At 34.9% G+C, this 144,179-nt stretch overlaps 2 protein-coding genes across 9 annotated transcripts; both read right to left on the reverse strand.

Annotated features, from left to right (window-relative positions):
• Positions 1–25,057: 25,057 nt before the first annotated feature.
• On the reverse strand, positions 25,058–98,548 carry LOC131161795 (uncharacterized). Of its 8 annotated transcripts, none has more exons than XM_058117761.1 (13): positions 98,209–98,535; positions 97,871–98,085; positions 97,632–97,670; positions 80,643–80,690; positions 80,221–80,266; positions 80,035–80,079; positions 73,183–73,362; positions 72,826–73,073; positions 72,518–72,724; positions 72,355–72,441; positions 72,181–72,282; positions 71,719–72,084; positions 25,058–25,233 (listed from the first exon to the last, which is right to left on the reverse strand). In XM_058117761.1, the coding sequence occupies exons 3-9, from the start codon at positions 97,656–97,658 to the stop codon at positions 72,647–72,649; spliced, it is 672 nt and encodes a 223-aa protein (XP_057973744.1). In that variant the 5' UTR covers positions 97,659–97,670; positions 97,871–98,085; positions 98,209–98,535; the 3' UTR covers positions 25,058–25,233; positions 71,719–72,084; positions 72,181–72,282; positions 72,355–72,441; positions 72,518–72,646. The 8 variants fall into 8 exon arrangements, with proteins under 8 accessions (XP_057973744.1, XP_057973747.1, XP_057973748.1 ...); XM_058117764.1 differs by lacking the exon at positions 25,058–25,233 and adding an exon at positions 41,302–41,748 and having other exon boundaries at positions 97,632–98,119; positions 98,209–98,299; positions 98,377–98,548; XM_058117765.1 differs by lacking the exon at positions 25,058–25,233 and adding an exon at positions 41,302–41,748 and having other exon boundaries at positions 73,183–73,350.
• On the reverse strand, positions 32,631–52,996 carry LOC131162631 (uncharacterized). The gene is made up of 2 exons (XM_058119240.1): positions 52,719–52,996; positions 32,631–33,207 (listed from the first exon to the last, which is right to left on the reverse strand). The coding sequence occupies exons 1-2, from the start codon at positions 52,994–52,996 to the stop codon at positions 32,631–32,633; spliced, it is 855 nt and encodes a 284-aa protein (XP_057975223.1).
• Positions 98,549–144,179: the final 45,631 nt, after the last annotated feature.

The raw sequence follows: 144,179 nt of genomic DNA on the forward strand, positions 1-144,179 counted from the left end.
TTGTTAAGACGTGTAGGTTGAGGTCAGTCCCGTTAATTGACCTGGTATAGGTTGAGGTCAGCCCCGCTAATTGACCTGGTGTAAGTTGAGGTCAGCCCTGTGTTAATTTGACCTGGTTGTAAACGGTGCCGCTCCCCCCTTAAGTGAGCTATTAGTGGAATCCTCAAGCTTGTGAGCTTGAGGCGGGGACGTAGGCACAGTTGGCCGAACTCCGATAACATATCTTGTGTTCACTTACATTTCCGCACTTTATATTTACAGCACATGTATGCTATGGGTGAATGATGCGTATGACTTAATTGACACATAATATTTATCTACGCATTTGGAAATTGCATAGACAAGCCCTAGGTTGTGCATATACTGTTGTAGGATAGATTAACTTAGGAGAAAAAGTTTTAAATTCCAATTCACCCCCCCTCTTGGGAATACACCAATTCTAACACACATATACCAACATATAAATGCTTATTATTACCGATTTACATATACATGCATACATATAATATATACATATAGTATATTACAATATAGTATAGTATATAATACATAATACTTATTATATATATATATATATATATATATATATCTCTGTGTGTGTGCATATAATATAGTATATACAATATATATAATACATAATATGTGATAATATATATATATATATATATATATATAAATATCATAATAGCGTGTATATACATATAATATATGATATAGTGTACATAATATGTAGTATATTCATACTATATAGCATATATATATAGCATATAATATATATACTATATAGTATATAGATAGGATATTGTATATATACATAATATATATATATATATATATATATATGCGTGTGTGTGTGCGTGTATAGGACACACATAATTTATAATATATGCATAACACATAATATACATAATATTATGTATACATACATAAACACATCATCACATGCATGCTCATGCACACACATGTATGCACACACCCATACACCGTGCATCACAACCATCAACAAATGCTTGCATCATGCATATATGCCCACATGCATGCACACATCCATACATCATTCATACATCACATCTATCATCAAATGAATGCATCATGCATTCCTATACGTACCCATATGTATGCACACATCCACTCATCATTCACACATCACATTCATGCATGTATCATCCACCCTCATTATCCTCACATGCACACACCCATGCATCATTGTATTCATGCAAGGATCCATGCATCAACCTCTCCCACATGCCTAGTCTCATACTAGAAATAGGGTAGGAGTAGGGGAAGTGAGAGAAATGATAGGGAAGAAGAAAAAGAAGGAAAAGAAAAAGATGAAGGAGAAAGAGAGAGAGAGCTGTTTGTTTAAAAGGGCTCAGGTATGTGCTCTAGAGCTTAAGGGAAGGAAAGAGAGATAGAAAAGGAGGAAGAGGGAGCAACTCGAAAGGAGAGAGAGAAAAAATTTGAAAGAAAACGATAGAGCAAGAGAGAGAGAGAGAGAGAGAGAGAGAGAGAGCTTCCCAATTTGATCCCCTCCCTGCAAAAGTCTTTAATAGGCAAAAGAAAGGGGAAAAGAGGGAAGAATTGAAAAATAAAATAAATTTTTTTTTTAAAAAAAGAGAGAAAAGTAGGATAGCACTGCAATTTTGGCATAGCCATTAGAGCCACATTGCTAGGGCGACAATTTTGATGAGGAGGTGACCCAAAAAAAAATTTGCGTGTGGCTGAGAAGGAAAGCGATAGGGAGAGAAAAACACAAAGAAAGAGAAAAAAATTGATAAAAGGGGGGGGGGGGAGATGGTAAAAAATGGTAGGTTCAGTGGCTCTTTAGTTGTTGCATGGAGTCGTGGGGAAGAAGAAGAAGGGGGGCTGCCAAAGCCGTGGGAAAGAAGAAGAAGAAGGGGGGGGGGGGGGCGGGTGACTCGAAACGACGTCGTTTTGGGGTAAAGGAGAATGGCCAAAATGACATTGTTCCACTTAAGCATCAGTCATGTGCGTGCATGCTTACATGCACCTATGTATGCTCAAAGTCAAAATCACTATTATACCCTTTTTTATCATTTCAGACTACTTTGAATCATCTAGTATAGTCAAAAATGGCAAAAAAAGAAAAAAAAAAAGAAAAAAAAAAGTTGTCCTCAAATATCCCAACTTCCTAGTGAAAAACTTGCTCAGACAAAATGGGCATCGACAACCAAAATCTGGTAGTTCTTAAGATGATAAAATTTTAAATTCCAAACTTACCCTCCATGATTATTCTATCAAAATTTAAATGCCCCTCCATGCCCAAAACCCATACTTAAACAACCTATTTTTGCCTTCTTTGTTTGTTTATTGATGATTTCCTAGTGAAAAAGAAGGTGTATTCCCAATAGGGGGGTGAATTGGGTTTTTTAAATTTCTTTATACCTTCTTTAATTAATTCTTTCTTAACCCCTTATGGTTTCAGCAAACACACATGCAATATTGAGTTACAATCACAAGTTCAGTGGAAAATTAATTTAGTTATGAACCTTTATGAATGAGGATTCCAAATTGAATAGCAATTTAATTCAATCCAACGAAGATAATCAAGACACAATCCACAATATAAAATAACTTCAACAATGCTTCCAAGATTCAGCAATTGAGTAACTCAAAGTAGAGTTTAAGTATGTAGCTGTTAAAAACCCTATATTAGTGAACTTGATTTCTCAATATGAAGCACAATGTAAATTTCTAACTCTTCCAAAACTCAAAATTTAAATAAACTTTCAATTAATGAGTCTTGGGTGTTAACCAATCAACGTATTCTCTTATGGTTTCCGCTATAAGTATTGATCAACCAACACACTCCCTTTTTGGTTTCCGCAATCCCAAAGTCAAATTAATTTTTAGTTTATTTAATATCCAATCCATGTAGTCTATATGAGCAGAAAATAAAAATCCAACCACACAGTTTATATGAGCAGAAAATTAAATGAGAGTAGGGAAGAGAATGAGACACGAGTTTTATGAGATTCGACTATACCCGCCTATGTCCTCGCCTTAAGCAAACGCACCCAAGGATTCCAATATACCACTCCTTTTTGGGTAGGAGCAACCTTACAATCTCTCCTTTAATAGGCTAGAGTTCGCCTCTCCAAACGATACCTCACGCTTGGTCCAACAATGATTCAAAGACCTGAATTGTCTACAAAAATAAGAGCAAATTTGGTGTACAAAGACACTCTCAACAAGAGTTGATTAGTACAAAAATGAAGCACTACAATATACTTTAATTCAAAATAACAATTGAAAGAATTTGAAGCCTTAGAAGTATATCACCGTGAGCTTTCTTTCTTGATGAAAAGAATTCAGAATATGCTCAGAAATTCATGAGAGTTTCACAGAAAAACTCAGTAAGGAACTTCAGAGAGTTTGAAAGCAAGAGAGCTTTGAATGCTGTGTATTTGCTTAGTGTCTTGAATTCTTAGCCTTGGGGGGTATTTATAGATGTTTAATCAAGAGTATTTTGTGTTCCCCAAGTGACTTGGAGTGATTCCCAAGTTTTCATAATGTTTAAAATTCAAAAAAATCAAATTTGGAAACTTCCCGTTATTTTTAAAATTTGAAATCTCGAAAAGTCAGCCGACTGGGAACAAAAAGTCAGTCATCTAGATTCATTAAAACACTGAGAAATTCAAAGGTAGTAGAGAATCAGTTGACTGGGTCATTACAATCAGTCACTCGAGTCCTCTCGGGTTCTCTTAAAATCAGTTCATTTTTATGTTAGTCGTCTGGGTCAAATTTGTCAATCGTTTGGATAGACCAAAAATTGAATTTTCATTTTTGTTTCCAAATTCTTTTTGCTCTTTTGCTTTCTCCAAAGTAATTTAAGACTTTTGAAAAAAATTTTCTAGGGTTTTTCAAAATATGGTCTCTAAGTCAATAAGTTTTCTAATGAGATTCAAATCCAATCATATCATTATTTGAATGAAGTACTTACATAGAGACTCTCTTAAGACTTTAAAAACATTCTAAGTTTGGAGTCTTCATGCTTGTCATTTGCTTAGATCATCTTGCCTCTGAGCTTCAATTCTCTAAGTTTCTTCATTTCTCTAACCTTTCATCAAGTTATCTTTGGAATATGTCTTTTGAGCTTTCATTTCTTTTTCATGCAGTTTTGCAATGAGCTTTGTGATAACTTTGATCTTGAGTTTTAAAACCTGATTCCTGAAATATCATCACTTTCACCAAAACATGTTAAATTACCTTTTATTTGTAATCATCAAAATAAGATTAGTAAGTCATGTTAGGCCAACAATCTCCCTCTTTTTGATGATTTCAAATAAGGAGCAAAAGATAAGTGAACCTTGATAAGGCTCGGCTCCCCCTTACAATAAGCATATTTTTAACAATATTTTGAAAGTACAATCATCATTTAATAGTATCAACTTTAGTTTTATGGAAGTTCATATTGCAAGATCTTCTCTCATATCATATTCATTTCATATATCATATATCAGCATATATATCATTCTAAATTATATCAACCTTCTGAATTTTACTTTACTCTCAATTGTATCAACCTTCTCAATTTTACTTTGCAACTTTATGCTCAATTTTTCTCAAACCTTCTCCCCCTTTTGACATCAATCAAAAAGAGAAAGGAAAATAACAAGGCAAAGTCCAAAGTAGACACAAATGCATACGCAAAAAGATATAGAACCGTAGGTGTACATAGTATCATAAGCAACTTGAGATATACACCAAAAACAACAAACTGAAATACAATTTGAAACATAAACAAAAAAAAAAAAAAATGATATATCACTAAAATACACATCAAAGCAACAAGAATATCAAGCATCAGTAGCAGCTGCATCATCATCTTCAGAACTTGCATGATCTCCTTCATCTTTTTCTTCCTCAGATTCCTCATTTGATGCATCATCACTAGGATAATGTGAGGAACTAGCCTGATATTGTTATAAACGACTAAGTCTTTAATCGATTGAGGAAATACTAGACTAAAGTGAGATATGACTTTCCTTAAGAGATTGAATTCCCAAGCACACGAAACTAACTGATGATGAAATGGTATGAACCATGAAGGAGCATCAACCTAAGGTTCTAGCTGCTGGTAAGAAGATGGAGCTTGCTCAGGATCTGGCCTAGATGGTCTTCTTCCTCTCAGAAACCAACCGTGCTCATGTTTCTCATATCCTATTTGTTTCAGAATTGTAGAGTTGAAAAGATCATATTGAGTTCTCTTTATGAACAACTCATTTGGATTGATGATACTAAGATGAGAAAACAAGATATTGAGGATGCCTCTGTTGATTTAGGTGTAATCCCAAGAAAAAGGGGGGGGGGGGTGAATTGGGTATTTTAAAAAAAATCTTTGAAACTTATTTATCAATCAATCCCTATTTCTGGGTTTAACTAATTAATGGCTAGAATTTGATGTTGATTTGAATTACTAAATCAATGAATTCCTTTTTACCCAATTAAGTGCATGTAAAGTTATTTAATAAACACAAGCAAACTAGAAATTGAAATACGATGTGGAAAATAAAAAGGATAAGGGAAGAGAGAATGCAACCATGATTTTACAAGGTTCAGCCAACTCGACCTACGTCCTCGCTTTGAGCAACCCACTCAAGGATTCCATTATAATCCTTGCTCCTTAAATTGGGACAAAGCTTCCCTTACAATTTGTTGCTTACAAGAGGTACAACTCCCTCCTAATCTGCTACTTACAAGAGGTACAACTTTCTCCTAATCCGATACTTACAAGAGGTACAACTTCCTTCTCACACCCGGTTCACAACCCGAACCGTGTTTACAATGTAGGCTCAAATCTACAAACACTTAATGTTGCTTCTAACTAAAGCTGGTGAGTACAATTCAAAATCCTAGTACATTGACATATGATGTAACTTGAAGCTCAGAATGTATGGAAATGATACAATCGTTTATGTATGATATGCTTCAACACACAAATACTCTTTTTATGAAATCTCCCAAATAAAGATATATTTAAGCACTTTGGAGAATTTTAGGGTTCTAGTTGACTTGGTAAAGATACACAAATATATCTTTTGTGAACTTATCAAAAAGCTTTGAAGATTATATCAATTACAATAAAAAAGGTTCCTTTCAAATATTCAATCTCAACACAATCTTTGTTGTATGCAAGCATGTATATATATATAGATAATGATGTTCAACACTCAAAAACTGAATATATTGTTGTTTAGAAAAATATCCCTCAATAAAATGTATATTTATAAAAACCAAGAATATTTAATCAAGCGTTAATATATCTAAAATATAGTTCACGGAGGGTGACTCGCCCTGGGTGCAGGAGCCCAAGCTATGGTTCACGGAAGGTGACTCGCACCGGGTGTAAGATCCCGAGCTATAGTTCACGGAGGGTGACTCACACCGGGTGTAGGAATCCAAGCTATGAGGATGATTGGCATCGGGTGTTGGAACCCGAGCGGCAAAGTATGAGGATGACGTGCATAGGGTGTAGGAACCCGAAGTATAAGGATGATGTGCATCGGGTGTAGGAACTTGAGCGCTGAAGTATGAGGATGACGTGCATAGGATGTAGGAACCCGAGCACCGAAGTATAGGGATGATGTGCATCGGGTGTAGGAACTGAGCGCCGAAGTATGAGGCTGATGTGCATTGGGTGTAGGAACCCGAAGTATGAGGATGATGTGCATCAGGTATGGGAACCCGAGTGCCGAAGTATGAGGATGACGTGCATCGGGTGTAGGAACCGGAGCGCCGAAGTGTGAGGATGACGTGCATCAGGTGTAGGAACCCGAAATATGAGGGTGATGTGCATCGGGTGTAGGAACCCGAGCGCCGAAGTATAAGGATGATGTGCCTTGGGTGTAGGAACCCAAGCGCCGAAGTATGAGAATGACATTCCTCGGGTGTAGGAACCCGAGCACCGAAGTATAGGGATGATGTGCATCAGGTGTACGAACCCGAGCACCGAAGCACACAATAATAACGTAAACATTAATGAGACAAAGGTTGCTTGGACAATGATGAGAAGAGATGTACGACAAGATGAGTATGACTGAATGATTTTATATGATGCATGAATGTTGCTATTGGTGATGCTAAAATGCAGTAATACATTACTATATGTATGTATTTTGCTAACTTGCGATGTTAGAATGCCGTGATATGTTGCTATATATATGCATGTTGCTAACTTGCGATGCTAGAATGCAGGGATATATTGTTATATGTATGCATGTTGCTAACTTGTGATGCTAGAATGCAGAGAAATGTTGCTATATGTATGCATGTTGCTAACTTGCGATGCTAGAATGCAAGGATATGTTGCTATACATATGCATTCATTTTTCTATGCAATGCATGAAATATATGGTAATGCATGAAATGCATGACAATGTATGAATCTTTTCCCCCAACGCGCCTATGATCAATAACTTTATCTTTTATCTTGGCCATGTTTTCAAACTTCTGTATGAAACTTGCAGCATTTGAATGGATCTGTACCTAATCTTGGCTCAATTTTCTTGATTCATCCTGTCATGGAGGTGATTGACTTGGCTCAAATGAAACTCAATCACAAAATATGCCCTAGTTGAATGGATTTATAGATGATCTTGACTGTTTTCATATTCCAATCTGATAAGAAGGTGCTTGAATGGGTCCTACTGAAATTCAATTCTTCTTGAATAAGCAGATATTTGAAAACTGACATGACATTTGCCCCAGTTAGGCTGCTATTTCTCCACGGGGATCTTCTTTATATAAACTGCTGGAGATTCAGAAACCCTTTGACTATCCATCCTCCTTTAAAACTTTGAAGGGCAAGAAGATTTTTTTTTATTTTTATATAATACATGATGACGTGCCAAAAACCCAATTCTGATCTTCACCATATTTTTGAGTTCCCAATTGACATAGATGTCCCTAAATGTGTTCCTCTGAAACTTGGCATGACACCTGCCCTAGTAGATGCATTTGTGGTTGATCCTGTTCGTCTTACATTTTCTCTACAAGGACGTTCTTTGGATTGCATCCTTAATGTTTTAAAATCTCTTTGAAATTTAAATGAATAAGCATGCAATCTGATAACTCAATCTCAATGGGAATATGGATGGAATGCACAAACTTGTTTGTCTTTACTTGATTTTCTGTGCTTGTTAAATAGGAGACAAATTTTACCAGTACTTTGACACTAATGTAACTTTGCTAGCTTAGAGAATCATATAAATGGGCAAAACCTTTTTTTTTTTTTTTCATTTTTTTTTCATTTTTTTTAAGCCTTATAACTATAACTCCTCCACTGTATCACCACTTAGAGATTCATTCTTACTTATTTCAAACTCCTTGTCTTGAATTAGAACTAGTGTCTTATTAAGTAGTCTGATCAATATTTCAATCTTAACGTGGACTTTAAGACACGAGACGAAATGTAGGCTAAGGATTTAGGTTTCACTAAGAACAAAGAAACTAAAGCTAAAAAATCTCATCCGATAATAAAAATTTCTGCCCCAGTTTGTGGTGCAATATTCGAAAAATATTGATCGAACTTGTCATTTGTACAAGTTGCCTAAGTACCTTTGCAGGATCAGGTCATTACGTAGTTTAGACTCAACATTGAGTCTAACAAATCATTTAAGATAACAATGTATACCAATCTGGTCAGGACTTTCATTTAGACCATAATGTAGGCTAAGGATATGGGTTAAAGAATGAAAGATTTAAATAAGACTCAAAATTTATTAATCTTATCACATGTATTCGCTAGTCAAAGATCACATATGAATCATGTCCCTTATTTTTCTTTTTTCTTCCTTTTCTTCTTTTTGCTCTTTCTTTTTTCTCATTTTTTCATCATCTTCTTCTTATTTTACCGCAACTTTTGCTTTTCCTTTTATGAAGGAATCTTAACTTCATTTTCATATGAACTTTATTTGAGACTGATCTTTTTTTAAAACTGCCCCAGTGTGGGGCGTGATCCTTTGATGGGTTAATTAAGACTTGAATTATTTAGGCTCAGAAAGGTCTTGCAAGGGACTTCTTTTTTGAATTTCTTTTGGGTAGTAGAAAAATGGCCTGCCATCATTTTGGTAGTGATCATTGCCTCAAATGACTTGTCAAACACTAGGAGACCCAAACCCAGGTTGAATTTTTGGTGAACTGACTTTTAAAAAAAAGCTGGTTTAACATTTAAGTTCAACTTGGTTAACAAATGGTAAATCATTATTTGGTTCTTTATGCTAAAACTGGTCGATCAAAGATAGCCACCCCTCATTTGATCAGAATATAATCATCATACCTTTAAGACACCAATCATAACTTAGATAACAAAGATTATAGGCTTTTTATCAATTTCATCAAACAAATGTAGGACCAAGCTTGATAAGTCATTTCTGTATATTTCTCCTACGACTTTTCATCATTTTGAAACACACATCCCACCAAGCTCCTTGACAACATCTTGAAGTGGCGTTCTTTACTTCATCTCGGAGGCTTTTCCTTCATCTCCTTTTTTTTTTTTGGCCCATTGAATTGACCCCTGAAATCAACTCATGGCTCCAAGTCCTTTGCATTGATAAAATTATTTCCTATGTCACTTACACAAAATACAAGCAAAAATGAACAAAATTTGGCACAAGGTAATGGTTCAAGGAGGATGAAATGAGATGAGACCGAAAAACATTCTGTTAGAATCGGTGTATTCCCAAGAGGGGGGGGGAATTGGAATTTTCAAGTTTATCACCTAGGTTAAATAAAATGCTCGTATAAAACAACCTAGGGTTGGTCTATGTAATTCCAAATGCGCAGATATAAAAGATATGTGGAAATTTAAGTTAAGCGCATCATTCACATAATAACATACGCGTGCGGTAAATGTAAAGTGCAGAAATGTAAATAAACACACGATATGTTATCGAGGTTCGGCCAATAGTGCCTACGTCCCCGCCTCAAGCTCGCAAGCTAGAGGATTCCACTAATAGCTCACTTAAGGGTGGAGCGGTACCGTTTACAACCAGGTCAAATTAACACAGGGCTGACCTCAACCTTAACCAGGTCAATTAGCGGGGCTGACCTCAACCTACACGCCTTAACAGGATGACGCACCTAGCTTTCCTAACTGGGTCTAAGCCAATCCGGGACTATTCCAGGGCTAGTCTCCCTCTTCAGGCCTGTGCCTGGAAATACAACCAAAGTGTATTACAATGAAATGGTACAGTGATTGTGCTTTCAAGTAAAGCAGATATGTACCCAAATTCGCGCAATGATATACACCACAGTATGATTCAATATGTAAGCTCAATGTGGTCTAAAATGTCAACTCTCAAATAAATTTACTATCGTTGTAATGAGTGCGTGAGAGTGCATACCTAAACGATCTTTGTATCACAGGATATTCAATCTAAGTGCTCAAACAAAGATATTAATCAAACTTCATATATTTCAATCAACGAGTTTTCTCAATACATATATGTATATGAAGCTCTAGCAACGTATAGGTTTGGTTTGCAAAAAAGATATTCAATCTTTGTATTCAGCAAGGGATATATGAGTTAACGAACATTGCAACAAAGATTTTATCACACTAGCAAATATCTCATCAAATATTTTCAAGATAAAAACACAGTAGATATTTGAAAATGTTTTTGCAACCAAAATGCAAATACTAACTTCTTAAGAAATTGCAATGACTATGCAATACTCAGAAGTTTTATATAAGTCTTCTTAGGAGAGACTTACTAACAAAGTCCCCTAAGAATACTTAAGGTTTGGCTCTCAAAAATAAATCCGACAATCCAGAGATGGGAGAACAAACCAATTACAACAAGCACTCAAAATCAACTTACAAATGATGTAGGCAATATGAGAAGGTAAGATTGAGTGTGTGGAGCTTGGAAATGAGTATTATAGGGTTTTGGATTTTCAAAGAATTTTCCCTAATCAAAGTGGCTAATCCCTCATTAATCTTTGCAAATGTACCCATATATGTAGCCATGGAAGGAAATATGACCGTTGGGGACCTATAGGATATTATTAAAAAAGTTTAATGATGTTTAAGGCATTTTAACCCTGTTTAGAAAAATATTAACCACGGTAAAAATTGGACCAACCCGAGAGGTCCGGTTGACCAAAAGTGGTTCGGTCGACCAGGACTCAAGTGGCTCGGTCGACCAAGGGCATTTTGAACTGAGTGGTCGGTCGACCGGGCAACGACGATTTCCAAAAATATCGAGGTTCGGTTGACCGGGGCTTTTTTGAACTACAAGGCTCGGTCGACCATACCGCTGGGAATTCTCCCAAGACCCATCGGTCGACCAGGTCGTTGGAGTACAAATCTGGTCGGTTGACCGGGAGGTCAAACTGTTGACTTCCAGGTGGTTCGGTCGACCGAGGTCAAATGACTTATAAGGGCTCGGTCGACCAGGCCAAATTGAACTGAATTGGCCGGTCGACCGAAGGTGCACCAAGTGTGCATTTCGGTCCCGTATCTACCCAAACAATTCCTATTCAAGTGCCTAACAAATATACGTGAATATGTGTGTGTCCTAAGGTCACTTTGGGGTCCAATTTGAGATCACCGAAAAAGTCCGGTGTCGGTCGACCGAAGGTCGACCGAAGGTTCACCCTAAGGTCTTTCTACGGTTCGGTTTGAGCTTGCAAATTAAATCATGTTTGTGATGTGTGTGCTTATTACAAACCAAAGAACCCTAATTACTATTACAGACAATTTTACTGAAAATTATTACAATTAAGAGTTATGAAATTGTCTTGAAGCCTTTCTTGCTTTGTGCACATCTTGATCTTATCATTCTTGATTCCTGCACAAAACTCAACCACTCATTAGATACAATGAGTATTTGTCATAATCAAAACCGGGCGTGACCAATAAGGTCAACACATTCTTATTTCATTCAATTTCAAAATGATTTAAATGAAAAGCATGGATGCATTCCTCTTGTTATCACCCTTAGGTGATCAAGCTTATCATTTCTATATCATGTGATCTCACTTCTAAAGTTGAATACCAATCAATCTTCCAACCCGATGACATTTATTACATTCCTACTATGATCACGCAACGAGTCCCCATGATCCTAACCTTTCTCTATAGAGAGATCATTTGGCTCTACTCAATACTGGAATCCTAGATCTTTAACTTTGCCACCTTGGCCCATGATTTTGCAGACAATTGGAATATGATTATTGACCCATTGGAGATTACTATGCACACATGGTTATGAAATTGAACATGGAATGATTATGTTATGCAATGGGTGTTTATGCATGTGTGTACCTAGTGCACAAATACATACCAATAGGGATATGAACATGTATGCAACCTATTGTGCATGACTATGCATGAAATGAAGCGCATGAATGCGATGTAACCTAAATAACTACTTTGCTAGAATTCTGAAAACATCCCGCTAATGAAAGATTTCAAGATTAAGACCACCATTGATGGGCCACAATTTCAATTCAATTCTTCCCTTAACCATTCCTTTCCTTGATGACGGTCCATGTATCTCAGATTCTATGAAGGGTCAGATTATGATCTGAGGTTAGGGTTGACCTAGGCTAGTCAACCCATTGGATTTGCTCAATGCAGGCTTGTGGACTTTAATGTGCACTTGGACCTTGAGTATTTTAAAATATGGGCTTCAAGTTATTTTATGATGGGATCAGGTCCTAGTTGAAAAGAAATTGGGTTTAGATTGCTTAAAAAATGTTGGCCTAGATTTGTAAGTGATAGGGTCGAGACCCACTTTTGAAATCTAGGTTTGACCCTTTTTGAAAATTAGGACTAGGTCGAGTTTTTACTTAGGAAAAGATCAGGTCTAGGTTTGTTTTTAAAGAATTGGGCCCGAGTTATTTGAAAAGGGTTGGGTCGACCCATATTTTAAAATACCTTAGCCAAATGCTTTATTTTTTTGAAAGGGTGGGCCATGGTCTCATTATTGGGCTTTTTCAGAATACTGGCTGAGTAGTATGTATGTCTAAAATGGATGCCAAATGCATGATATAATACAAAGTATCTCACAACATATATACAACATATTATACGTGGAGAAGGATGTGGCTCCTGTCCTGACCCAGGGTAAGTACGTATATACAGGGTTCTTTGTGGCTCTATCCTAGTTAAGGAAAACTATATACAAGTATGTGTGGGTAGGCTCTAATCCCTATTTATAAAAAAGGTTCCCAATCTAACCTCCATCCTCACCCAAAGGGGTTTGGACAAAGTTTAAACTGAGCGGAGTGGTTCGCAGGTCCCATCAAGCTCTGCCATGAAGGGACTGACGCTATCACACTCTTATCTAAACCTAGTAGGGAAGGTTTGGGTATAGAGCGTGAAAGTGTGTGAATTCAAATTTAGCCTAATCCTGTTACCCCACATGCTTATTCTAACACCCATGAAAACAAATTAAAGCAAGGATATTTTCAAACATGGAAACTAAATGTTTACATTAAATCCAGAATATTTACAAATATAGTAACAAACATTCACATTGAGTCCAGTATATTTACATATATGGAAACTAAATACATTAATTAAGGATATTTATATACATGTTAACTAAATATTCACAATAATCAAGGACATCTGCCTATATAGAAATTGAATATTCACATTAATTATGGGTATCTACTTATATGGAAGCTAAATATTTACATTAATTAAGGGTATCTACCTGTATGGAAACTAAATATTCACATTGATTATGGTATCTACCTATATGGAAGCCAAATATTTACATTAATTAAGGGTATCTACCTATATGGAAACCAAATATCTATATTAATTAAGGATGTCTACCTATATGGAAGCCAAATATTTACATTAATTAAGGGTATCTATTTATATGGAAACCAAATATACACATCTGTGATATCTACATATATGAGAATATTACTCAAAGGATATTTATGACTATTAACTCCAAGATATCTACAACTATGGAAACATATATATTTACTAAGTCAAATAGGTTATAATTTTAACAAATTACTTTATTCAAATATAGGGGTATTTTATTTACAAAATAAAGTGGAGTAATTAAAAGACTTAATAAATTTAAATTGGGATAATTCCTAATTAATTATTGGCTTGACTCTCAAAATTCCCCGGCAGAGTCGCCAAGCTGTCGTGACATCTCGGAGCGCGGGTGCCCCGGGGTGGCGAAATAAAAATGTTTGCTTAAATTTTTCAGGAAAAACAAGGAATTTTTGGAGTCACCACTAGCCTTTTAGTGTGGTTAGAACACTTAATTACTGCCCCAATAAGGGTAGAATAGGTCTACGTTACCAAAGCTGGGGTCGGGAGTTCGATTACGCGAGGAGAAAGTACGAGCACTCCCTACGCGCCAGTTCTTACGAATGGTACCTAATTAATTTAGAATTATCCCTAAGTTAATTTAAAAAAATCTTTAAAATTACTCCCTATAGTGAATTTACCAATACACATGCAAAATAAATAAATAAATAAATAAATAATATAAAAATATACGTAATATATAAATATATACATATTCCCTCAGAACTAGGGTATGTGAAGCCCGAAAGCTCATACCCTCGCATTAAAATCATAGGGATAAAAATAGAAAATAAATAACAAGAATATAATATTACTAAAATAATAACAAGCTAATACAAATACTAAAAATAAAACAATTGAATATATGTATACTTTAAAATAGAATAATAATAATGACGATAGTAACTAACAATAATAATAATAATAATAATAATAATAATAATAATAATAATAATAATAATAATAATAATAATAATAATAATAATAATAATAAATAAATAAATAAATAAATAAATAAATAAAGTAACAATACTAATATTAAAAGTAATAGTTAATAATAATAATAATAATAATAATAATAATATTATTATTATTATTATTATTATTATTATTATTATTATTATTTTGAGGGCTTTTCGACTACACCATTCTGTTGTGGTGTTCTAGGAGCTAAAAAATTATGGGCAATTCCTAATGAATTACAATAGTCTTCCATGCCTTGATTTTTAAATTCTCTATCCCTATCACTTCGAATTTTGGTAATTGTGTATCCCTTTTCATTTTGTACTTTCTTGCGCAGGTTTATAAATTTTTCACATGCTTCATCTTTATGACCTGAGAATAGTACCCATGTGTATCGTGAAAGGTCATCAACTATGACAAACACATATGATTTTCCTCTTAAACTCTTAATTGAGTTTGCTCCAAATAAGTTTAAGTGTAGCATTTGAAGTGGCCTAGTGGTGGAGATCTCTTTCTTCTTCTTAAAGCTTATTCTTGCTTGTTTTCCTAGTTGGCATGCATCATAGATTTAATCTTTCACAAATTTAGTCTTAGGCAGTCCTTTAACTAATTCTTTCTTAACTAGCTTTGAGATTAAATCCATGTTTGCGTGTCCTAGCCTCCTATGCCAAATCCAGTTTATTTCATTCATAGCAGATAAGCATGTTACACCCCTAATCTTCTTCAACATTTCAGTTAAAGGAGCAATTCTCCTCAACTACCCCTTTACGAACTTTTTGTAATAATTGGCAAGACCAAGAAAGGAACGTAGCTCCTTCACTATCATTAGGATCTTTCATTCTTGAATGGCTCTTACCTTCTCCATATCCATTCTAATATGACCTTGTTCAATTACATGACCAAGGAATTTTATGCTCCGCTAAGCAAAAGAGCACTTCTCTTTCTTCACATACAGATTGTTTTCCTTCAGCTTGTCGTACACCTTCCATAGATGTTTTTTATGTTCCCACAGAGTGGAACTATAAACAACTATATCATCCAAGTATACCCTAGCAAACTTATTGAGTTATCCATGAAATACTTGGTCCATCAAGTTAAAGAATATCGCAGGCGCATTCGTTAGTCCGAATGGCATCACCAAGAACTCATATGCCCCATATCATGTCACAGAAGTTGTCTTTAGTTCATCACCATTAGCTATTCTCACTTTATAATAGTCTGACCTCAAGTCAAGTTTGGTGAAGTACTTTGCATTACTTAACTAATCAAACAAATTGACAATCAATGGAACAGAGTACTTGTTGCACACTATCACCTTATTGAACACATAGTAGTCTGCACACATCCGCATGCTACCATCATGTTATCTCTTAAATAACACCGGTGCTCCTAACGGTGCTTTGGAAGGATGAATATAGCCTAATTCCAATATTTCATCAAATTGGTTTTTTAGTTCTACTAGCTCTGGAGGCGCCATCTGATATGGCCCCTTAGTAGGTAGCTTCGCTCCTGGGAACAACTCAATCTCATGCTCCACACCTCATCATGGAGGCAAAATGTGAGGTAACTTATCCGACATCACCTCTTTGTACTCAACCAACATAGTTTGGACGGTCATAGGTACCAACTCTTGGCCTACTTTTTCATCTACCACTAGCGTGGCTAGATGCATATGCTCACCCCTCCTCAATCCTTTCTTGAATTGCATGGAAAAAAGGAACTTCTCATCGTCACCTTTCTTTGCAACAGCTTGCACCATGCAAGGGTGGTCTCCCATCAGACAAAGGGAACTAGCAAAAGGAATCAGCACTGCATCAGTCTCTCTTAAAAATTCATTCCAATAATGACTTGAAAGTCATCTAATGGCACAGTTGTGAAATTCGCATGTCATGCTCATTGTCCAAGCTTCACAATGATTTTCTTGGCTATTCCAGATTAGGCTAGGCTGTAGCGCTAACCGCTTTCATGCATCTTGAGTCCTTCTTTGAGGATAAGTCTCCTTGCTTTTTCTTGTGAAACAAAGTTATGGGTAGCACCGGTATCCACCATAGCACGAGGCTAGGCTATAGTGTTAACCGCTTGGCTGATGACGAAGTTATGGACTCGTGGACAAAGATCTTATGTCTATAAACATCTGATTATTGTATATCAGTTTGAAAATGTTTACAATGTTTTATCTAAACTACTGGGAATAAGAATTCCTAGAAAGAGATCTTCATACAGTAATTTTTTCTATGCACTATTCCTTGCAGTCAGCGTATATGAGTTCAGACTTGTTTGAAACAAATATGGGATCCCATTCGTCAAACTTAGAAGCATTCTTTATGATACAATATTGCTAACAATATGATGGGTAACATAAGGAAAGATATAATAACTATAAGCAATAACAGATCAAAATAAAGATAATAATAATAATAACCAAAATAAGATACTATAATAATAATAATAATAATAATAATAATAATAATAATAATAATAATAATATAAAAAAATGATAATAGTAATAATACTAATAGCAAAATAATAATAATAATAGTAAAAATAATTATAATAAAATAATAATAATAATAATAATAAAATAATCATAATAAAAATAAGGTAATAATAATAATAATAATAATACTTCTGCTAATAATAATAGTATAGTAATGATGATAATAATAAATTTTGACCTTGGGCAAAAATAGGGTATCTACAGTTGTGTAAGAAATTATTTAAGAATGGTAAAGAAAAAAACTACATTAATGCTTTAAATCCAGATTAGATGCTGCTAGTTATGGCAAAAGTTAGGAAGGGGCTTGTGAAGACCACCAAACTAGAATTCCTGTGAGATGGTTGTTATATAGGCACAATTATTATTGGCTCAACTATCTTTATCAATTATATGAAATATAATAAGTGATGTGGGGCTTTCTTAGAAGCATGGGCCACTCTAGAGGGTTCTTACTTTAGATCCGCAGATAGTTGTGGGCCTTGTTGTTCAACGGTTGGGCAATTGATTGACTTAGGAAATATCCTCCATTATCCAAGAAGCACACCATTGTACATAGTTGCAACTGACTATCTAATTAAGTGGGTAGAGGTTGAAGGAAGTAAATCAGCAACTGATCATCAATTCTTGCAAGAGTACAGGAGTCAAATGTTCAATATTTTCAGTTTTTAAAAGCACTTACTGCTGACCAGGCCTCTATCTTCACAATTTTTGGACAATATGGTTTCAACCAAGTTCATTCAATACCTTATTATTCCCAAATCCCAAGTGATTGGATTAACTAGATCAACTTAAAAAACATTAAAACTCCAAACTAGAAAGGGATACATTTGAAAACCCCAAGGGTTGGGATGAATTGTTTTGGTAAGTATAAAGGGCTTATAGAACTTCAAGATGCTTAATTATGAGATCACACCTTTCGCTCTAAATATCACTCATGATGTCACGTTACTTGTGGAAGTAAGTAAAGATTTGGCAAAGGGAAACCATAACAGCCGATAAAAAGACATGTACAACCATGCATGGTTGTCTAATCTTGACAACATAAATACAATAAGACTATTAGCCTTATATAGGGTTATCGCTCAAGAGAAGGCCATTGGAAATTCCTTACAATAAAAAAAGATGAAAACCAAGGATTTTTGTGAAGAGAACTAGCATTGAAAACAATCATGCCAATTTGGTCATAACAAACCATGCTAGGGGAAATGACCCCCATATGAGGAAGGTCCTTTTATCCTCCACTAGGTCCATAAAGGGGGTGCTTACTAGTTGAAGGATGTGGATGGAAAAGCCCATCCAAGAATGATTAATAAGAAGTCCTAAAGAAGTATCACCTGTGCATGACACATTTGGTTAGCTAACAAAGGAAAAATCAGAACAATTTTCCAAGGTAAGCCAAGTTGGAATTTGAGGGTTCATTTGGTTCGGTAAGATTTATGTGATGAGTAGCCTAGACTTGATTGGATTGAACTAGACTGTTGATAAGTATTATTGTGTCCCATGTTTGAATTTTAACACCTATCGAATAGGTTATTCATTCAAAAGAACAAAATAAACCCTGTACCATGATTCCTAGATTCATTTCCCCCAACTTGAAGCTACCTAACCTTACCGCCAATCTGGTCAAAAAATAAAGCCAAGTGAACAATAAGAAAATCAAAATTGGTAAAACCTCCAACAATCCCTTGATATTTCCTCCACTTAGTGATTATTCTCCATGATGCAATACCTGACCTCATCATTAATGGAATTTCTAGCCATGCAATTGGGGCCACAAAACAAGATTCCTTATCTCCATGCAAGTATTTCTTGCTCCTGCACAACCCAAATCCTTATCGACAATCATTTGGATGGGATAAAACCCAATTGATCGCTTCTCCAACATTGCACGGCTACTTAATCCCCCTTAAGAATGGCGTTTTTATTAAACAACTAAACAATACCCAAAAAATGATGAAGCCAACGAATGTGTGGAGGTTGAACCATAAGTAGACTTCAAAATACTTTCCAAAGTTGCATTGTCAAAGTTTTAAAGCGACAACAATGAGATCTTAGCCTTTTTCACATTTCCAAACATGAAAAGATAATTGAGAAAGCTTGTGAGCTTGGCCTCAGGCGAAATCAACTACTTCGCCTCCCTGAGATTTCTATAAATCTTGAAATCCTCCAATTTCATCTTCATGAAATCACCCTCACAATTTGGTTTAGGCAAACTATCGAACACCTAAGTTTCTATCTTAAATGAAAATTTTGAAGACTATTGATCTCCTATACCTAAACGCAGGGGTTGGGGTTGGGGTTGGAGCATTCTCATACTCCTTTGGCTAGCTAAGGCCGACTGGTGGGAGGAGTCAGACAACCTTATCATGGCATCCCAAAAGAGCTGGTGCTTCATCTTTAATTTATTGAGATGGTAAAAAGTACTACCACGGCTGGAGAAGATATCCTTCAATTTCTGTAACAAGTACCATGAATTTAGGATCAAAGGCATTTGCATTAAGAATAGTAAATGGTAGCTATATGTTAGATTGCATAACATTTTGTAATTTGAATTTTTAGAATTCATGCTGTTGATCATTTATTTTTAGAATTTAATTCTATGATTTTGTTTGAGTTTTTCTTTTTTCTATTTTTTTTTTTTTTTTAGGGAGGGAGTGGGGAAGTGTGTGGATGTTGATAATTTCATTTGTGAGTTTGTCCCACATTGGAAAAATAAAGTGGAGGATGGGTGCTTATATATATGGTTGGACCCAAGATCCAATAGGCTAAAGCTTTTGATCTGAAGTTGGTGATTACCCATGTATATCAAGCCCATATGAAAACTGCCCCGTGCTAACAAGTGACATGAAAGCGGATGGGTAGTTACTCATAATTCAGTAGATACTTTTTATGAACATCAACTAAGTATTGTAATTAAATTGCTCTTGACATTGTAAAGTCGATGTGTGAATCAAATTCTCCTAACATGGTAACAATTGGAGGACAAAGTATGTGACTAACGCTAATAAGGATCCTCTAGGCTTGGCAGATGGATTCGAATAGGATCATAACATGAGAAGTAGGATTGGTTAAAGGCACGTGGAATGCAATTTGAGGCACATAAAGTGTGGGGTCACTTAAGTAACTGTTAGAGAATTGGGTTTACCCCCATGAGGGAGATAGTTTCCTCCCAAAGGGGGAGAGTTCGAACTGGGCTCAAGAGTTCATGCAAGCTAATGCATAACATTTTGTAATTTGAATTTCCTACAATTTATGTTCTTGATCATTTATTTTCTGAATTTAATTCTATGACTTTGTTTGAGTTTTTCTTTTTCTTTTTTTTTTTAGGGAGGGAGTAGGGAAGTGTGTGGGTGTTGAGAATTTAATTTGCAAGTTTGTCCCACATTGAAAAAATAAAGTGGAGGATGGGTGCTTATATATATGGCTGGACCCCAAGATCCAATAGGGAAAAGCTTTTGGTCTCAAGTTAGTGATTACCCATGAATATCAAGCCCTTGTGAAAACTCCCCCATGCTAACAAGTGGCATAAAAAAAGATGGTTAGTTACTCATAATTCATTAGATATTTTTTATGAACATCAACTAAGTATCGTGAGTAAATTGCTCCTGACATTGTATAGTCGATGTGTGAAGCTAATTCTCCTAACATGGTAACTATTGGAGGACAAAGCATGTGACTAACGCTAATCATAATCATTTAGACTTGGAAAATGGATCCGAATAGGATCAGGACATTAGAAGTAAGATTGGTTAAAGGCACATGGAATGTAATTTAAGGCACGTAAAGTGTGGGGTCACTTGAGTAATTGTTTGAGAATTGGCCTTACCCCCTGAGGGAAACAGTTTCCGCTCAATGGGGGAGGGTTTGAACTAGGCTCGAGAGTTCATGCAAGCTAATTGTAATAGTGGTGTTAATGTACCTATTGGGTAATAATCATTGGTAGCTCATAGAAAGGGCAGCTTAAACTTCATTGTTACTCTTAATAATCTAGACAGTGTATCCTATAGAAGACGATAGATCTATACTTTTAAGGCTTCAAGGTCCTTTAGCTTACATGAATTACTGTGGATTTGATAGTGAAATTTTATTTTTATGGTAATCCTTTATGGACATCAACTTTAGAAAAAAGTTTTCTTTATTCATAAGATGAATAGCTTCTAGTCGTTTTATCCTTGAAACAAGGAATGAAGTGATGTTATTGATCTAGACTTGAACCTTGATGTGGATTTAGAGCACTCTACAATGCAACCCTTTTTATGGACTAAAATAAAATATATTGAATAAAATAGTAAATCAATCCAAAATAATTTATTAAATTATGGATTCATTTTGTTGCAGGTGGAAGCAACGACATCGTGGAAGGAATTGTGGAATTTAGAGCACAATTTGCATTCTATTAAATGAATCAATCATAGGCCAAATGCATTTTCTCTAGCACTTTGCATAAGTTTTTTGTCAACTCTCCTTTGTACAAACTAGTGGTTTAAGTTTAGGCTAAATTTTGCATCAAAATATTGATACACAAACATACAAACACACATTTGTATGATTGAATTTTTGTTTTGTTGTGTTGTGTCTGTACTAGAATTGGAGTATGATCATGTGTCTATGTTGTTGTGAGTTGAGGATAGGTTCATGTATGCTTGTGAACCCTAGAGCACTATTTTTATATGGGGATGAAGCTTTGCATTTTTTGTATTGATGTAGATGCGTTCATGATGCACATTATGCTGCCAATAACCACAAGATTGTGCTTGTGAACCTTGAATTCTATTTTTCATTTCTTTAAAACATTTTAAGATAGAATCTCTTTATATTTCTTCTTCAAATTGTCATTTAGATATGCGGAATGACTATTGGTTCAAGATGTTAATACTGCTTGTGGAGCAAAAAACAATAATGACAATAGTCTGCCGACACAACTTCAAAAGGCTGATTCTATGAGATGTTTTTCTGTTTGATTGTGATCTTTCATTTATTTAAAAGAAATAAAATTTAAACATCCTTCAAGATTTGATTTCTCCTTTCAAGATTTGATTTCCATGATATGATCGAAACAAATTCTTAATGGATTAAACATCAACAATATCCTTCAACCTAGCTACCATAACCTAGATGCAAATGGAAATTTAAGCCAATCGTTTAGGTTCAAGGAACTAGGAAGGACCGATAATCCTATTGGAGTGAGGAGAAGAATCTCTTTGAACACCAATTGTGTGGAATTGTCACATTGTGACCTTAGCTAGTTTACAATAGCAATATCAAAGTCCTATGTGTAGTGAGTCATTTAGTTATATGACTTGAGCACTTGATTATTTAGGTTTGATGCATTAGTTGAAGGAATTTTCGATGAATTAAGCTCAATATTAGCAAAATTTTCCATTTTTCCTTTCTTTCCTCTTTGAATGAATATCCTTCTTGTCACAAGATGCAAATTGCATTGGCTTATTGGGAAAGGAGTGAGTTTCCTAAAGGTATTAAAGGTCAGTGCGACTTCTCAAGCCTTTGGCACCCAATTTTGTGCACTGAATTTTCAATGTCTCATATGAAAAACCAAAAGATCGCAATTGAACGTGAAAACATGGTATTAGTGAGGAAAAATAAAAGGATACAACAAAGCATTGAAGTTTAGAAAAATACGAGAAGACATTGATCCAAATCATTTTATTGAGCATTGTACCCTTTTGCACTCAATCTTCATTTTCTCAAAGGAGAAACCAAAATATTGTGACGGAACATGAATACAAGCCAACTCACTCAATCTTTGAAATATGTATCGGCTAGTGAGATGGACATACATAAACTTATTTACTAAGGAACACTAGGTATTGAATCTTTAAAAAAAGATCAAATCACCAAAGTTCAAAGGGTTTGGAGGGGAAAAGCTAGAAAAGTTTGTGAACATTAGTAATCTGCATGTGTCAGATATGGTTATAAGATGGAAGAGTGGAGTCCTTTGGAGTGCGATATGAAGCATGGTATAGCTTGCACCAAAAATAGGTTTGAGTGAGAAGTTATCCTTTCGGAGGGACAAATGGGTATGCCCTTCAAGCTTTAAAAGATCAATTTCCTCAGTTAAGAACACAAAGGACTGCTCTTAGTATCCAATGTGATGGAGAAGCTAGGAAGGAGGAACAACCTTCTAGAGTGTTGTATGAACAAGTAATCCAAGAGGAAACTAATCATTGTCACCAATTTCTAATTACAACTACTTTGCTCTAGCGCTATGTTTGGGGGCAAGGATTTTGGACCTTGGATTTGACTTTGATGGATTTGTATAAATTTTAATACAATTTTATATTACGTCTTACTCGAATCCAATATAAATCCAAATCCAATGCCTCTCCAAACATCAGATAAGTAGGTAAGAGATGTAAAAGAAGATAAAATGGAATGGCCAATAAACACTTCTGAAAAAGAAAATTTTTTGTGTGGTCCATTAAAATTGATTAAAATATATTATGCAAGAGACACATGAAATATCGTTTTTTTAGTTATATATATATATATATATATATATACATATATTCACACACACACACACACATATATATATATATATATTAATATGTAGTTGTAAATTCTTAAACTAAATAGAATAAAAGATTATTAATTATAAACACAAAGTTCTTTATTTTGTCACAATAATAGCTACAATTTAAAATGATATAAGATCAAACACAAAGCCCAAAACCAAGCTAAACCTCCCCCCCCTCCTCCAATGCACAAAAAAGCTTAAAAGTGAGACCCAATAAAATCTAGTTAAATCTTTAATCCAGCCAAACCTAAAACACATATCCTTGCAAGCTAAATTAAAGCACAAGTAGATCTAAAAATTGTCATACTGAGCCCCAAAACCAATTTTTCAAAATAAAAAATTAGGTGATAAAATTCTTAGAATAAACATATTCAATGAAATTCAATTGTTATAAATTTTATGATAACTAATTGCGGATATGCGTCTCAAAAATCATAAATTTTATTAGGAAAAATATTCATAACTTATAATAAATAGAGTTATTTAATAATTATTTAAGTTTTATAAAGTTATTAGGGTCAAAGGTTATGAAATTAACTAAGTGCTAAAGGACATGACTAGCTTAATGCAGCACTATTGGTTTCAATTTTTTAGGCTATTGCACCGTTAAATTAACCCATGGTAAAGTAGAAAGCTAATAATACAAATTTAAGTGTAAAAGGTAAAAGGTACCATCAAATCTTATATTAACAATGTTAGATTCCCTATGAGATTTTTTGTGTAGGTTAAAAGTCGCTTAGGTAGTAAACTCAAGGTTTTCTTGGTTACTTGTCAGGGGTCGAGTCTTGGAGGCTTCGATTTAGCATTTGAGATAATACCTTAATATTTAAGTGGAGGAAAGTAGACGAGCGGATCCATTGTCCCAATAGATTAGTCAAGTGTCCAAACGGCCTCAAACACTATCATTACCCCATATATATATATAGCATATATTAATACATCTTCAACAGTTTCTTTTATTAATTACCAAATCCTTTAGGAAGTAATACGATCAATTGAAATAAAAAGTTAAATCGAAGTGTTTATAATTTTTATTGAACATTATGTTCAAATTTTATAGAAATAATTTCGTACTTCATTAGTCTTAAGACAATGGACATAATTAATAAATTTGTTCAGTTTGAGCAAAAACATTCTGTCAATTGTTCAAAGTTAATATTTTTTATTTAATTAAATTCCTCATATTTCTATTCAATTTTGGACCAAATTGCCCACTTATCTAATATTTCAATACTAATAATAATACAATGTTGAAACTTTGTTAATCAAAAGTTGGTTTAATCTTTTTATTTGTGTTTAAATAAGACATATTTAGGATTAGAGGCATACTCTTTCTTCAAACAAAAAAGAAAAGAATTAGAAACATACTCAGTATATCATCTTGTGTAATCGGACAACTGTATATTCTATGAGAGCTAGCTGCATTTAGGAAGACAAAAAATAATTAAAACAAATAGATTTAAAAAATTATTGAATAGAAAAATACTAACAAGATTCTCTCTAGTAGATCACTAAGCTACAAACAAAAACAAAAACAAAAAAACAAAAAAAAAAAAACTGAAAATAATAATTTCAATTAGCTCTCGGCAACCATTAACAATCATTCTGATTTTGATTTATTTGCCCCATAAATATTTATATATTCAAACCCCTTAATTGCTTTAAGAGACATATATGCATGTGCATGTGCATGTGCCTTTTTTTTCTTTTTGTTTTTTGTGCATGCTCAAAACATAGTTTTTAAGATGATGTTTGCATAGTATGAGTAGTTAAAAATAAGGTCAACTTTTTAAGAGATCAAACGTGAATTGAATTTCATTGGAATAAATATACCATTGAATGCTTATTAATATCTAGGAATATAGGTGCTAATCAAATAATTCATTGCTACCTAAATTAAGGTGTTTGTTTCCTCTTAGTACACCTTTAATTATATAGGGTTAACATAACCAATTTAATATTTTAGTATATATAAAATATAAATAATATATATAACTGAGCTGAACTGACCGATTTTACTTTGTTAATTCAATTTTGACTAAATTGTGCCCACCCCAACTTCCATGCTTGAATCTAAAGTTCGTACACTTAGATTTGGATGGATGCAGATATAATTATGTGTGTGCGTGCGTGTGTGTGTGTGTATATATCATCCAAATTCATACAAATACAAATTATATGCTCCTATGTAATAAGATATTAAATTGATAGTCAATGATGCTTATCTTGATCTAGTAAGTTAAAATTGATGGGTGGAGAGGATCGCTTAGTCACTGATTATGACTAAAACTCAGTGAAAATAAATACAACAACAATGTATTTCAATCTCAAAATAGATACAGAGAACTTCAAAAATAAAATTCTCTCACACGCTCACGAGTTTTTCACTCTCAACACACCACACAACACATTACATACACACACCTATTTATAGAAGATATAAAAACACAATAATGAACATAAGCTGCTGGCAGATGAGGTTGGTGACCGTCATTTAACAGAAGCGGCTGGTCAGCAGCCGTCGTCAACCATTGTTGCTACCGTCCACCGTCAAGTTTACTATTTCAACATCCCCCCTTACACTTGACTCTCCTAACTTTGTCATTCCGAGCATTGTCTTCAGTCTCGCAAAAATATCATGCCTGATTGGTTTTGTGAAAATGTCAGCCATCTGATCATACGTTTTGCAAGATATCAACTCCACTTCTTTATTCTTCACATGCTCCCTGATAAAATGATACCGAGTATCAATATGTTTGCTTCTTTTATAGTAAACTAGATTTTTCGCAAGTACAATCGCTGATCGGTTGTCCATATAGACTTCTGTGGGGTTATCTTGAAAAAATCTCAGATACTTCAGTACATTCCTAATCCATATACCATGACAAACAGCTGAGCTAGCCGCAACATACTCAGCTTCATATGATGACAACGTTACGATGGGTTGCTTCTTCGAAAACCATGTAAACGTTGTATCTCCCATGAAAAGTGTGAATCCTGTCTTGTTTTTTCTTTCATCAAGATCTCTTCCCCAATCGCTATCTGAAATGCCGATAAGTTTGCAATCACCTCTTGATGAATAGAACATATTATCGGTGATGGTACCCTTGACATATCGGAGTATCCTTTTCGCTACATTAAGGTGGGACTGGTCATGAGTCTCCATGTACCTGCTGACAAGTCCAACTCCATAGAGTATGTCTAGTTTAGAGCATGTCAAATACCTCAAGCTTCCAACCAAACTCTTGAAGTACGTGGGGTCAACATCTCCTTGCTCATTCTTTCTCAACTCCAATCCCGTTTCAACCGGAGTTGTCATAGGCTGCATTTGTCCATCCCAAACTTCTTCAGTACTTCTTTTGCATAGTGGCTCTGGGAGATGAAGATTCCCTTCTTGCTTTGCACGACTTTTATGCCAAGGAAATGAGCCATTTGGCCAATATCCGTCATTTCGAATTCTTTGACCATGCTCCTCTTGAAAGCGGCAAACATCTCTGGATTGTTGCTGATGAAGATCAAATCATCAACATATAGGCAGACTATTAGCATGCATCCATCCGTCTCCATCTTTATGTATAGCGCACGCTTGTAAGGACACTTCTCAAATCCATTCTTCTGGAAGTAGTCATTAATCCTCATGTTCCACGCATGAGGTGATTGCTTCAAGCCATAAAGTGCTTTCTTCAACTTGTACACTCCATCTTCTTTGCCCTTCTTCACATATCCAGGTGATTGATCGATATAAATTTCTTCTTCTAGAAAACCATTCAGAAATGCTGATTTCACATCTAGCTGGTAAATCTTCCATCCATTTTGTGCTGAAAGTGAAATTAGTAATCTGATGGTTTCAAGTCTAGCAACCAGGGCAAATATTTCTCCATAATTAATCCCTTCTTTTTGTTTGTAGCCTTTGGCGACAAGTCTTGCTTTGTATCTTTGAACTTCTCCTTGAGCATTCTTTTAGGTCTTGTAGACCCATTTCACTCCAATAGTTTTGTGGCCCTTCGGGAGATTTGTCAACTCTCAAGTCTTGTTCTTCTCGATGGATTGAATCTCCTCATCCATCACTTTTCTCCATTTGTCTTCTTCATTAGCTTCCTCAAAGCTAACCAGGTCGCTGGTCAACAATAGACAGTATAGAGTAACATACTCTTCTATTGGTTTTGTAGTTTCATATAGGTCAGCTATATTTCGGGCTCCTCTAGGTCTCATGTCTGAGATTTCATGCTCTATTGGTGATGGAGTTTCATTCCTCTGTGATGAACCATGTGGAGGTGTCTGCAGCTTGGGAACTTGTGGCTCGATAGCCACTTCTCTTGTCTATGTAGGTTCTTCTCCTTCAAGTGTCAATTCTGCATCTTTGGAACATTCAGCCTGGTCCCATTTCCAGGATTCATTTTCTTCAAAGATAACATCCCGGCTGTGTAAGACTTTCTTGTTGATGGGATTGTAGAGTCGATATCCCATGGTGCTATAGTCGTATCCTACAAGGATACACTTCTCTCCTTTATCATCTAGCTTTGTCCTTCTTGCTTTTGAGATCTTGGTGTAGCCTATGGAGCCAAACACCCTAAGATGACTCACACTGGCCGTGTGTGTACTCCAGGCTTCATGTGGTGTCTTTGTATCAAGACTCTTCGTAGAACATCAATTGAGCAAATAGACTGCACATGACACTGCTTCTGCCCAAAAACTCTTGGGCACATTCTTATCCTTTAACATGCTTCTGGCCATGTTAAGGATTATTCATTTCTTCCTTTCAGCTACACCATTCAACTGGGGAGTGTAGGTTGGTGTGAACTGTGTTTGAATCCCCTGTTGCCTAAGGAATTCCAAGAAAGCTTCGTCTCTGTATTCTCCTCCTTGGTCTTATCAGAGTGACTTGATACGGTAGCCACTTTGTTTCTCCACAAGAGCTTTATACTCTTTGAACTTGTCGAACACCTCTGACTTCCTTTTCAGGAAGTAGACCCAGGTCTTCCTGCTGTAGTCATCGATGAAGGTTAGGAAGTATCAATTCTGTCCATTCAAAAATGGTCTTAGTGGACCACACACATCCGTGTGTATTAGCTGGAGCGGCATGGTTGATCTCTAGTCGACTTGCTTTCCAAAGTTGTTTCTGTGTTGCTTACTTAGAATATAACTTTCACATATCATATCTGGATGGTGGATATTGGGTAAGCTTTTCACCATCTTCTTGCTTCCCAATTGTTTCAAACTTTTAAAATTTAGATGTCCATACCTTAGATGCCATAGCCAGTCTTTGTCACTAATGATAGCGCTCAAACACCTTGACGTATCATGTTGGATGGCGAGCGTAAACATTTGATTCTTTGCTATTTGAACTCGAGTAACAAGCTTTTCTCGAGCGTCTATTATCACTATCTTCGTATCACTGAGGCTAATTCGATAGCCTCTCTCCATGAGCTGTCCGAGACTAAGTATATTAGTCTTCATAGCTGGCATATAGTAGACATTGGAGATGTAAACATGATCTCCGGACTTATGTTTGATCAAAACATCTCCTCTCCCTTGGACTGGGATTTTAGAATTATCGCCAAAAGAGATCTCCCCCTAAACTTTCTAATCAAGTTCAAAGAATAGGTTCTTTCTGCCAATCATATGGTTGCTAGCTTCAGAATCAAGGTACCAAACACTTTGATCCATGGGAGTTGAATTGTGTGCCATCAGCATCAACGACTCTCCATCTGTATGTTCAGTTTCGGCAAGGTTAGCCTCCTCGTTAACCTTTTCTTGTTGTCGCCCCCAACACTCATTGCTATAGTGTCTGTATTTATGACAGTTGTAGCATTGAATGTTTCTTTTGTCTACATTCGAGCGATTATTGTATCCTCCTCTTCTTCCTTGTCCTCTACCTCGTGGGACATAGTTATGTTGATTTCATCCTCCTCTAGTGGAACCTCTTCTGCCTCTGCTACCTCCTTTGGAGTCAAAGTTTCCAAAATTTCTTCCATGAGATCCCCGACCTCGTCCTCTTCCTTGCTGTGACATCCCCCCCCTCCTTTGTCGTATCTATCTGCAGTGAGGGACAACTTCATTTAGAGAGCTTTCTCCAGTGCTTTATCATCTCTTCTTCTGTTGACTTTCTGCTCATGGGCTTAGAGTGAGCCCGCAAGTTCTTCTACGGACATTGTTTCCAAATCTTTTGTTTCTTCTAGGGTCATAGCTATATAATCATATTTTGGATCTAAAGATCGCAAAATTTTCTCACAAATTCTCTCGTCATTGAGAGTCTCTCCATTTCTTCTCAATTGATTTGATACTACCATTACTCGTGTATAGTAGTCAGTAATAAATTCAGTAGACTTCATTTTTAGAGATTTGAACTCACCTCGCAATGTCTGAAGACGAATCTTTTTCACTTTATTAGCATCTTTTTGTGTTCGATGGAGAGAGTCCCAAACTTCTTTAGATGTCTTGGCGGAGGCGATGATTTCGAACATGGCCTCATCAAGGCCTTGGTAGATTATGGATTTCGCCTTGCAATCTTTCTTTCAAACGGCTCGTAGGATTGTTCTTTGAGTATCTGACATAACTACTTCGGTTTCTTTGTACCCATCTTCAATGATGTTCATAACATCCTGAGCACCTAGTAGGGCTCTCATTTGAATATACCAGTTGTCATAATTCTCCCGGGTCAATTTTGGAATGACCGCTTAGGTAGTACCGTTAGCCATCGAATTTAATATATAAAAACAGAGAAATAAGGACTGATTTTGGAAAATATGATGCCACCAATATGTTTAGAAGGTAAAAAAACCTTAGGAACCAGTTTTGGGTTGCAAAGAACCGGTCCAAAAAACACTAAACCAACTACTGGAATTTTCGGGTGGTTTTTAAACTGGCCGGTTTATCTTAACGATCGTTTAAGGCATTAAGGCTTACCGTTAGTCCACATGGCGGTGTCTGTGTGTGCCACGTGTTAGTGTCTGGGATGCAGGTTGGGAGAGGGTCAGAAATGGGTCGGGTCTCAGGTACGGATCCGGGTTGTGGGTTGCTGGCCAGGTCAAATCTCGCCAAACGGGCAAGGAAGACGCATGCTGAGCACGTGGGCACGTGTCGCCGGCTTTCGGAGTCTTTGTTGACGCGTACGGCTCGTGGGTGTCGCAACGTCCCGGGAGCGCGTGTGCCCCGAGCGGTGAAATGAAAATCAATTTTAATATTTTCATGGAAAAACATGGATATCGGAGTCACCACTAACCTTTAGTGCGGTTAGAACACATGATTACTACCCCGTTAGGGGTAGAATCGGTCTACATTACCAGAGTTGGGGCTGGGAGTTCGGTTACGCGAGGGGAAGGTACGAGCACCCCCTACACGCCCGTTCTTACGAACGGTACCTAATTAATTTAAAATTATCCCTAAGTTAATCTAATAATTCTTTAAATTACTCCTTTTTTTATGAATTTATAAGTACATGTAAAAAAATAAAAAAATAAAAAAATAAATAAAATAATAAATAAATAAAGATAATATATAGATATATATAGATATTCCCTCAGAGCTTAGGGTACGTAATGCCCGAAGGCTCATACCCTCGCAATAAAATCATAGGGAAAAAATATCAAAAATATTTAATAAAAATATTATAATACTAAAGTAATAACAAATTAATACAAGTATTAAAAATAACACAATTGAATCTACATATACCTCAAAAAGGAATAATAATAATAACTAATAATAGTAATAATAATAATGATAATAGTGCTGATGATAATATTAGTAACAATAATTTTAATAATAATGATAAATGTGATAATAACAATAAATAAGAATAATAGTAACGATAATGGTAACATTGATAAACGCAACAATAGTAATGATAAATTATAATAATAAATAATAATGATAGTAATAATATTAATAGTAATAATAGCAAATATTATTAATAACGGTAATAAAAAATAATATACATGTCTTGACAATATAAAAATTACCCTTAATACTAACATGCAATTAAAGATATGCACACTACATATATTGGTAAATCACTAACTAAGGAAACAAATCAAACTTACGGGTTAATAATATGGAAACCATTGAGAAGCCAAGAAAGTAATGAAATTATGAAAAAGATTTATTTCTAAAAATAGTATACACCTTATTCAGTATGGTTACCATAATACACAATCCTAAATATACAAATATTAAACATAAAATGAGTGCAATAATAACCAAAAAAAACCTAAATACACACAACAATGAATATGAATAAAGACACAACCAAAACCCTAAATATTAATCATACTGCCTAAATAGGGTCCTATAAAAAAAAAAAAAACTTAAACACTAAACATATAACATTAATATGGCACACTTAAAAATATTCAACAATAAAAACTTATTACATTTAACTATCAAACAATAGAACTCGTACCTCCGCAATAAAACAAAATCCTATAATAATGAAAACGAACCGATTAGTATTTAAAATAATTATCACAAAAAATCTAAACAAATATCATAGCCGTAAAATGAAATCGTAAACACAATATTAAAATTTTAACTTATATACAATAAAAAGCCTACATGCGAATATTAACTACATATCATGACAAATAATATATTAATATACATACCTATACAACGAAGCCTTAAGCTTTAAATATTAAAACGAATCCAAATAAGAAAAGATACAGAAAAATAAAAAAACTAAATGAATGAAAAAAAAAATAAAAAATAAAAATAAAACACACGTGCACGTGTGTACTGTGCATGCGTAGTGAGAGCGGGTGTGTGTGTGTGTGTTTTCTGTGAGATGCTGGCTTGAGGGAAGGGGATTTACAGAGGGTTCACCGCCGGGGACGAAGGTGGCTTCGGGTGGTTGGAACAGGGGAGGATACCGGAGACGACAACGATGCCGGCGACGGCTGCGGGAGCGAGTGATGAGAGGCAACGATGTCGGAGTCTGAGGAGCGACGGCCTTGGGGGATGACGACGGTGGTGGTGCAGCGGGTTGGTAGCAGGTTGCTGCTGGGGGGTTGTTGTGGAGCTCTTGGTATGAGATGGGGCCTCCCGGAGTGAGGCGGCGATGGCGTGGTCCTGCGGTGGCGAGGACGTAGCGTGGCCGTGGGGTGTGTGACTGGAACAGGGGAGGTTGTGGCCGCTGTCTGATGTTGGCCAGAGACAATGGGGATGACCGGAGTTGAGGGAGGCTGCTTGTGGGTGTTGCAAGTTGGGGAGCTGATGTGGCTGGACCTGCTTGGAATGTCTCTGTGAGGTTCTTCCGGAGTGGCGGTTATGGGCTTGTAAGGAGTTCGGGTCCTGGAGAGGTTGCAGACAGAAACTTGGCTTTGCCGGAGAGATGAAGAACGTGGTGGTGTCGAAGCTGTGGGAGGTGGCCGGAACTGTGGATGGCGGCGGCCGGAACTGGAACAAGATGGGGAGAAAAGGAAGAAGAAGAAGAAGAATGAAGAGGCCCGGCTTTTTATTTTTCTTTTGGTTTTCAGGCTTCCCCCTCCCCCCGGCGCTGTGTGTACCCCCCCGGCTGTGTGTGTGTGCAGCGCCTCCTCTTCTTATAAAAATAATTTTGAAAAAAACCCTAACAAACATTTCCTTTTTGGTTTATGGTATTTTTCTTTTTTTTGAAAATAATATATACTACTATTATGGTAATAAGGAAATAATAATAATAAGAATAATAATAATAATAATAGTAATACTAAATAATAATAATAATAATAATAATAATAGTAACAAAAATAAATAATAATAATAATAATAATAATAATAATAATAATAATAATAATGGTAATAACAATAATAGTAAGAATAGTAAAGTAATAATAATAATAATAATAATACTAAAACAAAATAATAATAATAATAATAATAGAAATCAATAATAATAATAATAGTAATAATAAAGATAAAATACTAATAATAAAAATAATATTAATAATAATGAAAATAATAAATAATAATAAATAATAATAAATAATAATATAAATAGAAGTAAAAATAAAAATAAAAGTAATAATAATACACTAATGAAAAATAATAATAATAATAATAAGAAGAATAAATAAAATAATACTAAAATAATAATAATAATAATAATAATAATGATAATAAATATATTGGGTCTGGGTAAAAATGGGGTGTCTACAGTGGGAAAGGTGCTGAAATCATCCGAGGCACGTGTAAGCGTGTGCGAAGCCTCCCAAAGTCCATTTGAGATGTGGTTTCCACCGTTGGAATTGTCTCGAATCGAATTTCACAATGATAGGCTCAATTTTAGATTTTGAGCAACTTCAAAACTGGAAAGAAAATTGAATTTCTCCTCTGTTTGGCGAATTCCGGCATACTTGGATGCTCTAATACCACTGATGGGTGGAGAGGAACGCTTAGTCATTGGTTGTGACTAAAACTCAGTGAAAATAAATACACAAAAAACAATATAATTCAATCTGAAAAAATACAGAGAAATTTCAAAGATAGCTCTCACTCTCTCACTCACTAGTTTTTCACTCTCAACATACCACACAACACATTACATACACACACCTATTTATAGCAGATATAAAAACACAATAATCAACATAAGTTGTTGGCAGGTGAGGTTGGTGACCCTTGTTCAACAGAAGCGGCTGGTCGGCAGCCGTCGTCAACCATTGCTGCCACCCTCCATTGTCAAGTTTACTATTTTAACAAAAATCTAACGGTATGTTTGAAGATTCATAATGTGGAGTCCAAATAATTAACTTCCCCAATTCAAAGTAATGATAAATTGTCCCACTTTGGATCATGAGTTAATTAAGGATAGCCCTCAAAGCTTTTAGGGGTTGGACTATTTATATTAATTAACTATGAAAATTAATTAGAAAATCATAAGGCATGAATAGGGATATAAGTTGTATTATATAATTGCCTACACAAACAATAATTTTTAATAGATCATTTATAATGGAGTAGTCACAAAATCATAAGTAACAGACTGGTCATAACAACATACAACCAATAATAATAATAACAAGAGAGAAGTTCGACTTGGAGTAAAAAATGACAGGATTCCTAAATTCTCATTGGAATCCATGATTATCTAAGCAAGATTGACGTGGGTTTTTTATTTTTCGAAAATTCAGGAAAGCAAGATATCTAGCACATACGAAATCAATCTTGTGGTTTTCCAAACATGCACAAGCAATCAACATTCCAAATACCACAATTTTAGGAGTCCTATAGGATAATTAAAGTCAAATGCTCCATCGTGGTTGATCATGTGAATGAGATTCTCATATTTTATGAGAATCTTTCATTTTAAAAGAGTGTTGAGATTACGAGCTACATGACACTATTCATATGTGATGATGCACTTTTTCAACAATCCTAAAAGATCTAAGAACCAAGCACCACCATAAGAATTACTTAGCAAAAATAATAAAGAAAACAAAATAAAAATTAGAAAACCAACCAAACACCACTTTATGACTCTAATCCTAATTAAGCAAAACCAATAAAGGAAACAAAACAATCAGCTACAAAGTAAGGATGCAGGTTGATTATGGAAATGTTATGCAAATCTATGAGATTCTCATTAATTCAAGGACCGTACTCTAAAAACAATATTTAACAAGGAAAGATTCATTAGTATTCAAGCTAGTATTGGAGATGTTTCAAATTCTAGCAGTTTTTGGTTCTTTATTTTGTGGATGAATAGCAGCAGTTTTTTTTCTTGGTTTAATGTTTTCCAACAACTAGATATTAATGGTGGTCACTTGAACGGTCAAATACCATTCATTTTCTGCAATAATAAGCTGGAAGTTACTCCACTATGCCGCCTATAAAAAGGCTACCTCCAACCCTGTCCAAAACACAACCAAAGAAACATATCTCTTCTCTTTCCAACGTACTTTTTTCTCTCCATCATCCAGTAGTAGTATCTAGTAGATATCTTGTTAATATTTTCAATTCTATCATCTTATTCTTGCTTATTTTCCTTCTCTACATTGGGTAACCATATACTATATCTCCTAAAGCTTTGGAGTTTGTGAGTGCACACAAAACCGAGCCTACCTGAGTAATTCTAGAGACCGTGCACGCTATGCCTATTTGCACCAAGAGATTTTCTCTGTAGGCACAAAATCGATTTTAAAGACAGTGGTCCTACCAGCCTCAGCTTCTCGTTGTGTAATTGTATCACTAATTTAATTTAAGTTATTATTTTTATTACATCTTAATTCTTACAAACTTAAAACCAAAATAGCCGCCTTTAATCCTACACCGGTGAAACTCTAGCTGCCCTCACATGTGTGGAATCTTTTGATGGGACCAATTACAAGAATTGGAAAGAAAAATTTTAATTTTTTCCTTGAAAGTGCTCTTAGTGATCTATGTTCTGGAAACTCCCCAACCTTAACTAGAAGGGAATAAAAACCAAAGCATATTAGAGTAGGAGCAAGATAACAAAAGGTGCAAAAATTACATCCCCAATACATTGGCGAATGAGTTTTATAATGTTTGCTACAAGTATGACACTGCCAAGGAACCAAGAACATCATGGAAGATGCTGGGACCAAGAAATTTGCTTGGAGCAAATTCTTGCGCTGCGCTTTGAGATGATAGATGAAAAAATAGTAGATCTCTAAATTCAAGAAATTCAAAAATTGTTGCACGATTTGCCATCATCCTGGAATGAGACTCAGGGAAATTTTATGCACAAGAAGGATATGAACTTAGAACAACTTATCCCCAACCTAAGGATAGAAGAAGCTAATAGAAAAATGGCGATTTAGAATAATGAAGTAATGGGAAAGGCGAACTTGGTGGAAGATGGTTAGGCATGATTTTGGGGTAGCTTCAGAATTGGGAAACAAGCTAGGGGGAGCTACAACAACAGAAGGTTCAACACCAAAGGAAACAACCAAACCAACAATCAACTACGCAACCAAATCAACAACCGAAGAGACGATCGCAATAGCAACCATTCTGACAATCGACTAAGGTAGAACTTCTCTAACATAAAGACATGAGGTAATTTTTATGCTTCTGGTAAACCTGGACATCAAGTACCCTAGTATAGGTTTCGCCAAAGGGGTGGTGATAATAATAGTAGTAGTAATAAAAATAATCATAATAATAATAACAAGCCCCAAGCCAATATAGTAGAAGATGAGATGATCATTGTTGTGGTATCCGAGGTGAATCTTGTGGGAAATCCACATGATTAGGTAGTGGATACCAGTGCCGCTAAACATATGTGCAGTGACCGTAATCTTTTTAACATTTATGAAAAAGTTGATTGGGAATCAGCATTTATGGTTAATGTCTAATCCTCACCTGAGCTAGGAAAGGGTATTGTGAACCTTAAGCTCACCTTTAGAAAAACCTTAAGATTAACTGATGTACATCATGTACCAGATATTCGAAGAAGCTTGATTTCTGGTAATGTTGCTATCAAACTGGTTTTTGAGTCAAACAAATTGATCTTGACCATAACAGTGTCTTCTTGGGTAAAGGTTACTGTAATAATGGACTGTCTGTGTTGATTGTTATTAATAGTATGAATAATAATGTTATTTCTTTTGCTTATTTAGTTGCTTCTTTAGAGCTTTGGCATGATAGATTAGGGCATACACATTTTGCTTCTACTAAAAGAATGAGCAATCTAGGTCTAATAGCAAGCTTAACTAACTCTAACAAAGAAAAATGTGAAATTCGTGTAAAAACTAAATTTACTAGAAAACCTCGTAAATCTGTGACAACTAGAAGTACACTACTATTAGAACTCATCCATAGTGATTTAGCATAATTTAAAAATCAAACAAGTGGAAGTGGTAAAAAATACTACATAACCTTTGATGATGACTTCTCAAGATATACGATAGTTTATTTATTAAAATCAAAATATGAAACAAAAGACGTTTTTATTAAGTTTAAAACAAAAGTGGAAAAATAAAAAAAAATATATAGAAATTAAAAGATTAAAAACTGATCGAGGAGGAGAATATGAATCAAGATTTTTAAGTTAATTTTGTGAACATAATGGAATAATCAATAAAGTTACAGCTCCTTACACACCTGAACAGAATGGTATAGCTAAAAGGAAAAATAGAACATTGAAAGATGTGATGAATGTAATGTTAGTAAGTTCAAGTTTGTCTTTTAATATGTGGGGCGAAGCTATTCTATCTGCTAATCATATACTTAATAAAATACCACCTAAGAAAAGTGATGAAACACCTTATGAATTATGGAATGACTATAAACCCAAATTTTAAAATATTTGAAAGTGTGGGGCCGTTTAGGTAAAGTAGGTTTGCAAGAAATAAAGGAAAATTGACCCTAAAACTAGTAACAATGTTTTTATAGGATATGTTCAAAATAGTGATGCATATAAATTCTTAATTATTAGATTTGATAACAATGTGATACAATCAAATACGATAATAGAAGCATGAGACGCAGAATGAAAACATTTTTTTTTTAAAACATAAAGAAGAAATAATAGATAAAACAATAGATAAAACATCTTGTGGAAAAGAAATTGTTGACAACAATGTAAAAAAAATTTAACCTAGGAAAAGTAAAAGATGTAGAAAGGAAACAACTTTTGAATCTAACCTTGTGACAAATTTCCTAGTCAAAGACAATCTACTTACATATCAACAAGCTATAACTTTAGTAGATGTTATGGTTTGAAAAGAAGCAATTGAAGATGAATTAGCATCTCTAAAAATAAAAAAAAAACATATGCGATCTTGAAGATTTTCCAACAGGAAATAAAACAATAGGGCATAAATGGGTATTCAAAAAGAAGTTGAGACCAGATGGTAGTGTTGATAAGTATAGAGATAAATAGTAAAGGATATAACCCAAAACAAGGAGAAAATGTTTTTGATAGTTATTGTCCTATTACAAAGGTCACAACTATTAGAATTTTAATTGCCTTAACTTCTATATATAACCTATACATACACCAGATGGATGTAAAAACTACATTCTTGAATGGGGATTTTGAAGAAGAAATTTACATGGAACAACTTGAAGGTCATAAAGTAGATGACGCTAAGCATAAAATTTGTAAATTAGTTAGATCTTTGTATGGACTTAAATAAGCACCTTTACAATGAGATGAAAAGTTTGATAACAACATTCTTATGAGTGATTAATGAATCGAATAAATGTTTGTGCAGAAAATTTGATGGTAATAGTAGTGTAATAATATGTTTATATGTTGATGATATATTAATATTTGGCAACAGTTTAGAAATAGTCAACTTAGCGAAATTGTTTCTTGCCTCAAAATTTGAAATGAAATACTTGGGACAAGCAAATGTAATTCTAGGTATAAGAGTTCTACATAAGCACGATGGTATTTGTTTATCCCAGTTACATTATGCAAAAAAAAAAATTTAGAAAATTTTGATCATTTTGATTGCACACATGTTAAAACTCCTTATAATGCTAGTTTGCAATTAAGGAAAAATAAAAGCAACCTATTGCTGAGGTTGAGTATGATCAAATGGTGGGTTCTTTAATGCATTTAATGAATTATATATGCCCAAATATTACATTTGTAGTATGTAGACTTTGTAGATACAATCATAATCTTGGGCATAACTACTGGATAGCACTAAAAAGAGTGTTGAAATATCTTAAGGGTACTATAAATTATAGACTGTTTTGTTATTGATTCCCTACTGTCGTAAAAGCATTTTATGATGCTAATTTGATATCAGACACAAATCATATCAAGTCTATGAGTGGCTATGTTTTTACTTTAGCCAATGCTGCTATTTCTTGAAAATCCCATAAATCGACATGCATAGCGAAGTCCACTATAGAGGCAAAGTTTGTAGCTCTAGAGAAAATAACTAATGAGGTTGATTGACTAAGGAATATGTTGGCAAACATTAACCGGCGCCACCTCTGTCCATATGTTGTGATTTCCTAAAAACAATTGCTCAAGCAAATAATAAAACCTATAATGGCAAGAATAGACATATATGCTTAAGACATATGATAGTAAGAGAATTAATCTCACTTGGAGTGATCACTTCGAGTATGTGATATAAGAAAGAAATTTAGCAAATCCTCTGACAAAAGGACTAGCTAGAAAGCTAGTAGAAGAAACATCGAGGGGGATGGGTCTTAACTCATAAGCCCTTAACATAAACTACTAATCATGGCAGCCCAACCTATGTGATTGGAGATCCCATGAATTGGGTTTAATGGGTAATAACAAGGCATTAAGTAGTTTACTGAGCTTTTTTTTTTTGCTCATTTCTATGGTATTGAAATAGTGCAACTACAATGATTATAAGAATGAATTTATCTCTTAATGAATTAGCAGCCTTTTTTAGGTGATGTGTTTTGTTGTACACACTTACTAGATTCACCTATATGGTGTGGAAGTGGGATAGCTTCCAAGAAGAGTTTAGTAGGCTAAAAAGATTAGATTTCTGAAGACTCCATGGGTAAGAGGTTGAATCATAAAGCTATGAGGAAACAACAAATGGAGTTGATTGATAACGGCAATCAGTTTGCTGCCCTAGAAGATTATGAACACATAAGGCAGTTCAAGAGTCTCTAACAGAGATGATTTGTAATAACCCAAAAAATTTACACAGGATCTCGTCGATGAATACAGGGAGTTCATCGATGAGCACATAAGGGGGCCTTGTCGACGAAGCCACGCCTCGTTGACGAGAAGATACCAAGAAGGGTTTTAAGCAATCTGAAATTCTTAGACGAGGAATGAGGGTTCATCGACGAAATTCCTTAAGGACCTGTCGACGAGATGACGTTTCTTGTCGACGAATCTGGACCTATAAATACTTCTAAAAATCGGATTTTTACAGAATTTACAACACATGAATCTTCTTTTTCTCTCTCTACGCCCTTCTCCCCTTATTTCTTTGATCCCAGCTCCGTTCCTCGCTGGATTGAAGATCTGAGGCCACCACGACGCTCCTGACAAAGTTCTCTACAATTATAGGAAATGTTGTTTGCAGGAAAATACTAACGTTTTGTTTTAGGGGATGTTGTTTTCAGGGTGTTGAGCGGAGAACCTTGCGGGTGTAAGGCTAGAGTGTAGTGAAGGCTTTTCAAAAACTAGGTAAAGGAAATATGTTGTGCTAGAAAATTTGAATATATTAATAGAAATTTTACAAACATGCATGTATACCAGTATTTATGTAGCTTTTATAGAATATGTGATTTTAAAGTATGTGTGGCCTGAGTAGATATTATTTGATATGGAGTTTTATACAGTTTTTCAATATATCAAATTGTATAGATATAGTTAGATATTTACAAATTTTATACAGACATAATGTGTATGCATATACAGTTTTTTATTCAAATGATTACACAAATAGATATATATATATATATATATATATATATATATATATATATATATAACAGTATACAAATGTTTATTCATATCAGTACATACATTATTTACAAAATGTTATATTTTCCTAAATGCCATAACACTCAGAGTATATAGACAGATTATACAGATAGAAGATACAGACAGATTATACAGTTATAGCATTAAAATGCTACAGATATTACAGTATTTACAATACAGAATTATAGTGTTATGGTTATTTTGGAAACACGATGAAAACAGTAAAAGAGTATATATGTAAATATAGTATCAGATCCCTGTGAATAGATTACATACAGATACAGATACAGATAGTGAATATAGAGCACAGTACTATTGCTAATACAGATAGAGTGCAACCACATATCTCAGATAGTGTGTGGGTACCGTCAACTGTGCTTAGAGAGTATGCAGCCCCCCAGTTCATTGGTTTGAGGGGACCAGTTTGACGAGGTAGCAGCTAGTCCCGTGCCTAGGAGAGTATGGAGTTTGACCGGCCTGAGGTAGTGTAGAGTATAGTGACTTATTTGGAGGGCCGACCAGATTAAGTCCTGCCTACGGGCCGCACAACCCTGTTATGAGGGGTCAAATCATGACATATAGAGTTCCAAGGATAAAGCACATTTATGTATATGTATACAGTTTTACAGTATTTGATGAATATAGTATGATATTAGCAGTATGAAAAGTAAAAAAACTCAGAGGATACAGTTATGTTTTAAACTGCAAAAAATGTAAAATATGCTTTACAGATTTATCATTTATAACAGCTCAGATGTTACTTAAAGTTTATATGTAACTTAGTCACCACCCACTTGTAATATCATATTTCCACTTACTGAGTGTCAACTCACCTTATTGTTCTAACATTTTTCAGGTGAGCCAGTTAGGCGAGCAGATCAGGCTCGCGGATAAAGATTTCTAGATTACCCTGGTTGTAGGATGAGTTCGTGACAGAATTTTGTATTTTTGAGATAGATTTTATAGGGGAGAGATGTATTTTATGACTATGTGATAGAAATACTGAGTTCTGGTATTGTATAGTATATGTGGTTGTGTGATTTATGTTTCTGCTGCATAGGTATGATTATATATACATATATATATATATAAATGATATAATAATATAATTTTGAGGTTGTTACAGTTTGGTATCAGAGCCTAGGTTGCTAAGTTCTGCAGACTTTAGATTGTAGCGGAAAAACAATACCAGAATATAGGAAAAAGGATTTGAGGTTTATTCTGTGGTCTAGATATAAGATTTTTGTGGTGGTTTCTGTGTTTTTCCTAAGGTGACGATTTCAGGAAAGTCATAGTAAACTATCGACGAGTCATGTGCTTAGATTGCAGGATTTGATTGGGGTTAGGAACAAGAGGGATTGATAATAGGGAATCTAGAGTTTTAGCTGAGTAGAATAAGTTAGGTTTGTACAAGAAATAGGATTCTGAAACGGTGTTCTATATATTACAAGATGGACCCAGGAGGCAGTAGCGCTTATGCCAGTGGTGATGACGGAGTGAGTCCTTCTAATATAGGAGGTGCAGATTCAGATGTTGTGCTGCACAATGTGGCTCAGCAAGTTATGGCTGAGATAGCACGGAGCTCTAGAGAGTAGGGAGGTCCATCTCCAGCTCAGGGATGTACCATAGAAAAATTTGTGAAGATGAACCCGTCAGCGTTCTCTAGAGCGGCTGACCTTGCAGTTGTAGAGAATTGGTTGCAAGAAGTGGAGAAGATTCTGACAGTACTTCACTGCATCGACGAGCAGAGAGTCTTATATGCTACATATAGACTGGCGGGGGAGGCTGAGAGATGGTGGTAAGTCACCAGACTGTTGGAGGAGTAGAAGATGATTCCAGTACCGATGACCTGTGTAACACCCTCAAAATTCAAACAATTTTTTTAAAAAAATTTATAAATATATATCTGTGTATTCACATCCATACCTAAGCAACGGGAACACATATCATACAACCATTTACATGTAGATTATACAATACTAGAATCCAGTATATACAGACTATAGTCATACAAAAATACCCCTCCAGCATCATCTACTCAAAAATATATACAACTCTGTCAAAAACTCACCCTATAACCAGGGTAATCAAACTACTCTCTATCCGCGTGTCTGATCTGCTCGCCTAACTGGCTCACTTAAAAAATGTTAAAATAATAGGGTGAGTCGTCGCTCAGTAAGTGGAAATATACTATTACTATTGTATGACAACTAAGTTAAAGATACTTTTAAAATAATAACTGAACTGTAATGCAACAAATAATCTGTAAAGCATAGCTTTCTTTCTCAATTTAAAATATACTGTATCGTCTATATTTTCTACTTTTCATACTAATAATATCATACTATACTCATCATATACTATATACATATACATAACTGTACTTATTTCCTAGGACTCTGTACGTCATGATTTGACCCCTCATGACAAGGTTATGAGGCCCATAGGCGGGACTTCATCTGGTCGGCTCTCTAGATAAGTCAATATACTCTACTTTACCTCAGTCCGGCCAAACTGCATCCTCTCCTAGGCTCGGGACTAGCTGCTACCTCGTCAATCTGGGCCCCTCAACCCAATGAACTAGGGAGCTGCAACCTCTCCGAGCACGGCTGCTAGTACCCACATACTATATGAGATGTGTGGTTGCACTCTATCTATAAATAGCAACGGTACCGTGCTTTGTAATTTATATCTGTACTGTATCTGTCTGTAATCTTTCCACAAGGATCTGATACTATATACATATATACATATATATATATACTCTTTTACTGTTTTCGCCATGTTTCCAAAATTACCATAATGCTATCTTTCTATACTATAAATACTATAAACTCTGTATATTGTATCTGTAGCATCTTGATGCTACCTCTACATATATAAATCTGTATCACTGTCTATATTCTCTATTTGTATACTTTGTATGTTATGGTAATATGAAACATGGCATACTAAACTCTGTATATACTGTTCTATATAAAGCTATGATATAAATACTAATTTGAATAACATTGTATACATGTATATGTATATATATATATATATGTATGTATGTATGTATATCTTTGTTTCATGAAACTATTCGTATAAAAGTTGTGTATGCATGTACATTTCTCTGTATAATTTCTGTGAATATATATATCTATATCTACATATTCTGTATAACTTTATACACTGAGAAAAACTATATAAACTGTATATACCGTCAATATCTGTGTATTCAGTGTAGTATGATACAATATAAAAACTATATACATTTCTTCATCACATGAAAATTTACTCAGGCCACACAAACATTTAAACTAATATTTTGTGAAAATTGTATAATAAGTTGGTATGAATATATATCTATTAAATCTCTGTTAACTTTATTAAAATTCCTAGTATAGCATATTTCCCTTACCTTAACTTTGAAAAAACCCTTATAAGATTCTGGATCTATACCCGTAGGGTTCCTAACTCAACATTCTGAAAACATAATCTCCCATAACAAAACATCAGTATTTTCTTACCTACAACATTTCTTATAACTGGGGAAAAGACAAATACTGAATAAAATGCCTTACCCTTAGATTGGGGTGAAATCCAACCCAACTTTTCCAGCAATCAGCTCCGGCAGACTTGCAGAGAATCTCGCTAGGAGCGTCGTGGTAGCCTCAGATCTTCGATTCGGCGAGAAACAGGCCCAGAAAAGTAGAGAGAAGTGAGAGAGAGTCGTAGAGAGAGAAAGGGGAGAGAGAGAGAGAGAGAGAGAGAGAGAGGCACGGATAAGTGATAAAAATTTGAGTTTTCCACTTTCATATTGCGGCCTTCATCGATGAGAAACATCATTTCGTCGATGAATCTTTAAATAAATTCGTCGACAAATCCTTGAATTCGTCGATGAAATTCAGGCTGCCCCAACCCCTCTCGGTATTTTCTCATCGAAGAAGCCCTGTATTAGTCGACGAATTTCCTTATGTACTCGTCGACGAAACCCTGTATTCGTTCATAAGTTTCCTTATGTACTTGTCAATGAAACTTTGTATTCGTCAACGAGTTCTGGAAATTCTTTGAAATTATTATTATCTCTAAAATGTGATGTCGTCGACGAAGCCTACTGCCTCCTTCTGTTTTTGTTTCCATTTCCCTCTCTTTTAATATTTAAATATCATTATTTTCTACGTGGTTACAACTTGGGCACGATTCAAGGACGTGTTCTTTGATAGATACTATCCTGCCTTAGTCAGAGAGGCTCAAGTACAAGAATTTCTGAGTTTGTCCTAGGGATCATTGACTGTCCAGCCATATGTTGCGAGATTTATCGAGTTATCGCATTTCTACCCTTATATTGTCCCAGATGAAGTGAAGAATGCCAGAATGTTTGCGAAGAACCTGAGGCGAGATATTTACAGGTAGGTGGCAATATTGAGGATCCAGGATTTCTTATAGTTGGTCTTCAAGGCTATTATAGCTAAGGAAAGTTCGTTGAGGGAGACTGAGATGTAGAGTCATAAGAAGAGGACAGTACCCTCGAGTTTTCATGCCAGTCCCAACCGAGGCCCTTGGAGAGGTGGTAGATTTGGCAGGGGTCAGAGGTAGATAGTAGAGCACGGTGGATTTCAAGGCGGACAATTTCCTGCCATTTGTCTTAGATATGGACGGAGACACCCAGGTAAGTGCCAAATGGGGGAGAATGTTTGTTATCATTGTGGAAGGCCTGGCCATATGGCTCAATCGTGGTAGATGCCATCGAATTATACACCAGCTCCCAGACCATTTCAAGGTGGAGGTCAGCAGAGGAATACTGCACCGGTAAGGTTCTATGCGTTGACGCCAGGTAACGCTAAGATGGCCGGGGACGTAGTTATAGGTATCCTTACTGCTTTACCATGTATAATTATTGTTTTTTTTGACACAGGTGCCACCCATTCCTTTATATCGGTGGGATATGTGAAAATAGCTAGTATAGAGACACAGCAATTAGATATAGAATTGTCCGTGGGTACGCCGATGGGGTTTGTGGTGAGATGCAGGAGGATACTTCGGAATTTTCCATTAAGTATTCAAGAGAGGGTATTATCAGCTGATCTAGTGGTCCTAGATATGCAGGGGTTTGATGTAATATTGGGTATGGACTGGCTAGCTACTTATCATGCCAGTATAAATTGCCATTAGAACAAAGTTATTTTCAGACCCCCAGGTGAGCAGGAATACAAGTTCGCGGGTTCGCGCATACGTGCCTCACCACAGCTAGTGTCGGCTATTCAGGTGAGGAGACTGCTACAAGATGGTTGCCAGGTGTATGTCGCATACATAAAAGAATTGTCGAAAGAATAATTGAAACAAGCTGACATACTAGTAGTAAGAAAATTCCCAGATGTCTTTCCTAAAGAATTACCTGGTTTACTGCCTGACCGTGAGATTGAATTTACAATAGATCTACTACTAGGGTCTACACCAATATCTAAAGCACCATACCATATAACCCTAGTAGAGTTAAAAGAATTGAAAGAACAGTTACAGGAATTGTTGGATAAAGGTTTCATTAGGTCTAGTGTGTCACTTTGGGGTGCGCCAGTCTCGTTCATGAAAAACAAGGACGGGACCATGAGGTTGTGTATCAATTATAGGGAGATAAATAAACTGACAGTCAAGAATAAATATCCTCTCCCTAGGATTGATGATTTATTTAACCAACTACAGGGGACCCAGGTTTACTCTAAAATTGACCTGTGGTCGGGTTACCATCAGGTGAAAGTTAGAGTTGAGGATATTTTGAAGACTGCATTTTGAACCCAATATGGCCATTACGAGTTTTTAGTGATGCCATTTGGGTTGACTAATGCACCTGCAGTATTTATAAACTTAATGAATCGGGTGTTCCATCAATATTTAGATCAGTTTGTGGTTGCGTTCATTGATGATATACTGCTATATTCGAGAAGTTTTGAGGAGCACGAGCATTATTTGAGACTGGTGTTGTAGGTATTAAGGGAAATAAAATTGTATGCAAAATTCAAGAAGTGTGAATTTTGATTAAGACAGGTTACCTTTCTTAGCCATGTGATCTCTGAAGTGGGAGTATCAGTTGATCTGAGTAAAATAGAAACAGTACTGAATTGGAAAAGGTCGGGAAATGTTCAAGAAGTCAGGAGTTTTCTAGGATTGGTAGGCTATTACAGATGCTTCGTGAATGGCTTCTCCAGGTTGTCTGGTCCATTAACATGATTTACGAGAAAAAATGTGAAGTTTGATTGGACCAACGATTGTGAGTGGAGTTCTCAATAACTAAAGCGGCGGTTAGTTTCAGCTCTGGTATTAGCTATCCTTTCAGGGGAGGACGGATTTGTGATATACAGTGATGCGTCCCTGAAGGGACTTGGGTGCGTATTAATGTAGTACGGCAGGGTTATTGCGTATGCATTTAGACAGCTTAAAGAATATGAGAAGAATTATCCTGTCCATGATTTAGAGCTTGCTGCGGTGGTATATGCTCTCAAGATCTAGAGGCATTACCTATATGGTAGGAAGTGCGAGATTTTCACAGATCACAAAAGCCTAAAATATTTCTTTCCTCAGAAGGAACTAAAAATGAGACAAAGAAGGTGACTAAAGCTTATTAAAGACTATGATTGCACCATTAGCTACCACCTAGGAAAAGCGAATATAGTGGCAGATGCTCTGAGCAGGAAATCAAGAGGACCAATACTGGGAGTCATGGAGATTTCACATTCAATTTTGATAGATTTAGAGAGGCTTAGCATAGAATTAATAGAGGAGAGTCCTCAGGCAGTCATTGCCACTTTAGTGATTCAGTCTACGTTATATGAAAGGATTAAAGCAGCTTAGGGTGATGATGCAGAGTTGGCAGGGGTAATGGCTAGGGTGCGAAATGGTCAGGGTGAGGAATTCAGCATATTAGATGACAAAGCCCTGCGATTTCGTAATAGGCTCTATGTTCCTGCAGATACCGAGATCAGAAGAACTATACTGGAGGAGGCTCATAGATCCCTATACACCGTACATCCAGGTAGTACTAAAATGTACAGGGATCTGCGAGAGTACTTCTGGTGGAGTGGAATGAAAAGAGAGACAGTTAAATTTCTACAACAGTGCTTGACGTGCTAGCAGGTTAAAACTAAACACCAAAGACCAGCAGGGTAGTTGCAGCCATTGTTTATTCCAGAGTGGAAATGGGATCACGTTTCGATGGATTTCGTTATGGGATTACCACGGACGCGACAGGGACTGAATGTGATTTGGGTGGTTGTTGATCGTTTAACGAAGACCGCTCATTTCATCCCTATTAAAGTTGGTTACTCCATGGACAAATTAGAAGAAATAAATGTTCAGGAGATAGTTCGTGTTCATGGAATAACAGTATCCATAGTCTCGGATCAAGATTCTCAGTTTACTTCACGATTTTGGAAAAGTTTTTCAAGAGGCTATGGGTACACAGTTTGCATTTAGTATAGCTTTCCATCCCCAGACAGATGGTCAGATTGAGAGGACAATTCAGACCTTAGAAGATATGCTTCGTGCATGTATGCTAGATTTTGGGGGTAGCTGGATTCAGTTTCTACCACTAGTTGAATTTGCCTACAATAACAGCTGCAAGTCTAGTATCGGCATGGCTCTGTATGAGGCATTGTATGACAAGAGATTTCGTTCTCCTCTCTTCTAAGATGAGGTAGGCGAGAGGCGAGTTTTGGGTTCATAAATCGTACAACAGGCGTATGATAAGGTCCGACTAATTAAATAAATAATTAGTACTGCGCAGAGTCGACAGAAAAGCTACGTAGACACTCGCTACTAAGAACTAGAGTTTGATGTGGGATATTAGGTTTTCTTGAAGGTGGCTCCTTTGAGAGGGGTTATGAGATTTGGGAAGAAGGACAAGTTGAGTCCTAGGTATATTGGTCCTTTTGAGATATTAGAAAGAATAGGGTCAGTTGCCTATTTGTTGGTTTATGAAGAAGTACTAGTACTAATATTGGATAGAAAGACACAAGTACTGCGCACTAAAGAAATTCAGTTAGTGAAATTTTTATGAAAAAATCATGTTACAGAGGAAGCTTCTTGGGAACTCGAGGAATATATCAGGCAGAGATACTCGCAGTTGTTCCAAGAGGGTTAGCAAAAATAGTTAAAGTATAAGTAGTTAGGTAAAGTTTCTTTTGTAGGTACATGTATTGAATTAGTTAGTAGGTAGTTTTTAGTTTTATTTGTGTAATCTCCCAGAACATAGTATGTAACCACGGTATTCCTCCGCCATAAGTGAGGGTAAGTAATAAAATAAGTAGACCATTTGCCTATATGGGATAATAGATGATGAAACATATAGTAAATTTTGAGGACGAAATTTTATAAGGAGGGTAGAATGTAATAACCCGGAAAATTTACACAGGATCTCGTCGACGAATACAGGGCATTTGTCGACGAGCACATAAAGGGGCGTCGTTGACGAAGCCATGCCTCATCGACTAGAAGATACTGAGAAGGGCTTTAAACAATCTGAAATTCATCGACGAGGAAGGAGGGTTCGTCAACAAAATTCCTTAAGGACTTGTCGACAAGATGACATATCTCGTCAACAAATCTAGGCTTACAAATACTTCTAAAAACCAAATTTTTATAAAATTTACAGCATAGGAATCTTCTTTTTCTCTCTCTACGCCCCTCTCCCCTTCTCTCTTCGATCCCAGCTCCATTCGCCAAATTGAAGATCTGAGGCCACCACGACACTCCTGATGAAGTTCTCTGCAAGTCTGCCGAAACTGATTGTGGGAGAAGTTGGTTTGAAATTCATCCCAAATTTAGGATAAGGTGTTTTATTCAGAATATGCTTTTCCTGTAGTTATAGAAAATGTTGTTTGTTGGAAAATACTGACGGTTTGTTCTAGAGGATGTCGTTTTCAGGGTGTTGAGTGGAGAACCCTATGGGTGTAGGGCTAGAGTTCAATGAAGACTTTTCAAAAATTAGGTAAGAAAAATATGCTATGCTAGGAAATTTAAATATATTAATAAAAATTTTACAAATATGCATGTATGCTAGTATTTATGTAGTTTTTACAAAATATGTAATTTTAAAGTATGTGTGGCTTGAGTAGATATTATTTGATATGGAGTTTTATACAGTTTTTCAGTATATCAAATTGTACAGATATAGTTAGATATTTACAGATTTTATATAGACATAATGTGTATACATCTACAGTTTTTATTCAAATGATTACACAGACAGATATATATATATATATATATATATATAGATGACAATATACAGATGTTTATTCAGATTAGTATATACAGTATTTATAGAATGTTATGTTTTTCCTAAATGTCATAACACTCGAGTATACAAACAGATTATTCAGATAGAAGATACAGACAGATTATACAGTTATAGCATCAAGATGCTATAGATATTACAATATTTACAGTACAAAATTATAGTGTTATGGTTATTTTTTAAACATGATGAAAACAGTAAAAGAGTATATATGTAAATATAGTATCAGATCCTTGAGAAAAGATTACATATAGATACAGATATAGAATACAGAGTACGGTACGATTGCTAATACAGATAAAGTGCAACTACATATCTCAGATAGTGTGTGGGTACCGTCAACTGTGCTCGAAGAGTATGCAACTCTCTAATTCGCTAGGTTGAGGGGGCCAGTTTGACAAGGTAGCAGCCAGTCCTGTGCCTAGGAGAGTATGCAGTTTGGCCGGACTGAGGTAGTATAGAGTATAGTGACTTATCTAGAGGGTTGACCAAATTAAGTCCCGCCTACGGGCCGCATAATCTTGTCATGAGGGATCAAATCATGACATATAGAGTTCCAAGGATAAAGCACTTTTATGTATATGTATACAGTTTTACAATATTTGATGAATATAGTATGATATTAGCAGTATAAAAAGTAGAAAAACACAAATGATACAGTTATGTTTTAAATTGCGAAAAATGTAAGATATGCTTTACAGATTTATCATTTTATTACAGCTTAGATGTTACTTAAAGTTTATATGTAACTTAGTTGTCACACACTAGTAATAGCATATTTCCACTTACTGAGTGTCAACTTACCCAATTATTCTAACATTTTTCAGGTGAGCCAGTTAGGCGAGCAGATTATACTCGCGGATAGAGATTTCTATATTACCTTTGTTGTAGGGTGAGTTCGTGACAGAGTTTTGTATTTTTGAGATAGATTTTACCGAGGAAAGATGTATTTTATGACTATGTGATGGAAATACTAAGTTATGGTATTGTGTGGTATATATGCGGTTGTATGATTTATGTTTCTGCTACATAGGTATGATTATATATATATAAATGATATAATTTTGAGGTCGTTACATGATTGTTCAGAAACCCGAACTAAAACAGAGAGATAAGAAGCTCAAGTATGTAGCATTAAGTAGTATAGCGCAAACATGGAGAGTTGAAGATCAAACTAGCTCGGAGTCGGAGAAGACGTATTCAAACGATGACCTTCCTACCTCTGTAACTTTGGGTTCAGAGATACCAAAAAGGATGTGGAGGCTAATAGGGCAGTGGAATCCAGTTCTAATAGCCACATGATGGCTGAAATTATCAATCTACCTCCAATTTTGCAGCTTTTTGGGCATTATCTTTCCAAGGTTATCTTTTGATAGTTTAGTTTCTAGTATTCCAATCACATTGAAGTTGTTTTTTCGAATGAGGTCCATAACCCTCTTCCCAACTGCTTCAAGCTTTCAAAGTTGAGGTGTCCAAACCTCAGATGCCAAAGCCAATCTTTGTTGTTGATTATGGCACTTAGACATCTTGGCGTGCCGTGATAGATTGCGAGAGAGAACATCCAATTCTTCACCATAGTGACTCGAGTGACGAGCTTACCTTGAGCGTATGATATCACCATCTGCTTATCTCTAATGCTAATTCAATAGCCTTTCTTCACGAGTTGTCTGAGACTCAAGATGTTGGTCTTCATGCCTGGCACATAATAGACGTTGGAGATGAAAGCATGATCTTGGGCCTTCTGTTTGATCAGAATATCTCCTCTCCCTTGGACTAAAACTTAAGAACTTTCTCATCAAGTTTAATGAATTGGTTCTTTCTGCTAGTCATATGGTTGCTAGCTCTAGAGTCGAGGTACCAAACACTTTGGTCCTGGGTTAAGCTGTGCGGGATTAGCATCAATGACTCTCTAGCTACATATTCAGTTTCGGCAATATTAGCCTCCTCGCTAACATTTTCTTGTTGTCGCCCCCAACACTCATTGCTCGCTCCAGAGTCTAGGTACCAAACACTTTGGTCCTAGGTTGAGCTGTGCACCATTAGCATCAACGACTCTCCGGCTACATCTTCGGTTTCGGCAAGATTAGCCTCCTCACTAACCTTTTCTTGTTGTCACCCCCAACACTCGTTGCTAGCTCCAGAGTCGAGGTACCAAACACTTTGGTCCTGGGTTGAGCTGTGCACCATTAGTATCAACGACTCTCCAGCTACATCTTCGGTTTCGGCAAGATTAGCCTCCTTGCTAACCTTTTCTTGTTGTTGCCCCCAACACTCGTTGCTATAGTGGCCAAACTTATGCCAATTATAGCACTTAATGTTTCTTTTATCAATATTTTGACAATTGTTGTAACCACCACCTCTCCTTCCACGTCCTCTTCCTCAGAGGATGTTGTTTTGTTGTCCACTTCCTCCTTGTCCGCCTTGACCTCCTCCTCTGGATTCAGTATATCCAGATTCTCCTCTGAGAGATCCTTAACCTCGCATTTGTCCTCAGTGCGATGCCCCTTTTTGCTCATGTCTCCCATTAGTCAAAGATAGTTTAGACTGTAGGACTTGTTCGAGTGACTCACTAAAAAGAATCAAGGTATTAGTGAAGGATCAAATCCGTCACTAATACTTATAAATTCATCGCTAATACTATTAGCGACGAATTTATGAGTATTAGCGACGGTTTTAAAATGGTTGTAATATCTACCGTTACTACTAACTTTTAGTGACGAATTCAAAATTTTGTCACTAATAAATGGAGTATTAGTGACAGATTATAACCGTCACTAAAACTCTAATACCGTCACTAAAAATTTTAAAACAACTCAACTCAAATTCGTCACTAATAGTAGGGTATTAGTAACAAATTACAAATTCGTCACTAATACGAGGGCATTAGTGAAGGATTCAAATTCGTCACTAATAGTAGGGTATTAGTAAAGGATTCAAATTCATCACTAACAAATTCGTCACTAATACCTACTATTAGTAACGAATTTGTTAGTAACGAATTTGAATCCTTTACTAATACCCTACTATTAGTGACGAATTTGAATTATTCACTAATAATTAGAAAAATTAAAAAACCTGTAATACTAACTTTTTTTAATCATCAATTCTTATATAAAAATCTGTTATTACAATTTCGCATAGATAACATGAAACCATAATTACTTCAAAATTCGTAAATCATTCAAAATTTCGAATTCAAATTCAAATTCAATTAAAATAAAGAAATAACATATGTTTAGATAACAAAAGAAAAAATTCAAAATATTCAAAATTCAAATACAAACTAGTACAAATTCAAATTAAAATACAAAAAATCTAATTGTTTAAATAATAATACAAATTACAAAGAAATAATTAAAAGTTGCATCCGACGATTGTAGTGCATGCATGCATGACATCGTGATGATGTTATGACAACCATGAACTCTACAAATTAAGAATCATTAAAAAAAAAAAAAGTAGTATACAAATGGAGAGCTGACGCTCAGTATAATTAGGAAAAATAATTATATGATATAACAAATTCGCAAAGATTTCATAATCATGCATATTACACAATTTGTAAGGTAATAATATCAATAATGAAAAAAATAATGTCAGTATTTAATGTTAAACACTGAGTTCACATATTTTCATTGAGTAACATACTTGAAAGGTAGCCTATAAAGTCGAATGGATGAATGGGTCTTTGAATAATCATGAGAAGATACACACACAACTATACTTACAACTACTTACATATATTATGTGTAATTACCTTTTAATTTTTTCAAAGGTAAAACCGAGTGAATTCATTAATAAACAAAGCTCAAATTAGAGGCCTGAGAATACAAAAGGGCAGGAAGACCCAAAATAGGAAACCAACAAGGCAATAAAAACAGTGAGTAACAAACAAATTAACAAAAAAATGAAGAGAACACCAATAATAGAAAATGTCAAAGCAGTTGAATCAGCCACTGAGAATTTGATACTGTTCATTAACCATACGGGTAATTATTATCTTAAGATTGAGACACCTTTAGTTATAGAGGTTGTTTTATCTTTTTTTTTTTCTTTGTGATAGTGTTTAAAGTCTTTTAGGCATGTTTAGTCATGAAAATTATTTTATAATTTTTTTCTATAAGGTGTTTAAAACCTTTCAAATAGTTGATTAATTTTTTAGGACATGACTTTAGTCTGTCTTTTTACCCTAATCTCCAATTAAATAAATTTATGTCTAATATTTAAGTCTTCTGTTGCCCTTTTAATAAGCTTAAGTGCTTACGAGCAGGTAACATGGATCTTTATGTCATCCTCCTTTGTCGTACTTAGGAGCAGAAAAGCAGCATTGCATCAGGTGGGTCTTCAATGAGTTTGAATTTATGCCTAAGAAATTATAGAAGAAAAGTGAAAATAAATTTTGTTGATAACTGGATTAGTGTACTTACAATGGGCATTTAAGCTACGTTCTTAATGGTAAAAGTGATCATGGTAATGTATATTATATAAGTTTGGTCACTGTTATGTACAAATGACTGATACATGGCAAGGGTCTCAGCCAGAATGGAATGAGAATTTTGCATTCACCATAACTGGTGAGGTCTCCGAACTCAGGATGAAGATCATGGATAACGATAGTGCTACTCAAGATGATTTTGTGGGAGAAGTAATGTGTGTTGCAATTTATTATAAGTTGTTTCTCATTTTTTTTTTTTCATTTTATTATTTGCTCAAAGTACTAACTTGGTTGCATCCTACCTTTTTATGCATTATACCTGTTGTTTGGCTTTTCACTTGTAAATATGAGAGTCAAAGATATTAACCATGGGTGTTTGCACATTGCCCCTTGATAAGTGCACTACCTTAAATTTTTCATACCATTTGAGGTTTCAGTACAGTTGCTAAGATTATTTTGACTAAAAATGTTTAGAAAGGGGACTATTTAATGAAATCACATAATGAATGTTCTTTAGATTTTTCATTGCCTTCATTTTCAGAAAACACAAACAGTATAGGGGAGAAATCACATTCACCAAACCATAAATGTCCTTGTTATAAAATGCATTGTAACCATTCAGTTTCAACGGGAGTTTTATATCTCTCGTGAGTATTATTTTGTATAGCCATGATTCTTAATTAGTCATTGTAGAAATTAAACAATAAATCAGCCTCTAACACTTGACTTAAACATGTTCATTTGGCTTGGTGTACAAGTGTGATAAGTTACTCGCAATGTGATTTGCATCTTGTGAATTTGTATATAACTTGAAAAAATTATATGGAATGATTGTTTTTAATAATCTTGGTTCTTAAAAGTACTTCCAGCAGTTATGATATTTGATTTATGTTTTCAATGAATCATTCTTAGTTGCATAGCTTGCTTGATTTCAATTAATTTTCCTGGCGACAAAAAATAATAATAAACAAATAGATTGATAATAATCCACCATTGCTTTTATTAGAAGATAAATAGAAATCTTAGTTTCTAGATTATTATTATAAAACGTCACTATTTTTTTTTTTGTGTTTAAAGTCTTTTAGGCATGTTTAGTCATGAATGCTTCTTCAAATGAACTAAACCTATATTGTCTCATTTCTTATGATTCCTAACTTTTACTCATCATTTCAAAAATATTTTAACATTCATTTTATCATTATTGTCATCGTACATGGTTTTTTTCTGAAAAAATTTTAACGAAATTTCGACAGCATACCAACTATAAATTGAACATTTTTCCATATAACCTGTACCTGATATGTTCAAATAAGTTATTTATAATTCAATTCAAGGTACACGAGAACCTATATCCACTACCAGTATATAATATATATCAACTGCATCCACCATGCAGGAGACATTCTAGACTAGCATGCAATCATGTAGCAATTAATAATTCACAACATATAATCTATCCATTAAATTCATGATATAAATAGCAGAGAATAGTGGATAGTGTTGAGTTCAGTATAATATTATTATTCATCTAGGCATATGTACATGAACGTTATAAGATGATGAGAGCATTTAATTTAAAGAATTATGAAGATGATGCTCCCTCTGAGTTATGTATATATTCAACTTATGCCTTTTTCAAATTGTCAATTCCGTAACCAAGTGTTTCTAATATTTTCAATTATTTAGGCTTGCCAACGAATGCTTTAGGCTCACTAGACCAAAAATATATAAATGAATGCGCATTTAAATGAACTAAGCTTACATTGTCTTATTTCTTATGATTCCTAACTTTCACTCATCATTTCAAAAATATTTTTTTCATTTTATCATTATTGTCATTGTACATGGTTTTTCTTTTTTTGAAAAAATTTTAACGAAATTTCGGTAACATATCATATGTAAATTGGACATTTTTTTTGTAAAAATTGTACCTGATATGTTCAAATAAGTCATTTATAATTCAATTCAAAGCACACGAGAACATATATCCACTACTAGCATGCAATCACATCAACTGCATCCGATATGCACGAGGCATTCTAGACTAGCATGCAATTATGTAGCAATCAATAATTCTCAATAAGTTTCTTCAAAATTTTCTGATTCACTACTTATTATTAGATTTAACATTTGTTTTTTGAGCTTTTCTACAATATTTAATTCTTTGATTTCTTGCTTGACTCTACAATCTCTTGCATAATGACCTTTCTTTCCACATTTGAAACAAGTTTTTTGATTCTTTTCTTTAGTTTGATATTTATTTTGAGATTTTGAAGGTTTTTCAGATCTTCTTCTTTTCTTTTTGTAATAATTCTTATCATATTTTTTATAATATCCTTTTGATGGGTTTGTATTTTTTATGCATATGTTTTTTATGATGTTTTTTAGAAGGTGCTTTAATTCTTTCATAACCGTATTGGGCACAAAAATCACCAAGTTCTCCTTTATTTCTTTTGAACTTGCTTTTCATTTTAGATTGAATCTTTAATTCATTACAGAGTTTTAAACCTTCATGATTAATAACGTAAACAATTTGTCCGTAGGTGATTGCTTCGTAATTTGATCCTAAGGTTTCTTTTACTCTATCTCTAACTCTTTGAGCAAATAATTTTGGTAATCCACTAATAAACTTTTCTTTCCAGAAGCCAGATCTCCCATCTGGTCTACTCATTATTTTTGCAATAAAAATATCTTTGTACCATTGGAAATCTGATAATTTGGGACATGTAAGATTTAAGAGTATGACACTACTTTTTTCGTGTTGACTCGTTGAATCCCCTATAAATTGTCTAAAGATTGACTAGATAAGTTCTGCGACAGCATCACTTTCTTGAGTTTGAACCTCGTTTTCCTCTTTGACCTTTTTTGCTTCCATTATTTGATCTTTTTCATGAGGAGTGAGGTAATGATCGCACCATTCTTTGAGAGTTCCAACAAAACCATGGGTTATTAAGGCAACAATTTGATTTTCACTAACTCTTGGAGAATGTAGCCGAAAAGCTGTTGCTGCAACTGACATTTGATGTAGTAAAGCATAAATTTGATGTTCTGTTAAACCATCAATTCTCCATTCATGAATTTCATTTCCTTGAAATATCTTTTGTGGTAACATGTCATTTGATTCTTCAAATAAAAGGCATGGAGGTGTTGGTTTTTTGTAATAAGTTTTTTGACTTTGATTTTTCCAATTTTTAATTTTATTGACTTCAAAATCTTCATTATCTTGGAAGTTGGATTATAAAGCGTCAATAGCTTCATCCTTTGATAACATATTGATTTTTAAGTTGGTAGTTTTATTGATCAGTTCATCAATTTTTTGAGTAAGTAATTCATTTTGTTTTTGAAATTTGAAATCTTTTAAACTCTTGTCTAAAGTATTAATTGGTATTGGATTTTCTAGTTTAGGCTTTGTCTTACTAGATTCTCCTATTTCATAAGTGTTGTTTTCTTTGATTTCAGAAAGGTACTCCAAATGACTTTCAATTCTTGATGATTGATCCGCTATTGTCCTAAGTATTTGATTTGTATAATTATTTTGACTAATTAATTGATCGACTTCTGAGTTTCCTTTAGTTTCTTTGAAAGGTGAAGCAGTTACCTCAAGTTTTTTATATTGAATTTTGAATAAGCTTTTAGGAGGATGAATTGTTGTTACATAATTATTATCAATTAGTTTCCAATTTTTTTCTTTTATCATTTATGACATTTACTTCTTGCCTTTGTTTGACATAGCTGAAAAATGGAATGTCCCTTTTTAATCTATGCATTTCTTTAAACCATGTAGCTTTGATTTTTTCTCTTTCTTCTTCATTGTAATCTTTAAAAAAAATTTCTCTATTATCTTTGTTGAGTTTGTGTTTGTAATCCCTTCTAATTTTTTCCATATCTTGTTTGAAAGCTTTGTCTATTACCATAAGATTTTTCCTTTGATGCTCTTCCTTTAGGATTTCTCTTTGATCTTCTGTTAAGATTTGCGATTCTGTTGGAGAGGTTGGTTCAAATACCTCTTGGTAGTATCCTTGAGGGATTTCTAGACCAAAATCAACTCCTTTAAGTTTGAGACTTTTTGCGGGTTCTGTATATGTATAAAGGCTTGAAATACTTTTTTTTCCTAAGACAATTGATTGTTTTGAAGATTGACCAATGCTTTTACTTCTTGTTAATAATGATTGAAAATTGATTTTTACGTTTCCCCTTTCATCCTGGATAATTTTCATGGCAACTGTTTTTTGAATATTTGGAACAATTTCATGATCAGTTTCATTTAAGTTATTGAATCTCCTCGGCTTGAATCTCATGCCATAGAAGTTTCTTGGGATGAGATACAAGTGATTGTCTATTAAAGTTGGCTTGAAGCATGATTGTTTCTCCCTTTTCACTAGTTTGAAGAGAATTTGGAAGGATTGTTGAAGTTTTAGCTTTGTAATAAACTTTATAAATCATTTCTAAATTTGAACTTCTTGAATCCATGTCATACCCCTTAGTTTAAATGTCAAAAGTAAAAAAGTTTGTATAAAGATTTTTCTTGAAGGTTTGCTCTTATGTTTGGGTAACACTCAAAATAGATTGGACCTTCTGCAATGTTTGACTCTAACATCCTGAGTAGAGAATCATTGAATTCATGATGTCATGAAGGATGACACAAACTGGTTTGTTTAATCTTGCTCTAGTAAGAGGAAATAATCCTAGTTGGACCATTCCGATATGAATCCGATTATATTTTGAACCTAAAGACTTTAGATCCTCGATATCTAAAAGTCTTTTTTGTTGTCTTGCTTCATTTGTGGTTAGAGAGATTGACTTATTGATAACTTTGATAAAGTATTGTTCATTATTTTCAATTGATCCTTTCTGTTTGATAATTTAACTTTCGGTCTTGGAAATTTTCCAAATTTTGTTTGAATTTTGATTAGATATGTCTTTACCATTCCAATTTGCAAGTCTTCTTTCTATTTTCCCTAAAGAAATTTGTAGTTCCTTTTTGTCTGATCTTTTGCTTGAAGATTCATTTTGTTTATTTTTTTACTTCTTTTAATAACTTTCCAGTGTTCATGATACTTTGAACTAGCTTATCCATCTTCTTTCTTACTTTTTCTTAGTTTTATAGGTTTTTCTTTCTCTTCGAGGGAACACCACCGGGACCACCCTAAACGCTCTCTCAGCTTGGCGGGCTGACCAACGGATTTTCACTGGCTTACCAACTCTTAATGAAATAAAACATGCAATTTTTAGAAAAACTTTAAAAGATCAATGAATAAAGATGGCTCTAATACCATAATCGCTTAGGTTAGTTATTAAAGATGTAAATATCTATTCTTGATTTCTGGATCATTGATATGTTCAATCATTTCAAGAATGGTCTCATTTTCTACAATATTGTCAAAAGAAATGGATTGGTTGTCTCTCAATCAAAAAGAAAATTGTTTCAAACCAATATTAGATTTCTTGGTTATCAAATCTATCAAAATAAAATCACTCCAATCCAAAGATCTTTAGAATTCGCAGACAAATTCCCAAATGAAATTAGAAATAAAAATTAACTGTAAAGATTTTTAGGGTGTCTTAACTATGTTGCCGACTTTATTCCAAATATTAGGATTTTGATCAAACCATTATTCAAAAGACTTAGAAAAAATCTTCCAACCTGGACAGATGAGTGTACCCAAATTGTCGCCAAAGTCAAAACCCTAGTCAAAACTCTTCCCCGCCTTAGTCTCCCTGACCCTAAGGCCTTCATGATAGTCAAAACAAATACCTCTGATATTGGATTTGGAGGTACTCTCAAACAGAGAATTGATTCTAAAGAAACCTTAGTAAGATTTCATTCAGGAGTTTGGTCCGACCCTCAAGTCAATTATTCAACTATCAAAAAAGAGATTTTGTCCATAGTTTTATGTGTCAAAAGTTTCAAGATGATTTATTCAATAAAGAGTTTTTACTTCGGATTGATTGTGCAAGTGCCAAAAACATCATTGAAAAATATTTTAAGAATTTGGTTTCAAAACAAATATTTGCTAGATGGCAAGCAATCTTATCTGTTTTTTATTTCAAAATTGAATTTATTAAAGGAACCTCAAACTCTATTCTAGATTTTCTTACAAGAGATTTTTTTAACAGGCCAAAATGCCAAGGATAACGGCTAAGGACCTTTATTCAAAACCTCAAAGACTCAAAAGCCTATCAAATTCAAGAAAAAATTCCTATTCACAATAGGTTCAACCCACTATTAAGATCTCAAGCTATTCAAGCCCCTTCATTCAAAGAAGTCATGGAAAGCCAGGCCCAATCCTCTGTGGCCCAAGTTCAAAAGGCTTCAGTTACTAAAGGATACTATTCAAAAGGCTTCAAAGATCTCTTCCCCATTGAACCTGAATGGGAAGACTCCACTCCCTTCGATGTCATCAAAAACTATTTCTTTTTTAGGTGCCATTTTGACACTCCGGACCCATTAAAGAATAAAAAATTTTATGAATTAATTCTTGTTGAATCTAACTCATTTGTAATAGGTCATAATTACGACCTTTAAGATTCTTCAAAAATTAATTTTTCAAAATTCAAAATTTTAAAATCATTTCTCCCTCTGAATGGGGAACCCATCCAAGAAATTCAAAAAGATTTAAAGAGAATTTTATTTCTCAAACCTATGACTACAGATATTACATTGATGCTTGGTCAAATGTTCTCTTCCTCCAAAATTACTCACATTATTGGTTCATGCATTTTGAATCAAAAATTTGCAAAACCTTCCAAAATTGGTTTTTAAAATGGTTCAAAATTTTTGGTCCTAAAAAAGAGATTTTCCTAGAAATAATTCAAAAATGATCTTGAATTATTTCAGAAGAATTTTATTCTTCCTCGGGATCAATCTTATTCGTCTTTCAAGCTCCTACAATTTTGTTCAAACTTCGGAATAACTTATATTTTTTACTAGGACTACCTTGTGGTCTCCCCAGAAGAAAGCACTCTTTGTTATCCAAAAACAATGAGAAGAATTTTCGAAGTTTGATGGTGGGAAAAGTTCACCCTACCATAAGGAAAAGTCCATTCGTGGCTGGTTCAACAAGTTCTTCCACCTTCAAGCTCTCTAGGATCGCTTTTAAAATCAAAAGACAGATTGAAAATCGTCGATGAAGACCATATTGTTTCAATTTCTTTAAGAAAGTCAAAATTGTCAAAATCAGGAAAGATGAAGGCCCACTTAATCAAGCTCATCAAACAGCTAGAGGAATCAGACGAGTCAGATTCTGCCGACAGCTCTACTTCAAATAGAACTGTTGATCTTGATCTCAGCTCAGAATTTTATCAATTTATTCAAGAATATCCATTGCCCCCCTCTACAAAAGGCAAAGTAAAGATAAAGAAGTAATCTCTTTGCCTACAAGATTCAAAAATTGCGGTTACCGCTTCAAGACTTGACAGGCCACCCTGTCCCTTCAAAGATCACTCAAAGGATATTACTCAAGTCTCGATAAGAGTTATTCAAAAGTTACTCAAGACTTATTCAAGAATTTTGCAGCTGGCAACCATTTGACCGATCTTGTAATTATTTGAACGTTTGGTAAGGTGAGTGTTTTACACCTGTCCATTTCTGGTCAGGGTTGTATTATTTTATTTAAAGGTGGTGGATCACCCACACAAATGCAGCCGTCCACGTGCTGTCACCTTTAAGTAAAGTATTTTGTCTTTTGCGTCGGCACGACGGTCATATAAGAATCCAAAGATGAATTCAGTAGTCAATGGGGCCTAATGAGCACCCGCACTAATTCACCCTGGATTCCAAATCTTTTGAAGTCCATGCCATCTTGCTTATAAATAAGAACTTTGAGTCTTGTAAATCCTCATACCAATTTAGGGGCTCTCTAGAGAGAATCTAAGACGCTTCGAGCTCCACCTGAATTTCTCTCCTCCCTCAATCTTCGTCCATAGGAACTCTGTCAAAAGTGTAATACAAGTAAGCATTCAATAAAAAGTCAATAATTTCTTTTATTCAAAGCTCTTTGATTGATAAGTATGCTCTGTAGTTGCGTTTTTAAGACGATCTTCTGCATCAAAAATCTTATTGCATGCTTTTCATAAATTATTCATTTCAAAAATTGTTCTAGATTGCTTTTGGGACGTCTAAGCCCTGGCTTGGCCAGTTCTTCAGACATAATAGCATTTCCCCAACCCGAGAAAATATTAGTCATCCCAAAAATCAGAACAAGCTATTTAAAATTATTTGTCTATTGTGTCTGACTTGTTGTTTACTTTGATTTAAATTGTTTGTTTACATCTTTAATAACTAACCTGAGCGATTATGGTATCAAAGCCAGGTTCCAATGTTCATGATACTTTGAACTAGCTTATCCATCTTCTTTCTTAGTTTTTCTTAGTTTTACAGGTTTTTCTTTCTCTTAGAGGGAACACCACCGAGACCACCCAAAACGCTCTCTTAGCTTGGCGAGCTGACCAACATATTTTCACTGGCTTTACCAACTCTTAGTGAAATAAAACATGCAATTTTTAGAAAAACTTTAAAAGATCAATGAATAAATATGGTTCTGATACCATAATCGCCCAGGTTAGTTATTAAAGATGTAAACAAACAATTTGAATCAAAGTAAACAACAAGTCAGACACAATAGGCAAATAACTTTAAATAGTTTGTTCTAATTTTTGGGATGACTAATATTCCCTCAAGTTGGGGAAATGTTATTATGACTAAAGAACTAGCCGAGCCAGGGCTTAGACATCCCAAAAGCAATCTAGAACAATATTTGAAATGAATACTTTATGAAAAACATGCATTAAGATTTCTAAGGTAGAAGATCGTATTAAAGACCCAACTATAGAGCATACTTATCAATCAAAGAGTTTTGAATAAAAGAAATTATTGACTTTTTATTGAATGCTATTACACTTTTGACAGAGTTCCTATGGACGAAGATTGAGAGAAAAGGGGGAGGAGAGAAATTCAGGTGGAGCTCGAAGCGTCTTAGATTCTCTTTAGAGAACTCCTGAATTGGTGCGAGGAATTACAGGTCTCAAAGTTCTTATTTATAAGCAAGATGGCACGGACTTCAAAAGATTTGGAATCAGAGGTGAATTAGTGCGGGTGCTCATTGGGCCCCATCGACCACTGAATTCATCCTTGGATTTTTATAGGACCGTCGTGCCGACGTAAAAGACAAAATACTTTACTTAAAGGTGACAGCACATAGACGGCTGCATTTGTGTGGGTGACCCACCACCTTTAAATAAAATAATACAACCTTGGCCAGAAAGGGACAGGTGTAAAACATTCATCTTACCAAACGATCAAATAATTACAAGCTAGGCCAAATGGTTGTTAGCTGTAAAATTCTTGAATAAGTCTTGAGTAACTTTTGAATAACTCTTATCGAGACTTGAGTAAAATCCTTTGAGTGATCTTTGAAGGGACAGGGTGGCCTGTCAAGTCTTGGAGCGGTAACCGCAATTTTTGAATCTTGTAGGCAAAGAGATTACTTCTTTTCTTTGCTTTGCCTTTTGCAGAGGGGGGCAAGGGATCTTCTTGAATAAATTGATAAAATTCTGAACCGAGATCAAGATCAACGATTCTATTTGAAGTAGACCTGTCGGCAAAATCTGACTCATCTGATTCCTCCAGCTGTTTGATGAGCTTGATTAAGTGGGCCTTCATCTTTCCTGATTTTGATGATTTTGACTTTCTTGAAGAAATTGAAACAGTATCATCTTCATCGACGATTCTCAATCTGTCTTTTGATTTTAAAAGCGATCCTTGAGAGCTTGAAGGTGGAAGAACTTGTTGAACCAGCCACGAACAAACTTGTCCTTTTGGCAGGGTGAACTTTTCCCACCATCGAACTTTGAAAATTTTTCTCATTGTTTTTGGATAACAAAGAGTGCTTTCTTCTGGGGAGACCACAAGGTAGTCCCAGCAAAAAATCCAAGTTATTCTGAAGTTTGAACAAAATTGTAGGAGCTTGAAAGACGAATGAGATTGATCCTAAGGAAGAATAAAATTCTTTTGAAATAATTCAAGATCATTTTGAATTATTTCTGGGAAAATCTCTTTTTCAGGACCAAAAATTTTGAGCCATTTTAAAAACCAATTTGGGAAGGTTTTGCAAATTTTTGGATCAAAATGCATGAATCAATAATGTGAGTAATTTCGGAGGAAGAGAACATTTGACCAAGCATCAATGTAATCTTGGTAGTCATAGGTTTGAGAAATAAAATTCCCTTTAAATCTTTTTGAATTTCTTGGATAGGTTCCCCATTCAGAGGGAGAAATGATTTTAAAATTTTTAAATTTTGAAAAATTAATTTTTGAAGAATCTTGAAGGTCGTAATTATGATCTATTACAACCGAATTAGATTCAACAAGAATTAATTCATAAAATTTTTTATTCTTTAATGGGTCCGGAGTGTCAAAATGGCACCTAAAAAAGAAATAGTTTTTGATGACATCGAAGGGAGTGGAGTCTTCCCATTCAGGTTCAATGGGGAAGAGATCTTCGAAGCCTTTTGAATAGTATCCTTTAGTAACTGAAGCCTTTTGAACTTGGGCCACAGAGGATTGGGCCTGGCTTTCCATGACTTCTTTGAATGAAGGGGCTTGAATAGCTTGAGGTCTTAATAGTGGGTTGAACCTACTGTGAATAGGAATTTTTTCTTGAATTTGATAGACTTTTGAGTCTTGAGGTTTTGAATAAAGGTCCTTAGCCATTATCCTTGACATTTTGGTTTGTTAAAAAATCTCTTTTAAGAAAATCTAGAATAGAGTTTGAGGTTCCTTTAATAAATTCAATTTTGAAATCAAAAACAGATAAGATTGATTGTCATATGGCAAATATTTATTTTGAAACCAAATTCTTAACATCTTTTTCAATGATGTTTTTGGCACTTGCACAATCAATCCAAAGTAAAAACTCTTTATTGAATAAATCATCTTGAAACTTTTGAATGCATAAAACTATGGACAAAATCTCTTTTTTGATAGTTGAATTGACTTGAGGGCCGGACCAGGCTCCTGAATGAAATCTGACTAAGGTTTCTTTAGAATCAATTTTCTGTTTGATAGTACCTCCAAATCCAATATCAGAGGAATCTGTTTCAACTATCATGAAGGCCTTAGGGTTAGGAAGACTAAGGCAAGGAAGAGTTTTGACTAGGGTTTTTACTTTGACGACAATTTGGGTACACTCATCTGTCCAGGTTGGAGGATTTTTTCTAAGTTTTTTGAATAATGGTTTGATCAAAATCCTAATATTTGGAATAAAGTCAGCAACATAGTTAAAACACCCTAAAAATCTTTGTAGTTGATTTTTATTTATAATTTCATTTGGGAATTTGTCTGCGAATTCTAAAGATTTTGGATTGGAGTGATTTTATTTTGATAGATTTGATGACCAAGAAATCTAATATTGGTTTGAAACAATTTTATTTTTGGTTGAGAGATAACCAATCCATTTCTTTTGACAATATTGTAGAAAATGTTGAGATGTTTGAAATGTTGGCTTATTGATTCAGAGTATACAAGGATATCATCAATGTATATAATAGTGAAACTTGTATAATCATTAAAAATTTCATTCATAATATTTTGAAATTCTAAAGGTGCGTTTTTTAGACCAAACGGCATTACATTTCATTCGTAGTGTCCAAATGGTATAGTAAATGTTGTTTTATATTTGTCTTCTTCTGCAATTTGTATTTGCCAAAATCCTGATTTCATGTCAAACTTTGAGTATATTGGCGCTGTCTATTGAGTAAATCTCTCTTGTTAGGTATCGGATATCTAATCCATTGTAAGGCTTTATTTAGTGGTTTGTAATTAATGACAAGTCTTGGGGCGCCTCTTTCTATTTCAGCTTGATTTTGAACATAAAAGGCTGCACAACTCCAAGGAGATTTGCTTTTTCGAATTAATTTTTTGTTAAGTAATTCTTGAATTTCCTTTTTACAGTATTCAAGTAATTCTTTATTCATTTGAATAGGTCTAACTTTAGTAGGTATTTTGTCTTCTGTGAAGTCTTTTGTATAAGGTAATTTGACATGATGTTTCTTTCTGTTCCAAAAGGCATTTGAGAGATTTGAACAAACTTCTTTTTCAAGTTTTTCTTTGAATAAATCAATTTGTGCTTTAATTTCTAGATTTTGGATTTGTTCCTCTATTCTTTTATTATGAATTTCTTTGGTTAAGGATTTTATATGTTTTCTTTTATTTTGAATAAGATTGATTTTACTAATGGTCAAATCCTTTAGCATGTTGACCTCTTTTTCTTGCATTTTATCTGTGAATTCAAATGAAATATTTTGTTCACTAATTGAAGTGTGTATTCCAATTTCATCAACCTTAAAAGGATAAATCTTTGTAAAAAATGGGGTTCCTAATATGATTTCTTGTTGCATATTTTAGACAAGTACAAATGTGGTTTTAAGGCAGATGTTTTGTTTACAAATATGGACATTTGAAATTTTCTACTGAATTTTTAAGATTGAATTTGTTGCACTGTATAATTGCATTTTTGTCTTTTTATAGTAGTAAGTAGGTATAAGGTCTTCTTGAATACAGTTCATATCCGCTCCTGTGTCTAAAAGGGCACGAACTTCAAGAACAAATGTTTTATTGATTACAATTTTTACTTCCGAATACCATTTGTGAATATTAATTCTTGATAAAAATCCAAGAAATATTTCTTCTTTTGGTTTAGTTTGATATTGAAATTCTTCACCATTTGGATCAATGATTTCTTCAATTTTTGATTTTTCCTTTGTATCAATTTTATCAATCCTTGATTGTAATTGATGCATATTATGCTCAAATTTCTCATTTTATTCTTTACTTTAGTTGGATGTTAGGTTCGGTACCTGTTTTAAATTCTTTGTTTTTGTATCTATTAATGACACACACACACACACACAGTGCTAGTGTCCTATAAACTCTATTTGTTACAATGCTAGGCGTTTTTGAACCACACATCAGAATAATTTTATACTTCATTCATTCTACTCTCATCCTATACTCTCATATGTTCCTAATGTTCTGTTTGTTGCATAAAATAGATCCTTGATAATCAACATGTCCTCTTTGAGTTCTCAGTCGTCAAATCTCATTTAACTCTTTATTTGAACATTTTCTAAAATTCCATTCTATATATTCTATCTGATTCTACTAAACATAAATATGAGATTCTGAAAAAAGACAAGTTAACTCTAAGGGTGTTAGCGCTCAATTTTATTTTGTGTATAACGCATACTGATATCAAATCATAATCTAAGTTTCATTATATCCTAAAAACGTATTTACTGACTCAATACACACCAATCTGGTGGGAACAAATAACATTTTAAGAAAAACGACATTGCAACGTGTCTTGAAGCATTTATAATACTACTGCATTTTCCTCATCTTATTCTTACATTGCCCATAATCAGTCATGCACTTTGAGTTGTTTATTTGTTGTTGAACCAATATTTTATGATATGAGTAGAGTTGATGATTGTATAAATGTAGTTTGTAAAAAGCATAAGTTTGTAAAATATGTAATTGATGATTTTGCAAGAATGGTATTTATTATATTTCATTTTAAATAAAAAATTTTCACATATTTGTAACATACCTAAATAGTAAATATATATTCATTATTTAATCAACGTATTTTTGTCGTGTTGTATCTTTAATTTTTGAAATTATCATATCACCGTATTAATATCATGTCATGCCTATATGTATTATTGCTTCCTATATTTGTATGTATATTGTTAGCCCTTTGCTCAAATAAATGCTGTAAAAAATACCCATGTTCCAATACTCCTTTCCTAAAAGTTTTTTTTTTTTTTTCGCCCCTTTTCTACCTCACTTTGGGCTTTCTAATAGCTTGAAATTACGCTCTTGGTTTTGGGCCTAGCTTAGTGAGTTGACCCTCCCTCTTCCTAGGCCTAGGCTCCATTCTTTACGGTTTTTTTTTTTAACTATTTTTTTCAATTTAATTTTCTTTAAGACTTCATTTCTGAGTCCATAGGCTTTGAACCTCCTTTCCTGCTTTGTTCTAGTAGTATGGTTCTGCATTAATCATTGAAAAACTACCCTTTTTTTTTTTGGAAATTACCAGTATCTTATTGTATTGGTACTTTGTACATTTGTATGTATGTTGTTTTCTCCTTGTCTCTAACAAATGCTGCTCACCTTTTGTCAATAATAATAATGATAATAATGATAATATATCCCTGTTTTAATACTCTTTTCCTAAAAGTTTAGTAATTATTTTCTTCAAGGCCCAGGCTCTACCTTCACTGTCCCTAGGCCTTGTTTAGTGGGTTAACCTTCACTGTCCCCAGGCCCAGGCTCCATTTTCTTTTTGTTTGTTTTTTAATATTTTAATTTAAAAGTTTCATATTTATCCTTTTTCTATTTAATTTTTTTGAGTTTTCATTTCCAAATCCATAGGCTTCCAACCTCCTTTCCTGCTCTTATAGTAGTTAGAGGCGCGAGCCGAGTTGAGGCGCAAAGGGTCTTTGAAGCCGAGGCGCGAGGCGAAGGCGCGCGCCTCATGAAGGTGAGGCGCACAATTATTAAAATGGGGTAAAATGTCTATTTGGGGTAATTGATATATGAACATATGAATATCAAAATGCCAAAAAAATGTCCAAAAACTCAATTACAAAATTGAAAATTTAGCTCAAAAGCAACAACCATTCAACATAGTTCAACATCAAAAGAAAAGAGTACAAATAAAAAAATAGTAGCTATATTTCAATAAAAATAAATAAATATTATGTATTAGTTATAATTTATAAACTCACATTAATTAAACTAAATATTACAAATTATAAATAGTAGCTAAATTTCAGTAAAAAGAATAAATATTATGTATTAGTTATAACTTATAAACTTGCATTAATTAAACTAAATATTTAATTAGTAATTACATATAAAGAAGAAGAAGAAGAAGAAGAAGAAGAAGAAGAAAAAGAGTAGCCAAATTTCAATAAAAAGAATAAATATTATGTATTAGTTATAATTTATAAACTTACATTAATTAAACTAAATATTACAAATTTAAAAACAGTAGGTAAATTTTAGTAAAAAAAATAAATATTATGTATTAGTTATAATTTATAAGCTTAAATTAATTAAAGAAAATATTTAATTTATAAGCTTACATATAAAGAAAAGAAAAAGAGAAGCAACAGGCAGCAATCAGTAGCATGCAACAGGAAACAAGTAGGCAGCAGGAAGAAGAAGAAGAAGAAGAAGAAGAAGAAGAAGAAGAAGAAGAAGAAAAAGAGAAGCAGAAGGCAGTAGGCAGCAGGCAGCAGTCAGCAGCTCGTAGCACGCAACAAGCAGGGAGCAGGAAGAAGAAGAAGAAGAACTCGTGAGGGCTCCTGCTGGTTGGAAACGAAGTCGCGAAGGGTCGTGCTTCTTCAAAATGGCAAAGACGAACTCACGATCCTGGTTCGAAGCTCGAAGACGAAGTAGCGAAGGCTTTCGCGATCCTTCGAACCAGCAACGTGAGCTCGTCTGCGAGCCTTCGAACCAGCCGGGAGCCTTCGCTACTTCGTCTTCGAGCTTCGAACCAGGATCGTGACCTCGTCTGCGAGCCTTCAAACCAGCTGGGAGCCTTCGCTACTTCGTCTTTGAGCTTCGAACCAGGATCGTGAGCTTCGAAGGGCTGAGAGGGGCTAGGGCTATGTTCATTCGAGTCAAAGGAGGGCTACGGGTCTGGCTATGGCTATTTCTCTACTTTAAATGACTAAAAATTCACAAGGTGTGACTCACTGCACCTGTCGCCCTAGTGCGCCTCGTCTCGCCTATCGTCGCCTCTTGCAAGTCGCCTCTCCTCACCTAGTTTAAGGCACAAGCCTCTTCGCTTCACTGCGCCTTGCGCCTGAGGCGCGCTTTTAACTACTATGCCTGCTCTATTGCATTAATTACCCTATCAATCATTCAAAAACTACTCATGTTTTTGAAATTAGGCCCAGTTAGTTTTAGAGGATAGACCCAATTAACTTATGATAGAGGATTGATTATTAAGACTAATTGCCAAGGAAGTTATACTATTGTGCGTTGGAATTGGTATGATCTTAGTATTCTCATTCCTTTGTGTTGGTTCTAATTCACTTCTTTCCTTTCAGGCTGTGATATTAGCATGCTCAAAAAGTTGGAAAGGTACCAAAGATGCAACTATGGTACAATGGACGATGGCAAAGCAGCCAAGGAGCTTGAGGTAACCCATCTTTTTTTGCCTTGGCATATTACACTGATAAGAGTAGAGACTACACTTCAACTTAACTGAAAGGGAAAAAGGGTTTTTGATTTTTTACTTTTTTTTTTTTTTGTATACGTTTATTAAAAATATTGAACTCAAAACCTAAATTAAGATCATGCTTCACACTATGTCGAACTACCTTAATGACAGTAATTATACTTTTCTGGCTATTTTTACAAATAAGGGTGGAAAAAACATATGTATTGGTAAAAAGGTCTTGCAAGCCATTTTCTAGTCTTTACATTTTCTAAGTCCTTACTCTTCCTTTCTTTATCTTTAACAAGTTTAAATATATCTCTTTCCTCTTCTTGGGAATCTAATATATCATACAAACTATTAAACTATCTGTATTTAACTTCTCTAATTGTCTTTTTCGCATCTTTTCTCGTCTCTTTATACTTTTCAAAGTTATCCTATTTCAACATTTTTGCCACGTTTTAAAGGAGCTAGTATGAGTATTTGTTAATCATTGAAAAATTTGCTATATTATAAAACAAACAAAATCATAAAATATTTTTACACAAGTACAATGTTAAGTCATAAGTACCATACATACCTTCTAATGAGAGGAGCCACCCGCATCATGTGATCGAGATTGGCGCATCATTTGCTCAAGCTGCGCTTGCCTATTTATCATGTCTTGCAGCTGGGCTTGAAAGGTGGAGATCGTGTTTTTCAATTGCTGGTTCTCCATTTCCACCATCTGCACCCATCAAGCCATCTCATCGCACGAGACTTGGCGTCTCGACATGCTCGTTCCATTTCTACATGAGCCGCTGCACCCATGGATGATGATGTTGTTGGGGTGATGTATCCACTTCCAAGATCTTTGATCCAGCCCCCAGCTCGTTGTTATCTGGAAATCTGTCATTCGTTGATTCTCTTCAGAAATAGGTGCATCTCTTAGCTTGACCATCCGTGCCTAATATCAATTATGAAAATGATAAAAAGAAGTAAGTAAGACTACAACTTTGATGTTTAGAATCAAGTGACAAACTAAATATTTTGTTTCACTTACATGTTTGCCCTATGCACCCTTGCACCACTCCCCCTATCACCGTTGGTGTGTTCTTTGATAAAGGTCCGGCAACGGCTCATCTGCGCTAGTATCGGGATCATGCTACATTATTATATAAGATATCATTAGTATTATGTCATATAATGATCAGATAGTTTAATATATAATAATTACCTGTCGATGATTTACAAATAATCTTGAACCACCGCAATGCGTCGTAGGGAGTTTGCTGCGGTTCGCAGCATTTGTTTCACATATGGCCTACACGGAAGATGTAATGATGGTTTATTAGCGACATCAATATGAAAAATGAGTGATTATATTACAAACACATCACCTGATAGCGTGGGTCACAGAAATGGTGACACACCACCTCCCAATCCTCTTGAGATATCTTATCGTATGACCGCACTTCTACTTGATCTCCCATTGCTCGAAAATGCTCACGCATTTTTGAGCAATAGCTCTAAAATTTATTACACAATTGGATGTCGACCGCCCTTTTCTCACGGTCATCCTCGAGGATGTCCATATCGAACTCTTCCTGCATAGGTAATACAATTAGAATGTTAGATAGTTGTTAATTGGCTAGTATATTAAAAGTAAAAAATAAAATAAAATAAAAAAAGATTTGAGATTACTTACCAAAATGCGTATGTAAAGAACTATGCGCTGCTCCTGAGTCACCTGCGGCCAGATGAAGGCTGTGATTGGAGCATACTGTCGGCATATAATGTCGAGCTCCTGAGTCCACGAGGTGCACCAATCGTTAAGCAGGGCGGTGTAGCCTGGAAGAATGTTGATTCGAATCTGCTGCTTTCTCCTATCCAGGTGCTTCTTCAGCGACATGTTCTTCGTTGCACCACAGCCCGACCTAACCGTGGATGTAGATGCTGAAAGTAGAGTTAAATTAAGAACAACATTATAATCATACACGTGAATAACTAACATCAATAGTTGAAATGTAAATAAATTAATCATATCCTTACCAACACTGCTCACCCTGCGTATCAATACCATAAGTGGTATCCATGTCTGACCGAGGTGCCGATGGCTCAGACAATGGTGCCACTGCATCAAGACCAACGGGCTTTGCCGGTCTCAAGGATGTCGAATCATCCTCATGTGATGTAGTCGAGTGCCTAAAAGGAAGTTGACCACGTCGACCTCCTAGTACCATATCTGCAAATTATTAGATAAGTAAATATAAAAAGTACGAATATTAGATGGATACATAATACATATATTTTAAGTTATTTACACATGTCAGATACATAGTGACAAACATAACATGCTTACCCCCTATACATCCTCAATATCGGTATCATCCTCACTTTCTAAAGTGTCTTCCTTTTCACTACAGTACTCGACCCCTATTTCATCTTTCCCATTAGTTTTCTCATCGTCGATGAAGTGAACGTCACTAAAAGGTTCAATTGTAATGTCAACAATCCCTACGTATTCTATCGTGGCACCATACTTATGCAATGGTATAGGATCGGGGCCTTCTTCGGCAACATTGAAAGCAGATTGCGCTGCTGCACTGACAAATGACTCATCTTCTTGGAATGCAACCTCCCTGGCACTCATCTCCCCATCTACAACTTCTATAATAGCGTACAAACTTCGGAGAGGAATCTCTTGGACCACATGCCATTCACCCTTCAATTTGGTATATTTAAAGTAAAACACTTGTTCTACCTGTGTTGCAAGCACAAAAGGGTCATTTTGATACCATGTCTTGCTAAAATTGACACTGGTAAAGTAGTCATCGGTGTTTATTCAAGTCTTTTTATTGCTAATATCCCACCAAGTACACTTGAACAGGTGGATGAGTCTGTTGGCTCCATAGTTAAGCTCTATAATGTTGTCCAACACAAAAAAAGTAGTCAATTTCTTCATCCTCTTCTATGCCTAACACCGCAACCCCACAATTTTGGGTTCTTCTATGCAGTCCGAGGGACTTTGTATGAAATTGTAACTCGTTAACAATGCAATCGCTGTAACGGTTAACTCATTGATCGGGGTCACATGCCAACGTGTACAAATATTTACTTATTGTTGGTTCTTTATTATAACATATGACTATCATCTATTAAATAAACAGGAGTTTAGAAGAATAAATTGTCAATAGTGAAAACATACATTGCTTCTCACTCAAGCAGTATTTGTTACTTACACGACTCCCAAATCAATTAATAAATTCCTTCTTATGTCTTTCGTCAACATTCCGTTCATTTTGGGTTAGAGGTTCAACTTTATGTTCGCTATATGCAACAGTAGTACATGTTAATGTCAACTAAGTATATAAATATGCATATGTAAATACAATGCAAAGTAAAGAGTTTAGAACCACGTACTCGATATATGGAACAATTTCATCACAATTATTAAGGATATAAAAATGAACCTTTTGTAAGTTGTCCATATCAATGAAATCTTACACTCATGCACCGAGAGACCAAACATTTTCTCAAAATATAGAGCCCTTTGGTTCATCATCTTCGGCATTAATAGCATTAATGACTGCATTCCGCTCCTCACGAGTGAACCTTGTGTCAATATCATGTAGATACACTGAGCAAAATGCAAGACATTCACTGTCAATATATGCTTCAATGATTGAACCTTCTAGTCGTGCCTTATTGCGCACATACCCCTTCAAAGTGGAAAAGAACCTGTATATTTTACATAGCATTGCAGACTTGTAGACACAATAAAGAAAAAATAAATAAAAATAAGGAAATCGCGTGACCATTATACAAGGATTTCATAATTTACCTCTCAATAGGATACATCCAACGATATTGAACCGGTCCTCCAATTATGGCCTTCATTGGTAAATGGATGGTTAGGTGAACCATCACATCAAAAAATGTTGGCAAAAATATTTTCTCTAGCTTGTATAGTATGATCACAATGTCATCCTCTAACTGTTCAAGTACGTTTATGCTCAATTTTTTAGAGCACAATTATCGAAAAAAGATCCCCAACTCAATCAGCATCGAGCGAACATTTTCAGTCAAGTGTCCATGAATGAAAATAGGTAGAACCCATTGTAGAAGGACGTGGCAGTCATGACTTTTCATTCCTAACATCTTCCCTTCCTTCGTGTTTATGCATCGAGCTATGTTCGATGCATATCCATCAGGGAACTTCATTGGTTTCAACCATTCAAAAAATTTATTCTTCTCATCCTTTGAAAATGTGTAACAAGCTGATGGCATGCGAATTTTGTCCCCATCACAAAATAGGTGCAACTCAGGTCGTATTCCCATATCTTCCATATCCCGACAAGCATTTGCAGTGTCCTTTGTTTTCCCATTTATATCAAACAATGTACCAATGACATTCTCACAAATGTTTTTTTCGATATGCATGACATCCAAGTTGTCACGTAGTGGAAGATCTTTCTAGTATGGCAACTCAAAGAAGATGCTTCTATTTGTCCAATTCAACTCCCACTCAGCGCATTTTCTTTTTCTACTAGTCGGTAATTTTCCAAATTTCACATCTCCGATCAATCTTAACTAGTTTAATATCTCTTCCCCATCTAGCCGCTTTGGCTGCGACCTTCGTTCAGGTTTTCCATTGAAACTTTTGATGCCACAAGTCCTCCAAGAATGTCCTATTTGTAGAAAACGACAATGACACATAAAGCATAACTTGCGGTCATGCTTCAAGGATAAGGACCCAGCATCCTTATTACATACTAGGCATGCTAAATAACATTTTGTACTCCAACCTGACAGATTGTTGTAAGCAAGGAAATCATTAATTGTCCACAAGACTGCAGCATGCATCCGAAATGTTGTCCCAGTTTCCACTTCGAATGTCTCCACTCCTTTTTCCCATAGTTCTTTCAACTCGTCAATTAACGGACACAGGTAAATATCAATATCATTACCCGGTGCCTTCAGTCCGAAAATGAACAGAGACATATAAATGAAAGGTTCTTTCATACATCGCAATGGTGGCATATTGTATGGCATCATCATAACTGGCCGCATGCTATACGGGTTGTTTATGTTACCGAAAGAATTGAACCCATTTGAAGCAAGGTCAAGTTTGATGTTGCGAGGATCACTAGCAAATCACGAATGCATTTTGTCAAAATCGGCCCAAGCTTCAGAGTCCGCTGGATGGCTAAAAGTGTTTCTATCTTGAAAACGTTTCTCTTGATGTCATCTCATATTTGTAATAGTCTTTTTGCACATATATAATCGTTGCAGCCGCGGGATTAATGGACAATATCGTAAAACTTTTTTGGGGATTTTTTACCCTTGTTCTAATTAGTTGTATACCTCGGTTCACCACATTCTGGGTACTCGTTCACATTTTCATGTTCACCATAAAAGAATGCACAATCATACCTACACGCATGTATTAGAGTGTCAAGGTTGTAATAGAAAACAAGATGATTTGTGTCTCTTCCACCCCCTACGTGGAAGCAGCAGAGGCACTCGAAGGATCGTTTTGAACTTTTGAGATTATTAATGCCACAACTGTTACGAAAGGATCTCACATTCCACAACCCCAGCTTTCCTCCACGACACAAATGGTTCCCATAGAACTGCTCAAGCAAGGGTACCGCTCGGGAACGGGGTTAGGAAGGCACTTGCAGGGGATCCCAAAGTCATTAGTAGTGCAAGAAGCGAAAGACAGATATGGTCTTAATGATATGCCCACTTTTTTAGACCAAAAAAAGAAAGAGAGTAGAGAAAGAGGCACAAAGAGTGGAAAAGCTCACAGGCAAAACAAGTACCTAGTGGGGGTCAGGCGTCCCACGCATCGACCAGACTTTCGTAAAGAGTAGTCAGATCGACATAGAGACAAAAATGGGACAGCTGAGCATATCGGCTCTAGACTTGGAAGCTTCCACCGATACCTTCGAGGAATGGGTTCACCTTCTGCCGCCAGGAACAGAACTACGGAATTGGAGCACTTCTGACTTTCCCATTTTTCTCATGTAATGCCTTTATTTTCCTTATTTTGAATCTTTTTTTTTGTAACCCGAGAGCAACAGTCCTAGACAATTTTTCTCATTCAATGAAAGTGAAATAATATTTCTTGACATTTCTTTTGCATCTTGAGTTCAATTGTCAAAAATTTGTTTGCTATGATTTCATGTTGGAATAGGGGAAATAATAACACTAGTACCCATGAGCAAGAAATTGACATTAATTTTGAAAACATAATTCATGGAATTGAAATTGAAGAAGATGAAGCGAACTTATCCCCTAAAATGGAAAGGATGTTGAAATTTGATGAAAACTGCACATTAACTAGTAATGACCCCACTGTTATAATCAATCTTGGTATATAGGTAAAATAAGGCAATTTCAGAAAAAGAATGAGAGAAATTCAAGGCTCGATTAGTGGCAAAAGGATACTCACAGAAGAAGGGGATAAATTATGATGAGATATTTTCTCCAGTAGTCCGACGGACTTCTATCATAATTGTGTTGGGGTTGGTGGCCCATTATGATCTTCATTTTTGACAAGTGGATATGGACACGACGTTTCTTCACGGTGACTTGGAGGAACAAATCTACATGGTACAACTGGAGGGATTCATTGAACCAGGAAAAGAAAATTTTGTTTGCAGGTTGAAAAAATCTTTTTATGGGCTGAAACAGTCTACAAGGCAATGGTATAAACGGTTTGACGCTTACATGATCAAGATTGGCTACAAAAGGTATGAGTATGACTACTGCGTTTATGTGAACAAGCTTGAGGATGATTTTCTTATTTTCTTGTTATTATACGTCGATGATATGTTGATAGCTGCAAAAGATTAACCAAGGTAAATCAGTTGAAGGACATGTTCTATAAGAAATTTGAAATGAAAGATCTTGACTCGGTCAAGAAAATAATTGGGATGAAGATTCACCGTGACAGAACTGCAGGGAGATTATGGTTTTCTCAGGGTAATTGTATACATAAGGTGCTAGAGAGGTTTAGCATAGCTAACGCAAGACCGGTGTGTACACCTCTAGCGAATCATTTCAAGTTGTCTACTGCAAATTGCTCAAGTACGGATGATGAAATTCGGGACATGTCAAAGGTCCCCTATGCTAGTGTTGTGGGGAGTTTGATGTATGTCATGGTGTATACGAGGCCATATTTGGCTCATGCGGTGAGCGTGGTAAGTAAGTTTCTTTCAAATCCAAGAAAGCAGCATTGGGAAGTCGTCAAATAGATATTTAGATACTTATGGGGTATATCGGAATATGACATCATGTTCGGCAAGCAACAGGGTTGTCCTTCAGTTATGAGGTTTGTTGATGTTGATTATACTAGAGATATGGATGACAGAAGGTCTACAACAAGATATGTGTTTACCCTTGTAAAAGGACCGGTATGTTGGAGATCCATGGTACAGTCTTCGGTAGCATTATCCATGACTGAGGTGGAATATATGGCAGTGGCCGAAACTGCAAATGAAGCCTTATGACTTACTGGTTTAGTCAGAGAGTTGGAGTTACGGCAAGATGGAGTGGTGCTGCATTGTGATAGTTAGAGTGTCATTTACTTGGCAAAGAATCAGATATACTATGCTAGAACCAAGCACATTGATGTGAGGTTCCACAAAGTTCGAGAATTGATTGCTTCGAGTGAGCTTGTGTTGGAGAAAGTTCACATGTCTAACAATGCAGTAGATATTCTGACAAAATTAGTTACTTCTGAGAAGTTCAAACATTGCTTGGACTTACTCCATGTCTCCAAGTGATAGAAGGGAGACAAACCCAATCGAGCAGTTCAAGTTCAAGGTGGAGCAGTTAAACATATTTTTCGGGATTCTCTTAAGGGGCGTATAATCGCAAAGGTGGAGATTGTTGTTTGTGGCTTTTATACTTTGATTTTCTTAAGGAAAGAAGGAAGAAGAAAAAACTTGAAAAGGCAGCATAGCAGGGGCTCATCAACAAGTAACTTGTGATCGTCGATGAGAAGACAGCAAGGACTCGTCGACGACTGTTCTGTGATCGTCGACGAGAAGATCCCGAGAGGCCCAAAAGTTCAGAGTTTCTGAAATACCAAGAATAGAAAAATGGGATCGTCGACGAGTGGATAGATTCATCGACAATTGTTCTTCTTGGCCTCATTGACGAATCCCCTGTTCTCATCAACTAAAAGTTCTAGGCGGCAAGCAGTTTTTCGTATTTTGAATTTGAACGCTAGGGTGGTTAGGTAAATAGAGGAAAACCTTCAAAAGAATGTTATATGTCATTCTGGGCATGTATTAAGTGAGCGTGATCATTTTGAGAAGTGTATTGTGTACTTTATGATTTTCATAGTGAAATTTGTGTGTCATTACTTCTGTGGATATAGGCTTTGCCAAATCACGTAAATCTTGTTATTCTTCTTGTTCTGGTTGTGCTTTTCATTTAATTATTGTATCTATTCCGTTGTGCATCTTTATTTTCCCATCCATATAACAACAGATTGTCTTCTACTATCTCTCTTCCCCAATTTGCCGTTGATGACTTGGAAAAAAAGTTTAAAGTTTGCCTATGGAGAGGTAATGAATGAAATACTCATGGATGTTGGGAAATGGAAGTGGTGAACCACAACAAACCAAATATCTCTTATTAATTGGAGGAAGAAAAACTATGTGCCCAACATCTTACACATTGATAGACAATGCCACACTTAAACCTAAACTATAAATTCCCAATAAATAATTTATGCTTTTTTTTTTCTCGATGTATGTTCATATTTTTCTATATTGTTGTCATGCAAGTTTTTTAATATATTGGTAGAAGTATATGCAACATAACATTTAAACAAAAAAAAAAAAAAAGACAACACGATATAGAGAAAAAGCTATTGGAGTGAGAATAGGAGAGTTACCTCCCTGTCCAAGGTATGAGTTGGGGAAGAGTCTGATATCTACATCTAAAATAAGACAATTGAATAGAAAATCAGTGAAACAACATAATTTACCAAATCATGATAAGGAAAAAATCACAATTTAAAAAAAAAAATAATCATATGAGTACAATTTAAAAGAAGTTGTAGTGAGAATAGGAGAGTTACCTCCCTCTCTGAAGTGTCGGTCAAGGGAGAGTGATACAGTTTGAATCTATAATGGAACCATTGTATAACAAATAATAAGTAAAACAACATAATTATGCCAAATGGTCATAAGGAAAAGATTCATAATTTGAAAGAAAATTCAAACAAATAAAATTTAGAAGATTTTGTATAAAAAATAATAATTTTAACAAATGATAAGTCACAACTTTACGTAAGGGAAGAGAGTGGTCTACCACACACACACACACACACACACACACACACACACATCATCTCAAGTCTAGACAAGATATGTTCCATGGAATCAATGGTACAAGGTCCTCATTGCAAAACCTTCATTTAACATTCACAATTTGAAAAAAAAAAAAAAATTTCAAATGAGTACAATTTAAAAGAAGTCGTAGTGAGAATAGGAGAGTTACCTCCCTCTCTGAAGTGTGGGTCAAGGGAGAGTCCGATATAGTCTGAATCTATAATGGAACCATTATATAACAAGTAATAAGTAAAACAACATAATTATACCAAATGGTCATAAGGAAATCATTCATAATTGAAAGAAAATTCAAACGATTAAAATTTAAAAGATATTGTATAAAAATAATAATTTTAACAAATGATGACAAGTCACAACTTTATGTAAGGGAAGAGAGTGGTCTACCACACACACACACACACACACATCATCTCAAGCCTAGACAAGATATGTTCCATGGAATCAATGGTACAAGGTCCTCATTGCAAAACCTTTATTTAATTTATGTTCATATGCCTATAGATTGATTAGGAGATTCTTGTTTCCGTTTATTCTTTGAAGAATTATTTACCAACTAGTATCAAAGATTAAAAAAAAAATCATTCTTGTGCATGAATACATTATTCTAAGCATGTAAAATTATATCTCGATAGCAATTGTCATTGGAAATTTCATGATTATTGGTCATAACCCCTCATTATGTTGCTAATTGTGAAATTTTTAGTGAAGATAAAGAAAGCAAATAGGGTGTTTTAAAATATTAAGAAGTTTAGGCTTTTATCTATGTCAAATTTTCAAATGTTATGACATTTAGTTGCTTTGCTTTGCTATGGCATTGTGTCAAATTTTTGAAATATTTACAAGCTTGTTCAAGGTTTTATACTTTCCTATCGCGCTTGTCTGGTGAACATAGGATGAGTTTTGTATTAAGTAAATAATAATGTAATTTTTAATTCATTTAGTAGGAAAATGACTCGGTAAAAAATGTGAGTATGACTCGGTTAGGTTGATGTTTCCTAATGTTAGTTTATGCATGAAGGTAATAATAAATGAACTTGGATTACAAATGAACTTGGTACGCGTCAACAAACATCCATGTACATTGTGTAGTCATGTCATAAATTTAGCAATGGACTAAGTCTATAATACCAAGATGAAAAACATTATTTAGGTATGGGAAAGATATATGAGAATTGATTGTCATTGTCGCGGATTCAGATAAAGGTATTGAAGTCTTGCATGACATATGTATGTATATGCGCGAATGTGCGTGCGTATTTATAGTTGAAGGATGAATGTAATTTGTTGACAATATAGTGGATATCTTGTGTATGATTAAAAAAATCAACTTTGCTTAACGCAAATCAGAATAATCTACATACAATATTCTAACTTATTTTTTCAAAGGGTTGTTTGAAATTTTCATTTAGTAAATATAATTAAAAAAAATATTAAATTAAAAGCTATAATACATTAGACTGTTACCATAATGGCTGAAAATAGGAAAATCCCCCTAATATATAATCCCATTTTAACTGGTTTCTCCTTTTATGTCTTTCTCTATATCTCTCTTATGCAAATTCATCAACATATTACTAAAATTACTAAGAAAATGGAAATGGAGTAAAATAGGATAATTATTCCCTCATTCAAAGCACGAACCCGGGGAGAGTGTGTCGGTGTGTCACGAGCTAAGCTTGTTTAGAGCGTTATACTTGCCTGTGACCGCTTGTCTCGTGTGCTTGGGATGAGTTTCCATCATGTAAATACTAGTGTATGGTTATTTTCTGCTAGTAGTGTCTTTGTATGCCAAATAAGGCAGTGTGACTCCTTGGTCACTTTAATGGTTCCTTGTGTCAGGATGATAATTACATAAAAACCTCTTTAAGGGAAAGTGAGTGTTTATCAGTCATTGTAAAACTCACTAGCTTTTGTCAACGTGTTTAGCCTACTTGCCTCCCTCGTTAAGCACACAATGTCAACGGAGGTGTTGTTAATAAATTACGTTTGCTTCAATGTTTTAGCTTTCTTGCCACGACTTTCACAAATTGATTACTATTTCCGTTGTTATTTGAATGAATGCTAATGAAAGTGTTTCATAGATGAATGTTGGTAAACGATAGGCTGGTTAGTTAAGAAAGAGTACTTTAGCTAGCACTGTGAGGCCCTTCACAAGAGTGTTAAAATAGTCGAATCGTGACACTTGGTATCAGAGCTAAGGTTGAGTTGATACGATACCTTCGTTGTGGGATTTGGAAAGCTTTGAAAAGTGACCATGGCACCACATGCTGATAGGATTAGTGTGCTGGAAGCACAGGTTGAGGCAACAACCAATACTGTGGTCGCGGAGGTGACCCAGATGAGAGAACTTGTTGATGAAGTGATGGAATCACAAAAACATCAAGTAGGTTTGATAGGCGACATGTCAGAGGACTTTTGCCATACAATTGAAACTTTGCAATCGCAGATGGTTAATTTAGCTGCAAAGGTGAATCTGATGGTTCTCGCTAAGGGGAACTCCAACACTCCGGGAGTTAGCAAGACTAAGGTACCAGAACCTAGGATGTATGGGGGTGCCCGAGATGCCAAGGAGTTAGAGAACTTCTTGTTTGATGTAAAACAGTACTTTTGCGCTTTGAGGATGGCCTCAGAACAAGCAAAGGTGGATACTGTGACCATGTACTTGGTTTATGACGCCAAACTGTGGTGGCGTACCAAGTACAGAGAAATTGAAAATGGAAGTTATGTAATTGATAGTTTGGAAGACTTGAAGAGAAAGTTCAAGGTCCAATTCTTTCCTGAGAATGTTGAGTATAATGCAAGGAGAAACAATTTTCTAATGTTGGACATTTGGGATATGTTGGAGAAGGATAAGTTGTTCTATTTTTTAAAAGGGGATGAAATTGTGGGCAAGAACAGAACTTCAAAGGCAAAGGGTTCAAGACTTGTCAAATGCACAAGATGCTGTAGAACGCTTGACTAAGTACGCTGGTGATGATACCGCTTCGTCCAAATGGTTTGGCAAAGAGGGAAACATTGGAAAGTCTTTCAAGAAAGGCAAACCCAATAGTGGGAGAGCCGACTCTAAATCATCAACCTCAAAGGAAGTTTCGTCGTCTCAAGGATTCAACACACCCAATGGAATGGGGAGGAGTAAAATTTCATGCTACTTGTGTGGTGGATCTCACAAAGTGAGTGAGGATCAACACAAGGGATTACTCAACGCCTTACAAGCTTCCACTTCGGGAAAAGTGGTGGAAAGCGAGGAGGAAGAGAATGATGCCCCAAGGTTGGGTTCAGTGCGGCTGGTGAGCGCATTGAAAAAGCAGGCAAAAGCACCGAAAGTTACACGAGCAAAAGGGCTAATATTTGTGGACTTGAGGATCAACGGGAAGCTTACCCGTGCTATGGTGGATACGAGGGCTACTCATAATTTTGTTTCGCAGTTGGAAGCATAGACTCAACTTATCCTTAGAGAATGATACAGGACGCATGAAAGCAGTTAATTCTGTAGCCCAACCTACTCTGAGAGTAGCCAAGCAAGTGACTATGAAGCTTGGACAGTGGGGACGTCATGCGAATTTCACAGTGGTGTTATTGGATGACTTTCTAGTCATTCTAGGAATGGAGTTTCTAAGGGAGACGAGGGCAGTGCTGATGCCTTCGGTTGGTTCCCTGTGTCAGATTAGAGATCACTCATGCATGGTGCAAGTCGTTCCAACGAAAGGAAACGACAAGAAGTCCCTTTTAGCCATACAACTCAATGAGAAATTGGGTCAGGGTGAGCAGACACGTCTAGCCACGGTGGTGGTAGACAAAGAAGTAGGCCAAAAGCTGGAGCCTACGACCATCCAAGCGGTGTTAGATGAGTACGAGGAGGTGTTACCGGATAAGCTACCTCAAAATTTGCCTTCACGACGGACTGTGGAGCATGAGATCAAATTGTTATCAAGAGTGAAACCACCTGCTAAAGGGTCATGTCGAATGGTGCCTCCAGAGATAGTATAGTTGGGGAAATAGCTTGATAAATTGGAAGTAGAATGTGTTCGCCCTTCCAAAACACCGTTGGGAGCATCGGTGTTGTTTCTGAGGAAACACGAAGATCATCTATGGAAGGTGTTCAACGGGCTGAGGGGAAACAGTGTGTATGCAAAGAAAGAGAAGTTCTCTTTCGCTCAGTGGAGCAAGTAATTCCTTGGTTATGTGGTTGAACAAGGTCGTATCCGAAGAGGTATGGAGAAGGTAAGGATGATTCAAAAACGGAAGATCCCCATGACAGTGAAGGAGTTTCATTCCTTTCTTGGCCTTACTAGATATTGCAGGAAGTTTATTGAGGGGTATTCGCGAAGAATGAATCCAATGACAGGACTACTGCAGAGGTATTGTTGGCCACACACGTGGGATGATGTGGTTGATTATACGAGAACTTGTCTCACTCGCCAACAAGACAAGGGGGAGTGGAAGAAGTTTGGTACTTTCATGGCCTCACCAAAGTTTTGTTTGGCAAAGGAGATGACACAATTATTCCTTGTGACCATTGTGAAACATTGGGGTGTTCCCTAAGTTATTATTTGTGACCGAGACTTAATATTCACTGACAACTTCTTGACAAAATTTTTCAGGATATTCAAGTCACATATTGACATCTCTTCGAGTTCTCACCGACAGATAGACGAACAGCTGCAAAGATTCAAAGAGTTATTGAAAAGTACTTATGCCATTTTGTCAACGACAACCAGAAGAATGACTTGCAACTACTTAATGTGGCTCCGTTCTATGGCAATGCCCAAAAGAGTTCAACAACCAATAAGAGCATTTTTGAGCTTGTTACAAGCCAACAGCCGTTGTTACCTCACACAGTGGGCGAGCCGTACAGACGAAAGAGTCCCAAGGCGTACATCTTCACTAGAGAATGGAGACAGAAAGCAGAGTTTGCACGAGCCTATCTTGGGAAATCTTCTAAAAAAATAAAGAAGTGGGTAGATCAAGGGAAAAGACTGCAATTTCAGGTCAACTACCTCAAGCCGCTCAACGCTGACACCAATAACCTGAGCAGAAGTCAGTCCAACAGAGCAGAGTTGAAGATAGTGCAACTTGACAAACGTGAAGTTGAAGAGATCCTTGCAGACAAAAAGTTCATATCCTCGAGGAAGAAGCGGTAGAAGTTCTTAGTGAAGTGGAAATACCTTGATGACAAAGAAATCAACTACAATTATGTAGAAGATATGAAACCATTCATGGACAAAGTTGAAGTGTACCTAGTGCCAAAGTCTACGAGGACGTTGATCACATAAGTGGGGGAGAATGTCATGAGCTAAGCTTGTTCAAGGCATTATGCTTGCCTGTGACCGCTTGTCTCGTGTGCTTGGGATGAGTTTCCATCATGTAATTTTTGCTAGTAGTGTCTTTGCATGCCAAATAAGGCAGTATGACTCCTCGATCACTTTGATGTTTCCTAGTGTCAAGATGATAATTACATAAAAACCTCTTTAGGGGAGGGTGAGAGTTCATTAGTCATTATAAAATTCATTAGCTTTTGTCAATGTGTTTAGCTTACTTGTCTTCCTCGCTAAGCACACAATGTCAATGGAAACCTATATATTCATGTTGAAACCTGTAAATTAATTTTTTTGGCAATTTTTTTTTTATTTTTAAATTTTAAAAACTCAAATATGTTTTTCCATTAAATTTATTTTAAATTCATATGTACATATATCAGAATTTTTTAATCTCCACTAAACATTATTACAGATCTAAGATTTAATTTGCAATAGTAGTCCTCTAATACTAGATTACTTTGATTTTTTAATAATTTCCGCAGCAAATGAAAGCTACTAATAAAAACTAAATAATAACAATGTAGACACATGTTGTTGTCACTCGTGTGTTTTCTATAGTGCCAAAAAAAAAATAAGATCCCCATCAACAAATTAATTATATAAATGAAGACAACTTAAACCATATCCTATGTGTCTTGAACATGAAAAACCATAGTAATGACACTCCTAGTGAGACTAGTTAATGTACTTTAACCGGTGAGAGAATATAGGGGAAGATGATGTAATACAAAGCCAAATGCAAAATATATGGTAGAGATATAGATGATGCAAAGGAGGTTGTGTACGAAGGTATTAATAAATGAATTTGGTACATGTCAACAAACATCCATGTACATTGTGTAGTCAAATGTCATCAATTTAGCAATGGACCGAGTCTATAACACCAAGATGAAACATGGCGGTATTAAGCTATGAAAGCATTGGCCAGATCTCCCCATGTGCGAACTCTCGCCCTGTCTTGCTGGATATACCATTTGGCTGCTGCACTGGTTAAACTACTCTGGATGCAATGCATCATCAACTTCTTGGTGTCAGAGTAGGCTTCCATTGCTTGGCATTACAATCACAGATGAGTTTGTGGACAGCTGGTCCCATGAAACATTTCAAAGTCTGAGACTCCGAACTTCGGTGGTAATTGCCTTTGGTACTAAACAGAGGTCTGCGAGGTTAACGAAACTGGATGCATGGGTCCCTTCAATAGCTCTTAATCGTTCTTTGAGCACATCACAGCGGTACTCAATTGTAGATTTGCTTATGCCTACCCCAACATCTATAGCAATCATCGGAGGTACCCTATCTGTTGGGAATCTGGGTACTGGTGCAGTTGGGAAGAATATGGCCAATATTTTCTTATGCCTGCCCTATCAATAGGTGTAAACTTGGGAGCGTGGACAGATCCTATTTCCTCCTCATCATCCTCTATTTGTAGAGCTTTGGCTTTCATCATCATTTCCAGCATCTTACTTATTTTGGCATTTATTTCCTCATATCCTTGTTCCAAGCCTGAGAGTCTGTTTTGCACTTGTTCAGCCATAATCTTCATCTTTTTTCGGTACCGTAAGGGTGAGTAGGTACCTCAATTTTCACAAACTCGCATTCGCTCTTCTGTCCCCCCCCCCCCCGGTACAGAAAATTTCTTCTTTAGAATGACGATGATATGCAATTAATGTTTATGTAGGGATGCAGTTAGTGTATGGACATATACAAACAAAATAGTCATGCATACATCCTACTATACTTTGACCAAGGTTCCTAGGAAAGATTGTCACCATTTCATTACAATTTTTGCCTTTCCTGCAATATTTTGGAAGAAATACAAACATTTATGAATAATTTAAACAAACAGATTTTTGTTCCCCTACTTGCCCATGTTGGTGCGACTCGGGCATTCTTAAGCTAGCTTCAACCTTTGAGGTGATGGATCGACCACCTTTCGCTTTAGTGCTCAACGTTTGGCTTCCCAATAACTGGCTTGTCCTACGAATGGTTCGACTTTTCCAAGTGCCTGGTTGAATGTGTCCTTCTGTTTATCCCACTCACAATCCATCTCCTGTATATAGAGAGATTTTTCTTTAATTTCTGCTCTGGCGTCCTTCAACATCCAAGATTTTTGGTCGAGCTTTGCTTGAAGTGCTCTTCTTTCTTTCTCAGAGCCACTACTTCTTCTGATTGCACATAGCGGACCTTTTGTCGTTTGATTCCTCGGCGATAGAAAGCGACTAGGTCTTCTATCCTCTGCTCTATCTACTAATTTTTTGTTACTGCTTCCTCCTTCGAGCACGACTCCCCTTGTAACCTTAGCTGCAGGTAATGAATAGCAAAGGCTCCAAAAGTTCCTTTAAATTGAGGGTTCACCTGGTTGATTCGCCATACCTCGTATCTCCCTTGAGTTGCGACAGTGTCATTACCTAGATCCACCAAGTGCACATGTTTTCAAGCCACTGTAAACTTCTTGATCTGATTCTGAGCATCCACCATTTCATAAGAGAAGACTGATCTCGCCAACCCGTGCGTCACAGGCACGAATTGAGATGCCCCCACTTGCCTCCTAACCATCAAAGGGACGTATGCTACTCCTCCCCACCAACCTAGTAACGGGACCCATGGGAGGTTTCCACACCAATATATCATGCTGGAATGGTCCATCCATGGTGCTTACCAGACTAATCCCAAGTCAGCCAAATTATGTTGTCTCGCGTTCCATTCAGCCTTGCTACATTGTTCATTGGACCTTTTCAAACTTGGCCAGGGGAATTTGAAAGATATCACGGTATACTCTTTGGCTACTTGACAAGTGACCAGCGACCTAAACATAGAGTAGGGGCACACATCACTTCACACTTCTTGGCCTTTGACTCTACAATAGTTTAGGGATCGGAATGCCTCTGCCAAAATGCCAGGCACTAGGTTAGCTCCATTTTTACTTGTGCCACGAAAGAAATAATGGCTCGATCAATGGTGCCCAGCTCTGTAGGAAATATGGTAAGATTGTATATGGCGAGGGCTAACAAATGCAACTGAGCCTCTTCACCTTCCTCCTTTTCTAGCAGCGCTTTGAAGCATCTCCAAGTGACTTTTTCATTTTCCCTCGTAGTTCTTTGAATCTTGATCCTGGCAACATTATACAACTCTTGCTAAGGACGTTCTAGGATTAGGTACATAGGTGTAGTACGGTGATCGCTGTTTCATTAGATCCAGCAGCGAGGTGTACTCTTTGATCGTCAGAACCATGTCTATTCCATTTATTATAAAACATACATACGGGGTATTCCAGAAGTCTACCAATGCTTTCACCATCTAAGGATTCACTGATATATGTAATAGGAAACCGATATGGCCGTATAATTGAGAGAATTCCAAATGGGGCTGCGGTGTCAACCCTTCCCGATAATTTTTAGCTCATCCAGAAGGTTCGATCGAGTGTGTATATAGACTTTGGCTAGCAGCTTTACCACTGACTCTTTGTTCATGCTATCACCGCACTGTTCCTACTGACTTTAGGAGTATGACACTACTATGGACTCAGTCTCCTGGTAAACTAATGTATCCTCCATGATTGAATCCGATCTTTTCCAAAACTTGGTAAAGTGAATGGAATGCCTACACATGGATGCAATATGTCAATGATAATATCACACAACTCAAAGTACAAGCATGAGACCCTGCTGAGAGGGATGGAGCTTCTATCCCAACCTGGGGTGGGTTCATACACAGGATTCTCTATCATAGGCAAAAAACTTCGGTTGATTATGTGTGGTTAGGCTCTAATCCCTACTACAAAAGATCCTCAGATTTAAACTTCATCCTCCCTCATAGAGGTCCGTACAAAGCCTGTACTGAACAAAGTGGTTCGCGGGTCCTATCAAGCTTTAGCTACGAAAGGATGAACGCTATTACACTCCTATCTAATCTTAGTAGGTAAGGCCCAGGTATAGAGCATGAGAGTGTGTGAACTCATCCTTTTAGCCTAATCCCTCTACCCCACATTCATCCACATACTTTACTCAAACAAAATATTCACAACTAATCACATACTTATTCAAACAACAATGGAAACGAAATAATTACAATTAAGCAAAGATATTCACAGGCTTATTCATACAACTATGGAAACAAAGTATTTACAATAAATCACTTGTGTATTCAAACAAATATGGAAGATATTTGCATGCTTATTCATACATAAATATAGAAACAAATATTCACGATTAATTTACAAAATATGGAAACAAATTTCACAGTTAATGAAAGATATTTGCATGCTTATTCATACATAAATATAGAAACAAATATTCACAATTAATTCACAAGATATGGAAACAAATTTTCACATTTAATCAAAGATTCATATATATACTCAAAAATATGGAAACGAATATTCACATTTAATCAAAGATATTCACGTATATATTCAAAAATATGGAAACAAATATTTTAATTTAATCAAAGATGTTTACATTGTTCATTCAAAAATATAGAAACAAATATTCACATTTTAATTAAAGATATTCGCATATGTATCTATATATATATATATATATATATATATGATTAAATATTCACCACAATATTCACAAAATAAAGAGTAATTTAAAAGACTAATTAAATTTGAATTTGGGATAATTCTTAATTAATTACTGGCTCGACTCTCTAACTTTCCAAATAGAGTCTCCAAGCTATCGCGACGTTCCCGGACGCGAACTTGGGACGACGAAAAATGAATTAAAGCATGTGGATTTTGAAAATGTGATTTTTGTAGAAAACAACGTGTATGGAGTCGCCACTAACCTTTTGGAGTGTGATTAGAATACTTGATTACTACCCAATTAAGAGTAGGAATCGGTCTGCATTACCAGAGTTGGGCTCGGGAGTTCGGTTACGCAAGGGAGGTATTGACACTCCTTACACGCCCGTTCTTACAAACGGTACCTGATTAATCGAACATTATCCCAAAATAAATTTAACAAGTCTTTTTATTTTACTCCCTCTAAAATTTGTGAAGAAAATACACAAAAATGAATACTATATAAGTATTCCCTCAAAATCGGATAAAATCATACTCCGAAGAGCTCATGTCTACCGTTTAGATCATTGGGATCGAAAAATCGAGAAGATATGTTACAAAATACACTCTCAAAATTTTGAAATTTGTAGGATTTTTTTAAGCATGAAAATATTATCTTGGGAGGTTTCAGAATTCAAGCAGTAAGCAGCAATTTGGAGGCGCACGAATTTAATTATCAAACACAATGCTCCATCTTCTCTTTTCTCTTCACGCAAGAGTAAAACGAGAACTGTCCAAACAAGAAAAGTCATGATATATCCTTCGCTGTATTAGTTTATTATTATTATTATAGAACATTAAACAAGTGTCTAGCAGAGTTTTATTTTAAAGCAATGCTCATGTTTGTCACTCTACCCATCCTTCTAAGTTTCTAAAGCCACCTACTGGCTCAAGAAACAAACAAACAAATAAACAAATAAATAAATGAGTAAAGTAGATCCAAGAAAAGCATGGAATAAAGATTCTATCAAGTCCACCGCCTCAACTAAGGATAATCAAGCCCTTACTTCTAAAGATAGGAGCAAAGGGGCTTCCATTGATAAGGGTAAGGCTCCTCTAACTTAGTTAAAGAGTTCAAAGGAGAAAGGAAAAAAACAGAGTGATGGTTACATACTGGCAAAGAGTAAGAAAAAGAGCAAAGGATCTCAGCCCCCTTGAGTTTGAGTGACTACCAGGGCTAACGGTCGACGGTTGCACACCAATTCCGTCAACAGTTTGTGATAGATTGCTCTTGATGAATTTTTTGCCTCTAGGTATGTCTAGTGTTGATTGTATTTGTAACTTGGCTTTGTTGGGGGATCTATAAACAACAATCACACACAAGTAAATATAAACCAGTAAAAATGGAACACCAAATTTAACGTCATTCGACCCAATCTAACCTACGTCCACAGAGCACATCAATCTCACTATAAACTGAGAGAAAATTTACAAGGAGGAGGAGGCGCCGCTTAACTCTCCTCTCTCTCTCTCTCAACAAAATTTCTCTATTTGTTCCTCACACTTCGTCCACACAATTACACACACATATACATCTCTTATATATAGTCATGGATTAGGGGGTGGAATAGTTGACTTAATTTCAACCAAGGTGGCCAGGGTCGGTGGAGGTGGTTGCCGATCACCACTTGCGGATGCTCAACATTCAACGGAAGCGGATGGGGTTGGTGTTGCCAAACATCTCCACCTACTGCAGTTCAATAATCTCTCACTTGGAGTCAGAGACACTATCTCAACCAGTATATGGGTAATGATGTGCTCACATCTGTCTTCAAGCATGAAGACCAACTGATGTTGAGCACAACTTTAGTTTTACTATAGTCACCACCTTTGTCAACATGTTTGCTAGATTCTTGCTACCTTGAATTTTTTCAAGTACCAACACTCAGTACTATAATAGAGATCTAACGAAGTGATAACGAAGTCCAATGTGTTTGGTTCTGGAATGAAATGTAGAGTTCTTTCCCAGATGTATTGCACTTTGACTGTCACTGTGCAAAACATTCCTCTCCTACTTTGTTCCGAGCTTTGTCAACAAACCTTGAAATCCAATCATCTCTTTGATAACTTTTGTCACTATTACATACTCAGCTTTTGTAGTCGATAGGGCAACAATCTTTTGTATCTATGACATCCAATTAACAGTTGTTGTGTCAACAATGAACACATATCCAGTGGTGTTTCTACGATGATCAATTTCACTAGAAAAATTGGCATCTACATGCCCTTTAATTTTCAAGTCTCATTTGCCGAAACATAAGCACTTATTAATAGTGCCACTTAGGTGTACCTCAAGATTCACTTCACTCCTTCCTAGTGAGTCTTCCTTAGATTTAACATGAACCTGCTGACAGCTCCCACTGCTTGGCCAATATCTGGTCTAGTACAAACCATGGCGTACATAAGACTTCCAATGGTTGAGGCATAAGGTACCTTAGTCATGAAGACATTCTCTTCATCTATCTAGGGAGCCTAATCCTTTGAGAGGCGAAAGTGTCCGGCCAAAGGTGTATTTACTGCTTTGGTGCTACTCATGTTGAATCTCAATAAAACATGGCTAATATACTCTGACTGAAATAACCGCAACGTTCCTTGTTGTTTATTTATGAAGATCCGCATTCCAAGTATCTACTTTGCTAAACCCAAATCCTTCATGTCAAACTCTTTTGACAAATGTTGCTTCAATTTTCTGATCTCTTCTATATTTGGTCATGCAACTAACATGTCATCAATATATAACAATAGAACGATATAACTAGACCGATACCTCTTGAAGTAGCAACAATGGTCAACATTCCACTTTTGAAAATCTTTCTTCTGTATAAAGTCGTCAAATTTTCGGTACCATTGTCTGAGAGCTTGTTTGAGACCATATAAACTCTTTTTCAACCTGCACACAAGATTCTCTTTACCCTTCATTGAGAATCCTTCTAACTGGTGCATGTAAATCTCCTTATCTAGATCACTGTGAAAAAATGTCGTCTTCACATCCAACTACATGAAATGTAAGTCCTTCAAGGCAACAATGCTCAAGACTGATCTGATGGTTGTTAGCTTCACAACTGGTGAAAAGATGTCGGTGTAGTCAATTCCTTCCTTCTACTCGAAGCCTTTAACTACCAACCGGACCTTGTACCTCTTAGAGTCATCATGTTCCTCTTTGATCCTGCACACCCACTTGTTGTGAAGAGTCTTCTAACCTTTGGACAGCTGAGCTAGTTCCCATGTTTTGTTGAAGGTGAGGGACTTCATCTCGTCTTTCATCACAAGCTCCCACTTGTTTGAATCTCCCGCTTGACATGCTTCATCATAGCATTTGGTCTATCTGTAAGAAGTAAATAATTCATATACCTTTTATTTGATACATGGGGCCGAGAAGAACTACTAATCTCCAAACCTAGAGTAGGAGGTGGTAGTGCGATGATTTGCTCCACAAGTTCCTCTGCCTAAGGATTCTTAGTATTTTGTTGTTGTGTCTCAACACTTTCTAGAACATCATCCATGTCTACATAGGTTGTTTTGTTCTGAACTGATTCTGTGGATTCAATTGTATATAGGTCTTTGTACATCACTTTTTCGTTGAAGATCACATCTCTGCTTCCGATCACCTTCTTGTTTTCATCATCCCAAATGTGATACTCATACTCATCTTCACCGTAACCGACGAATGTGCACTTTTGGGACTTTGGATCAAGCTTGTTTTTGACATGATCGTTGATATGTACATATGCAACATAACCAAAAACTTTCAAATGTAAAAGTCTCACCTCTTTTCCACCTCATACTTCTTCTGGTAAACAACGGTCTAATGGTACCGATGGGCTTCTGTTAATCAAGTATGTTGTTATGTTAACTGTTACTGCCCAAAACTGCTTTGGTAAGTCTAATTGTATACACATGCTTTTGGCTCTTTCAGTCAACGATCGGTTCTTCCGCTTGGCTACGCCGTTGTGCAGGGTCGTACCTGACACAGTTCTTTCCATCCGGATACCATACTCATAGTATAATTTCTTGAACTTAGTGTCTTCATACTCATCGCCATTGTCGATTCTCAGCTTCTTGATTTGTAAACCAATTTATTTTCAACCATTGCTTTCCATATCTTGAAAGCATCAAAGACATATGATTTATGTTTCAGAAAGTAAAATCATACATTTCGAGAATGATCATCAATAAATGTCACGAAGTAATTCCTTCTGCCTATGGATAAGACGGTCGTTAGTCCTCATACATCTGAGTAGACTAGTTCAAGCCTCTCTTTTTTTGGGGTACGGGTGTATGTCTGGAAACTAACCCTTTTCTGTTTCTCAAGTACAAAATCCTCACACATGTCAATCTCTATTAATCGTAGATCACTCAACTTTTCCTTTGAATGCATCACCCTGAGTCCTTTCTCACTCATATGACAGAGTCGTTGATGTCAAATGTTGTTATCATCATTTTCTGTGACAACTGAAATAGATATGCAAACATTAGAGGTAATAGAAAGTGTTCCCACTTTTCTTACCTCGTGCAATCGTTATTGCACCATTTGATATCTTCCATTCATCGCCAATGAATGTTGTGGCGTATCCCTCATCTGCTAGTTGTCCTACTGAGATCAAGTTCTTTCTCAAGTCTAGAATATATCTGACATCCTTCAACTTTCATACGGACCTGTTCATCTTGATCTTCACAATTTTCTCGCCGGCTATGTCGCAAGGTTGATTATTGTCAAGGTATACCTTGCCGAAGTCTCCGGGTGTATACTTATTTAGGCAATCTTTACTGCAAGTGGCATGAATGAGGTTCCACAATCTAAGACCCAAAACTCCTATTTGCTCTCCAAAAAGCATATCAGTGCATCTCCTTCTCTTGAAGAAGAGGCGAGATTTGCTTCGATCTTATTTTTTGGCTCATTCTTTTGGGATCGGCATTGATTTTTGTAGTGACCAATCTTGCCACAATTCCAACACTCAATCCACCTTTTACTCTAAGAGTTGTTGGAATTTCCTGGAGCTTTTGATTTGGACTGTCTGATCCTAGATCTGTCGTGATTGGTTAATCGTCTGTGCCCGCTTCCTTTTCCTCAACTTTCCATGTTCAAGGGTGAACTTGAAGTGGAAGCATTGTTTGACTACATCATGATCTCTTCCGTCAAAATCATGCTGATGACTTTGTCATACTTCAGCTTTGATTTTTCTACGGAATTATTGATTGCAATAACAAAACCTTTCCAACTTTCGGGTAACTAACTAAGAATTAGTAAGGTACGGATTTCACTGTCAAACGTAATTCCAACTTAGGCAAGTTGATCTGACAGCTCGTTGAAAATGTTCAGATGTCTACTAAAACTTTCACCTATAGACATGTTCATGGTAAATAACCTTTTCATTTAGTATACCTTATTGGCGGCTGGTGGCTACTCGTACATGTTGGAAAGCGCATCCATAAGAGACTTGACAGTTTCCATGTGTTTGATATTGAAGGCAACAGATTTTGCTAGCGTCGTCCTAATAGCTCCGAAAGTTTTTCGGTCAAGCAACTCCCACTCGCCCTCCTTCATAGATTCTGACTTTCCTATCAATGGTAAGTGCAACTCCTTACCAAACAAGTAGTCCTCAAATGTGGGGCAGTGTGGGGGCCCAAATGCCAACGTGGGGATGTGGGGGGCCTAGTGCTGACGTGGCAATGTGGGGCCTAGTGCTGACGTGTCAAATGTGGGGCCTAGTACTCACGTGGAACATATGGGTCCCATATCTGACACGGCACCTATCGTGGCAATTGGGCCAACTACTGTTGTGGTAGCCTACGTGGTTGTGGGTCCCAACTAACTGGGTGCTTATTAGACGCTGACATCACACTAATGGCAACTCTTTTTCAACCTTCAAAGGTTGCCGGCACATGAAGGCGCATGAGGCTATGCTCGACTACTAGGAGGCGCATGGAGGCGGGTGGCTACGACGGCGAACTGCCAGAGGCGCATGCGGGCTTGTGAGACCTCCGTCCGAGCTCTAATTTGCACCATTGGCTTCATCTCGTCGAGAGGAACACGTTTGTGGTCTCAAAACCCACTTTTGAGATACAAGGCAGAGGCTCCGATCTGGTGATTTTGCTCTAATCTAACGATTTTACTCCAATCTAACTCTGATTCTTATTGTCAATTGTTGAGGGATCTAGGAACAACAATCACATACAAGCAAATATAAACAAGCAAAAATGGAATACTAGATTTAACGCAGTTCGGTCCAATCTGATCTACGTCCACGAAATACACCAATCTCACCATAAACCGGGAGAAAAATTATAAGGAGGGGGCACCGCTCAACTCAACTCTCTCTCTCTCTCTGAACACAATTTCTCTCTTTGTTCCTCACACTTCCTCCACTTACTGTAGCTCAACATTCAACGGAAACGGTTGGGGTTGGTGTTGCCAACGTCTCCACCTGCTACAACTTAACAGGCTTTTCTTGTTTTGATGTTTCTTGTTTGAATTGGCCTTTGAGCCCCTAGGTATGCCAAGATTTTGTGTAACTTTGTTACTTGCTTTGTTTTGAATTGGAGCTTTGGCCTCCTTGCTCAAGGTACGCCCTGAATTTTTCTATACATATCCTTTTGATCAATATAAAGGATTAAAAAAAAAAGTAGTGAGAGAAAAAAAATGGACTGGGAGAAGATTGATGAAAAATTATATAAAAAACCTCCCCCCTTCATGAGTTCGTATGTTTGTAAGTTTGTTTCTTTAACTATACAATTACTGAAAATAGGTTTTAATGAATATGGAAACAATTTAGTTCATGTCGAATATTAAAGAAATAAACATAGAGGCACGTGAAGGGAGGTGTCATCTGTTTTGATCAATATAAAGGATTAAAAAAAAAAAGTAGCCAAAGAAAAAGAAATGGACAGGGAGAAGATTGGTGAAAAATTATACAAGAAACCTTCCCCTTCGTGAGTTCGTATGTTTGTAAGTTTGTTTCTTTAACTATATAATTACTGAAAATAGGTTTTAATGAATATGGAAACAATTTAGTACATGTCGAATATTAAGGAAATAAACATAGAGGCACGTGAAGGGGAGGTGTCATCTGTTTTGGATGCATGATCCATCCATCCATCCGTCTCCATATACGACATTTCTGATTAGGATGAGAAATCATATATGACCATGGTCATTCTACATGCAGTGGGATTTTGACATTAACTCCCCTTTCATTTTCTTTGATCCAAACACAATCATGATATATGCTATATAGAAGAGTTGAGAAAAACATACATGCGTTGAGGGCAAGAACCCACGCATAGTTAACTAGCTCTGCAGATCCACAACAAAAATTAGCTAGCTTGATTAGATAGATCAAGATGATCAATAATTATTGAGAGAGCGAAAGAGAAGGCTGCGATCGAGGCCAACAATAACGTTTCGATTCAAAAAAAAGAAAAAAAGAAAAAAACCAAGAGAAAAATCGAGACTGGGAGAAGGAGCGTTGAAGAATTCCGATGAGACGCTTTTACCTCTTTTGCATATTGATAACACCAACATTTCCTATTCCTCCCAACCAACTTTGCGTCAACAGCGAAACGATAACTGTTATGTATCATAGGAAATTAACTCAATCTACAGTGCATGGATCTCCAGTTTCAGAATCTCAGAGGAAGAGAACTCTTCACATTGAATCTTCAAATAATTTGTTCAGCAGCGACAGGAAAGAAATCTTAAAGAAAGTCGTCTGGGATAATAAAATAAAATATAGGAATGTCACACTGTTCAGAGACAAAGGAAGAAGAAGCTAGCTGGTTATCTGATCAGAGACTCGACGGAAACAACTAATTAAGGGAGGGTGAAGGCACACCTTTGTTGATTAATTTCAGATTCGACAAATACTGGGAAGAATGCCGGAGATTAAGCAAGTTCTGGGTAAAGCCTCCACTGGCTCGATCGATCTGCAGACCCACAAGAAAAGTTACCTCGATTTTGAAAATTAAAAGCAGATATATTGATCAAGATCAACACAAATTACCGTGTGCCCGTGTGTGTGTGTGTGTGTGTGTGTGTGAGAGAGAGAGAGAGAGAGAGAGAGAGAGAGAGAGAGAGAGAGAAGGCTGGATGCTCTGAGAGGAGCGTTGAAAGAAAGTAGAGAGTAGGAGCGTATGGAGTACTGAGTTGAAAGAAGATGCTTAAATGGATCGGTCGGATCGTTGAAGGATTCTGATGCGACATAAAAGAAATAAAGTAGAGGGCCCAGCCTCCAAGAGATTACCGGCAACGGCATGCGCATGCACCGATGCCCCTGTCCGTGCATCCCCAATTTTAGAAATAAGAGTTCAAAAAATCAAAACAAGCTCAAAATAAATTTTTGTATTCTATAAAATAATTTTTTTAAAATTTTAAATTTATTAGACTTGATGTACACAACAAAAAATATGTGTCATGGGCAGAATATGATTTCACAAATAGATTTAAAATAATAATTAAATTATAGGTCTTTATTTAAATTGCGAAATTCTAGTTTTGTTTTGAATTATAAAATTTAATTAATTGAATGATGTATTGTCAATAAAGCTAATTATAAATTAACCTTACATTGTTTTAGAAAAAAAAAAAAACATGACACCCCGCTAATAATATCATCTTTAGCCAAGTTTTTCCTCTATTGGGGATGCACTCTCTACTCTCTTTATATTTCAACAAAATTTTAACTTCTATTCTACAAATCTCCAATAATCGATAATTTTATCTCTTTTTGACAATGAATGACTCACAATTTAATCCATCCATAATTGCTCCCCGTTGGAGAGAGAGAGAGAGAGAGAGAGAGAGAGAGAGAGAGAGAGAGAGAGAGAGAGAGAGAGAGAGAGAGAGAGCCATGTTTTCTTGTCTCTTCTAACCCTCCCAATTAGTGAAATAAAAGAAGAAGAAAAATTATAAACATAAATTTTATATATCATATCTACACACACACACACAGAGATATATAATATAACATTATGTTTCAACCAGTTAGTTGACTCACTAATTAAACCGGTCCAATTGACCCAGTGACTTTTCTAGATCATGAGTGATAAGAGTTAAATGTGCGCAACAAAAACCAACACAATTTTGAAGTCATGCCCAATATAACACTTTGTCATGACCACAAGATATTATTTCATCTATCAAAATATTATATTATCAACGATATAAGATGGATGATCAAGTGGGTGAAAGTTTAGGTAGTTTGAACATGATCAATGCAATAATGTTCAATGTCCCTATCGAAACTCAAATCCTTTCTTCATCTTACCACTATCAAGGTCATGCCTTCAAACTTACCTTCTTCTCCCTTATCATTTGCAAACCACATCCAGTTCTCAAAACAAGCAAGATATAATAATAATAATAATAATAATAATAATAATAATAATAATAATAATAACCTCTTTTTGTCAAAATGAAAGGTTTAGTTTCGTACCAAAAAACATTTTTATTTATATGATTCAAATACAACAAATCTAAAAAGAAGAAAGTAAACATCGCGTAGGTAGCAAAATTTGTGAGCATGTCCACCAAATGGTGACATCCTCTTCAAAATAGTATTTTAAAAATATAGATCTTTGTTTCTTCCTTATCATTTTAAAAACCTCAATGCAGATTTTAAAATCTAAAGTTTCGATATCAAATTAAGAGATTATGGAAGCTTAAGACTAACAATAAATGGAAATAGCAACTATGCGAGGAGGAGGGCGGCAACTCGGCCATCATTTAGAGCATAATATCCCTCAATTGTGAATTGGAGAGAGCACATTAAAACCAATATGTTAACTTTTTGAGTCTGGTCCCTAGTTTTGGATAATGACAAGCTGCATGTTACTAATGTGTGTGTCTAAGTACTTGAACATGTTAATCATTCATATTACACACATGAAGTGAAATGGAAGTCAGAAAGACCTTAAATGATCACATACTTCTGACATATTCCATAAGAATATGAAGAGCAAAAGAAAGAAGAAGAAGATTTTTATTGTAAATGCATTTATGTTTTAAATTTGGTCTATAATAATACATTGTATGCATGATATGGATAAAAGTTCAGTGATGACCATAGACTGACCATAGGGAGCTATAGGACCATAGGGATCACCCTTCGGTCGATCGACGCCGAATTTTTAGGGTTAGCTCAAAGACCATATGTGACACCCCAATTTTCATACCATTTTTTTCCATACAAATAATACTTGCACCATATATTAGCCACGTCATCTACTGATATCATAATACATAAGTAGACCCGAAAGTGAGTACCGGGTATACATTCATATTCATATACATAATCCTAACAGCGAAAGTCATTTCATAAACATATACATACCACAAGGAATACACATACCAGAGTACTGTACCATCTATGTATACAAGTTTAATACATAAACCTCTGGGGAAATCAAACCTCCCTAACTCAAAATACTCACCCTGACTTGTAATGGCTCGAACCCGAGTGGATTCCTGCATATAAATTTTTCAGCGGACGCAAATAAATCTAAATTAGTTTTATTACCAGAGCACTAATTAGCTTTATTACAAATAAATGTCTCAATTATTAAAATGCAAATTTCTAAAATTCTAAAATGTACAAATATATTCTAAATTGTATTATACTAATTTTTTTTATTCTATTCAGCTCTTTCTATTCCCGCTCATGTACTTGCTACGCCAGATTTATGGTACACTCTTCAAAATGATCTGAAATGTAAAATAATGACTGAGATGAGACGACGCTCAGTAAGTAAATAAGATTATTATTAGTACATGGCCAAAATGAGCTTTCATAATTTCATAAAAAAATATTTAATACTATAACTTCAAAAATGCTTTTAAAATAAATGTAAATTTAAAATTTACTACATAAAAACTTTTACTATCAACTACAATAGTAAAATTTTATAATTATATACTATAACTGTTAAATTAAACTTTTAACTTTAAAAACTGTAATTATAACTTTTAATTATATACATATATATATATATATATATATATATATATATATATATATATATACTTTTCCTTATACGTTTCCTTTAAATCATTATTTAGACACAATAATGATCATGTTCATATAAACTTGTACTTTACATTTAAATCATCAATAACTTTATACACGTAATTAAATATGTATATACATATACTATAAAAATCACTCTTAGGCCTGTTAATCGTAAGTTTTGTTTACCCCCATGACTGGGTTGTGCGGTCCGAAAACTGGACTTAATTAGCTGGCGACCAAACTATATCAACGTACATCATCATTAAGTGAGATTTTCCCTATTAAACTTTGGTCCAACCCAAGTGTACATTCAGGAGAAATCCACTACCATATAAAACCACTCTGTAAACAGTGTGGGTGCACTCTGATCCGTTTAAACTTTAGGTTGCGGTACAAAGCATTCGTAACTTTCTGTATCGTCTGAGCCATAAAGGGTTTTAAAAAATATTTTTATTATATAATTTTTACAAGTAAAATAATATCATGAAAATCTCATTTTTATTATATAATTTCTACAATTAAAATAATATCATGAAAATTTTATTTTTACTCATATTTTCATAAAATATGTAATATAAAAAAAAATCAACTCATGTAATATTTATTTATATTTTTTGTGAAATATGCAACATATAAACAAACTCATACCACACAATTTTTGTGTTAAAAATATTTTCTTGAATAGAAATTAATGATGTAAAATACCTGAGGAGTTTAGAACATTTCTTAACTCAAAAATAAATGCAAGTATATTAAAAATAAAACTAGTATAATTAAATATGCGTAAAAATAAAATCAAGAGAATTTTATGAAACTAACTAGCATAATCGAAATTTACTTAAAAATAAACTCGTGTATGAATTTTAAATAAAAATCTAACATAATCAAATTTACTTACTTCTTCTTTTACCTTGTGCTACGAACACAATAACTATTTCTAAGAAATGTGATCGGAAAGAGTGGGTGAGTGACAATTTACTCAAAAATTCTCCTTCCACCACTAATTCTTTCACTCACTAATCCTTCTCTTTCTTTGAAATTTTTTTATGAAAAATGAAGGTTGAGAGCTTCCAATTTATAGGAAAATTTTGAAGAAGAAAATAGAATTTGTAAAAGTGTAAGGAGAGGGGTGAAATTATAATTTTTTAAAATTAAAGAATGGACATGGGATGTATTAGACATGAGTTAGACATGAGATAAGAATGGAGGTCATGTGGGAGTGTTTGCCACCACTCCCCTTTAATTAATTTTAATTAATTATTTATTTATTTATTTTTTTAAAATCATTATTATTATTATTATTATTATTATTATTATTATTATTATTATTATTATTATTATTATCATTGTTATTATTTTTAAGTCATCTTTTAGTATATATTTTTTTTAGAAGAATTAAATTTGAATTTCGAAAACTCATATGGGCACCCACAGGGTCTTGTGGGCCCTACACAACTTCGAGATCCAAGTGGGTCCTACGTAACTTCAATAGTCCTTACACGATTTTATAAGCCCTACATAACTACGGAACTCATGTGAATTCCACACGACTTTGAGACTCATGTGGGCCCCACATAGGATATCTATATTATTATTATTATTATTTTACCATGTATTTCTGCAAATTATGTCTATCAAAATACTATTTTATGTATATGTACTTATTTACGTGTACGAACAGTTTCTATCATATATATCCTATGAAATTCTATTTTGACAAGGTTGACCTTCAGGGAGCGACTGAGCCGTAACGGTCTCTGAGCACTCGCTAAGATAAGGTTTTTTTTAGGCATCAAACATGGAATCAAGGATCTTGCAGAAAGTACTTTTATATTGATATTAACTTAATGATCATTATTATTATTATTATTATTATTATTATTATTATTATTATTATTATTATTATTATGCTTTAATCGTATAAATATTTTTGGGTCATTACATTCTTCTCTCCTTATAAAAATTTCGTCCTCAAAATTTGCTAATTTAAAATGAGTACTGTATAATTGGTTGCGTTATTTGAAAGAGTAAATTGATGAACAATTTGACTAAGTCTTAAAATAGATCGATGGTCAATTTGGCGAAATATTTTATTTTGGGAACTGAAATGTGAATTGTCGGTCTAATAGGGGTTGAAATGGAAAAAAAATTCAGAAGATGTGGAAAAGGATAATTATATATATAATGAAACGAAATCTGACCTTTAGTGCCTTAGATCAACGTCAACATCTATTGAAGTGCTAGCAGTGTCACTACTAACTATCTGGGTTCTTTCTTGGTGGAGTTGACCTCTTGTAATGTCACCGGCTTGGGTCGAAAAAAGGGAGAGAACGTTCGTTTGTTTGGCAAGGGACAAAGAGCTGCCCTCTTCCCCTTGTGGCCTTTGGTGTGGATGATCATAACGAGTCATCGGTGGCCCGTACATGAGTCTGAACGCGTATTAGATCTCTTTGCAATAGTGGAGTAGGCCAACATTATCCGAAACCCTTAGTGTGATGACTGTGATACTGCTATTGTAAGGAGTATGACTCATTGGTGTGATGTTAGTTGTAAGTTTCATAGACGGAATATTATCGATAGGGATGAGGGAACAAGTGGTTGGAAAAATGGCAGGGGCACTGCTCGGGGTGGTAGTAGCGGAGGAGGTAAGATGGATAATTGGTGGGGCAGTAGTTGAGATAGTAGCTTCTTCAACTAATCCCTACCTACGCCTACAGTTCTCAAACCAAAAACATACATTTCTCGGCTCGATTGGACCATACCATCAAAGTTGTGCTATAAGCAAGATAGTTTGATCCATAGAAGGGAGTTCCCCTTGACTGTTGTGGAAGGCCTCCTCTAAAATCTCCAGTTGTTCCTTACTCGGTTTCCATCTTTGGATCGACGATCTATTGTTACTCTCAGCAACTTGGGGAGTTAGGTGATTTGGCAATATTTTTGAGTAATAAGACAACTAAAAGACAAGTTGGGAAGAGCTAATCTTTGCAAACTGAAATGTTATTGTTCAAGATGATAGAAAGTTATTATGCTTAGAGTTCGAGAAGGGCAAACCCTTTCTATAGGGGAATGGCCGCGTGTTGTGGAAATCGAGAGAGTGTGATGTGTGCCACGAGAATCGAGAGAGAGCAACGCATGTCACGGATATCGAGCGACGCGTTTTACAAAAATTGAGGGAAAGCGATGTGTACTACGAGAATCGAGAGAGAGCGATGTGTGTCATGGATATCGAGCAATGTGTTTTGCACAAATCAAGGGAAAGCAACATGTGTCGCAAGAATCAAGAGATAGCGACGTGTGTCACGGATACCGAGCGACGCATTTTGCAAAAATCGAGGAAGAACGATGTGTCACAAAAATCGAGAGAGAGTGACGCATTTTTCAAAAATCGAGGGAGAGTGATATGTGTTGCAGAAATTGAGAGAATGACGCACGTTGCGAAAATCGAGCAAGCGACACGTATTGCAAAATTTTCGGACTCAAGGTTCTATTCATGTTTCTTCATCTTTATTAATGTTTTAACTATAATTAATTTCATACTTAAGTCACCACTTGGGTGGGTGGCCTAGTGGTAAGGAACCGACCATGTATCCTTGTGATCACTGGTTTGAATCCCCACTATGCCCAAGTGGTCTCATGCCCTCGCCTTGTTTTAGGGGTATGTGAGCTATAGCCGATAATTTTCACCTATGAGGCTATTATTATTATTATTATTATTATTATTATTATTTTACCATATAAATTTTCATACATAATATAGTAAAAATTAAGTTGTATTAATTTTTATAAATTTATACAAAATAAAAATTAAAGATTTCGTCAAAATTTGTACTCTTAAATCAAACTTGGGTAATTAATGAAAATATATAATTTTTTCATATTTAACTTGCACATGCTAAGGGATTTTTTTTTTGAATTTAAATATAATATAGTAACATTTAAATTATATTTAATTCCTTATAAACTAATACAAAATTAAAGATAAAAAATTTTGTCAAAATATATATTCCTAAATTAAACTTGAATGTATTGATGAGAACTGAATATGCAATACATATTCATATTCAACTTGTACATGCAAAAAAATTTTGGGTAAATTCAGATTTTAGAATAAACCGTTTATTCATATCTATTTGTATGTGTAGCACCTCTAACCCTAATAAAGTCTTCTTATATTTTTAATAATAACAGTAAAAATAAATAAATCTTGGATATTATTATATTATTATATTTATATATATATGAAAATTTTAAATTATTAATGCATATGATCTAGCAATTAATTATGAGTCATCAATATGGGTATGTGTTTTTACAAACATAAATAAGATATTCAACTTAATTAACGTGTCTTCGATAATACTACCATTTTTCTTAGAGAATATAAGATTATTACATGTCCTCAGGAGCTTTCATGTTAATCTCATTTCCTCCAATGTTACTATCTTTAGGATCTATTATTGAACAATGATCAAATGTTATTTTAAAATAATAAATCTATTATTAACGTAGAACAAACTAAAATAAATATTCTAAACTACCTAATCCTACCAAAATCATGTTTTATGTCTAAACTCTGGTAAAATTTATATATTAGAGTATGCAGAATATATATCCTATTATCTGATACCCATTGTAATGGCCCGAACCCGAGTGGGTTCCTGCATATAAATTTTTCAACGGACGCAAATAAATCTAAATTATTTTTATTACCAGAACACTAATTAGCTTTATTACGAATATATGTCTCAACTATTAAAATGCAAATTTCTAAAATTCTAAAATGTACAAATATATTCTAAATTGTATTATGCTAAATTTTTTATTCTACTCAGTCCTTTCTTGTGATAACCCAAATATATATATATATATATATATATATATATATATATATGATTAAAGTACAATAATAATAAAATAATAAAAATGGTCATTTAGTTAATATCAATACAGAAGTGTTTTTCTGTAGGATCCTTGATTCCATGTTTGATGCCTAAGAAAGACCTTCTCTTAGCGAGTGCTTAGAGACCATTGCGGCTCAGTCGCTCCCTAGAGGTCGGCCTGGTCAAAATGGAATTTCATAGGATAAACAGGATAGACACTGTTTGTACATGTAAATAAGTATATATACGTAAAATAGTGTTTTAACAGACATAATTTGTAGAAATACATAATTAGATGATAATAATATAGGTATCATATATGGGGCCCACAAGACTACGTGGGGTCCACATGAGTCCCGGAGCCACAAGACACTGTTTATATACGTAAATAAGTACATAAAATAATGTTTTAACTGATATAATTTGTAGGAATAATAATAATATAGGTATCCTATGCGGGGCCCACATGAGTCCTGAAGCCGTATGGAGGTTTACACGAGTTTTGAAATTATGTAGGGCTCATAAAATCGCATGAGAATTATTGGAGTTACGTACGATACATTTGGGTCTCGAAGTTGTGTGGGGCCCACAAGACCATGTGGGGCCTACATGAGTTTTCAAATTTTAAATTTAATTCTTGTTTAAAAATAAATAATAAAATAAATAAATACTAAAAGTAGTTTAAAATTAATAACAATGATAATAATAATGATAATAATGATTAGAAAAAAAAATAATAAAATAATAAAATAATTAATTAAGTAATTGATTAATTAATTAGGTAAGTAATTAATTAAAAAATTATTTAGTGGGAATGGTGGCAAGCACTCCCACATGGCCTCCATCCCTATCCCATACTCAACCCATACCTTGCCCATTCTTTAATTTTTAAAAATTATAATTTCACCCATCTCCCCACACTTTTATAAATTTCTTTCTTTCCCCTAAATTTTCTTATAAATAGGGAGCTCTCGACCTTCATTTTTCACAACAATTTTCCAAGGAAGAGAAGGATTAGTGAGTGAAAGAATTTGTGGTGGAGAGAGAATTTTTGAATAAGTTCTCAATCACCCACTCTTTCCGATCTCATTTCTTAAAGATAGTTATTGTGTTCGTAGCACACGGTAAAAGAAGAATGTAAATAAATTTTGATTATGTTAGTTTTTTTTTTTTTTTTTAAATTCATACCCGAGTTTATTTTGTACATAAATTTTAATTATGTTACTTAGTTCCACAAAATTTTCATGAGTTTATTTTTACGCATATTTAATTATACCAGTTCTATCTTTAATATACTTGCATCTATTTTTGGGTTAAGAAATGTTCTAATCCCCTCGGGTAAATTTTCAGCAATTCTTTCTATTCAAAAATAAAATTATATATATTTTTAACACAAAAATTATGTGGCATGAGTTTATTTTTACGTTGCATTTTTTTTATGAAAATATGAGTAAAGATGAGATTTTCACGATATTATTTTAAATTGCATAAATTATAATAAGATGATTTTAAAACCCCTTATGGCAACGAAAGTTCAAAGTTACAGATGCTCGATACCGCAGCTTAAAGTTTATATGGATCAGAGTGCACCCACACTGTTTACAGAGTGGTTATTTATGTTAGTGGATTTCTCCTGAGTGCACATCTGGTTCTGGACCAGGACTTAATAAGGAAAATCTCACTTAAAGTTTACGTACGTTGATTTAGTTTGGTTGGCCAGCCAGCTAAGTCCAGTCTTCGGACCGCACAACCCAGTCATGGGGGTAAACATGACTTACGGCAAACAGGCCTAAGGGTGGTTTTTATAATATATGTTTATACATATTTAATTACGTGTACAAAGTTACTGATGATATAAAGAAAAAGTGTAAGTTTACGTGAAAATGATCATTTTGGTGCTTAAATGACGATATAAGGAAAACGTATAAGGAAAAGTATATGTATGTTTATCATTAAATATTTTTACAGTTTTAAAGTTAAAAGTTTAATTTAACAGTTATAGTATATAATTATAAAATTTTACTGTTGTAATTAATGACAAAAGTTTTATGCAAAAATTTTAAATTTATATTTATTCTAAAAGAAATTTTGAAGTTATAGTATTAAATATTATTTTACGAAATTTTTTTAAAAACTCATTTTGGCCACACACTAATAATAATCTTATTTACTTACTGAGAGTCGTCTCACTCCAATCATATTTTTATTCAGATAACTCTGAAGGGCATGTCGGAAATCAAGCTTAGCAAGCATACGGGTGGGGATTAGAAAAATAAAGATTTATTAGAAATATTAGTATGATGCCAGATATTTATGCTTATGTAATTTTCTTCTTTTAAAATAAGTGATTGTAATATGGATAATTAACGCTCTGGTTTAATAAAAATTGAGTTTATTTTCTTTCGCTGTAAATGAGTAGTAAAAAGTTAATATCCCAGGTCCCTCGGGGTGGGGGTGTTACATTTCTATTCCCGTCCATACACTTGCTACGCCAGATTTCTAGTACACTCTTCAAAATGATCTGAAATGTAAAATAATGATTGAGATGAGACGATGCTCAGTAAGTAAATAAGATTATTATTAGTGTGTGACCAAAATGAGCTTTCATAATTTCGTAAAAAAATATTTAATACTATAATTTCAAAAATGCTTTTAAAATAAATGTAAATTTAAAAATTTCTACATAAAAACTTTTATCATCAACTACAACAGTAAAATTTTATAATCATATAATATAACTGTTAAATTAAACTTTTAACTTTTAAAATTGTAATTTTAATTTTTAATTATATACATATATATGTTTTTCCTTATACGTTTCCTTTAAATCATCATTTAAGCACAATAATGGTCATGTTCATATAAACTTATACTTTACATTCAAATCATCGATAACTTTATACACGTAATTATATATATATACTGTAAAAATCACCCTTACGTCTGTTAATCGTAAGTCATGTTTACTCCCATGACTAAGTTGTGCGATCCGAAAACTAGACTTAGCTGCCTGACAGACCAAACTAAATCAACGTACATCATCATTAAGTGAGATTTTCCCTATTAAACCCTAGTCCGACCCAAGTGTGCACTTAGGAGAAATCAACTGCCATATAAAAGCACTCTCTAAATAGTATAAGTGCACTCTGATCCATTAAACTTTAGGCTGTGGTACCGAACATTTGTAACTTTCTATATCGTCTGAGTCATAAAGGGTTTTAAAAAATATTTTTATTATATAATTTCTACAATTAGAATAATATCATGAAAATTTCATTTTTACTTATATTTTCGTAAAATATGCAACATAAAAAAAAAATCAACTCATGTAATCTTTACTTATATTTTCGTGAAATATGCAACGTATAAATAAACTCATGCCACACAATTTTCATGTTAAAAATATTTTCTTGAATAGAAATTAATGATGTAAAATACCCAGGGGTTTAGAACATTTATTAACTTAAAAATAAATGCAAGTATATTAAAAATAAAACTAGTATAATTAAATATTCGTAAAAATAAACTCAACAGAATTTTATGAAACTAACTAGCATAATCGAAATTTACTTAAAAATAAATTCGGGCATCAATTTTAAATAAAAATTTAACATAATCAAATTTACTTACCTTTTTTTTTACCTTATACTACGAACACAATAACTATTTCTAAGAAATGAGATCGAAAAAAGTGGGTGATTGAGAACTTACTCAAAAATTCACCCTCCACCACTAATTCTTTCACTCACTAATCATTCTCTTCCTTTGAAAATTTTTATGAAAATTGAAGGTTGAGAGCTTCCTATTTATAAGAAAATTTTGGGAAAGAAAATAGAATTTGTAAAAGTGTAAGGAGAGGGGTCAAATTATAATTTTTTTAAATTAAAGAATGGGCATGAGATGAGTTAGACATGGGTTAGATATGGGATAAGGATGGAGGTCATGTGGGAGTGTTTGCCACCACTCCCCTTTAATTAATTTTTAATTAATTAATTATTTATTTATTTTAAAAAAATTTTTAAATTATTATTATTATTATTATTATTATTATTATTATTATTATTATTATTATTATTATTATTATTATTATCATTGTTATTATTTTTAAACCATGTTTTAGTATATGTATATTTTTAAAAGAATTAAATTCGAATTTCGAAAACTTATGTGGGCCCCCACATGGTCTTGTGGCCCCCACATAATTTCGAGACCCAAGTGAGTTCTACGTAACTCCAATAGTCCTTATATACGATTTTATGAGCTATACATAATTCCGGGACTCATGTGAATCCCACACGACTTCGGGACTCATGAGGGCCCCACATACGATACTTATATTATTATTATTATTATTATTATTATTATTATTATTATTTTACCATATATTTCTACAAATTGTGTCTATCAAAACACTATTTTATGTATATGTACTTATTTGCATGTACAAATAGTGTCTATCCTGTTTATCCTATGAAATTTCATTTTGACGGGGCCGACCTCTAGGGAGCAACTAAGCTACAATGGTCTCTGAGCACTCGCTAAGACAAGGTCTTTCTTAGGCATCAAATATGGAATCAAAGATCCTACAGAAAACACTTCTATATTGATATTAACTTAATGACCATTTTTATTATTATTATTATTATTATTATTATTATTATTATTATTATTATTATTATTATGCTTTAATCGTATATATATTTTTAGGTCATCACATGACTACACAGGGTGCTCCCCTCTATCTAAGAGCTCTATCACGGGGACTATCTTGGTTTCCCAAAATATTTAGATGATTAGGTGAGACATATCTCAATAAGACGGAATAAATTATCTATAGTGTATGGCAATATGAGATTCATTATATAATAACAAATATTTGTTTCAATAATAATATCTTCTGAGAAAATATGTCATTCCCATAATCATAATCATAATCATAATCATATAGCTATAAAACATAGGCTTTCATAAGCTTTTACTTCCATTTCCAAAATCATTCATTCGTATCCCAAGTTACCGGCGAAGTTCCTGAGAATAGGGAAGCTCACCCACCTATACAAGCAGCTTTGCTCTACCCTGATATCGTTTGCAGTCTAGCTTAATTAACTCGGGTTTAGTTACAACTGATACTTATTAGATCACTCACCTTACTCAGTAAGCCCTCAGACGATGTGTTTTACTTCACTTTAATTATTTATTAAGTTACACAAATACATTTTCTCATTTTCTTTCTCGTTTCCATTCTCATTTCATTTCCATTTCCTTACCATTTCCATTTCCATTTCCATTTTCATATCAAGCTCATGAGTGTCACCATAACCGATACATTCGTGTCTGTACCCATAGCTACCCTGAGGATATTCACTATGCCATGCTTCCCCCATGATCAAGGTTGTGTGGCCCGAAGGCTAGACCTAACTGCAGTTGGCCGACCCGATTAGGTCAAATATCATCGCATATCTCGTATCTGTAGTACAATTGGCCAACTAAAAGCACTAATCCGGACTCAGGGGGCACAACAGCTCTACTATACAGATTAGTCAACTATCACGCCACACGCTCCATGAGTCCGTGTGATTGCACTAACTCCACTAGCAACGGTACCGTACTCTCAATACTACAACCCATCATTAGGGTTTCCATATCCATCCATTAGGGTTATCACTGGCACATACTAGCAATCATTATGTGGTATTGACATTTCATTAATCAAATGTCTGTATCCCCCTTTCGGAATTTCACATTTCATTTCTCACAATTTAATATTCATATTATAGAATTAACGGTGCGATATTCACATTTCACATGTTCACATTTCTTATAATCATACTTCACATTTTCATATTGCACAATTAACATTGCAATATTTTCATTTCACATATTCATATTTCCCAAATTCATATTCCTCATATTCACATTTCTCATTTTCAGTATTGCAGAATTAATAGTGCAATATTTTCATTTCACATATTCACATTTCCTATATTCATATTCCTTATATTCACATTTCTCATTTTCAGTATTGACAACTCATCTCATCTCATAAATACATATACATATTTCATTTCATGAAATTCACGTTTCTCAATAAAACCTTTCTATATCATATATTCATCATTTCTCAGAAGATATTCATTTTTTAGTACATTTCACTTTCAACATATTCCCCCATTTCAAATCTCATATCTCAATTCATAATTTCAATAATCTCATTTCAACTTTCAAAATTCATTTCATCAATTCAGTAATCACATTTCCATGTACACATTTCAATATAAATCATATGCCACACAAATTTCATCTGATATTTATATCATAAATAAATTTTAGGTAAAATAACATACACCATTTTAACATATTTCTCAACCCATAATTTCCATAAAAAGACTTCTATAATTTGTTCCCCTTAGATGACTTACTGAGATTCCACTAAAACACCCAATTTTCTACAACCTTCGACGTTCACAACCCAAAAACCTACAATTCACATTTTCCCTAAATTATTCAACACAACTCCGAGAATAACTTTCATTTAACATCTCCTACATTTCATATACTCCAAATTAACTTAAAAGTCCCCAAATTCACCACTTACCCTAGTTTTGGGATGGTGCCCCAGAACCCCAACATGAAAATCCACTCCGCATACGTTGTAGAGAATCTTCCTAAGAACCCTGTGGTGCTTCCTAATCATCAATCCGAGCTTAAATGAAGCTAGAATTGAAGAGAGAATGAAGAAGGGACGTGGTTTGAAAAAGAGAGAGAGAGAGAGAGAGAGAGAGAGAGAGAGAGAGAGAGAGAGAGAGAGAGAGAGTGAGTGAATTTCATTTTGTTTTACCAAACACTCGCAGGATCCATTTTAATTCACTCATTGCAGAGAAAACCGTCACCGATTTTCTCTGACCCTCAGAAAACTGCCATCGATTTTCTATTTAATCAGCTTGGTTTTAACTTGTCGCGACATCCCGGGAGCGCGTGTGCCCCGGGCGGCGAAATTAAAAATCATTATATTTTCAAGGAAAATCATGGAAAAGGTCGGAGTCGCCACTAACCTTTAGTGCGGTTAGAACACATGATTACTACCCCGTTAGGGGTAGAATCGGTCTACATTACCAGAGTTGGCGTCGGGAGTTCGGTTACGCGAGGGGAAGGTACAAGCACCCCCTACGCTCCCGTTCTTACGAACGGTACCTAATTAATTTGAAATTATCCCTAAGTTAATCTAATAAGTCTTTAAATTACTTCTTTTTATGAATTTATAAATACCTATAAAAAATAAATAAATATATACATATATTCCCTCAGAGCTTAAGGTACGTGAAGCCCAAAGGCTAATACCCCCCGCAATTAAATCATAGGGATTAAAAATCAAAAATACTTTATCAAATACACTCCCAAATTTTAGAAATTTTATGGGCTTTCCTAAGTACGAAAATACTAGTTTGGGAGGTTTTGGATAATAGATATAATAATTTAAACTTAATAACAAAGATAAAAAATAGTAATACTAGAATATTAAGATACTACGATTCTAAGTATAAACATAAGATATAGTTGAAAATTCCAGAAATATGTGATAATAATAGCTCTAATATATTATAATGATAATACTTTACCTATAATAACAATACTACTATAATAATAACACATGTATATCTCACAATATTAATAACACATAAATACCAATACAATATTATAATACCACTTTAATATTTATATATATACCATAACACGTAAATATTAATATTATACCATAATAATACTACTAGACTAATAATGCATATACATCATAATTTAAATAACTATACAATATAATAACATATCCTAATAAATACAGGCAAAAGCCCTAATTATAAATAGTCAAGATTTTGACATGACACTAACAACACTCTAATATTAATAATAAAAAAAATATGACAATAGGTCAAACCCTAAAAGTTAAAGGTAACATAAACAAACCTGGAAACAAATAAGACGAAATTATGGAACTAGACAAGCCCTAGAATAAGTATACAATGTCAATCAAACCCGTAATAATATATACAATAATATGGAAATAATCAAACGTGCAATAATATGGAAATAAATCAAAAATCCTAAAATATGTACTAATAATTTGGAAACATATAAAACCCTAAAATTTGAAATGTGATAACAATATGGAAACACTCATAACCCTAAGATTAATAAACAATTTCTATAGAAGCAACTAAACCCTAAAAATATTAATAGCATGGAAATCAATCAAAACCCTAAATCTAATAGGCAATATGTATAATAATAATAATAACTTGGAAATAATTAGGGCCTTACAATTAATGTACAATAACAATGTGGAAACAAATTAAACCCTATAATACACATGCAATATATACAATAATGGAAACTATTATACAAGTAAAATTACGGGAAACAATTTAAACCCTAGAATTAATAGATAAAATATATAATAATAATTATGAAAATAATTTTAAACCTCACCTTTAATATATAATAATAATGTAGAAACAAATTAAACCCTATAATACACATGCAATATATACAATAATGGAAACTATTATACAAGTAAAATTACGGGAAACAATTTAAACCCTATAATTAATAGACAAGCTATACAATATGAAGGCAAATCAATTTTAAAATTAGTAGACACTTACACGATTATGAAGATGACACCAAGATAATGAAATTATGGAAACACTTAAGATCAATATGCATGTAATCTCTAAAGTTAGTATATAAGCCATATGGAAATAAATTAAATCTTAGACGTAGAAACCAATAGAAACTCTAAACGTGCTTAAATAAAAATAAAACATAATTACAACCCTAAATAATATACAATAACTATGAATAATATGAAGATAATGAGAGTTTGAATAATACAACTGCAAATCTAGAACTTTGAATAATATAACAAGAAGTGAAAATATGAACATGTATACTAGTCATTAAAACATATAAAAAGTTTACACATATATAAAACATGATGTCAATACTAAAGTTAATTTATAACAATAAATCATAACACCAAAAAAAAAAAAAAGCAAAACAAAATAAAATAAGACCATAATAATAATATACATATAATGTGAAAAACACCTTAACAATAAAGACTTTACAACATGACAGTAATTATTTTATATAAACAATGATACAACAGAGGAAGAAATAAAAAAAAAAAAATTTAATATGGATATTAACATTAAAACCTTTAAACTCATATGATAACAATATAAACCTTTTAAACTCATATGATAACAATATAAACCTCAAGATTGCAATAAATATCACAAAATATGAACAAGGACATTAAATTCTGAGACACATGTTGCAGGAAAAATAAATAAATAAATAAATAAAACCTACGATAAAATAAAATAAAAACTGATCATGGATTGTCACAAGGGGTATACAAACATTTAATAAAATAAAATAAAATAAAATAAAAAGGTATGAGTGCTGTGTGTGTGTCTGAAGGCAGGAAACTAACTGGGTGTTCCAGCGTGTGTGTGTGTGTGCATCGTGTTTGCTGGGTTTGCTGTGTTTGCAGCAGGAAGACTTGGCCGGAGTGGCTGGGAACAGGGGTATTCAAGGATGACTACTGATGCTGTGTGGGTGGCTGGCCGCTGGCCTGCTGCGTGTTCTAGTGTTTACGGGTTCTAGCTGGAAGTGGGTGAGGCTGCGGTGTGGCGGTGGAGCTGCTGCAGGTGTAGACTAGATGGTGGCCGGAATGGTGGTGGCGGGATTCTGCTGCTGGGACGGTTCTGGCCGTAGCGTGGAGGATGTGAACGAAGGGAGGCCGAGATTGAGGGACAGAGAGGAGAATGGAGATGGGTAGAGGAAGAAGATGAAGAGCAGCGGCTGGAGTTGCAGTGAAGCCTACTATGTGGCCGTGGAGTGTTGCAGAGATTTGCTCGGGTCTTGGATGGCTGTAGAGGGTAGTCTGGTATGGTGAGGATGAAGGAAAAGAGCAGCGGCTGGATTTTTTTATTTTTTTTTTCTTTTTGGCTTCCCCCCCTGTGTGTTGTGCGCCCGTGCCATTATATTAAAAAAAAAAAAATCCCAAAACCCTAAAACAACTTCCCTTTTTTGATTTTCTTTTTTTCTTTTTTTCTTTTTTTTTATGTTTTTATTCTTATGGTAATAATGAAAAAGGAAATAATATTAATAATAATAATCATAATAATATAAATATCAATAAGGTATAATAATAATAATACTACTAAATAGTAAATAGTAATAAATAATTATAGTAAAAATAAAAATAAAAATAATAAAGATAAAATAATAATAATGATAATAATAAATAAATAATAGTGATAATAATAAATTACTTATAATAATATGGGAAAATAAATAATAATAATAATAATAATAATAATAATAATAATAATAAAAAATAATAATAAACAAATAACAATAATAATAATAATAATAATAATAAAGTATCAATTTTGAATAAAATAATAATAATAATAATAATAATAATAATAATAAGGTAATAATAATAATTATAGTAAATTAATAATAACAATAATAATAAATAAAAATAATAATAATTATAAGAAAGTAATAATAAAAATACTAATAATAATAATAAAATAATAATAAAAAGGAAACCCTTGTTCTATTTGGCTAGGGCAAAAATAGGGTGTCTACATAACCATTTATCTGTTACCGCTCCACAATAAAACCCAAACCGTCGCCGATTTTTTGGTTCCTCTAGAAAACCATCATCGATTTTCTTCTTCCTTAGCCAAAAATCCTTTTTTCCCAATTTATTTTATTATTTTATTTTCCGAGTCTCTACATTCTCCCTTCCTTATAAAATTTCGTCCTCAAAATTTGTCATCCTCCACATTTCCATTCTTAAAGAAAACACCACCATTTTTATTAATTACCCTCACTTATAGTGGATGAATACCGTGGTTACATAAGGGTTCGCGAAGATTACAACCATAAAAGAAAATTCTTTCCAAAATCATTAAAACCAAAATACTACCTATACTATACAAATTCAAAACACATACCTTAAGCTTGGTTCCCACTGAACAGATGTGGGTATCTCTGGCGCTCCTCTAATTCCCAAGAAACTTTTTCTACTACGTGGTTGCGCCACAGAACTTTTACCAACGATATACTTTTTGTACGCAACTCATGCTCTTTCCAATCCAACATTTGCACTAGAGCCTCTTTGTAAAACAAAGTATCACTGAGCTCTAGTGCTTCATATCTAATCACATGGGAAGGATCTGGTACGTATTTCCTCAACATAGAAACGTGAAATACGTCGTGAATTCTCGACAAAACTGGTGGTAAAGCCAACTTGTAGGCATTTGGGTCCACTCTTTCAAGAATCTGGAATGGTCCAATATACCTAGGGCTCAGTTTACCCTTCCTCCAAAATCTCAGAACACTTTTTAATGGTGCCACCCTAAAAAATACATGATCTCCAATGTCGAACTCTAACTCTCGTTAGCAAGTATCTGCATAACTCTTCTACCGACTCTGCGCTGTTTTGATTTTGTCCCTGATGAGTCTGACTTTATCTTGAGTCTACTGTATTAAGTCTGACCCCAATATTTGTCTCTCCCAAATCAAGCTCATGAGATATTTAGAAAAACAAACTTGTCAAAAATATTTGCTTCAAAACACAAGACAAGCTCAAGAGTCTTGTAATGAAGATGCAAAGACTCACAAGCTTAGAAAGTTTTCCCTACAAAATGAATTTATTGATTAAATCACGGGGGAAAGACTCTTGGGCTTAACTCTCAAAAAAATCAACAAACAATTACAAATAAGAGTGTATAAGCTTGTAAGACAGTGTAGGATATCTTAAAGCACTCACACCAAATATGATTCTTGCAAGGGAATGTATTTGGGTGGAGTATATAGGCTTGTAGGCTCAAGGAATTTTAGAGAGAAAAATTTTAATCTAATCTCTAATCACTCTCTAATTTATGCAAATGAAGGCATATATATAGCCTTTGACAAAAATACAGTCGTTAGGACATATAAGGAATTATTAAAATTGTTTAATGAATTTTAAAACCAATTTACCCTTAATTAACCTAAGTTACTACAATTAAAAGTTGAGCATCCCGACAATTTCGGTTGCCCAGACCTCAGGTTCAGTTGCCCAAACAGACACATATCGAAAAGTAGATTTTCAACTTCGGGTGCCCAGTGAATGGTTCGGGTGGCTGAGTTGAAGGCAATTTCCAAACTGCTCGAGGTTCGGTCACCTGACAAATGGTTTTGCCTGTTGAACTTAAGGATTTGTCGCTCGAAGTAAAAATGAACTTAAAGTTCAGGCGCTCAGGAAAGGTGAAAAAGAAAATTTTATACGTTCGGTCGGCCGAGGACACTTAGTTCATTTTTGTTCGATTGCCAGACCCAAGTAAACCTTTTTGACTTTTCAACCATTCAATCGACCAAGGCGTTTTCAACGCACATGGTTTGGTTGCCCGAAGCCCTTTCAAACTTAAGATTTAGGTCCTGTTTTTGAGCAAAAGTTACGTGCAGTGACCTAGGATCAATTTAAGGTCTAGGCTTTTTAATTTGACCTAAAAAACCTAGCGCCGGTCAACCGATCTAAGGTATTTGAGCTTATAGTTCCTACCATGCATGTCATGCATTAATTATTATAGATCTTGGATTATTATTATAGACCCAAATGATAAATATAAAAATATTACTTTAAATAAACGAAAACTTCATGCTTTTGCTCCTCTGCAATTTCATAGAATGCGCTAAAAGATGTGCTCCTTTAATGTCTTCTTGACTTCCATTTCTCATCTGTCATCTGTGTTTAGAAAAGTAAACTTTTTCATATACTTAGCACACAGATGAGATATTGTGGTTTGTCATAATCAAAACAGGGATCGGATTCAAAAAGTCAACAATCTCCCCCTTTTTAATGATGACAAACACATGAGCAAAATTTGGATTTGTCTGACAAGGCTCCCCCTAAGAATATGCATTAAAATAATGATATTAATAAAGTTCATATACAAGCATGAAGACTTCAAAATGATTCAAGTTGTGCAATTAAATACAACTATCATTTTCAATTTGAGAAACAAAAGTTCAGGAAGAAAAAATTGATTTTGCTCTTATAAAACATATCTCCCTTTTGTCATTAGCAAAAGGGCATAGATAATATAACTGTTTTTGAAAAATATAGCAATTAGACACACAAAATAGTATAATTGGTCAATGAAAATTTAAATGACATGAAAAATAGAGTCAAACTAGAATTATCCACAAACCATTTTAGTTCAAATATTTTATAAGACCCGTGAAAGATTTTAGTTCAAAGCACACGGCATATGAAAGCAAATAGAAGGTTTGAGCATAAAAACAGTCTAATTAGTTCACATGCATTTTCATGCGTAGTTACCGAACTAGTTGTGCAATTTAAAAACATATATGTATATAATAATAATAATAATAATAATAATAATAATAATAATAATACTAATAATAATAATAATAATAACAATAATAATAATAATAATAATAATAATAATAATAATAATAGATATAAAGAGTTTTAGTTTGAAATTAGTTCTTGCCATAAAATAAAAAATCTATGTAAATAAATATATATATGTATATATATAAATATATATCCCCCTTATGATTGCTTAAAGTACTGGGGGTTGCTTGCCAAAAAATTTTTTAATTTAAAGCAAGCAAGCAACTGTCATTCTAGTTTAGCATTTAAACATAATTTCATAATATAACCAAAATAGGAAAACCATATAGATCTAAAAAAAATTAACAATCACATGCAAGATCATATGACAAAAGAAACACAAACCTTGTGGCAAAGCAGTATATTTTCATTTAAACATATTCAATAAAACATTATAATTAAGCACATGCCACAGTGAGTTCAAAACAAATCTAAGTTAAACAAGTTGGTGAGCATAATAAGATAGAAATTTAATTTTGGATGCTCCTCTTATCGATTTGAATTATACCTTAGATGAAATAAGCCACTTCTACTCATCAAGATTGATTTCACAAATCATGTCAAGAGTATGAGGAATCTTTATCACTTGATCAGTAAAGTCTCACTATTGACTGCAGATACACTAGAGAGTATATATTAAGGCATGCAATGATGTTCATAACCAAGAACAATCCATATCTGTTCATAAAGTTTTAAGAGCAGGATATGATGTTCAAGTTTTTTAGAAGAGCCTCAATATTCAAAAAGCTATGTATGATGCATATGAGTCCATTAAGCACTTTTCCTAAGGATGGAGCTTAACTCCCGTAAATATTATCGATGATTATGTAAGGATGAAATTTAATATTCATTTAGTTTTCACTCATCCTTTCAAAAAAATTTTAAAATTTATTCTATCATAATCATCTATGTACAAGGTTCTATTTTGAGAAAATTTTTGTCAAAAATTTGGCAACATGTCATCTGTAAATCGGACATTTCCCATAAAACTTGTACCTAATAGCTGGTTGTTTTCAATAGATAGAACAATTCAAGCATGCAACAACCTATAATCCATTACTAGAATACATTTCACATCCACTGCATCCGCCATGTAGGAGGCATTTTAGACTAAGCATACAATCAGGTAACAGTTATCAATTCATAAATAATAATTAATCCAACAAAGAATATAGACACTAAAGAGTAGTGGATGGATTTGAGTTCAGTGCAGTATTGTTATTCATTAAGGCATATGGACATGAATGTTATGAGATAATGAGAGCATTCAAAGTTTATAGCCATGAAATGGAAATGCTCCCCCTGAGTTATGCACTTATTCATTTTAGGCCTTTTTGAATTCTCAAATTTTTAGTTAAGTGTTTTAAGATTTTCAATGATTCAGATTCGGCTTTACATGATTAGGCTTAGAGGACCAAAAAGTCACAATGAATATTTCTTTCAATGTCATAAGTCTTATAACGCCCCAACCCTTAATACGGCCCTAGAGTGCTACTATACATACATATCTTGTACAAATCCTGATAACATACATAACTACCCGCCCTAAACAAGGACATACAGGTATTTCATAATGATCTATACTCACATATATTGCGAAAAACATAAATCATTCATATGGCTTCTAATAGACATACCAGAGTATCTAAATGTCCCTTAGATACATTCAATCGTACGTAAACATAAATTGTATTACATTTCCAAAAACTAACCAGGCTAACAACCCAATACTCATACAGAAACTTACGCTAACTAATAGTAATACTTCACTCCAAAGGTCTCACTATCAACTAAAACTAACTGTTGACCTTATAGGTCACACTCGATTTTGATAATGATAAGTACTCAGGTATTTGATGGCTTTCTAGTTCATGTGCAGGTTTATATTAGCAGATTCATTGATGGCACGTGAAAGCTTGAAGCCTGAAGACCCTAAAGAGTAGTTGATATTGTAATTTATATTATCATTCAATTTGGGTCTGTAATATTTAAAGTAGGAAAGGTCTGTAATATTTAATGCATATCATGCATGTAAGAACTACAAAGCTCAAAGACCATAGAGCGACTCTAGGTCCCTACACATCTCTTGAAAATCAAATGACCATAGAAAGACCTCAGGGTCGGTCGACCAACACTGGATTTTTTCAGTGTCCTAAAGAAGACCTAAAAGGACCCTAGGACACTCACACGTGCACATATATGAATGGTCATTTGAATAGGGTGATTGCACAATTGAAAAGAACCAAAATGTATGAAAAATACATGTTTGATTGATCATACTCCCATGTACAGAATTCTCCCAATCGACCAAACTCCATTGGAGTCAACTTTATTGACCATCTGGTTGACCATGTAGAAATTACACACCAACACCCTGGTCGACTGAGTTCCCACGTGTGGGAACTCAACAGTATAGTCAACTGACCGAGGTAGCTCAATATGATCTTGGTCGACCGAACTCATAGTTCATTTTATTCTCGGTCGACCGAACCTCAAGAACTTTGGTTAACCGAACTTGACTTGGTCAACCGGTGCTCTTGGGTTGCCCCATATTTTTTACTGCAGTTAATATTTTTAAAAGGGGTTAATTTATTTAAATAATATTAAAACTTTTATAATTATTCCATTTGTGTCCTTAACGGTCATATTTTTGGGGAAGTCTATATATACCCCCTCATTTGGAATAATTAGTATGAGATTAGCCAAAATAATTAGCAAAAATCCTCTCTATCTCAATCTTATTTTGCCCAAAATACTCTCAAACATTTATTCCCTTGATATATCTTGATATTGTAAGAGTTTATTGAGTGGACTTGTGCTTATTAGATAGTCCTAATACTCCCGTTTGATTGGTTGATTGTGATATTATTTTTGGGGAGTTTGACTTAGTTTTATCCCACAAATTTCAATATTATAAATCTTGTGTTGGGATAAACTAACAAGCTTAGGATATTTGCATTGTCATTGCAAGTGTCCCATAGCTTTGATTTTGTTGTGCGAAATATTTTCCACAAGTTAAAATATTTTTTCAAACTACTCGTGTAACAATCAACTATTCATTATCCAATTTTTTTTTTATACTATAACATTTATAATACTCTGATACCAAACTGGATTAAACCCAACCATCAACCTAAGCATTGAGAAGCGAAATTCAAATAAACACAACCATATATAAATATATACAATACCAGTGTGCTAAAATGTTTCCCAAAATATACATATATGACTATTTCCCGAAATACCCTCAACTGGCTAGGGCTATACAAAAATACTCCCAAAAATACTCACTCTACTATCAGGGTAGTACTAAAGCCCCTCTATCCGCGAGCCTGATCTGCTCACCTACCTAGATCACCTGAAAAATGTTAAGGTAATGGGATGAGACGACGCTCAGTAAGACGAAATATGCTATTACTAGTGTGTGGCAAATAAGTTATATTACTATGAAAATTTGTCTCTATATAATCATGTATAAATGAATATGAGAATACAAATACAAAGAACTTGTAAAGCCACCACCTGTACCCATGTTGCTTAACATATCTGTTTTTATAAGTTTTCTATTCATAATACTTCTACTATACATAAGTACCCACTGTTACTGTAAAACTGTATATACACATAATAATTGAAAACTTCCCTGTGGATAATTGTATGTCATGATTTAACCCCTCATGACAAGGTTGTGCGGCCCATAGGCAGGATCTACCCTGACTGGCCAACCAGGATAAACCACTATACTCCGTCGGTCTGATCAACCCTCCTCAACCCATATCTGATGGGGAGCCTGTCCACTCGTGGACTTTATACGATTGACTTATACCACGTATTATCTAAATAGGTGGTTGCACTCTATACTGTATATAGCTGCGGTATCGTGCTCTGTAATCTGTAATGGTCCATCATGGTCTGATACTATATAGTACATCTCTATATACAATTATCTGTTTTACCATGATTCTGTAATAACTATATAAACCATGATGCTGTAAAAAACTATATTTGTATCAACTGTATTTGTGAAATGAACTGTAAAACTATATGTCATGGTACTATAAACTGTATTTGTATCAACTATATAATCATGGTATTCTATAATTACTATAAAGCATATCCACTGTCTATATGTTTTGTAAAACATAACTCAAGAAAATACTGTAAAACATGTTTTTGTACTATATCTATATTCTCAAGCCACACAGTAATTTTAAAACATATTAAACATACTTGATAAATTATATAAATTTCTACTGTGAAAAATAATTTGGTAGAATATATATATATATATATATATAAAATTTTATACTTAAATCATACTCGTATAACCTATCATAGCATATTTCCCTTACCCGATTCTTGTTAAAAATCCTTCACGATAACGGGTCTTACACCCGCTAGGTTCTCCACTCAACACCTTGAAAACTATATATCCCAGAACAAAACATCATTATTTCTACGTGTACTACTTTTCCTACAACTTCTGGAAAGCCAAATTTTGCCTAAAAGACCTTACCCTGAATTTGGGATGAAATCCAACTTCATCCCACCGATGATTCGCTCTAGTAGACTTGAAGAGAACTTCCCCAGGAGCGTCATGGTGGCCTCAAATCGTCGATCTGAGGAACGATGAAGCCAAAATTGAAGAGAGATGGAGGTGGAGCCATAGGAGAGAGAGAGAGGGAGTGAATTTTTGTGAATTTTCTACGTAAAAATTCAACTTTCAGCTATTTATAGAGCCCAATTCATCGACGAGACATGTCACTTCGTTGACGAGTCCTGTAGAAAGTTCTTCGACGAATTTGCACCCTTGTCGAAAAATTTCAGACTTCCCAAAAATCCTCTCTCGGTATCTTCTCATTGATGAGATGGGACCTCATCGATGAGATTCTGAAGAACCCTCGTCGACGAATCCTTTGTGTTCATCGACGAGGCTTGGAAAAATTTCTTAGGATTAGCACATCCAAAGTGCAACGTCGTTGATGAATGTGAAGCGTTCGTCAACGAAGTCGGCTGCTTCTTTTTGTTACTATTTCCATTTCTATCCCTTTTTATTATTTAAATACCCTTATTCTTCGATTCGTTACAACTCGTGTACTTATTTCATTGAAGGAAATCTTTTGAGCTAGTTTGAAAACTTGGTTAACATCTTTGAAACCCTGATTTGCTAATGAGATTTCATTTAACTTGTTTCAAAGATACAACTTGTCTAGAACACTCTTGTGCATATTAGCGATTATATCTTGTTGAGTGTAGATTGCACACATACACCACTGAGCTTATAGATCCTACATGCTTGGTGTGGGTTGATTATTACTTGCGCGTATATCCACTTTTTATGAAAGCACAATCACTGTACCAACTTGATTGAGAAACATATTGTTGTATTTCTAGGCGTGGCTTGAGGGAACGGTAATCCAGCCTGGTAAGGATTGTGTAAAGGTTGGGGTTAGCCCTGTCAATTTGACCTAGGGCCTTCTCCGCCCTACAAGGAGAGTTTGTAAAGGTTGAAGTCAGCCCTGTGCTAATTGACCTAGTTGTATTAGGTATAGATCCACCTGTTAAGTGAGCCTCTAGTGGAATCCTCAGGCTTGCGAGCTAGAGGCGGGGACGTAGGCACAGTTGGCCAAACCCCAATAACATATCTTGTGTGCACTGTTTATTTTTCTGCAATTTACATTTCTGCATAAGTATGTTATAGTTGGTGAATGTTGTGCATGATTTTAATTTCTTCAAGTTATATTTATCTGCACATTTGGAACTATATAAACAGACCCTAGGTTGCGAATATACTTATGTTACATTAGCTAAACCTAGGAATAAATTTTAAAGTTCTAATTCACACCCCTCTTGGGAATACACCAAAACTAACACTAACGCCCTACAAGACATGAACCAAAGGTTGTACATTCGGGGCGAGACACTTCTCACTAAGGTGGAAGATATTACATCAATGTGTGACTATACAATTATATTCTTATTTGAAAACAATTACATAGATTGCACATTCTCAAAACTGTGATGTATATATATTACATATATAACTCCCTGATAATATAAAACCCAACATCGTTACAAGTGAGAGTTCTTGAGGTTAGTGTAGCGTATAGGCCTATACACTGTACGATCCCTCCGCCCGGTATTCAGACCTGTGACTCTACCCAGTAAAGCCTTTAAATCATGTATATGCATATTTAGAACATCGTCCAGCTCAAAACTATCATAACTATGCCAGTAATTCCCCATGGCAAGGGTTGTGAGATAAGAAAACACTAAATGAGCCTTGTACGTACAGGAATCATAACATACTGCAGTCCAACTTGGCCTTCACCACCCTGATCCCTTTTGATCAGTGACCCTTTTTACCAAGCCTACTACTAGGTACCCACACTGAACAATAACTATGTGTGGTTGCATTGTACCTCTGTTTTGGCAACGGTATCGAGCCTACATAATATACTATTGAGACAAGTTGCGGTCCCAATATCATATAGATAATTTACATTAAAATATAATAACTTGTGCAATTTTAGAAATTTCACAATCTTGTCCATGCATACTTTCATTCATATTATGGTAAATATGAGCTTGTAATCTCTCAATTTTACCCTTTTCTCATACTTGGCACGGTATCTAACCGGCATCAGTTTTTTGCAAATTTCTAATAACTACTTGGAACCTTAGTCCCTATAGTTCATATACATGCATCTCAAATTAGTAAAGATTCAATTCATATCTTACGTCACACTTATTTGATAAATTATACATTTCATGTAAATTGGTTCATAAAATATCATTTTTGCTGCTATTAAGAGTTTCAAGCATCTCCTACTTTAGTTTTAGTGCAAATAAAGTAATTTTAAGAAATTTGGAGATCATATACTAAAACCCCATTTTTGTCAAAACCGTAAAATAGTGAAAAACTGTAAAAATTGGCATTTATACTCGATAAAACTTTGCAAATAAGTAGTTAATAAGTACATATAAACATAAGCTACATATTCTATGGTTTCTTTTTCTAAAAATACTAATGTAAACAAATCCCCTTACCTTTTAACATACAAACCGAAACAAGAGCTTATTGATCCAAAACTACGACACAAACTCCTCAAAACCTAAAAAATCGAAGAACAATACCTCAATATTATTCAATATACTATAGATCTACTAAAATGAAAACGAATTTAGATCCTTACCACGATTTTAGGGAAAATCCTAAAAATTTTTAAAACGACAATCTGATTCTCTATAACTGTAGAGTTTCCACTTCGAATCCACGCGAAAACCTCTGATCGTCGAAACGGATGACAAACGACGAAGGATTGTAGAGAGAGACAGAGAGAGCTCACCAGTTTTAGAGAGAGTGCTCTTGGGTTTTCTTGCCACTTAAGCAACCAAAAATGATATTTATAGAGCCTTTGACCAAGTCAACTTCATCGACGAAGTGGCGCCTTTGTCGACGAACTAGCCAGGCTGTTCATGGACAAAGCTCTTCCCTCGTCGATGAACCCCATCCAGATATTTTCTTTGGTTTGCTCGGTATCTCTTCATCGGCGACGCTCTGAATTTCAGCGACGAAAAGTTGAAGGGACTTCGTTGACGAATATACGACCCTCGTCGACAAACCCTACTGAAATTACTATTTTACCCTTTTCTTATCTATTTTCTTTATTTTATGGGTTTGGGTCTCTACAATCTCCCCTCCTTATAAAAATTTAGTCCTCAAAATTTGCTAATTGATATTACACATAGTCTATACTTACAACTCAATCTTATCAAAGAGTTGGCAGCCACCCACATAGCAGCTCTGACCCAGATTTATTACATACCCTCACATATGGCGCAGAAACACCGTGGTTACAACATAATACTTTGGGAGATTACAAAATACATATAAAATCCCCACAAAGCCATATATACTTTATTACATTCACATACATACACTTACATATCATTCTGCTTACTTGTATAACTCTAACTATCCCTAAATAAATGAGGGTACTTCTGGCGTATTTCAGACTCTAACTCTCACGAAACTTCCTTCACTACATGGTTACACCATAATACCTTCACTAGTGGTATTTCCTTAGTCAGTAACTGCTGAACTTTTTGATTTAATACTTGTACTGGTACCTCCTCATATGATAAAGCATCACTGATCTCTAGAGGTTCATAACTCAGCACATGTGATGGATCTAACACGTACTTCCTTAGCACTGATACATGGAACATGTCATGAACTGTGGATAGTGCTGGGGGTAAATTCACTCGATAAACAATTGAACCTATCCTTTCCAGGATCTCGAAAGGCCCAATATATAGAGGACTTAGCTTCCCCTTCTTCCCGAACCTCATCACCTCTTTCATCAGAGCGTTCTTCAGAAATACCATACTTCCTACCTCGAACTCCAATTCTCGTCAGTGAGTATCAGCATAACTCTTCTGTAGACTTTGAGCTGCCTTAATTCTCTCCCTGATCAACTCGACCTTTGTAGTGGCCTGTTGAATCAGTTCCAGACCTAGTATTTTCCACTCACCTACTTGATCCTAGTACAATGGAGATCGACACCGACAACCATACAATGCCTCGTAAGGTGCCATCTCAATGCTAGCTTGGTAACTGTTATTGTACGCAAACTCGACCAGCGGTAGATACCGTATCCAACTATCACCAAAGCCCAATACACAAGCCCACAACATATCCTCTAACGTCTAAATAGTCCTCTCATACTGTCCATCCGTTTGCAGGTGGAAAGGCATACTGAATGTTAGTTGTGATCCCAAGGCACCCTGTAGACTCTTCTAAGAACGAGATGTAAAATGTGGATCTCGATCTGGAACGATAGAAACAGGGACATCATGGAGTCGTACAATCTCCTACACATACAACTTTGTCAGCCGATTCAGAGAATAGTTGACTTTGATTGGAATGAAATGTGCAGTCTTTGTTAGTTGATCAACTACAACCTATATAGCATTATGTCCATGCACAGTTGCAGGTAGCCTCATCACAAAATCCATCGAGATGTGCTCCCATTTCCACTTGGGGATGTCAAGTGGCTAAAGTCGTCCTATTGGTCTTTGGTGCTCTGCCTTGACCCGCTGACATGTTAGGCACTGCTCTACGAATCAGGCGATCTCTTTTTTCATGTTCGACCACTAGAAAGATTCCCTCAGATTCCAATACATCTTCGTACTGCCAGGATGTAATGCCCCGAACCCTTAACCCCGGGTCCGGTGTGTTATACCTGATAAAATCTCTGATAATCCATAATCAACATATACGTAGTGAAAAATATAAATATAATTTCCATACATATAATATCATAATAGCAGAGTTTACTAATTCCTATCTATAATCCATAGTAATCACCCATCACCTGCATTTCCATAAATCTACATAACTCCCAAAACATTTCAGTATTTTCTCAATCATTCCCTACTTAATAGCATTAAAACATAAAGACATAAAACATAAAATATTTACATTCCCAAACTTTTATAAAAAAATATACCCTTTCTCTTTATATTTCCCAAAAATGTTATAACACCTATAGCTCTCTAAGCTCGATCTCGAGAAAATCCTGAAAAAGATAAATTCATATTCAGGTGAGACACATCTCAGTAAAGGAAGAAACCATATATTAAAATAGTGTGTAGCCAACATGAGTCTATATGACAACATAATATTTAACATTTGAAAATCGTTAACACAATTTTTGAAATCATTCTCTGAACCTAATCAATCACATGCAAAGATTTAACCCACGAGATTACCCGAGGATAGGGGTGATTATCCACCCATACAAGTAGCACCCCTCTGCTCTGATATTTAGGTAACCCTAAGGTCACTAATAAAACATACCAGGACACTCACCTTACTCAGTAAGCTCTCAAGTGTTAGATTGATCTCGTACTCACACCGTTCAACAATAGCTTACAGGCAAAGGCCCTAAGGATAGAGAAATCTACCCACCCATTCAAGTAGGTTCCCTCTGCCCTAGTACGTTATACAGGTATTGCCACATCTGAAGCTACTAGTACACTCGCCTTACACAGCAAGCCCTTAGGCGAAGAGTGCGTGCCGCCCAAACGTAACATGTTCTATATACATAAATACTTCTAATATCATAATACATTATTCTTTTCTATCATTATTCAATCATACACATCCGTTCATGTTCATAACTTAAACATTGCATTTCATTTCACTTTAAGTGACTCTTTCTCATTTTACATTTTTCAAATTTCACATTTCATTTCCATTCCATTCATTTCCCTTTTCATTTCATTTCATTTCATACTCAGCATTTTTAAGTTGTTTTACCTAATATCTTTCAACTGTTTTACCCAACATTTTTCAGCTGTCATACATTTACCCAGCATTTTTCAACTGTTTTACCCACCATTTTTCTGCTGTTACATATTTACTCAGCATCTTTTAACTATTTTATCTAGCATCTTTCAGTTGTTTTACCCAACATCTTTCAGCTGTTTACATGGTTGACACACACAAGCAACATAGTCCATATCATGTTTTATTCACAATGCATTACTTATTTAACCTGCATCTCATACATTTAACATATATTTGCACAGAATCTCATGCCGCACAGTTTAATAATAAAATTCATACATTACCTGTAAAATAAGCCAACCAATATTTAACATTTATATACTGAAAATACCTTTCATTTCTTACATAATTATCCTGAAAATATTTTCCACTTTCATCAGTTCATTTTTGCATATACATATTTAATAAACAGCCCTAAACTTGAAAAAAAATATAATTTAAACAGTTGACATTTTACCCATATCGAAACATATACACATACATATAACACAATTTATTTTTCATTAAATTCATAGAAATTCTAGTTTAATATATATTTTTCCCTTACCTGATTTCTTGAACTACGCCAACAGGGACACTAAGAAATACCTGCGGTGCTCACTCGGACCCTGAATCAAAAATCCTAATTCCATTTAATCAACCCTAAATAAAATATTATTTTAATATTTTCTAGGCCCATAAATTCTAAATAAATAAATATACCCTTAAATATAGCCAAATTACCAAATTTCCCAAATCCCACTCTCGCTTTGGAGTGGGGCATAGAAAACCCTAATTGGAACTTTACTTATGTCAAAATGATGACGACCACGACTAGGACCCCATAGTGGTATCTGATTGTCGATTCAACAATAGAATTAATGAGAAATTGAGAAATTAGGAGAAAGTTACCTTACCCCAGGAATGCTGCCTATACCGCTCTCACGACAAATCCGCTCCAGTAGAAATATCGGTGGCGAAGTTAGGAATCCAACGACACCCTCCGTTTCCCAATTGATCGAATATTCACAAAGAAATTGAGAAAAGAGAGAGACGGAGACGGAGAGAGTGACGGATGAGAGAAGGAGAAAAAGAATGGAGAGGTGCAGAATGAAGAATCCAAACTCAATTTGAATTCTGCTTCCTTATCTTTTTTTTTTTTTTTTACATTTACTTTAACTTAACTTATATATATATATATATATATATATATATATATATATATAATCACCATTTTACGTAACCTAATTAATTCAAGTTAATAATGTTTAACTAATTAATTTCTAATAATAATTTTAATTTAATTTAATTTTTTCCTTTATTTGTTTATTTAATATTTAACTGATTAACTAATCAATAATTACTCTTAATTTTAATTTTTTTTATTTAATATTTTTTTGGGTTATTATACAGGATGTACAGTGTAGAGCAAACAGTGTGCCTTCCAAAATGATCCGTTTAATCTTGGCGTCATTTGGTACACAAATCCTGTTATGGAATCTCAAAATCCCATCACCGGAAATACTGAAATCTGGTTTCAACCCACTCTGGACTCCTTCCATAACCTCCACAAGCTTTGGATCCTCCTTCTATGCTGCTTGGATCCTCTCCTGTAAGGTCGACTCTACCACCAAGCTAACAAGAATAACTTGATGATTTTTTTTCCACTACTTCCAAGCCCAACCTTTCCAGGTCCATACAGATTTGATGCTGAACTCCCACTGCAGAGACTGACACATTAACTAACTTCCGACTCAAAGCATCAACTACCACATTTGCTTTTCCTGGGTGGTAGCTAATAGTACAGTCGTAGTCTTTTATCAACTCAAGCCACCTACGTTGCCTCATGTTTAGCTCTTTCTGGGTGAAAATGTACTTAAGACTTTTGTGATTTGTAAAAATCTCGCACCTTTCACCATACTTGTAGTGCCTCTAGATTTTTAATGCAAACACCACAGCTGCCAATTCCATGTCATGTGTCGGGTAATTCTTCTCGTACTCTTTCAGTTGACAAGAAGCATAAGCAACTACTCTGCCCTGCTGCATTAGAACACAGCCAATACCCTTCCTAGAGGCATCACTATAAATAACAAATCCATATCCCCAGATGGAATGGTTAGAACTGGAGCAGTAACAAATCGCCATTTCTGCTCTTGGAAACTCAGCTCACACTCATTAGTCCAATCATACCTCATGTTCTTCCTCATGAGTAGCGTCAAAGGACCTGTTAAAATGGAGAACCCTTCTACAAAACAACAGTAGTAACCGGTAAGACCCAGAAAACTTCTGACCTCTTGAACATTCTTCAATCTCGCCCAGTCCACTACTCCCTCTATTTTACTCGGATCCACTGATACTCCTTCTTTGGACACTACGTGCCCTAGAAATGCAATTTGTTCTAGCCAGAACTCGCACATCTTCAGTTTAGCAAATAACTTCTTCTCCCTAAGCATTTGCAGTACCAGTATTAGATGAACTTCGTGTTCTGCAGCACTCATAGAGTACACTAGGATGTCATCAATAAATACCATGACAAACCAATCTAAATATTTGTGAAAAACTCGGTTCATAAAATCCATAAATGCTACAGGTGCATTAGTCAAGTCGAATGGCATAACCATAAACTCATAATGATCGTACCAAGTTTGGAAAGCTATTTTCGGAACATCCTCCGTTTTCACCTTCAACTGGTGATACCCAGATCGTTGGTTGATCTTAGAGAAGATTTGCGTGCCCTGAAGCTGGTCAAACATATCATCGATCCTGGGTAACGGGTATTTGTTCTTTATCGTTAGCTTGTTAAGTTCCCTGTAGTCGATGCACGTCCTCATCGACCTGTATTTCTTCTTTACAAATAGCACGGGTGCTCCCTAAGGAGAAACACTCGATTGAATGTATCCCTTATCTAGCAGCTCCTGAAGCTGTTCTTTCAACTTTCTCAGTTCAGATGGAGCCATACGATACGAAGCTTTCGATATTGGCATCGTACCAAGAACCAACTCTATACCAAACTCCACCTCACGATCTAGAGGTAATCCCGGCAAGTCCTCTGGGAGCACATATGGGAACTTGCACACAACAGGAAACTCCTTTAGTTCGTGTTCCCTTGTCGGCGTGTCTTTCACAAATGCCTGATACCCTTGGCATCCATCCACAAGTAATCTCCTAACCTGCAAAGCTGAAAAGATCCATGGGGCGGAGCACACACATGACCCTAAGAATCTGAATTCCTATTTTCGCGAAGGTCTAAACACCACTTCCCTCTTATAGCAATCAATACTGGCATAACTTGCAGACAACCAATCCATACTCAGAATAATATCGAAGCCATGTATTTCAAACACAATAAGACTAACTGGTAGTACTCTCTTATGAATTTCTACTAGAAAGTCACGGATTACCCTACTACATACGACTACCAACCCTGAAGGCGTAGCCACTACCAATTCATAATCTAACTGTTGAGTCTCAATGCCACATGGTTTAACAAATCTTCGGGAGATAAAGAAATGTGTTGCCCCCGAATCAAATAGTATAACAACTTTATTGGAAAGCACGTAAATGGTACCTATGACAACATCTCCTGCATTCTCTGTGTCACCAGAAGTCAGGGAGTACACCCTAGCCTGGGCTGTCCCCCCTTGCTGACCACCCTGTTGTGCTTGAACATCTCCTCCATATGACTGTTGTGGAGCTCCGTTCTTCATCAGCATACGACAATCTTTCTTCTAATGTCCCATCTTACCACAATGAAAACAAGCTCTAGAACCCGAAAAACACTTCCTTGAGTGAGGTCTCCCACACTTGGAACAAGATGGAGTAGTTGCGGTACTCTGAGAAGCACCAACACTGTTCTTCTTCTAGTGGCCCTGCTTTGCCCCTCCATAAGAACTGGAAGGCGCAGGTCTCTTCTTTAGAACCTGAACCTCAAGGTCCTTCTACAAACTCTCCTCTACTACTGTGGCTTTGTCAACCAGAGTGACAAAGTCCCGCATCTACCAAATCGTGGTCTACTTCCTGATCTCCTTCTTCAGGCCCCTCTGAAACTTTCAAGCCTTCTTTACCTCATCCGGAATCATGAATGGAGCAAATCAAGATAGCTCCTGGAATCTGGCAGCATATTGTTGAACTAACAGCTGCCCCTGTTCCAAACTCATGAATTCCCCCATCTTGGCATTTTGGACCGTAGCTAGAAAATACCGTTCAAAGAATAAATCTTTGAACCGAGTCCACATCAGAACCATAGGAGTAGGTCGATGCTCTTCAAGCATCTTAACTAATTTCCACCACCTCTCTGCTTCATCCGTCAACTTGAACATTGCGAAGGTTACCTTCTGCTTCTCAGTGTAGTTTAGGACGTCTAGAATCTTCTTAATCTCCCCGATCCAATTCTTTGCTCGAATTGGAACCGCCCTCCCCATGAAGACAGGAGGTTTTAGTCATGTGAACTAGTCAATGGAGCATCCCAACTCAGCAAGGGGACAATCCTGACCCTTATTCGTTTGGACAACCTCTGCCATAAGCTGCTGAGCGAAGTCCCGTAGCACACTAGTAGAGTCATAGCCAACCTCATGGCCAACACCCTCACTACTACTTCCTCCAACGTTGGTAGTAATAACCCTGGATTCCATCCTGAAAGGCAATTGAGAAACATCGATTAGAAGCTTAACAACCTACTTATCAGCTACTAACCCAAGACTACGAAACTCATTTCTTATAAGAACCTTCTTACTATTGACGTACTCTGATGACTCACATTCTCATCCTAACTCGAGTTCCGCCCTTCCACTTAGAAACAAAACTGCCAATAGATTGCTGTGATTTTTTGAACCCTACGAATGATCCATAGAAACACAGAAGTTTGTCAATGGATTCTACCTCTAAGTAAACAAAGCTACACTCAATAATCGCCTTCACATCTTAAACTATGGTATAGTCTAATTTATAGAACCTAGCAACCTAATCTTTAAGCATATCCATAACCAGGCAGTGCAATTTACATCACACTTCTGGCTGGCTACGGACTCTGATACCATACTGTAACGCCTTGGCCCTTAATATGGCCCCAGAGTGCTACTATACATACATATCCTGTACAAATCCTAATAACATACATAACTACCAGCCCTAAACAGGGAGATATAGGTATTTCATAATGATATGTAATCACATATATTGTGGAAAACATAAATCATTCATATGGATTCTAATAGACATACTAGAGTATCTAAATGTCCTTTACATACATTTAACCATACGTAAAACATAAACTGTATTACATTCCCAAAAACTAACCATGCTAACAACCCAGTACTCATACAGAAACTTACGCTAACTAACAACAACACTTCGTTCCAAAGGCCCCACTATCAACTAAAACTAATGCCCTATAGGACCTGAAAAAAAGGTTGTACATTCGGGGTGAGACACTTCTCAGTAAGGTGGAAGATATTACATCAGTGTGTGACTATACAATTATATTCTTATTTAAAAATAGTTACATAGATTGCACATTCTCAGAACTGTGATGCATATATATTACATATATAGCTCCCTGATAATACAAAACTCAACATCGTTATAAGTGACAGTTCCCGAGGTTAGGGTAGGGTACATGCCCATACACTATACGATCCCTTTGCACGGTACTCAGACCTGTGACTTTGCCTAGTAAAGCCTTTAAATAATATATATGCATATTTAGAACACTGTCTAGCTCGAAACTATCATAACTATGCCAGTAACTCCCCTATGGCAAGGTTGTGAGATAAGAAAACATTAAATGAGCCCTTTACGTACATGCATCATCAGGCATCATAACATACTGCAGTCCAACTTGGCCATCACCACCCTAATCCCTTTTGACCAATGGCCCTTCTTACCAAGCCTACTACTAGGTACCCACACTGAACAATAACTACGTGTGGTTGCACTGTACCTCTGTTTTGGCAACGGTATTGAGCCTACATAATATATTATTGAGACAAGCTGCGGTCCCAATATCATATAAATAATTTACATTAAAACATAATAACCTGTACAATTCCAGCATTTTCACAATCTCATTCATGCATACTTTCATTCATACTGTGGTAAAAATAGGCTCGTAACCTTTCGATTTTACCCTTTTCTCATACTTGGCACGGTATCTAATCGGCACCTATTTTCTGCAAATTTCTGATAACTGCTTGGAACCTTAGTCCCCATAGTTTATATACATGCATCTTAAATCAGTAAAAATTCATTTCATATTGTACGTCACACTTATTTGGTAAATTATACATTTCATGTAAACTGGTTTGTAAAATATCATTTCTGCTGCTATTAAGAGTTTCAAGCATCTCCTACTTTAGTTTTAGTGCAAATAAAGTAATTTTAAGAAATTTGGAGATCATATGCTAAAACCTTATTTTTGTCGAAATCATAAAATCGTGAAAAATCGTAAGAATCGGCATTTATACCTAGTAAAACTTTGCAAATAAGCAGTTAATAAGTACACATAAACATAAGCTACATATTCTATGGTTTCTTTTTCTAAAAACATTAATGCAAACAAATCCCCTTACCTTTTAACGTACAAACAGAAACACGAGCTTATTGATCAAAAACTATGACACGAACTCCTCAAAACCTAAAAATCGAAGAACAATACCTCAGTATTATTCAATCTACTATAGATCTATCGAAACGAAAACGAATTCAGATCCTTACCTTGATTTTATGGAAAATCTCAAAATCCTTCAAAATGGCGATCTGATCCACTATAACTGTAGAGTTTCCGCTTCGGATCCACGCTGAAACCTCCAATCATCAAAACGGATGACGAATGGCGAAGGATCGTAGAGAGAGAGAGAGAGAGAGAGAGAGAGAGAGAGAGAGAGAGAGAGATAGATAGATAGATAAATAGATAGAGAGCTTGCTAGTTCTAGAGAGAAAGAGAGAGAGCTCTTGGGTTTTCTTACCCCTTAAGCAACCAAAAATGATATTTATAGGGCCTTTGACCGAGTCAACTTCGTCGATGAAGTGGCGCCTTCGTTGACAAACTAGCCAAGTTGTTCATGAACGAAGCTCTTCCCTCGTCGATGAACCCCATCCAGATATTTTCTTTGGTTTGCTTGGTATCTCTTAGTCGACGACGTTCTGAATTTCAGCGATGAAGAGCTGAAGGGACTTCGTCGAAGAATATACTGCCCTCATCAACAAACCTTGCTGAAATTCCTATTTTACCCTTTTCTTATCTATTTTCCTTATTTTATGGGTTCGGGTCTCTACAAGCCTACAATGCTTCTTCACTTATGAATTTCAATACGTGTGAGAAGCACAAGTTGGAATGATTTTCAATATTAATTTTATGTGCATAGATCACTTTGAGATATACACATTTATTAAGATTAGGGCCTCGGCAATCAATTTAGCCATTCAACACAATCAAGGTATATAGAGCTCTAAAAGATTTGATTTAAAAGTTGAGAGATATGTTTGAGAAGTATAAAATTAAATACTCTTAAGGAATATATTTCTATTGTATTTAGAATAGTATTTGAGGAAGCAAGACGTTATGCATGATGAGCACACCAAGCAATATGTCCTAACTAGTTTTAGCAAAGAGCAGTATGGAGCGTATGAATATTTAAAGAATGATGCTCTTTGGTAATTTCAAATCAACCATGGCTAGAGGGTATCCATTAAAATATGATTGACAAGATAAGGTAAGGATACGAGCCCATGGATGGATAATACTTTACAAGATATGATCATGAAATGGTAAAGATTTCCTATGAAGGAGATAAACCAAGCTTAGGGATTTGATTCAATTTAAGCACAAGGGAAATATTTAGATTTAAGTAGATGAGGAACCTAATTCCCTTAGTGGATACCCCCTAACTTGATTTTGATGGATGTCTTTTAATAAGCACTTAGTGGAATAGGCATTTATTATCATTAGTGCTTTAGGCTAGAGTGATGACTCAATTTTGATTAAGGAGTTTAGGGTAAAATGATATATGGCAAGACGAATTCCCTAAAGCTCAATTCTGTGTAATGAACAAAAGTATGCTTAATTTTAGATTTTTAAATTCAAGTATGGATTAAGCATCAAGAAATATATACGTAGCAAAGATGCCTTGTCCAATTTGAAGTGGATTTTCTAGATCATGCTTTAGTCAATTTTCACATTTTATCCAGTCATTATGATACATATACATATTAAGTTTAGGTTGGATATATTACTTGAATACATATATTGGCTTACTTATTTAAGATTCTTAGTATTCAATATAGTGTATAGTGAATGCATATACTAAGATTTGTAATTTTAAGCATGCACCACTTCCTGAGCCTATAGTCATCACAACTCTTAAACCTAGGAACTAAGGAAGAATTAAATAGTTAAGTAATATTAATTTAAATCCATTTTTACTTAGGTCCTATGGTATACACCATCATGACAACCCGCATCATTTCTTTATCTAAGCCTCTGACACTTCTAGATAAATAAGTGAATTGAATGTACCACATCATTTTACAAAATAAGCAAATTTTATATATGCGTGAACGATTTTGCTTATTTGTTATATTTTTAAAAAAAGAGGTAGATTCGACTATGGGATTTATGAGCCAAGCTTGAACCCTTTTTGAAAATATTTTTCTTTTTGATTCCAAAGGGTATATTATAACTATTCTTTTTGTTTTGAACTTTAAGTGTAAATCTAGAATAATTATCTGTTTCTTTCTCTAAGCATATAATTTTCAATATTTTCTCAATCATTTTCTTTTCAAGAATAGCAAGATATATTTCTAACTTCTTTAATTGTTTTGCTATTCTTTTGTTCTCATTCTTCAAAAATATTTTATACTTAGACGCCCTAACTAGAAATTTGGGCATTGTACCTAAAATATTTTCTATTTGTTTGTATGTAAGGAATCACCCCACTAATCAAATCATAGGTGAACCATCATGTGGAGTAGCTACACGATCTTCACTTAGAAATATGGTTAGTCACTTTGCATTCTTATCACAAGAAGAACCTAAGAATGTGAGTGAAGCAATTGAGGATGAATCCTAGGTGATATCTATGTAAGAAGAATTAAATCAATTTGAGAGAAATAAAGTTTGGACATTAGTTCCTAGACCTAATAATCATACAGTTATTGGAACAAAATGGATATAAAAGAATAAGAAAGATGAAAAAAGATGAAAATTGAATAGTAGTTAGAAACAAAACTAGACTAGTAGCTCAAGGATACAACCAAGAGGAAGACATAGATTTTGAGGAAACATTTGCTCCTGTAACTAGAATGGAAGTCATTTGGATGTTAGTAACATATGATGCTTTTAAGAACTTAAAATTATTTCAAATGGATGTAAAAAATGCATTTCTAAATAGCTATATTAATAAGGAAGTTTATGTTGAACAACCCCCAAGATTTGAAAACGACAAATTTTCAAATTGTGTCTATAAATTGACTAAAGCCTTTTATGGATTGAAGCAAGCTCCGAGAGCTTGGTATGAAAGGCTTAGTGATTTTCTTCTAGATAATGGGTTTACTAGAGGGAAGATTGACATAACACTCTTTATAAAGACTAAAAACGATTGCTCCTAGCACAAATATACGTAGATAATATCATCTTTGGAGCAACAAACGAAGAATAGTGTAATGAGTTTGTCTGCTGCACGCAAAGTGAATTTGAAAAGAGCATGATGGGTGAATTTAACTTCTTTTTACGACTTCAGATCAAACAGGAAAAACATGTGATTTTTACAAACCAATCAAAATACATTAGAGACCTGCTAAAAAAGTTTAACATGGAAGATGGTAAAATTTTAGGAACACCTACAAGTTCTTCCACAATATTGGATAAAGATGAGCAAGGTATAATGATGGATGTTAAGCTTAATCATGGAATGATTGGTATCCTGTTATACCTGACTGCTAGCAGGCCTGACATTATGTTTAGCATATGTTTGTGCGCAAGATTTCAGACTGGACTTAAAGAGTCACATCTATTAGCGGTTAAAAGAATACTTGGATACCATATTTGAACTATTGAACTTGGATTATGGTATCCTAAGTACACTTCTCTTGAGATTGTTAATTATTCTAATACTGACTTTGCCGGTAGTAAAGTAGATAGAAAAAGCACGAGCGACACTTATCACTTTTTAGGACAATCCTTAGTTTCTTGATTTTCCAAGAAACAAAACTCAGTTGCATTGTCCACAACCGAGGTAGAATACATGACAGCTGGAAGTTGTTGTGCTCAAACGCTATATATGAAGCAACAACTAATGGACTATGGATTGCACTATGAATATGTTAAATATAAAGTGTGACAATATGAGTGTAATAAACATTTCAAAGAATCCTATATCACATTCACGAACTAAGTACACAGAAATTAGATATCACTTTCTTCGTGACCATATGCAAAAGGGGGTTATGGAACTTGAGTTTGTGTGCACAAAATGAACAATGGGCAGACATATTCACAAAACCACTTATGAAGGATAGGTTTATCCAAATTAGACGTGAATTAGTCCTGATGCACAGTTGAGAAGTTGCCTAGAGATATATTAGAATACATAACCAAGGGGCAGCAAATTTAGTAATGGCTATTGCATGTTGATACACAAATTAAATGTAACATTTGGTATCATGACCTGAATTGTTTACTTGCCTATATACATGTTGATTAAGATATTGTTGTATGTTCAACATGAATTTTTTTTTTTACAAAATAGTTACACTTTTAGAAAGGAGGAGAAATAATTTTTATTTTATTTTTGCTAAGAGGAGATGTATTAGTACAATTTCTTATAACTTTCTGTTGATTTCAAAAGGAGGAGAAATATCCCGTAGCAAAATTTTGGACGACAAGGGAGAAATTAATTAAGGAAAAAAGGAGAATAAATTGTTCAAATTACAATGCTGAAAAGTTTATTGTCTTTATCCTTCAAATTGTTCGGATTACTTTGCAAAATTGTTTATCATGCATATTCTTACGGGGAGCCTGTTTAGGCTAAACTTAAAATTTTTGCTCATGTATTTGTCATCATCAAAAAGGGGAAGATTGTTGACTCTATGAGTAATGACAAATCACATAGTATTTTACCTATGCATTGAGATTGTGAACAAGATCATTACTTAGCATGCACGGAAGGTAAGGATGTCATGGAAGCCATGAGGAACTTAAAGCGTATACAACCTAGCACACTCCATGGAATTAGAAGAGCAAAAGGCCATAGATGAAGAAGCTTCAAGTTTTCAATTGTAATGGGTATTTAGTATTGCTTGTATTTACATATCTCATATGATGTTGTTGGAAGCTCAAAAAGATCATAGACTGACCTTAGGACTCATGCATTTCATGAAAAATCTATTTACATTAGTTCTAGGTTAGATGGACATTTTAGAGGCAAAATAATTCTAAAAATAGAGGCCTCGTCGATGAACCTCCTGGCCTCGTTGACGAATGACTGAAAGCCACTCATCGCCAAAGGTTTTGTTCTCATTGACAAGAAAATACTGAGAGCTCAAAAATCTAAGATAGTCTACCCGTCGACGAACCCATGTCCTCATCGACGAACAAGTGTTGAGCCCTTGTCGATGAACGTGTGCACTCGTCAACAAGTCTGTTGGGAAGACTGACGCTCCAACGCGCAACGGGCTGAATTTTCTTAACTAAAATATATCTTGATTGATCCAACGGTCAAGATGCGCCCATATGCCGACCATGCTTAAATATTTCAACTTAAAACCCTAGTTTGAAAGAGGAACAAGAAAAAAAGAACTTTAGCAACGTTTGAACATTTTGCCTATGAGCTATTGCATTCAGATTTTTGGGCACTCACTGCTCTCACGATCAAAGGGCATTCACTCATATTTTTGGCAATCAAGATCATGTTCTTTGAGGTTTGGTAAACAAAGTATCGTTTTTGATATATAGAACTTTATCCTCAAAGTGTTTATACTCTCACAATCCTATTGTCAAATATTCCTTGAGAGCAAAAACTTGAGTTCTTCATATATATTTTACGTGAAGAATTTTTAAAGGGTTTATTAAAGCTTAAATCTTTGAAAGCATTCACTTTTATATATCTTAGTCAAATATTTCATATTAGTTTCATTATTGCAAATAACTATTTGATCTATATCTTTAGAGCAAAACTATTTTACATATTTTTATAAAGACCATATAGTTGGATTAAATCTTTGAAGCATAATAGTCATACATATATTTATACAAAGATTATCAAATTATCATTGCAAAAAAATTTCATTGATCATATTACATACATTCCATTGAGCTTCAAGTTATATCATTTGAGTATGTATTAGGATTTGATTGTACTCATGAGCTTGTTGAGGAGCATTTGAGTTTTGTAGAAAATTGTAATCATAGTATTGTATTGACGGTTTGGGTTGTGAACCGGAGTGAGGAGGAAGTTATGCCTCTTGTAAGTAGCGGATTGTGCTCCGTCCCAATTAAAGGAACGGATTAGTGGAATCCCTGAGTGGGTTGCTCAAAGCGAGGTCGTAGGCCGGGGTAGGTCGAACCTCATCAAAATCTGTGTTTGCATCTCTCTTCCTTTATCTCCTTTTAATTGTCAATCTTGCATGTATGTATATTGCTAAATATCATGTACACTTGAGAATTAATTGGGTATCACTGAGTTTATTGAGATATTAATTTTAATTAATTTTATTAGATAGTGTAAAAAAAATGAAACCTAAGTATTCCCGAACTTGTGATTATTTTGTTAAATATTAAATTAGGGATTAAGTGATAAAATAATCTTAAATAATTTTTTAAATACCCAATTCACCCCCCTCTTGGGAATACACCTAAATTAACATAGACTCTAATGTGGCTCTCCAAAGTTTTAGTTTAAATTCCACTCCACTCCTACCATCATCAATCAACGCAATATCATCTGCAAACAACATACATCAAGGGATCTTATTTTGGATATGCTTAGTAAGTTCATCAATTACTAAAACAAAAAGATAAGGACTCAAAGTAGAACCTTAATATACCCCTATTGTGATAGGAAAATCTTTAGATTCCCCTCCTACGGCCCTAACGCTAGTCACTAGTCACTACTCTATCACACATATCCTTAATGGCCTTAATCTATCTATTGCAAACCCCCATCTCTTCTAAGACCCACCAAAGGACTTCCGTAGATACTCTATCATATGCTTTCTCTAGGTTAATAAAAACTAAATGCAAAACCCTCTTCTTTTCCCTAAACTTTTTTATTAAACTTCTTAAAAGATAAATAGCTTTCGTTGTTGATCTCCTAGGCATAAAACCAAATTAATTTTCAAAAATCTTCGTTTCTATTCATATTCTATGTTCAATTACCCTTTCCCATAATTTCATTGCATGACTCATAAAATAAATTCCACAATAGCTATTATAGTTTTGAATGTCGCCTTTGTTTTTATATAAAGGTACTAACGTACTTTTCCTCCATTTTTCTAGAAATTTCTTATTTTTTATAATAGTGTTGAATAGATTGGTTAACCAAATTATTCATTTATCCCCGAAACATTTCCAAATTTCAATTGGTATTTCATTTGGTTCAATAGATTTCCCACTTTCATATTTTTTAATGTCATCTCAACTTAATTTAGTGAATAAATCTCATATTTTTAATCTTCTTCTGATTTGTCACTTCTAAGTTCAATTTTTCATTTTGGTTTTCATTAAACAACTTATTAAAGTATCTTCACTACCTTTCTTTTATGTCTTCTTCTCTAATTAAGATATTATCATTTTCGTCCTTCATACATTATACATCACCTAAATCTTTGCATTTTGTTCCTCTAGCTCTAGCTTGTTTATAAATGTTTTTTTCTCCTTATTTTTTTTTATCTAGTTTAGTATATAAAATATCATAGACTCTATGTTTAGCTTCACTAGCAGTCTTTTTAAAATTTTTCTTGTATCTTTGTATCTTTCAATATTTTCTATATTTCTACAACTTTGCTGTATTCTAAGTGAGTTAAGGAGGCCACAACCGTCTAACCTATGTTAGCTCCAACCTTAAGCAACAATTTGAATAGAAGTTAAAAGCCCTTTTTTTTTTTTTTT

Source organism: Malania oleifera, chromosome 8 (genome assembly GCF_029873635.1).
Source record: "Malania oleifera isolate guangnan ecotype guangnan chromosome 8, ASM2987363v1, whole genome shotgun sequence".
NCBI lineage: Eukaryota > Viridiplantae > Streptophyta > Magnoliopsida > Santalales > Ximeniaceae > Malania > Malania oleifera.

What these genes read in the sequence shown, in the direction of transcription:
- LOC131162631 (XM_058119240.1), bottom strand. Translation starts at nt 52,996, where the DNA reads ATGGGAGACATGAGCAAAAAGGGGCATCGCACTGAGGACAAATGCGAG. An exon ending in GGGGGCAACAACAAGAAAAG is followed by an intron (nt 33,208 to 52,718) that starts GTTAGCAAGGAG and finishes ATCTTGTTCCAG; the next exon opens with TTCCGGCCGCCGCCATCCAC.
- LOC131161795 (XM_058117761.1), bottom strand. Translation starts at nt 97,658, where the DNA reads ATGCGTGGGTTCTTGCCCTCAACGCAT. An exon ending in CCGACACTTCAGAGAGGGAG is followed by an intron (nt 80,080 to 80,220) that starts GTAACTCTCCTA and finishes GTCTTATTTTAG; the next exon opens with ATGTAGATATCAGACTCTTC. An exon ending in CTCATACCTTGGACAGGGAG is followed by an intron (nt 73,363 to 80,034) that starts GTAACTCTCCTA and finishes AATAATTTGCAG; the next exon opens with ATATGGTACTAGGAGGTCGA.